The sequence below is a fragment of the Engystomops pustulosus genome, chromosome 1 (genome assembly GCF_040894005.1).
Source record: "Engystomops pustulosus chromosome 1, aEngPut4.maternal, whole genome shotgun sequence".
NCBI classification, from domain to species: domain Eukaryota; kingdom Metazoa; phylum Chordata; class Amphibia; order Anura; family Leptodactylidae; genus Engystomops; species Engystomops pustulosus.
In genome coordinates this window covers 94650849-94789952 of record NC_092411.1, presented here as the reverse complement: position 1 = coordinate 94789952, position 139104 = coordinate 94650849, and the positions used below count along the sequence as shown (strand labels likewise).

The 139104-nt window shown below is 41.3% G+C and overlaps 2 protein-coding genes across 2 annotated transcripts; one reads left to right on the top strand and one right to left on the bottom strand.

Moving 5' to 3' along the window:
* Nucleotides 1-37859: 37859 nt before the first annotated feature.
* On the top strand, nucleotides 37860-125318 carry MED13L (mediator complex subunit 13L). The gene is made up of 31 exons (XM_072148118.1): nucleotides 37860-38783; nucleotides 61070-61307; nucleotides 85418-85502; nucleotides 86816-86899; nucleotides 90332-90477; nucleotides 91581-91775; nucleotides 92104-92292; nucleotides 94692-94857; nucleotides 96104-96202; nucleotides 96644-97366; nucleotides 99448-99667; nucleotides 100032-100134; nucleotides 100265-100374; nucleotides 101192-101291; nucleotides 101883-102103; nucleotides 103278-103483; nucleotides 103582-104510; nucleotides 105265-105444; nucleotides 108084-108307; nucleotides 108692-108857; nucleotides 111944-112277; nucleotides 112825-113044; nucleotides 113409-113597; nucleotides 115612-115835; nucleotides 117149-117291; nucleotides 117378-117536; nucleotides 118859-119029; nucleotides 120090-120238; nucleotides 121809-121970; nucleotides 122735-122847; nucleotides 122958-125318. The coding sequence occupies exons 1-31, from the start codon at nucleotides 38712-38714 to the stop codon at nucleotides 123088-123090; spliced, it is 6453 nt and encodes a 2150-aa protein (XP_072004219.1). The 5' UTR covers nucleotides 37860-38711; the 3' UTR covers nucleotides 123091-125318.
* Nucleotides 66640-68102, bottom strand: LOC140127422 (actin, alpha cardiac muscle 1). Its single transcript, XM_072148104.1, has one exon. It carries the CDS (start codon nucleotides 68010-68012, stop codon nucleotides 66879-66881), a length of 1134 nt encoding a protein of 377 aa, XP_072004205.1. The 5' UTR covers nucleotides 68013-68102; the 3' UTR covers nucleotides 66640-66878.
* Nucleotides 125319-139104: the final 13786 nt, after the last annotated feature.

Genomic DNA, 139104 nt, shown 5'->3' with positions numbered 1-139104 from the left:
AACATGAGCTTCAAGCAAGAAATGCATGGAAAACTTTACAATCACACCATACTCTCAAAGGCTAAAAAAAAACTAAACATTAAAAATAGAAATCATTACCTTCCTTCAACTATTTTTTTCAGACATATTTTATTAGTTCAAAATCTTGAACAATACATACATAAATATCAACTGACCATATATTAAATTTTATTTTAAATAAAAAAAAATATTTGTCAACGCAAAAGCCACTGGTGGTCTCATCGAGTCCTATCCATGTGGCAGCACTAATTTTACTCCCACTCGTACCCACAAAAATAAAGAAACATTTCCTTGAAATATTACCCAGAAAAATAAAAGAAAACATTATTTGTATAAAAAATTGGAGTCCTGTAAATATCACAATGTGAAAGTTTTTATCCTGTTTAAGTAATGGGGAACTCATTGCTTTTTGGTCACCTTTACTCCCAAGATAAATGTTTCTAAATGTGTATTTACACCAAAATGATGCCAATAAAAACTACAGCTCTTCCAAAAATAACCCTCCACCCTGATGTGTTAATGGAAAAAAAAGTCAGTGTCCGAATGTAGTGATACTGTTTTTGAGTGTAATGCTAATAGAGTACATTTAAAAGGGTCTTCCAGCTACATAAAGTTTTCACCTTTCCATAGGATTTGGGATAACTGCTGATTTGTAGGAAGGGGTGTCCATTGAACCCCCAAATGAACAGCGCAGATGGTGGCACATGTGCATGCCATCTCTACATCACTGACGGAGATAGCCGAGTGCAGTACAGGCAGTCCCCGGGTTACATACAAGATAGGGTCTGTAGGTTTGTTCTTAAGTTGAGTTTGTATGTAAGTCAGAACTGTATACTTCATCATTGTAACCCCAGCCAGAACTTTTTTGGTCTCTGTGACAATTGGATTTTAAAAATGTTGGGTTGTCATAAGAATCAATATTAACACTAAAGCTTCATTACAGACACATGTGATAACTGTTACAGCTGTTTATTGTAGGCTAGGACTATAGTACAATAAATTACCAATATCCAGAGGTCCGTTTGTAACTATGGGTTGTATGTAAGTCGAGTGTTCTTAAGTAGGGGACCGCCTGTACTTGCATGCTCTGCATCCCGTTCTAATCTTTTGGGGTACAATGGACAACCGTTCCGGTGAACCATGAGGACCCACCACTCAAAGCGCCACCACTAACCTGTTTAAGTCATCCTTATCCACAGGATAAAGTGACTGGACAACCCCTACAACTTGCCATTTTTATGACCCATTGATTTAATTAAAATCAGAAAAGAAGTTTCAGAATTATGAATTTTTTTTTCAAATTATTTTTAAGTGTCTGAATTCAGAGCTGTGTGACATTTTTAGGATTCTATAATGTTTGCTCTTAGATCTACAGTAAAACATCTGTATAAAGTGGAGCTTTCAAATGCTACTTTGAATACGTTTGGCCTATATATACTTCTATTTTTTTACTACTTCTAGAGGAATCTTGTACAACATGGGTGTCAACACACAAGGCCTTGTGCTATCCACTGTATTGTGCTAGTCAGGAGAGCATTGTAGGACCTCTAGTACTCCAATACTCACCTTTCCCCACTCCCAGTAGTCTTCTGGTCTGTGCAGTGACGCAATGATGCTTTAGAGACGCATACAGCGTGATTCGCCCAAATGCTTCATTCAAATATGGCAACCAGATATCTGTTACAAAGTCATAATGGTATGGTGCAAATTGATTCTAGTCCCCATCCTGGTCTATGTTTTGCGACTTTTTCTTCAATTGCCGCATACAACCCCCAAGACACCGCCAGAAGATTTATCAAGGGTCAGAGCCACTTTAATAAATCTGACAGCAGCCGAACTCCGAATACAGACATAGAACTGTGGCCTAATGATAAATGACCCCCATTTTTGAGGGGAGTGGTGTGAATTCGGTAGTGTATTGAGAATGGTGTAGTTGCCTTACATATTGATTGACTGATATAAGCGCAATTACATTATTTACAAAGGTGTACAGGCGGTCCCCTACTTAAGAACACCTGACTTGCATACGACCCCTAGTTACAAACGGGCCACTGGATTTTGGTAATTTGCTGTACTTTAGTCCTAGGGTACAATAAACAGCTATTACAGTTATCACAGGTGTCTGTAATTAAGATTTATTGTTAATTCTGGTTCTTATGAAAACCCAACATTTTTAAAATCCAATTGTCACAGAGACCAAAATTTTTTTTACTGGGGTTACAGTAATAAAGTAAACAGTTCCGACTTACATACAAACTCAACTTAAGAACAATCCTACAGAATCTATCTTGTATGTAACCCGGGGACTGTCTTGTATTTTGGTAAAGTAGTAGATTTTTCCCTACTCTCTGCTTCTGTATATGATACTTTAGATATATATTGGTAACATCTGCCTGTGTATTCTTTAAAGTGCACCCATTGACATTTCTTTATTAAAGTGGTACAAATTGTAAACCACTATCACTTACATGACGGCCATAGCTGATGTAAGTGTTAATCTGTCATGGCTGGCATAACAACTAATGAGATTGAGTAGTGTGATACATTGTATGAAATGAAAGGTTCTATTGGGTTATACTATTATATATTAGATTGCCTGCTATAGCATCATAAACTGTTATACAGTATCAATGACATCACCCTTCTAGAAACACACTGGAACAATAATGGTTTGATATACACACCCCAGCCTTTTACACTGGTAATCCCACTCGTGAGCAGCAGGGGGCGCTGAGGACTTGTGCTTCTTTTAGGATGATCTAACTGCCTGAATGTGTGTAAGTCAGGGCTTTCTCTGTGCCTTGTCTGGAATATTCATGCATTTTGTAACATGGGCAGAAAGCCACAAAGTCTTGGAAACCGTCCTGGTAACCGCTAGTTTCTAAAAACTCCCATAACATGCAGTATGTTAATAGGGGAAAAAATGACAAGTCTTTTTACAAGCAAATCATTTTCTTATATTAAGGAAGAAATACACAGCTTAGTAAGAAAAAGGTAGTGGGCGGTGGCGGAGATCCGAAATATTGTTACTGACTGTGTCTTTTAACTTTGGCGATTGCATAAGAAAACATGTTCCTACTTGGCTCCTGCTACAATAATGGGAAGAGAACAAAAACAATATTGTATGTAGACAGTCGTGGAACATCTATTACTGGCGTCATATCTGAATACCTTTATTTGTATCCTAACATTAGCTTGTAAATAGTTTGGGCCTAGTTGTTGGGTTTACATGTCGTATTACACAAGTTAATTCTCTTAATCCCTTAAGGGTGCAGTCTTTTTTATTTCATTTTTTTGCTCCCCACTTTCAAAAAATCTTAACATTTTTCTATATACAGAACTTTGTGAGGTCTTATTTTCTTTGTATCAAATTGTCATTTTTAGTGACTATTTATTATTCCATGTCGTGTACTGCGAAGCTGGAAAAAAATTCCAAATGCGGTGAGATTGACGAGAAAACGCATTTGCGCCATCTTCTCTCGGGCTTTCAATGTGCGTTCCAAATTATACTTCTTCTTTATTCTTTGTCTCGGTACAGTCACGGGGATAGCAAATTTATAAAGGTTTTATTGTGTTTTAATACATTTTAGCATCTTCTGATGCTAATAACTTTTTCATTCTATGTATATAGAGCTTGGGGCTTTTTTGCGTCAAAAACAGATGTTTTCATTGCTACAATTTTGAGGATTGTACCACCTTTTGATCACTTTTTATAAAAAAAATTTTGTGAACGCAAAATGTGAAAAAGAGGCATTTAGGACATTTGGGCGCTATTTTACATTATGGTGTTCACCGCCAGGAATAACTGTATTTATATTTTGATAGATTGTGACCTTTGCGATGTGGTGCTACCTAACATGTTTATGTTTTTATTTGGTTATTGTTATATCAGTTCTAGGGAAAGGGGGGTGATTTAAACTTTTAGATTTTTGGAATTTTTTAACTTTACCTTTAGGGTACTCGAACCCTTGAGAGTCTGAGTGCACCTACCATACTACAGTATTGCAGTGTATGGAGAATTTGATTTAGAAGTGTTCCATTCTGTTACAGATCTTCAGAAATGATAGGCCCTGGAGTCTTATAAAGATTCCAGGCTGTCATGGCAATTGATCGTTGCTCCCCCATGTCTTATGGAGCAGTAGTCAAAACCAAGATGGTGGCACCCTCAGTATTTGACTGCCAGGTTTTGCCAGCAGCAATCAAAAGGTTAATCCCCATGATTAGTTCTTGAGGGTGTTAGCAGTGGGTGTTTGCTGTAATATGCAGCAAACATCATGTCTGTGTGAAGAGGGCTAAGCCGTGAGCCCTCTTCATACATCCTTCACAGTGTGACGTACAGGTACATCATGGTGCTTTTAGAGGTTAATTAAAGGAAATCTACCATCAAAACCAAGCATCATTAACCAAGGTCACTTTCTCATAGATCCAGGCACTGTGACTGTGGTAATCTTCTTATGTTTGTTATTCATGGCCTCCTTCCTTATAAAATCAACTTTTAAAATTAGGCTAATGAGCCAGAAGGGCTCTGGGCCTTACCAGAGTCCCTCCATACTCTAGTCCCTTCACAGGCTATTACAATGTGCATTTGGACTTACCCCTTCCCTCTGCCTACTGTAATCTCCCTGAGTGGGAAGTTCCCAGAGAGCAAGGGGGAGACAGTGTAACAGCCAGTTAAGCTTTGGTAATGTCTGCAAAAAGCCCCTCAGACTCATTAGCACAATTAAGAGTTGATTTTAGAAGGAAGGAGGCCATTGATAACAAATATATGAAGATTACCCTGGTATTGTGCTTGATTTTGATAGTAGGTTTTCTTTTAAAGGGAACCTGTCAGATGTAATTGATCTATTAACAATTAATCATGTTTCTTTCATGGCTCAGTGTTATGGCATAATTCAGAAAATCAATGTTGAAGTGTGAAATAAACTGGTTGTATAAAGTCAGGAAGGCTGGGAGTATAGCACTGATCAAGCGCTCCCCACCACAGAATGCCTCCAGTATGTTCAACATCATAAACATACTGTGGTAGAGCTGCTTACTGATGTTCATGAATGATGTGATATCAATTACAGCAAAGGGGCATTCTGAAGAAGGAGAGCTTGACTTCAGTGCTAAATTCTGCTTAATTGACTTCATACAACCAGTTTACATCTCACTTCAAAGTAAATTTTCTGGATGATGCCACAACACAGGTCCCTAAAAGGAACATCATCTGGATGTTCAAGGGAACCTGTCTGCTTAAATTGACCTAATAAACCATTACCAGTATGTTGCCAATCAGCTGATACACCTTTCAGATCATCCGATAAATCTACTTTGAAGTGAGATGTAAATTGGTTGTATAATGTCAAGGAGGCGGATATTTTAACACTGAAGTCAAGCTCTCTCTTCTTCAGAAAGCCCCCTTTACTGTAATTCATAGTCCTGCATCCTGATACATCACTAAGCAGATCTCTATGATTTCTATTGCAGAGAAGGAGTCGTACAAAGCTCCCCAAATTGACTTAAGTGTTGAACTCTCCTCCTCCTTGACTTTATACAACCAACTTACATCTCACTTCAGTGTTGACTTGAAAGTTGATTTTCTGGATGATGTTACCACATTGTATGATTCGTGTTGCGCTGCTTGACAATATTCTGGTTATGGTTTATTAGGCCAATTGCTGATGACATGTTTCCTTTAAACCACACTCAGTTTGTTGTGAAGCAGTTTATTAGGGCAGTTTCTGCTGACGGGTTCCCTTTAAATCTTTTATATTCACTGCATAATTCAGATTACTTGCCATCCTGCCACAATACACAGCACTTCTCTCGGCACATGCACAGTGCACAGCAGCCTGCATTCTGCAGGTGAGTCATAATAATTGTATTTCCAAGAACTGTCATGTTTTATCAGAACTTTCCTGATTTCAGAGGAAGCAATTCCAATAAATCTAGCGCTGTACAGTGATATATGACAGCTTTTAATGGCAGAAACACATTAACTTTAGAACACTGTGCAATATCATCTCTTACCTAAGTCTACTGGAGAACATGACATATTCTGCAATATGTCACCTTGAAAACCCTATTATATCAGTCTGGGATCACTAAATGTTTCTCACAATTGATTCAGATTTTTTTGTCTCTTTACTTTCATTAGATATATTTTGTTACTGACAAACTTAGGATCTGCTAGAACTGTGGTTTGCTTTGTACACATTTTATGTCTTCATTATGTAGTGACTATGTTTCCTACATTATCAACAATTTAAGTTTTATTTTTACAATGATAAGATATAGGTTTTAGAAGTAGTGGCCCTGGCGCTTAACCTATATTTGGACCCACAGTCAACCTTTGCCAGGTATTTAGGACCTTTATAGGTTAAACGAGATAACAATGTTTGCTGCCAGTTCTGCTGGTATCATGACATTGCTGTTACCCACTCACTGACTCTGCACCCCCTATAACTAACAGATTATAATTTACAGCAGTAATTGTTCTGACAATAATCTAAATGTAGACTTCTTAAAGTAGCAGTTTTGTGGACTGAAGCCGTATGTAATCTATCAATTTGTCAGGGGCCAGTGACTTTACTGATCCACTTGCTGATTAATATGCATGAGAACTGATGTAAATGAGCTATTCTTTACTTCTGAATTGCATTCTCATTAATATTACTGCAGGAAAATGGAAGTCGGCCAAGATTGACATTTATGCCCCCTAGGCCTGTTGTTATGTGAGGCCCCCTGCCTTATGCATATGTGCCATAGCTAATGCCAGCCCCCTATTTAAATAAAACAGTCCTTGTGGACTATGTGAAAAGCAGATCACGGTCCTAGCAGGATAAGTAGGAGCATAAAAAGAGGGTGTAGAAACCCCTGCCGTGAGCGTTTATTGGACTCCAAGTTTGTCTGCAGAAGAATTGATTTTAACTACGTGATAGCCAGACTTTTGTCTCCATCTTTCAGTGACAACACTACAGACAGCCATGTCACATGTGCTCAAAGGTGCGCAAAGCTTTTCTCTCTCAACCAAGTAAAAATTTATATCGGTTTTTAAGGGAATGTCACCTGGGCCACATATCATGTGAAAATACGGCCTTTTACGTTTCCTGCATTATAAGAAAACCATTGCCCTGACTGCAGAGAAATTAAAATTTTACGTAAATGTGCCTTTCGCCGCACTATGGGTGTTGCTGTAAGGGCTGGGACACCGTCTTTGTAGGCAGTTTTAGCACATTCCAATATGTCTTGATTGATAGTGTCCTATGCCTGTAAAACTGGGGCAGAGGGGTATGTGAAACCCCCCTGGTGTGTATTATAGTGTTTACATACCTATGTTATTTCTCTATTGCCCTATTGTGCACCTACTGACTCTTTTGGTTAGGAGGGCTGGGCATTAGGAGGGCTGGGCAATAAATGTATCATATGTTCCTTAGACTTGCAGGGGATGAGTGCATGTTTTTTTTTAATGTTCCCTGGTCTGTTTATCATGATTGTATTTTACAGTGTGAAAATATCATATTACCATTACTCTTTTTTTTACTTGCTTTATTATGCGCTTACTGGGTTTTTTTTCTCTACCAGCTTTTCATTAGGTGTTGTGTTAAAAAGCTACAAAGGTAATGTTCTCCGCATTATTGAATTAATGTCCACCATCTATTCACCAATGTTCGATTTAACCCCTTAATGCTAAAGCCACTTTTCGCCTTCTTGACACGGCCCATTTTTTTCAAATCTGCCCTGTGTCACTATAAATGGTTATAACTTCGTAACGCTTTAACATATCCAAGTGCTTTTGAAATTGTTTTCTCGTTACATTTTGTACTTAATGTTAGGATGTTTTGGTGGGATGTTTTGCATTTATTTATGAGAAAATCAGATATTTGGTGAAAATTTGAAAAATTCTCCATTTTCGAAATCCAAAATGATCTACTTTTTCCACACATAGTCATAACCGCAAAAAAACTTAATAACTAACATTCACCGAATGTCTACTTTATGTGGACATGGTTTTTTTATGCATACTCTTATATTTGTAGGATGTTATGGGGTTTTAAACGTTAGGTGCGATTTTATACCTTTTCATAAAAAACACAAAATCCTGCTATTGAGGGACCTGCTCAGGTTTGAAGTCACTTTGAGAGGCCTAAATAAAAGTAAAACCCCATAAATTACCCCATTATAGAAACTACAACCCTCAACATATGTAAAGCATCTTTTATGAGGTTTGTTAACCCTTTAATTGTTTTACAGGGGTTAAAACAAAATCGGATGCAATTTTGAAATTAACATTTTTTGGCTAAATTAATGTGTTTTTCATAAAATGTACAATTTTTTTTTATTTTGATAAAATAACAAAACGCTCCACAAAGTTTGATGGCCAATCTCTCCTGAGTGTAACAATACCCCATATGTGGTGGTAACCTGCTGTATGGGCACACGCCAGGGCATTGAAGGGAAACTGCGCCATTCAGAGCAGATTATTCATTGTCACTTTTTATTGGCTATACAATATTTATTTTTTTGACAATTTGGACGTATAAGGGCTTATTTTTTGCGACATGAAAAACACTTTCAGATACTTCATTTAAGTGGGTCATTAGCTTATTGATGAGATTTTATTAACTCTTGAATGTATGTAGGAAAATAAAATTGTCAACTTTGGTTTCCTTTCTTTTTGTATTTTTTTGGATGTCTTACACCGTATACTAAAATTACTACATTATCTTTATTCTATAGATCACTATGATTACCTCATTTATATAGTTAATATATTTTTACAATCTTACAGGAAACAAAACGAATATAAAGAAATTGCCATCTTTTCAGAGATATAACTTTAATATTTTTTGGTTGACAGTGCTAGTTTAGGGCTTATTTTTTTACGTGTTGAGTTGTCCTTTTCATTGGTACCATTTTGGCGCACATAACTTTTTTTGATCACTTTTTGGAACATTTTTGTAAAGGGATTTTACGAAACATTTATATTTTTGGCTAGTTTTTCGGGTTTTGTTTTTACAGCGTTCACCGAGTGCGTCCAATAATGTTTCTAAGTTATTGTACAGATTGTTATGGACGCAGCGATACAAAATATGTAGGGTTTTCTTGGCGATTTTGTGGATTTTTTTACTTTATTAGATGTGTATAGGGAATGTTTGTGTTTAGGGGACTTTAACCTTATTTAATTTTAATTAAAAGTGTTTTTATTATGTGTTTTTAACTTTTTTTCTTTACTTTTACAGGTTGGCATGAACAAGCTGTAACATCTGTTACAGAATACAAATGTATTACACTGTGTTCTGTAACGCGCTGAGCACTGCGCATGCTCTGGAAGAGGATCGCGCAGGATAGGGCCTAACTTCCTGATCAGTGGGGTCTCATGTACCCCTGTCGGACCCTTCGTCGCTCCGTCAGACTAATGGAGCATACGGCTGCACATAACCATTCTGCTCCATTAAAGATGACCTGTCACCCTCAAAAACGCCACTAAGAGCTGCTTACTAAAGTAAGCAGCTCCTAGTGCTAAAACGCAACAGTGTTACACTGCTAGCGTTATCGGAAACCTCTGATAAAACTAACAAACACTGCTGCCACTCTCAAAGTGGTCCGGCGTATTCACTGAGGGGGGGGGGGGGGAGATTAGGGGCGGTGACTGCTGGCCTATGAAGTGAGCTTTGAGAGTGGTCCGGAATTTCTAGTGTACAGTGCAGGGGTGTTTGTTATCGGAGGTTTCTGATAACGCTAGCAGTGTAGCACTGCTGCATTTGTTTTAGCACTAGTGCCGTTTTTAAGGGTGACAGGTCCTCTTTAATCTCTATGGAGCTGCAGAAATTGCCCGAGCGCCGCGCTCACCCATCTCTGTCAGCTCCATAGAGATTTATGGAGCAGAACGGTCATTTTCGGCCATCTGCTCCAAGAATCCGACGGGCCCCTCGTTTTCGTGATCTGTGGGGGTCTCACCACTGAGACCCCCACTGATCAGCAAGTTAGGCACTATCCCATGAATAAGGCCTAACTTTTCTTTGTGGGAAAACCCCTTTAAGTTAAAGCAGGCCTATTGTTTAAATGAAATATAGATAGTTTATAGTTGTGTATTACACGGCTTCTGTTATTTGAAGGACCTTTGCAACTTGTTTAACTCCTGGTGGACCGCCTGGACACCGCTGCAGTTTTTTTACTGCTCCCGCGCTAGCCGTGGGAGCTGGACTGGGTCAGAGACACCCAGAGACCCTAGGGTGCATAGAGGAGTAGAGCTGGCACGCCCACCGACTCTATAGGCTCGGCGGTCACGTGACTGCTTGGTCTAAAGGGGTTAATCAGAGCTGCTGGGTCTAATCAGACCCAGTACCGCTCTAATTAACAGCATCCTTCACAGGGGGTCGTTTCCCCTGTAACTGGGACTCTTATAGATGTTCTAGTTACAGGGGAAAACTTGTAAAAGGAAAAAAAAAGGGAAATAAAAAAACAAAACCGTGAAATAGTGAACAGGGGTCTTTTATGACCTGATGGGGAACATATCAAGTAAAAACACACACATACAAAATATGAATGAATACCCGCTACACTACAAAAAACACCCGTTTGCCCAAGACTATACATATTATATAGCAAAATGATCTGAACTAAATTGGGATTCATTAATAAAGTTTGTTTAGAGTTAATTTGAAAATTAAAAAAGTATTCTAAATTGCAAAATTTAACCCCAAATAAAACTAAAAATGAAAAAGAAAAATCTTTAAACTTTTATTATGTTTTAACTAGCTCTTTTTAAGGCAGCATGCAAAAAAAATTGTTAGGGCCCTTAAACCGCCGCGTAAGAAAATTCGCTAAAATGCCCCGGTTACTAGACCCTTTTCAGGCCACGTCACTAAGGCTGCGGTCACTCTGGTTTCTCTGGAAACGCATATGCGATCGGGCCGAGGCCCACCCCCTGTGAGCTAGTGCCGCGTTATGAATGCAACGCTAGCGAAACGTGTGATTAAGTCCTAAGGAGATAAATAAAGATCTTTATCAGCAAGTAAGGATGTCAACAAATGATATTTCTAATACTAGTAGCAGTTAGATAGAAAATAACACCTTCCCAGTATGAAGAACGCTTTTTTTAATTACGTCCTGACAGCCAGAATGTATTTTTTGTTATGACTGTACATATAACATATACTATATTACAAGTTGATAAATATACACAAACCAAATCACGAACACTGAAAATAATAATTGAATTTTGGTAACCAAAAATGTACGGTAAGTAGAATTTTTCTGCTGTTATATATTTCCAGCTACTGAAGACAACAGATTATGTCAGAGGCAGCTGGAAATAAGCTAAAAGCTGAAATGTCTTACTAGTTATTTCATTGCATCCCACTTTTAAACATGGAGATCTTCTTCAGCATTCCCACAGTATTGAAACTTTTCCACAATTGTTGAATAGCTTGGTCCAATATGGAATGCATCTGCAACAAACCCATAGAATGACATTCATCAATTTTGGAGCAGGGTCAGTGTTTTTTTTCCGCACAAATCGAGCCGAAAATGACCGAAAATGGTCTGAACTACACATTCATGAAGGTGAAATAGAACTTGGTAGACCAGCTTTTTGCAGCTCTAACAGTGCACCAAAAAAAATGTCTGGAAACTAGAAGCACAAGAAAAGTGCCAGGATTCCACTATTGCATTATTGTGACACCAACACCTAATAGATACGGCACACAAGATACAGCAAAAAAAAAAAAAAAAACTGGTGGAAAGTCCAATAATAAATGCCCCACATTAACTGTAAGCTCTTGCGTGCTGGGCCCTTATTCCTATTGTTTCATCTGACCATGTCATTTTTGTGTAATATCTTATTTTGTATATGTACCCCCTGATCTGTAAAGCACTACAGAATATGATGGCACTATATAAATGAAGATTTTTTATTATTATTTATTAACAAACTCGCTCATATCAACAACCTTCTGATCTATTGTAAACTTTCCTTTCTGGTTGCGAAGGCTTATGTTATCTGACATGATCTCCCCTGCTTTCATTACTACAATAAACATGTTGGAGAAGTTGCCATTCTCCTATCGGTTAACGGCTCCTTCAACCAAATTAAACCTTTTAACCTACCTCAGATTTATCAATGGTGATTTATCAGTCTACACAATTGGAGACTGTATGGGAGATGTACAGCCGCAAGCTTGCACTGTACATATGTCCCCCATATGTGCCCACTAGTGGCACCATACCACTCCGTACACATGCCCTAACTTTCCCTGTGTGTATGGCCTACGGCTACAGCTACGGCCCACTCGGCATACTTTTGTGTGAATCCAGACTAGGTTATCCAGTCCCTCTCCCACATAACCAATTTCTATAACCTTACTGATAACAAAAAGACTGATAACAAAAAAAACTTTCTTCCTTACCTTCGGGGGCCTTACTTTACCACTTCTGCACCGGACCCAATCTCCTCCTGCCTGATTCCCATCCTCAGCACTGTGCTTATCCCAGCACTAATCCACCTCTGTAATCTTTAGCTAGCCACTGACACTTCCCCATCCTAACTATCCCACCCAACCTAAATAAACCATCTCTAGACAGGTCTTATCTGTCAGACTATTGCCCTATCTCATTATTTCCATTTGCCTTTACAAATCCTTGAACAGCAAGTCCACCTGGAACTATCCTCCTACCTTTCGTTGGCAGTTAGTAGGTCATTAGAGACTTTGATCAGGGCAATCTCAGTACAGTGATGGATTAGGGAATTAGATTTTATCAAACACTTCTCTCCCCTCATCTTCCTTGATATGTCCCCTGTCTTTGACAATGTTTACCATTCTCTCCCTGCATTCCATTGGCATCAAATACCTGGTTCTTTACGATATCGGCTGAGTGAGTAGCACTTCTGCCTTGCAGCACTAGGGTCCTGGCTTCGAATCCCAACCAGGTCAACATCTGCAAAGATTTTGTATGTTCTCACTTATGTTTGCGTGGATTTCCTCCGGGTACTCCGGTTTCCTCCCACAATCCAAAACATACTGTTTGTTTAGATTGTGAGCCCCATGGGGACAGGGACCAATTTGGCAAACTCTGTGCAGCGCTGCATAATCTGTGTGTGCTATATAAATAAAGAATTATTATTATCTCCTCATACCTCTAGTACTAGGACCCCTACACTTCTATCTACACTGCTGTTTTCTTATCTGCTCTCCTTGCAACCATCTCCAAGATTTCTCCTGTGCATCCCCTATACTATGGAATTTGGTAAAAATTACAGAACTTCAAATGTAACCTGAAAACCCATTGGTTTACAAGGGCCTATAATAAATACCATACCTGATGGTTCTGCTCATATACAATGATCACAACTGTTACGTACAGTTTTTCCCCCACCCATGTAGATTGTAAGACTTCATGAGCAGGGTCCTCTGTCTGTTTATGCCCATTCAGTCTAGTTCAGTTCTATTCTGGTCTACTGTTCTTTTTAGGACTTGTTTTCTGCAATGTATTTGAACCCCCCTTTGAATATATGGCATACCATAGTCCTCTATAAATAAAAATAATTAATAGGTCCTTTACCCGGTGGTTACACACACAATCCAATTTCCTATCTCACATACGTAAGGAACATCATAGGAAGCAAATAGACCCAATTGTTTGTTTTTGGAATATGGAAGGAAAAGGAATCTAGAGGAAATACTACATAATACATCTGAAGAGAAAGACATTCTGAGCAGTGCATGGCCACATAACAGCGACCTTCATAGAAATATCATCCTTTTGCAGGTCTATGGACAGACATGTTCTCTGAGAGAACAGCTGAATTCCACAGAAAAGGAGACAAATGTGTAAGTGAGCAGCAGCAGCGTGAGGCGTGTTACTCCCGGGCAGCGCCACTAATGGAAGCTGAGAGGTGTCGGCATCGTGGGGCGGTACGTGGAAAGTAGGTCGGGGAGGGAGGGGGGATGACTCCTGCTGCTTTTCGTAATGAGAGTTGCAAAGGGGTCAGAAGTTCAGGAGCAGCTTGGGAACAGCAGGCAGCCATAGCGAGCAGAGCCAGGCTATGCCACAGTGATGGGGACAGAAAGCACTGTTACCTAGAATGTGGTGTGAATGCTGCCATACCTTCCTTTATTTCCTAAAACAGACTGGGCAATGCTGGATCAGCAGGAGCTTCCTAATATCCTGTTATCCTGCGGAAAAGTAGCGGGAATTAGAGGGAGTTTTATAATAAGTGATTATTGCATTATATTTTCTTCCAAATACCACAATCTTTACAGATTATACAGGCTGGGTTCACACCTTTTTTAATTCCTTTTATTTTAAAATATTTTTTTATCGATTTTTTACATTGGCATTGGTGCTCAGCTTCAGTTGCGCATCCGTTGCGTTTTGTGTCTCAGTTTTTCTTCTGTTTTGTCCCCGTGATACATCCATTTGTTCTTTGCGTCCGCAAAAATTCGCATCTGTGAAAAAAAAAGGATATTTCATCTTCTATTGCCTTCCATGATCGGCATCAGTGAAAAAAAAAACGGACAGGTTTCATAATTTTTTCAAGTTACAGTAAAGGAGGTGGCAGGATATTAGGTAACTTACCATTATACATCTATTAAAACTTATGTGCCGTTTTCTGGATATGTAAAGTAAAACCTCTTGTTCAGAAATGTCTTTTACCTCATCAGCCAGACATTCCTGCCCATCATTTGGCCGCATATGGAGAGTCATGTGATCTCGATCTGTCCATGACCAATCACTCTTCCAATCACTCTTCATCAAGGGCTGGGGTGCATAGACACTGCCATATTGGCACAGGTCACTGAAACATATTAATTACGGTATGCCTGCAATTGAAGAATGCTCAATCTATTAAATATCACGGAAATCGATGCACTGTCTGTCGTGTAATTGACCAATGCCTAAACTTTTTGTTGCCTTCGTCTTGTAAATGCTCCTGGCAGCCAGAGGCATTTAACGGGTTAATACCACAATTATGGGCCACAATATGAGGGAGGAGATTAGATAGGGCCAAAATATGAGGGGGAGATGAGAGGGAGTCGCAATATGAGGGGGAGATGAGAGGAAGCCACAATATGAGTAGATGGGTGAGCACAATATGAGGAGGAGATAAGATAGGGCAGTGATGGCGAACCTTTTGGAGACAGCGTGCCCAAGCTACAACCAAAACCCATTTGTGTGTCGCAAAGTGCCAACATGAAAATTTAAGCAGTAACTTATTGATCTTTGCTGTATCACAGGTTTTAATCGTATTGGTGTCCTGGGTTCACCAAAACAATAGAAATATGGAGAAATTTGGATTTTAGCTTCCCTCCAGGGTCCCCTGAAGAGGAAGAATCAGGAGCTCAAATGACAATCCATCTCTAGCCACACCTTCTTGCTCCTCCTGTAGTCTTGGCACCCAAAGATGTCACTTTAAAATAGCGCCGAGCATGGCGCATCCTGGGCTGTATTGGACCACAGGAGAAAGCCTTGAGTCTTATCTGGCTAACTCTGTGTTGGGGTGAAGGCCTGGGTGCCCACAGAAAGGGCTCTGAGTGCCACCTCTGGCACCTGTGCCATAGGTTCGCCACCACTGAGATAGGGCCACAATATGAGGGGGAGAAGAGAAGCCATTATATGAGGATAAGATGAGAGAGGCCACAATATGAAGGGGGAGTGAAAGACCATAATATAAGGGTAGATGAGGGGAGATAAAGGGGCCACCATATGAGGTGGAGCTGGTGGAAGCACAGATGAATTTTAATAAGAGGTCTAACTAAATGCTGGACCCCAAGTCCATGTGAGCACAACACACTTAAATTGTGTTTTAAAGCGCATCTGCTACTACCCGTAAGTGCATTTGTTTAGACCTAAATGCTTGCGTCGGGTAAGAAGTGTTTCTTTTAAACAGGACAAAACACTTGTTGCTACTTGTCACGAACCCCACTCACTGGAGTTCACACACGGGGTGTACCTACTCTATGGAGTCCCAGAATTTAGCCCTTAAGCTCCACCCACTTCCACAAAATGGTGTCCTAACGCTAAATTTACTCCATGCAATCTCGGCACCTAGTCAATCCACTGCCACCACCCACTAGTTACTAGTTACGCAAAGAAGGCTGTAGGAACCTCAACCACACAGACAATGCACCCTGATGATTTACACATAACATGCACTCACTACTTATACTATATTAAAATGATAAATTCACACAGCACATGCAATCGCTTACTACATGGACTATGCTAAAAATTACCACTGGTAACATAGTTCCCTTCGGAGACTCAGATTCTTTAACGCTACAAGCAGAGACTTTTTAAAGTTACACTTTAATATACATAAAAAATAGAGTACACTTAAAGAATAAAATTGACAGATAAAATGAAAAAGTTAAAAACAATACACATACGATACTTACAAACAGTTAGGGAAAACCGAAACAAAAACCATCTTGCTTTTGAAATAGATAGAAATTCTTTGGCCCGAGGACAGGGCATAGACAGCGGTCCAGTCTTCTAGTGTGATAGAATCCTCCACCCCTGGCCGTGATGTCACTGTGAGGGGGAATTTTTCTATCCCCTCCCATCAGTGAGGTACTTCCTGGGTCTGGGGCTTTATTAAAACCCCATAACTTTCGATTGGAAGATGGCACAATCGTGCTTTTGTTCCAATCAATCGGGTACCTTATTCCCATGAACCCCATACCAAAATCTGGGTGTCTTAGCCTAATATCAGGGGTGTTCTGCTATTGGATGACTTCCCCTTGCGTTAGGCTTCCGATTCTCGCTCTAGGAGCAGGCAGTCCCCGGGTTACATACAAGATAGGGTCTGTAGGTTTGTTCTTAAGTTGAATTTGTATGTAAGTCGGAACTGTATATTTTATCATTGTAATCCCAGCCAGAACTTTTTTGCGACAATTGGATTTTAAAAATGTTGGATTGTCATAAGGATTAACAATAAAGCTTCATTACAGAAACCTATGATAACTGTTATAGCTGTTTATTGTAACCTAGTACTAAAGCACAATAAATTACCAATATCCAGTGGTCCGTTTGTAACTAGGGGTCGTATGTAAGTCGGGTGTTCTTAAGTAGGGGACCGTCTGTATCTAGACCCCATAACTGTCTGTTTTCTATATGCATAAGGCTGCGGACCTTGATAAAAAGTGTGTGACTGTGACCAGTTTTGACCTGTAAGGTCTTTCTGTTCATTCATCCCAGTTCTGGGAACAAAGACTCATATAATTTGGAGATCACCTTACAGCTGAGGAAGGGTGGTTGGAACCCTGGGTAAAATCTCTAACAGTGATGTCACAAGCATGTGACTGATCACATTCTTCAGGTCCTCCAATTAGAAACATGCTGCAGTCTCTGCATGGCCTAATGCACATTGGTATGTAGCAAAACTGTTTGTTCTGGCTCCCTCTCAATTCTAATGAATGGCATATAGTGCAAACTCTTTGCATGGAAAAGGGGTGGTCTGCATTTGGAGAGAAAAAACCCTTGCTTTTGCATCACTATCTTCTAAGTGCTGTAAAATTTAGATTTTTTTTTTATAGAATGAGCTGTATTAGGGCTTACTTTTTGTTAGAATCGGATGTGCATTTTCGTCCATGGTCGGCAAGGGGTTAACTTTTATATTTTTTTATACGTCCTATAGCGTTATTTGTGTTCTATGTGTCAGTACAATTAGGCATATCCCATTAATATAGCTTTTTATGTTGAAAAATTAATAATTTTGCTGAATAAAAATGCATTTGGAGACGTAAGTGTCGGGCTTCTGGGGTAGTGAACCCCATAGACCATAGCAGATGATGACACATGCCAACACCTGGGACCGGAATCTAAGTGGCATGCGGTTTTCACCACAGCCTGCCGCAAAGTGGGTTGGACTTGCTGCGGTGTGGCACCACCAGGTCATTCCACAGGTGCGACTTTGTCTGCAGTGGCAGCCAAGGTGAGGTACAGAGTCAGAAGGCAAGTTCGTGGGCGGTAAGAGGCTGGAGGTCAAGACAGGCGGCAAAGGTTGAAGGTCAGAGACGGAGCAAGAGGTCAGGGCTGGCAGCAGAGGATTGCAAATGAGAACAGGTCCGGGGTCACAATGGGAGGTCAATACATGGGAATAAAGCGCCAATCATCGGTGGCCTGGCCCTAGGAGAGGGGGGCGCACACACTGGGAAGCCGGGACGGGAGCAGGAGCTGGGAGAGGTGAGTGAGGCTGGGAGGAGCGGCTGCCATGGAGAGGGAAACGGGTGTGCCTGCGACCCAAGATGTGGGTCACAGGAGCACCCGTGACAGTACCACCACTTCGACCTCTCCCTCATCTTGGTCTGGAGAAAGTCTGGAGGAGGCTACGGTCCAGCATGATATCTTCTGGCTCCCAAAATCTCATCTAAGGCCCGAACCCCTTCCAGTCAACAAGGAAGAACCACGGTTTCCATGTCCAAAACCTCATCAACCACGTAGACGTCAGTGGAGTCAGGCTCTGGAGCAAAAGGAGGAGGTTGCTGAGAGAATCGGTTCAAAATTAAAGGTTTCAGGAGGGAGACATGGAAGGAGTTTGGGATGCGCATAGTGGGAGGAAGACAGACTTTAAACCACCTCGAAAATGTGGGCCAAGCTTGTAGCTAGGGATTTTCAGCCGGATGTATTCGCATGATAGCCACACCTTGTCACCCAGAGAGAAGACTGGAGGAGACCTATGTTTTTTAACGGCCTGGCACTGGGTGCGGGCAGAGGCCCGAAGTAGAGACTGACAAGTCTGTTCCCAGATTGATTTAAAATCCTGCACCAACTCTTCTACCACAGGGACATCAGAGGGAACTGACAGAGGAAGAGGTGGGTGTGGATTTCGTCTGTAGACAACTAAGAAAGGAGCTGTCCCAGCAGAGTTATAGGAGAACTCCGCCAATGGCAACAGATTGGATCAGTCATCCAGCCCAAAGTTTGGTTCAGCCTTTCCACTAGACCAGTGATTTTCAACCTGTGTGCCGCGGCACACTAGTGTGCCGAGACACATGGTTGAGTGTGCCGCGGGGAAAGATCCCCAAACTATGGTGCCCCCAGGGCCGGCGCCAGCACCCGGCAAACCCGGGCAAATGCTGCTGGGAGGGCCCACTCATGGCCAGATTTCATTCCCCTGCAGCCGGCCCGTGCTGGGTGCTGGCACCGGAAATCGGCGCTCCGCTTGCCGAAAGACGCTGCGTGGTGTAACCCCCATCCCCAGCAGCCTGGCTGTGCCGGGTGCTAGCGCCGTAAAGTGGTGCGCAGTATTCTGCAGGATGCTGCATGTGAAGCGTTGTGCGTCTGCTGGCAGGAGGAGGAAGACGACGAATTGGAAGCTCCGGATCTGAGTAGAAGACTTAGGTGAGTACTATTCTTTTATTTTAAATGTCACATTTACTAGTCCATGGGGATGAGAAGGAGCTGTATATAATGAATGGGGGGGCGTGAAGAGGGGGCCACATATAATGAACAGGGGGAGGTGTTTGAGGAGGAGGCCACATATAATGAACGGGGGGGGCGTGAGGAGCGGGCCACATATAATGAATGGGGTTGGGGCTATGAGGAGGGGACTGTATATAATGAATAGGGGGCATGAGGAGGGGGCTGTATATAATGAATGGGGGATTAAGAGAGGACTGTATATAATGAATGGGGGGTGCATGCAGGGGGCTGCATTTAATGTTTGGGAGAAAAGGAGGGGGCTGCATATAATGGGCGATGATGGGGATGCATATAATCCATGTGGGGCTGCATATAATTAAACTATGGGTGGTGAGAGGGGCCTGGGCTGTATATAATTAATTCATGGGGAGGCTGCATATAATTAAACTATGGGTGGTGAGAGGGGCCTGGGCTGTATATAATTAATTCATGGGGGGCTGCATATAATTAAACTATGGGTGGTGAGAGGGGCCTGGGCTGTATATAATTAATTCATGGGGGGCTGCATATAATTAAGAAGAGGGTGAAGAGGCTTTATAAAATGAATCCATGCCGCTACGCCAGTTTACTGCAAAGGGGCCCACTGAGGCTTTGTCGCCCAAGGGCCCACTGAAACCTGGAGCCGGCCCTGGGTGCCCCTGTGTAGCAGTGCCTCCGCGCCCCCATGTTTCGGCCTGGGGCCTGTACAAGTCCCGCGTCGGCGATCCGCCCACCTTCTGTAGCTCCTGCATCGCGTGGCCCATGTCACGTGACTGACACGACCTGACGTCAGGTCGCGTAAGTCACGTGACCAGAGGCGCGTGGTCCAACCTGGAGGAGCCATTAGGAGTGAAGGTACGCGGAAGAAGACATCACCGGAGGGTAAGTATATAAGGTTATTATTTGTATAGGGAAGGCAGCTAGGGGCTTTTTATCAGGAAAGGTAGGCCCTAGGGGCTTTTTGTTAGTAAAGGTAGGCCCTGGGGGCTTTTTATTAGTAAAGGGAGGCCGCTAGGGGTGTTTTATCAGGAAAGAGAGGCCGCTAAGGGCTTTTTATTAGTAAAGGGAGGCCGCTAGGGGCTTTTTATTAGTAAAGGGAGGCAACTAGGGGCTTTTTATCAGGAAAGGGAGGCAGCTAGGAGCTTTTTATCAGGAAAGGGAGGCCGCTAGGGGCTTTTTATCAGGAAAGAGAGGATATCCCTTTTGTGTTCATCAAAACAGGCCCAGGTTTCACACTGAGTGAGTAAAATAAATTTAGAATCTATATTATTAACTATATGTATAATATGACTGTTTTAGTGTCATTTTGTGCTATTTTGGTTGGTGGTGTGCCCCAGGATTTTCTAAGTAGAAAAAGTGTGCCGCGGCTCAAAAAAGGTTGAAAATCACTGCACTAGACCATTCATGGGTGATAAGCACCCAGGATCACCAGAACTTAGACACAAACTGAGCCCTTTGATCAGAAATGATGTGTTGAGGAAGTCCATGAAGCTGGAAGATATGATGAAAACAAAATGGCAAGGCGAGGTGCAGATGGAAGACCTGGAAGAGGAACAAAATGGGACATCTTGATAAACTGGTCCGTCACCACCCAGATGATGGTATTGCCAGAAGAAGAAGGAAGATCCATGATGAAGTTCATTGCCATGTGCGACCACGGGCGACGGGGTATCGATAACGGCAGTAGCAGACTAGCTGGTTTCAGGCGAGATGACTTATTACTGACACAGAAAGTGCAGGAACCCACAAAATCCCGAACATCTTGAGCAGGTCAGGCCACCAGTAGAAACGGGAAATGAGGGCTACAGAGCGTTGCACCCCAGAGTGCCCAGCCACACGCGAACAATGTCCCCGAATCAATATCCTCTTTCTCAGTGCAGGTTGGACATACGTCTTGCAAGGGGGAAGCTGGCGAAGATCCACTGGAGCAGCAACAACCAGTTGTTCAGGAGAAATAATATACCAAGGGACTGGTTCCTCTCCAATGACATCCGAGGCACGGGAAAGAGCATCAGCCTTGATATTCTTCTCAGCAGGACGGAAGTGGATCAGGAGGTTGAAACATGAAAAAGTGACAGGCTTGCCTAGGGTTGAGACGTTGGGCTGTCTGGAGATACAGGAGATTCTTATGATCCATATATACGCAGACCAGATGGTGAGCTCCCTCCAGAAGATAACGCCACTCTTTCAGGGCAAGTTTGATGGCCAGAAGATCTCCTATGGAGTAATTCCTCTCTGCAGAGGAAAGAGTCTTAGAGAAAAAGCCACAAGTGAGAGTTCGGCCTTTAGGGCCTTTCTGGGTGAGCACCGCCCCTGCACCTACAGAGAATGCATCAACTTCCAGATGAAAGGGCTTCTCTGTATCAGGCCTAGTGAGAACTGGGGCTAAGGCAAAGTCAGATTTCAACATTGAGAAGGCTTCTTTGGCCGCCGAAGGTCACAGACGAGGATTGGCACCCTTCTTGGTGACCGCCACAATAGGAGATACAAAAGGGGAGAAGTCCGGGATAAACTGCCAGTAGTAGTTCGCAAAACCCAGGAATCTCTGAATTGCATGCAGACCTTCCGAACGCGGCCATTGACGAACCGCAGACAGCTTGGCAGGATCCATCGGGAGACCTCTGTCGAGGAAAGGGTGAAATTGCCATTTCTCTAGATTGCCGCAGAGGCGATTGGTCCTGAGGTGACTAAGAACTTGCCATACATGTAACTGATGGGACTTTAGATCTGGCGAGAACAACAGAATGTCGTCAAGATAGACCACAACACAGGTATATAGCAGATCCCTGAAGATGATCGTGTGACGAATTCTTGAAATACGGCTTGCACATTACACAGACCAAACGGCATTACCAAATACTTGAAATGTCCATCACTAGGATTAAAGGCAGTTTTCCACTCGTCACCCTTGCGAATCCGGATTAGGTTGTAAGCCCCACAAAGGTCCAGTTTGGAGAAAACCTTGGAGCCACGCAGCCGGTCAAAGAGCTCCATGATCAAAGGCAACGGATAGCGATTCCTAACCTCGACCTTATTAAGACCGCTATAATCAATGCATGGACGGAGTGACCCATCCTTCTTGGTCACGAAGAAGAAGCCTGCACCAGCCGGACAAGAGGACTCAAGTATATACCCTCTCTGCAGATTCTCTTGGATATATTCTGACATTGCTGCAGTTTCAGAGAGAGGATACACCTGACCCCGGGGAGGAGACGCCTCCGGCAGTAGATCTACAGGGCAGTCGTAGGGTCGGTGCGGAGGAAAAATTCTCTGCTTGTTTCTTGGTAACATGTTGGTAGGCCATCAGCAAAGTCCTGGTAACATGTTGGTAGGCTCCCCAGATACTTGGGCGCTAAGGAAGTGGCCAAGACAGGTACTGCCAGAGGCACCACCACCAAGCAAGGCAAATGTTGAACGCGGGCTTGCAGAGGCTCATGACGCAACTCCTTAGTGTGTTTCTTAAACCGAACATCAATCACGGCAGGTCGCGTGCAGACAATGCATCTTTGACTTGACACGAAAGTCCCTTTTAAAGGTTGCAGTCAGGGCAGCATCGTTCCAGGTGAGTTCAGAGGCCAGGGTACGGAACAAAATCGCATAATCACCTACGGACGAGTCCCCTTGACACAGGTTCAGCAGCGTGGTCTCCGCTGAAGACGCTCATGCAGGTTCCTCAAAAACGGCCCGGAATTCTGCCAGGAATGCTGTGATGGTAGCCGTGACCAGATCGTCTCTGTCGCAGAGAGGGGTAGCCCAGGCCATGGCCTTTCCAGAGAGGAGACTGATGAAGAATGCCACCTTGGACCGTTCATTGACAAATTGAGACGGCATAAGTTCAATGTGCAGGGAACACTGAGTTATAAAGCCCCTGCACAGCTTGTGGTCCCCATCATACTTAATAGGCATAGAGAGTCTCAGCCTAGGTTCAGCGGCAGACAGACAAACCAGGATAGCAGGAGAGATCGCAGGGATCTGACACTGTTGCTGAGTGGCAATCAACTGTTGCAGCATGGCGGTGACATGTCCAAGCTGTTCTCCTTGCGTAGCAATCTGCTGGGACTACTGGACCACAGCGGTGGTAAGATCAGCCAGTTTAGATAGCGGAACCTTGGAGGGGTCCATGGCTGGATCTTACTGTCGGGCTTCTGGGGTAGTAAACCCCCTGGTCCACCATGGATGATGACACAAGCTGACACCTGGGACCGGAATCCAAGTGGCACCCGATTTTCACCAGAGCCTGCCGCAAAGTGGGTTGGACTTGCTGCGGGGTGGTACTACCAGGTCGTTCCACAGGTGCGTCTTTATCCGCAGTGGCAGCCAAGGCGAGTTACAGAGTCAGAAGGCAAGTTTGTGGTTGGCAACAGGCTGGAGGTCAAGACAATCGGCAAAGGTTGAAGGTCAGAGACGGAGCAGGAGGCCAGGGCTGGCAGTAGAGGATCGTAAACGAGAACAGGTCCGGGGTTACAACGGGAGGTCAATATAAGGGAAAAGAGCAAAGGTACAAGCATTCTCTTAGGATTAAGCACGAAGATCCGTCGGGGAATGCTGGGAGAGGCTGGCTTTTAACAGAATCCAGGAAGTGACCAGCGCCAAACAGTGGTACGCTGGCCCTTCACATTTATGAGCGCCCGCGAGCGCCTTGGGGGGGGGGAGGGCGAGCTCGCTGGGTAGCCGAGACGGGAGCAGGAGCGTGGAGAGGTGAGTGAGGCTGGAAGGAGCGGCCGCCACGGAGTGGGGCACAGGTGCGGCTGCAACCCGACATGTGGGTCACAGGATCACCCGTGACAGTAACATTTAGTTTTTTTGTAAAATGAGCTGCATTACGGCTTATTTTTTCCGTGTTGAGTTGTACTTTTTATTGGAATCCTAATTTTTTTTGTATGTTTTTATTTTTTTTTTACAGTGTTCACTGTATGGGTTTAGAGATGATTCTTTAATTGTACAGGTTGTTACAGATGTGACGGTATGTTATATATGTGGTTTGTGGTGTGATTTTCACTTTTTTTATATGTAGGAGTTTGGTCATCTATGCACATGCATAGGCTGACACACCTCCTCTCTCCGACAGTATCTGTCATTGTGCTGCTGAAGGCAGCGCTAGGGTCCACTGGGATGCCATAGAGACAATCGGCAGCTCCCGAATTCGCCGGAGAAGGGGGGTATTGGGACGGGGGCACATATAGAAGCTCTATAGATGTCATGATCACAGCTGTAACCATGGGAACCCGACTGTTGTATACAGCAGGTGACAGCGGTGCAGGACAAAAATGTTCATCTAGGGAGGCAAAATAGCCGCACAAAAAAGTGGTATTGTTTCTGCTTCTTATCTCTTTGACAGCCATGGGTCTTCTTGGGAATTATGCAACAAGTTTTTTAGGCCTGGATTTGGGGATCTTCTACCATTCTTCCTTGCAGATCCTCTCCAGTTCCCTCAGGTTGGATGTAAAACCTTGGTGGAAGCCATTTTCAAGTTTCTCCAGAGATGCTCAGTTGGGTTTAGGTGAGGGTTCTGGTTGGGCCAGTGAAGAATGGTCACAAAGTTGTTCTGACGCCACTGCTTTGATATTTTAGCTGTGTGCTTAGGGTCATTGTCTTTGTAAAAGGTGAACCTTTAGCCCAGTCTGAAGTCCAGAGAACTCTGGAAGAGGATTTCATCCAGGATATCTTCGTACTTGGCCGTATTCATCTTTCCATCAATTGCTACCAGTCGTCCTGTCCCTGGGGCTGAAAACACCCCCATAGCATGATGCTGCCACCACCATCATGTGTCACTGTTGGGATTGTATTTGGCAGGTGATGAGCAGTGCCTGGTTTTCACCACACATACTGCTTAGATGAACAAAAAAAAGTTCAATCTTCATCTCATCAGACCAGAGAATCTTATTTCTCATAGTCTGGGAGTGTGTTTTTTTGCAAACTGTATGCATGTTTTCATATGTCTTACAATTTATCTGCCATAAAGCCCTGACTGGTGGCTGCTGCACTTATAGTTGACTTATTGGAACTTTCTCCCATCTCCCCACTGCATCGCTTTACCTCTCTAACTAAGGCTCTTCTCCCATGATTGTTTAGTTTGGCTGAATGGCGAGATCAAGGAAGAGTTCCAAACTTCTTCCTTTTAAAGATTATGGAGGCCACTGTGCTGCAGAAATTCTTTTGTAAACTTGGCCAGTTTTGTGCCTTGCCACAATTCTGTCTCTGAGCTCCTTGTGCAGTTGCTTTGACCTCCTGATTCTCATGTGCTCTGACATGCACTGTGAGATGTAAGGTCTTATATAAACAGGTGTGTGCCTTTCCTAATCAAGTCTAATTAGTTTATTTAAACACAGCTGGCCTCCAATGAAGGCATAGAATCATCTCAAGGAGGATCAGAAGGAAATGTACAGCATGTGAGTTAAATATAAGTGTCACAGCAAAGGGTTTGAATACTTATGATCATGTGATATTTCAGTTTTTCTTTAATAAATTAGCAAAAATATCTATGTTACTGAGAGGATGATGCTGCCTCATGTGACTTGGAGTGTGACTGTACTGGTTAATTTAGCCCACTCAAACTGGAGCTCACCTTTCACTCCAAGTATGAATATTTGCTGCCACCACTTATTGAATTTATACTAGGACCAATAAGTATCCCACTCTACATCCACTCTTGCTTCTCAAGGAAGTAACCATACTTTAAACGGCTATAAGTTCGCAGAGCATACAGGGACCAATATTAAAGTAAAAGCTTTAATTACAATAGGTGTTCAGTGGGTCCAAAAAAAATGTAATAATAAAAGAATTACAAAATAAAATGACACACAAGTCAAAACAGTTATAGTTCTGTGTGTGTGTGTGCTATATAAATAAAGGGATTATTATTATAAAATAAAATGGGAGAAAAATAACAGAAACTTACAAATTAAAGAAATTCCAGATTTCCTGGAGGTGGGAGAAATATGGGACACTCCAGCTTGTCCAGCAGCCTCCATAGAGTGAACCAAGTGTTAATGAGGGGGATAGTCCACAAATACTTGAACAGTTCCTTTGTTTCCCAATCCTGATGCTGGAGGGGGTGACCAAGTGTCTTTTGGGGTCTGCACAGACCAGTCTTCAGGTCAGAGTTTATCAGGCTGTAAAAACTCTAGGATGTCATAAAAAGCTGCCTGGACACTTCAAAAGATGCCAGTTGTCCTATATTTAAAAAATTCTCCACCCTTAATAAAAGTCCTTTTATGAAAATCTACATTTTTATTTGTGTCAAGATGGGCTGCAGAATGTGTATTAATGAGCAAAAAAATAACTTTTGGCAGCAATGAAACAAAGAGTGATACATTTAAAAAGGTTTGAATAATTTCTGTACCCGCTGTATACTGTAACCTCTCTATTAGATATACACTCACCGGCCACTTTATTAGGTACACCTGTCCAACTGCTTGTTAATTAACTTAATTTTTAATCAGCCAATCACATGGCGGCAACTCAGTGCATTTAGGCATGTAGACATGGTAAAGACAATCTCCTGCAGTTCAAACCGAGCATCAGTATGGGGAAGAAAGGTGATTTGAGTGCCTTTGAACGTGGCATGGTTGTTGGTGCCAGAAGGGCTGGTCTGAGTATTTCAGAAACTGCTGATCTACTGGGATTTTCACGCACAACCATCTCTAGGGTTTCCAGAGAATGGTCCGAAAAAGAAAAAACATCCAGTGAGCGGCAGTTCTGTGGGCGGAAATGCCTTGTTGATGCCAGAGGTCAGAGGAGAATGGGCAGACTGGTTTGAGCTGATAGAAAGGCAACAGTGACTCAAATCGCCACCCTTTACAACCAAGGTAGGCAGAAGAGCATCTCTGAACGCACAGTACGTCGAACTTTGAGGCAGATGGGCTACAGCAGCAGAAGACCACACCGGGTGCCACTCCTTTCAGCTAAGAACAGGAAACTGGGGCTACAATTTGCACAAGCTCATTTGGACAGTAGAAGATTGGGAAAACCTTGCCTGGTCTGATGAGTCTCGATTTCTGCTGCGACATTCGGATGGTGTCAACAACATGAAAGCATGGATCCATCCTGCCTTGTATCAACGGTTCAGGCTGCTGGTGGTGGTGTCATGGTGTGGGGACCCTTGGTACCCATTGAGCATCGTTGCAATGCCACAGCCTACCTGAGTATTGTTGCTCACCATGTCCATCCCTTTATGACCACAATGTACCCAACATCTGATGGCTACTTTCAGCAGGATAATGCGCCATGTCATAAAGCTGGAATCATCTCAGACTGGTTTCTTGAACATGACAATGAGTTCACTGTACTCAAATGGCCTCCACAGTCACCAGATCTCAATCCAATAGAGCATCTTTGGGATGTGGTGGAACGGGAGATTCGCATCATGGATGTGCAGCCGACAAATCTGCGGCAACTGTGTGATGCCATCATGTCAATATGGACCAAAATCTCTGAGGAATGCTTTCAGCACCTTGTTGAATCTATCCCACGAAGAATTGAGGCAGTTCTGAAGGCAAAAGGGGGTCCAACCCGTTACTAGCATGGTGTACCTAATAAAGTGGCCGGTGAGTGTATATATGTGATGATGCATCTCTATACACCCTGTATACCACTAATCTATCATCCCTGCAAAATGGGAGTGTTCTGCTGGTAAGCACAGGGAGAAAACTTGCTTCAAAAAATCTAAGTCACTGTTGTGTGTGAATACACACCAAACGAACCTGCTCAAAACTCCAGGTGCACGGTCCTCTGAGAGTACTTCTCTTCTCCCAGATTCCCGGTGAAACAAAAAGTGCCGACCTCATTTGTTCTGAAGTTCAAAAAATCTAAACAACGATCCAAACAGCAATAAAAATTCCCCCCAGCACACTGCACCCCAGTATATATGTATCCAGCACACCTCCCCCCAGTATCTAGTTATCCAGCACACTGCAGCTTCCCACTTTTTTGCAAAGAAGACACAAGGCTGATTTCTCTCAGAATAGTCCCTTTCTATATTACAGCTGGTATGGGCATATCAAAGAAAGCCAATGCCAGGTGCAGAATAGATAATGAAAGTCTGGGCGTAGGGATTGGGCAATGGTCAGGTAAAATCAAAGGTACTAGTCAGGGTAGGCAGCAGACAGAATACAAGGTACAGGCCGATGGTCAGGACAGGCAGATGTGGATCAGGGTCAAGTCAGAAATAGAATTCGGAATCACAGAGTAAAACTGAAATTGTACAATACAGTAGAGCCAGGGTCGGAAAAACAGAAATACTGATTATATCATACATTCACACCATTGAAGAAATCATAGGCTGGGAACCTTTAAGGGGTATTCCCACGAAGACAAGATTCTTAAATGTACTCAGAATAACAAAATAACATTTTCTCTAATTCACACGTATTAACTTCCAACCTGTCTCTATCAGTCCTGGTGTATACAATTTCGAACTTCGAAGGTCGCCCAGGGCAGATTCTTCTTATGAATAGCTTCTCCTATCTGCAGGATGCAGTGTGATCTCTGCCTGAGCTCACACACAGACACTTCCTGCCAGCAAGCTGCGTTTGCGGACTTACTTTATAAGCTAAAGATATAATAATATCATTATAGCAGGAGAAGGAGGCATGTACAAGAGCTGACTATGTGTGTTTTAGCTGAGTTACAGAGTGTCATTGTGTGTAATATGCATCTCATGGATCGCATCAGCTCTGATCTTCGTTTTTCTATGTGTCAGATATCAGTGAAATGTTCAGGAGCTAAATGAAAGTGCAGACAAACCTGTACTCTAATAATCTAAACATACTGTCAGCTCCAGGGATCATAATGTGCCTGCTTAGAGAGTACCCATCCACACTCTAAATAAAAAAATAATAAAATTGTAAAGTAAGGGGGTTAAAAATGATCTTTATTGTGTAAACATCACTAGGGGATTCAAATTTGATAACTTTCTTTCATGGGCAAATCGCTTTAACACTCAGCACCACCCATTGTGTCTTTATAACCAGGAGTGTGCAATGATTGGGGACTGAATGGGAATGGTAATGTTTTTATTATCTGATCTAAATTCTGCCAGAATACTGATAACTGTGGTCGCGGACCTGGCGCCGGCTTGAAGAATGACGATGGCGTTTCATGGAGATAGAAGAGGAGCTGCAGCAAACATGAAGGTAGAAGAGAAGCTGCCCGGGCCGTCGAAATGGTGAATACAGAGTTTTTTTTTTTTTTGGGCTGGTGACTTTATACTACAGGGGCTGGCAGGCTATACACTACAGGGGGCTGGCAGGCTATAGACTACAGGGGGCTGGCAGGCTATATACTACAGGGGGCTGTAGGAGCCAGGAGCATAAGATGCTGTGCGTGATGACGGCATCACGCAAATATGTACTATAGAGAGAGGCCTGTGTATACTGGGCAAAAGAGGAGCAGTGGGACAAGAAGAATTTATGAATTTTTTATGACATGGAGGAGGTTTTATGAATTTTATAGGATACGGGGGGCTGCTGTTATAAATTTTACATAACGAGTGGGGGGATTTTTTGAATCTTATATTACAGGGGGGCTGCTGTCATGTATTTTATATGCCTGGGGGGGGGGGGGGGGCGCTGTTAGTAATTTTATAGAACACTGGGGCTACTGTTATGAATTTTATATGACATGGATCCTTTTATTAATTTTATATATGATGGAGGTCTGCTGTTAATTTTTCATTATGTATAGGTGGCAGCGTGTTCAGTTGTATGGAGTGTTATTTAGCAGCATGGGACATAGTAGTTATCCAGGAGACACTGGGGCACATTTACTAAGGGCTTCATGCCAGTTTTCTGTTGAACTTTGCACTTTCTTTCTAGTGCAAACTGCTTGCACAGGTATTTAAGGAGTGTTGCACGTGACCCATTTGTGTCGTGGCTGCACAAGTCTTCATGCGCCACATATTTCTGCACTGATTGGGGCATTCCAGTGCTCAGTTGAACCGCACGCTGCTTGACAGAATTGTGTTGCATGCTTTATGTTACCAAAAAAAAAAAGTGGTTCTGTCAGAGAAGTGCAGAGGGCGCCATATTCATGAAGGACGGGCGCCACAAGTAATGAATCTAGCACCCCCTGCATGCACATAGTATACACTGCACTGTTCTCAGTAAATGTACCCCACTATACTCTATTAACTGTGATAAATTTTTAGTGGCACAGTGTGGCAAGTAGTTGACTGCCTGGCAAATTCTGCAGAGACGGCGGGAGAAGTCAATGGGAGGTTGTATAGCTGATGGAGAATTGTCACCTGTGAAGAGCCCCCAGGATACGGACAAGGGTGAACCATGCAAACACAGAGGGAGAAGGAAGCAACTGTGACTGATTTCATCCGTAAGTGATACCCATCTCTACCCATTAACAAAAATATTTTTTTTTTCTAAAATTACAACACTTTACCACTTTAATAATGATTTTAGGTCAACAGTAGAAACATGAAAGTGAGGGGAAAAAAAATCCCTGAACGACATACAAACTATGCAGCCCATTCAGTTACATGTGCTGAAGGATTTCCCAGAAACACGCATGTGAGTCCAAGAAGTTCCATCATGCATGATGCCCTGGATAAAGCAATGCCACTCCTTGAAGTACTATATGAGTTTGGTTTAACGCCTTTGTGCATCCTGGTGCTGCGGGGGTGTATGGAGAGAGCTCGTGAACTGAACATACACAGCGGATGTCAGCTGTTTAATACAGCATGTTAAGTGCCGTGGTCGAACCTGACTACGGCACCTAACATCACCAAACACCGTCATCTTGGATGAGCGATCAGCTCTGCCTGTGATGTCAATTGAAGGGTGGCGATCGGTTTTCAAGGCAGCCGATAGTCTCATAGAGACTTGTTAGATTGCCATGTATAATGATCTCCATTAGCGACCGAATGAGCTACCGTATATACTCGAGTATAAGCCAACCCGAGTATAAGCCGAAACTGCTAATTTTACCACCAAAAGCTGGTAAAACCTATTGATAAGCCGAGGGTGAGAAATGCATTGGTCACAGTCCCCCAGTAGTATACAGCCAGCCAGCCCCCTGTAGTATACAGCCAGCCAGCCCCCAGTAGTATACAGCAAGTCCCCTGTAGTATTCAGCCAGCCAGCCCCCTGCAGTATACAGTCAGCCATCCCCTGTAGTATACAGCCAGCCATCCCCCTGTAGTATACAGCCAGCCATCCCCCTGTAGTATACAGCCACCCAGCCCCCTGTAGTATACAGCCAGCCAGTCCCCTGTTGTATACACCCAGCCCCAAGCATACAGTCAGCCCTATATAGTATTCAGCCAGCCAGCCCCCAGTAGTATACAGCCAGCAAGCCCCAAGTAATTTACATCCACACAGCACCAAGTAATATACAGCCAGCCGGTCAAGCAAAATACAGCCAGCCAGCTAGCCCCAAGTAGTATACAGCCTTCTCCTCTTCTGTCTTCCTTCTGCTGTATTAGCCGCCAGAGTTGCGTCCATGTGATCGGCTAATCGCCGATCGCATGTAAGCGTCTCTGCCGGCTAATACAGCTAAAGGATGACAGAAGAGGAGCCTTGCCGAGCATCGTAGGGTAAGTATGTAAGTTTATTTTTTTTAATTGACTCGTGTATAAGCCAAGGTGAGATTTTTCAGCACATTTTTTGTGCTGAGAAACTTGGCTTATACACAAGTATATATGGTATATACAGAAATATAGTAGTATTGCACTATATAGCGTAAATGAAAATGAGTCCTGCAAGGGTTAATATATATCCATTATGTTGAAACAATATCACACTATTCTTGGTAGGAACCCTTTCAATACAGCAGCAAAATTGAGGTGGACAAGTAGATGAGAGAAGCCTCATAGAGTCAAAGGCGTGTTTTCAGGGAATTTTCCAAATGACACACACGGTTCATGTAATGAAACAGATGCACAATTTGAAAGTGGATCAGTGTTTTTTTCTCCTCCTGACTTAGAAGCATCAACATAGAGGTAAAGTATTTCCACCTCTTAAGTACCAATTTTCTAGAACAACATTTACAATAAATGTATAATGGACTGACTCAAGGGGCACTGCTGGAGTGTTATACAAACACTCCTGGCCCTGCTCTCAGTTTCCATTCTAAGGCTACATGCACACTGTCGCTGCCCGCCGTACCGTAGCACGGCTGGCACACAGCAGTGGCGGGGAAATGAGGAGGGGGAGAGCGCCGCTCACCCCCACCCCTCTCCTAGAATATATGGCGCCGTAATAGGAGATGTCCTATCTTTCTATGGGGTCAGAACGGTTTGTGCCGCACGCGTGCTGCACCGCACCTCTCCCTATGGGCGCTGTGCGCCCATTGCCGTCTATGGGGGACGTGTATCGGCCGTATATATGTCGGACATAAATACTGCCGTATTTCGGACATAAATACTGTATTCACACTGCCGTATGGGGGGGGGGGGGCGTATATAAGGCATATATATGTCCCCCATAAATGGCAATGGGCACACGGCGCCATACGGGAGCAGTACGGTACCGCACAAGTGCGGCACCGTAACGTTCCGTACCCCGTGAAAAGATAGGACATGCCCTATCTTTTTTCGGAATACAGCGCCGTGCCCCATGTTACTGTATAGAGAGGGGCACGGGTGAGCAGTCTCTCCTCCTCTCTCCCACACGCCACTGTGTGCCCGCCGTGCTATAAATAAAATTATTATTCCCCGTAATCTAATATACAAACCTGAGTGTGTGTGTGTGTGTGTGTATCTATGTCTGCTAAATTTTGCACAGTTGTTGCCTGCGACTCAGGGAACGTCTTAGACCAGGTTTTGAGCCGAAATTTTCACCCAGTGCTTTCCAAAATCCATTTATTACCCACCATATACAGGAGCCATTGTCTGCTGCTGCTTCTGTGGAAGTTCATAGCATCATAGTTCATACCGTTGAAAAAAGACACTTGACAGACAGTCCCTGGAATAAGAGTGTCAGAGACAGACAGTCGCTGGAATGAGAGTATCAGAGACCGACTGTGTCTGGAATGAGAGTGTCAGAGACAGACAGTTGCTGAAATGAGAGTATCATAGACAGACAGTCGCTGGAATAAGAGTGCCAGAGACATATAGTCCCTGGAATGAGACTTCCAGAGACAGGCAGTTGCTGGAAAAAGAGTGCCAGAGACAGACAGTAGCTGGAATGAGAAAGTCAGAGGCAAAAAAGTTTATTTAAAAGGACGGTCAGTTACAGTCTGACACATTATATAGATTCATATAAAATATATTTTTTTAACTGATTCTATATTTAGATTTACTATCCCGGGCAATGCCGGGAGGTACTGCTAGTCTAATTTATAAAGCTAAGCGTATGTATGTGTGTGTGTGTGTGTGTGTATGTATGTCCGCTAAAGCAATCTGTACCATAACGTTAACAGTCACCAAATTTTGCACAGCTGCTCTCTGTGACTCAGGGAACGTCATAGAATAGGTTTTGACCCAAAATTTTAACTAAAAATCCTAAATACACTTATCAACCACCATATACATAAGCCAGTGTCTGCTGTTGCTGCTGTGGCAGTTGGAAGCTGAGCCGTAATTGGTTGCTGCTCTGCCACAGGTCATTTAAATGAGCTCTAAACTGTGATTGGTTACTACAGGCAATGTGTAGAAGACAACTTATGTGTGAGGTAAGATGGACAGAGACACATAGGGGGATATTTCTTAGAAGTGTCTGTGGTAAAACTGTTTCAGTTGCCCATCAGAGATCAGCTGTAACTTTATAAACAGCTGTGCAAAAATCAATCAGAAAAATCATGGCCAACTAGAGCAGTTTTGCTCTCAGACACTTCTGATAAATCTCTCAATAGACAAAGTGACAGTCAGGGAATGAGATGCCCGATACAGACAGTCACCGGAATGAGAGTGCCCGAGACAGACAGTCACCGGAATTAGAGTGCCCGAGACAGATATTCACTGAAAGGAGACTGCGAGCGACAGTCACTGAAAGAGACTGCCAGAGACAGTTTCAGTGACAGGGACGGTCAGAGACAGAGACAATCAGAGACAGTATATAGATACATATAAAATATTTTTTGTTAACCCATTCTCTTTTCTTATAGCTAAGAACAGTTATTTACTATCCCGGGCAACGCCGGAAGCTACAGTCATGGCCAAAAGTTTTGAGAATGACACAAATATTATATTTTCTCATGATCTCTTGCCCTCTGGACGCCCAAATCGCCACCATTTCGTCATTTTGCAACATACAAAAAGGTGATCAAAAGGTTGTACAGTCCTCAAAATGGTTTCAATGAAAACATCAGCTTGTCCAGCAAAAATGACACTTTACATAGCTCTGTATGCCTTAGAATGAAAAAGTTATTGGTGTTAGAATATGGCTAAACTAAGAATTTCGTTGTACACAAGATTTACATTTTTTTAGTATCCAAACATAAAAGCGATATAAATTTGGTGTAACAATGTAAAAACAAAGCCCAAAGGAATATGAGGCAACTATGTTTTTTTTTGCCAGATAACAAGCGCAAATAAGTCTCTGTATTCGGCAAAATAAAACGGATAAAGTGTGTGGCAAGAGGGGAGTAAAAAACAGAACTAAACTAATGGATAATTGCCTGGTAAGGAAAGGGTGAAAGAGACTGGGTGTCATTTTATTACTTTATAAATGTATCTACTCAGCCGGTTTAAGGCTACATTCACACTGCCGTATAGGGGACGTAAATACGGCCGATATACGCCCCCCCATAGACGGCAATGGGCGCGCGGCGCCATATATTCCTTTGGAGAGGATCGGGGGTGAGTGGCACTCTCCCCGGCACTAACGTGTGCCTGCCGTGCTACGGTACGGCGGACAACAGCAGTGTGAATGTAGCCTAAGGCTACACACGATTTATGCCCACCATACCATAGTACGGCGGGCATACATGAGCACCGGGGAGAGGAGGAGGGGGAGAGATCTACTCACCCCCACCCCTCTCCATAGGAATACACAGGAAGGGAAACCAGAGGAGGTAAGAACTTGTTTATTTTTTATTTTTTTTACACCTACATCTTCAGCTCACCTATTTATATTTTTATTAAAGTCGGACAACCCTTTTAAAGATGCCGATGTAAATGACTGGCAAATAAGTCCGTACTACTGGCGATCTGCCACCCCTCTCAGAAGTCCGCAATTTTCTCCCTGATCCCGGGATTTTCCCACCTCATGGCAGATGTGGCCCTGACTATAAGCTACTAGGGAGTTACTGCTGCTATTGGCAACTGGGTGCCAAATGACTATTGTGTCTATTGGGGGCTCTATTACTATTAGATACAAAGGGTTAATAACTATTGGCTACAGAAGAGAACTGTGACTATGTTGGATACTGTGGGGCACTGTATATTAGCTACTGTGGCGGCAAAATAGTTATTTTAAGGTAAGCAAGAAAACAGTATTAAGTGTGTGATCAGAAGGTAGAGATGATGATGAAGAGACAGCACAGCCATGCAGAAAAGTAAGATGTCATTTGTCAGTTAGCAGTACTGTTACTACCCATGAGCTCACAATTCTGCAGCATCTCCTCTGTGCTGTGACTAAGCCGACTCTCTGTTACCTTCTCCTATGAAATGGAGATTCGTTGTGACGGCCTTATACCAAGTCACATTTATCATCCAGCACCAATGTAATAAATCTGGTGCAGTATAGGGTTCACTGTGTCCCTTTGCTTGGTTCTATTAATATATCTATGTAGTAAGCTTGGCTCTGGTCCTTATGGCCCTATATCTATGTAGTAAGCTTAGTTCTGGTTGTTATGGCCCTATATCTATGTAGTAAGCTTGGTTCTGGTGCTGCAGTATGCTCTGTTCTGTTAACATATCTAGGTAGTTATTTTGGTTCTGCTCATGTATATTTGTAGTAAGCTTTGGTGTGGCCCTGTAGCGATTACAGTCCAGTATCTATATAGTAAGCTTGGTCCTAGTAATGTATCTATGTAATACTCTTTGTTCTGATACTGTATCAAAACTTGGAACTGATGATGTTGTAATCTTGGTGCTGGTAATATATATATATATATATATATATATATGTTTTCTTAGTTTTGGTACAGTTTCATTGTAAAAGGTAAAGTTACAATTTATTTTTTATGTAAGAAGGTTTATTTTAATATTTCTATGCACTAAGCCTCAGATCATTTAAAAACTAATCACTGCAAGGGAGGGGGGGCACAAGATTTGCCCGTCAGAGGTCCTGAAATTCCTTGTGCCAGCCTGTGTGAGCTACATAAGTGGAGATATATTGGCGATAAAAGACATGGTTGGGAATTGGATCTTTGCAGCTGTCTGCATGTCTGCTTCTATAGCACAATAGAATCACAATGACAACAGAACCACAGTTTTAGCTGCTACAGAACCCGGAACTCATTTGCTTATGTCTTTGGAGGTGTTTTTTTTTAGTGGCCAAAAAAACAGTTGACCGAGTCCCTTAAAGTGGTTAAATGCCTTCCACTATTGTAAATCTATACAGGTTGGCCACTGCCAATTTCAAGGGAGATAGGATATGGCTATTCAGACTTATGTGGCCATAACCTATGAAACCTAGAACACAAACCTGCTTGGCTGAACCTTGACATTCAACCTGAAATAATGCAGGTGTAGTTACAGCCTAACATTTAAATGTGCTGGCAATGCTTGTGACATAGTTCCCACAAAGTGCTTTGTGGGCGGTCCCATTCCAGATAAGTGCTGATAGGCCCCGCCTATAACTATGTGCAATACAATACAACACAAGTTTTCAGTTTGGCAGGGATAGGTCAGGGCACATGCCATAAATGAGAGCGGGTTTTGTGGTCACTTACCACTAGGTTTACATAATAGATTCAGAAATGACTGGTCTGACATGCTACTAGTGCCCTGTCTAGTGTCAGATCATCAGCTCATTGCTGGAATCCTGGGAATCACCTGCCCTTGTTCTGTAATGTCATGTGGCTCTTCCCATTTTAATGGCTTGTGTGACCCAGCTTTCCTAGAAGTCCTAATGGTCTGTGATCAGCTAAGATTCCTTGAATCAGCTTGTGCTTTGTCCTCTCTGTCTCTGGGAAAGCTGGATGACAGATTCATGTACAATGAGTGGGGAGAAAGATGGAACTAAGAGGAGGACAACTCAAGGACTATTGACTACCCGCCCCAGCAGCAGTCCCATGTAAGGATTACATGTCGCACTGGTGGAAAGGCGCGCATTCTACTATTAGCTTCCATTGTGTGGGTCTGCTCGCCCGGAGAGCTATAGCCGATGCAGCACCTCCCAGGGCGGTGGTGCAGACGGCAGGGCAGGGGTCTCCTCCTGCTCCGGTATCGCTGGCTGTGATGAAACAATCGCTAACATCTCTGATGCGACAACAATAGCGGCGCTGACAATCAGATTATTAATAGCCTCCAATTGAGCGCTAAGGATTCCCATGCACACAGCGACCTCTGGCGGCGCCGCAAGAGAGACACAGGCGTGAGGCCTGAGAGAGACACAGCGGGAGCTCGGACCCCCCCCCTCCCCACTTCGCCGCCCCGTCACGTGAACGCTCTCGGCCAACCAGAGTCCGTGTTGTCGCGGCCGGACGCCATTGCTGCTGTCAGAGAGGCGAAGCTCTGGTCAGTGTGTGAGAGAGAGACGAGCGGCGGGAGAGTCCAGGAGCCGAGCTGCACAGCGAGCCCCCCGGGGAGGCGGGCCGAACACACGTCCCACGGCAAGGCCCGGGTCTGCTGGCACGGAGAGAGGACGCTGCTGGACTAGGCCCCTGAGGCCTCCTACTGTGACACGGGGCGGTCTCCCCCCTCAGCCCCGATTACTGTGTGTGTCTCCCGCCGCCTGCACTGGCACAGAGGAGGAGCGGAGCCGCTTGTGTGACTGGGCGGATGTGGCCGGCCCTGAGCGTGTAGCCGGTGGCTGCCCCGGGGCCCCTACTCTCCGGGAGCCGGGCACCGCGCAGCCGCCGCTCAGCCTCCCCATACTGGCTGTACATTCCCTGAGAACAGGGGGAGGCCGCTGCGCTTCCTTCCCCTCCTCTTCCTCTCGCATCCCTCGGCATCAGGCCGCCCCTCCCCCACACGGGTGACTCATTTCTCCGCGCCGGATTATCTGCCCCGTCTGGGGGTATCGGAGCTGCCCATCTCTGGACTGGGCCCAGGACATGTCGTGATCGGGCCGGCGGCTGTGATTCGTCATCCCCAGCGGCTCTGTTCTCTGTGTGTCCCCCCTCCCCCCGCCTTCAGGAAGGATCGGCCTGGGCCTGGTCTGCAGGCTGCCCCATTTCGGATCGGATCCAGTATTTCAGCTCTCAGACATGCCCAGCTCTGGTAGCCAGGCACCTGGAGGATCATGACTGCGGCGGCGAACTGGGCAGCCAACGGGGCGAGCCTGGAGGACTGTCACTCTAACCTCTTCTCACTGGTAATGTTATGTGTGTCATATGTGTCATCCACATTGTCCAGCACCGTGCACACTGGGGGGGTACCGGAGCGGCTTCTCATTGGCCATTGTCACATTGTCATGTGCACCTGGTGCAGTGTCACCTGCCTCCTCACTAGCTGCATCATCTTGCTGGAAATCTGTGGATGATCATCTGTCAGAGGTGGTCCATATGACCATCAGCAATATGATCCACAGCGCAGGTGACTGGACAGCAAGATGTGCAAGTTATATGGTGGCAGCCTAAACTTTATTAGGTTTAGTGACAATGGGTAGCGTGGCATGACCCCCCCCCCCAGAATGCAGTGGGATAGGATAAAAATCCCTATAATTTTGCATTTGATTTGTGCACTTGTAGTGAGATGTCCGAATTCTTCTTGGTCCTTTGATGTCAGACTTGGTTTGTCCATCTCCTACAATGGTTATTGCTACTGTTAATTTAGCCCTGTATGTTGCCACTTGTCATCTCTCTATGGCGGGGCCATTTGTGAGTAAATTTGCTGCAGGTATTCATTGGGGTTGGTGGTTGTAGGAGTCGTCTTTATCTGCTTAGGCTAGTGTAGTGTTACTCTAATGGGGAACATTCTATCTCATGCCCTCGTAGATGCCACTGACAATGTAAGGTCTATTACTGATAGTGGTAAGGAGGATGACAGCTGGCAATGTGGTTGTTATGCTAAATACTGTGGATACATTGAAGTTACTTTCACCCTCTAAATCTGATGACATAAATGTGCAATGCAAACACAGATGTGACAGTATTTAGACAATGGCTATGTGACATGGCAGCACACAACTTTCCTGAACTCCAGAATGGTCCCACCTGAGTGGATTCTCAGGAATATCTAGCAGGGTGCATGGTTCTGCACATACCCTGGTTGTATCTCTGCTTTCCTAGGTATGTGACCTGGGCATTTACTGTTTTTTTTCCCTCTAGTAGTTCTCCCTTTCTGAGAATATTCTCTATCAATTTCAGGTATTTATCTTGCTGTAATTTTGATTTGTGCTGGTTTTTGTAATTTTCTTTCCTGGGTGCTGAACATGGCTCTGTAAACCCCATTAGCCGGATACAAGCGTGCCTGCATAACGTGAATTTTCCGTGTGTGTCTGGCAGTTCTTCTTCTCCTACCTCCACTAAACGAATGAGAAATCAAAGTCTAAAGTCTAGTCCTCTTCCTGTATTGTATTCTAGTGCACAGTACTGTAATACACCTTGTAAATTATTATTATAGTCGTGGCCAGTTTCCGCCTACTGAGAGCTAGTAATATCCATTTCTTACTGACTGGAGTGAATTAGGTTCCTAACACCTGATGTTTTGGGTTATTTCCTATTGATGTTTATGAACATTATTATTGCTCGTCCATTAGAATGTCTAATAGCTTGTGGCTTTGTGTGGATGGCTCCTGGAGTCCACAAGTAAGCCTTGTGTGTTGGTGGTTGACTTGGGATAATGTTTAGCAGATTGTTCTTGGAGCAATGTCCAGTATGTAATCCTCATCCTCACATCTGACATCATCTCATTGCTGCATTGTTGTCACAGTGGTAGACGCTGGAGTTGTCACATCTTTCTCATTAGCAGCTCCTGTCTGTGTCGCCATGTGTCACCCGCTGCTGAACAGTTGTCTGTGTGACATGTTCTTGCTGCATTGCCTTTGTTTTGTGTTTACATCTCATTTCATCCGCTTCTCCGTACCCTGGATGCATGTGCCCGGCCTTGTCTCTACCTGAGGATCTTGTCGCCCTAGTGATATTAGGCTTCCTCTCCGTGCTGTTTAGGCTCCAGCACTAGGTTACACACTAATCTTCTTGTCTGGCTAGTACACTATGCAGTTATACTGTAATGTATATATGTTTGAATCTGGAGAATTAATAATTTTGTATTGTATTCTGTGACAAAAAAAAAAACTTTGCATCTGTTCTGGAGCATTGGCAGAGACTAGAGCTGGATGGCAACCTGGGATATGTTGTTGTTGCATAGCAACATCCGATCTCAGCCAAAGCATAGCTTCACATACTGTCTGCCGACAGGTGAAGTGCGATGTGCCTGCAGCTGAATGGGACACGGTAGTCTTCATGTTGTCTTACCAGCATGGATATAGACCTAGTCTTCATTTTACTGAGAGGGTTATATCAGGCTGGACTTGTCAACAAGATTGTTCTTCCATTCAGTGGCAGTATTTTCCTGTTTTTAATATTGAGTTCTTATACATGGAGTAGCCCATCACTTTGTAATAAAATTATATCTTTTGCAGTTTAAGGAAGTCTACCAGCTCCCATATTGTCTACAAGTAAAAGAATATACAAAAGCATTGTATTGGGCAGTGTATAAGCTTTCTAAATACAGGCAGTCCCTGACTTAAGGACACTTGATTTACAGACTCCTTCCAGTTATGGATGGACTTCTCTGCCCTCTGTGACCTCTGGTGAAGCTCTCTGGATGTTACTTTAGTCTCCGGCTGCAATGATAAGCTGTACGGTGTCTGTAATGAAGCTTTATCAATGAAACCTGTTCCCATGACAGTAAAATATTTAAAATCAAATTCACAGGGACAAAAAACATTTTTGTCTGGAGTTTAAATTATAAAATATGCCTGTTCCAACTGCATACTAATTCACCTTAAAGGACATCTACCACCAAGATGGAGTGTAAACCAAGCACACTGGCATACTGGTGTGTGCCTGGGCACTATAGGTGTTATTGGAGCCTGGAGTCCCTCGGGCTAATTTGCATAATTGGTAAAGCCTTATTTTCTTTAAAAACAAGGGCATAAGAAGCTGAAAGAAGAGCGGATCCTGTAAGAAGGGGCGCACATCAAAATGTCATTGTGCTTGGTTTACAATCCTTTATACTGAAGAACCCATCTTGTATCTAATTCGGGGACTGCCTGTATGCCTTTTCTGCTATACTGTGATTTTGAGATATCTCATGGATATCTTCATGACAGGTTTGTATGTGTAACTACCAAAAATATTTCTCCTTAATCACAGATCTGGAAAATGATGTTGGGAAAGCTTTGCAAATACTCTATACAATGCTGGTATTCATTTTTGGGTTATTTGTGAGTTCATTTGCTGCAATACATTATATTTTGTTTGTATTGCACGTTCTAAGAGCCATATCTTTTAACATGGTATTATATTTACTCAAGGACTTGACCATGCAGCTGCTTGAGCTCTTGCATAATACAGTGAATTATGTCTGAATTGTCGTGTATTATGTGTGTCAGTGCAAACCTTGCAAGCACCTAAGAGCCATTGGCACATGGTAATTGTAGCACTGGGCTCCAAAAGGGCGACTTACTCGTTTTTTTCCTTCTATAGATGTCAGGGTTAACTAGGACAACCGCATGTAAACTGTTAGATGTTTTGCTGCCTGGGATTCCAGATACATCTTTGAAGCTGGCTATTACAGAATAACATCAGCTGTAATATAAAGATTATGTGGACACATGGCTAATTCTAAGGATAGGCCATTGCTAAGGATAGACCTATTAAACTTGGGCACCTACCTAATGCTAAGTATAGGCTTGTACCAATATCAGTTTTTTGTGACATAGTTAAAAATAGCCTGTGCGGGAGGTTCATTTCCACTTTCTGTTATAGCAGGAAAAAACAAATGGGCTGCTGAACTATTTTTCTTCTATAAATAGCGGATGGGTAACGGAAGATAAACTGAAGTCAATGGGAAACGAAACGTGAATGAAAGACTTGCCTGTGGTGGTGTGGTTGTAATGAAAGCTGCTTGTGTTTGCATTGTTGGTTTTCACTGCTTGTTTTTGCATCTTATCAACATGCACTATAAGGTACATGTGTGAAAGCATTCTCTTGGTCGGTTTACTGCTATTACAAATATTTTCCTAAGGCTACATTCAGACGGCCGTTGCCCGCTGTACCGTAGCACGGCGGGCAATGGTGGGGAGAGGAGGAGGAGGTGAGCGCATGTTCCCCTCTCCATAGGAACATATGGCGCTTGACACCATACTACGGAGAAAGATCTTTCCATGTGTGCTGCACCATACCGCTCCCGTTGGGCGCCGTGTGCCCATTGCCGTCTATGGGGGATGTATATCGGCTGTATATACGTCCCCCATACGGCAGTGTGAACGCAGCCTTACTTTGTGAAACCTTTTTTTTTTTTTTTTTTAGAATCCAAACTGGCTGTATTAGGTCTAGTATTTTGCAGGATGAGTTGAAGTTTTCTTTTTTTTTTTTTTTTGTTACCATTTTAGGGACATACAACATTTTATCACTTTTTACTTTATTTTTTGGAGGTGAGGTATGAACTTTTGGTGCCAAATTATGTAATAGATATTTACCCTAGGATGTGAAAACATGTTGTTTTTCCTAATTTCTCAAAGATTAAGGGTGAAAAGTCTTTGTGTGTATATATAATAAAGTGGGTGACATAAATATTGAACACCCAATTTTCCTGGAAACTATACTTGTATAGGTGCTGTTAATGTGAAATTCTCATGAAATGTCCCTAAATGATGTCCCTAATGAAAAACATCACAGAAGTATTGAACACTTTAAGAAAGAGATGCAAAAAGCCAGAGAAAGTTATGACTCTAGCTGAAATACATCAGTAATTAGAAAGTTTTTTTGACACTTGGGTAACTTGCCCTGGAGTGAATGCAGTCAGAGAAAATCATTCTGTGCGCTGGAGGGATTTCCCAGACTGACCCTGGTATCACTAGACTGAACTCAACATCTGAGTTTACTCCAGGAAATTCCTCCACTGCATGGAGTGATTTTCTCTCATTGCACTTGTGGACAAGTGGCCCTAGGGCAGACTGACAGTGGAAGCGAAAACACATCTGTAAGTGTCCATAAACCAAAATGGCTTCAGTGAGAAATACACCAAAATGTCAATGTGAGAATGTAATATTTCCTTTTTCAACTGATGGCCTTTAAAAGGGTATCTCATTAACAAGGTACCAAGCAAGAAACCTCTCATGATGGGTAAAACCAGTGAGCTGTCTCAAACTTTCACATCCGTCTTATTCCAAAGCTTAGTCATGGAATTGCTCACTGAAGAATTACTTAGAATTGGAATTACTAATAAACTACTGAAGGACCCAGTGAACACTGTTTGGGCTATAGTACAGAAGTGAAAAGATCATCATTTCACCATATGATTTCAGTATTATTTGAAGATTTGCCCAAGAGCCAAGTATGTCTTGTGGAAAGCTACAGAAGAAGCTTGAATCAGTAGGTACAACTGATTCCACGAAACAATAGACTCAAACCCCCTGGCATGTATGCACGCTCACCATGCTAGACTCCATTGCTGAACACAAAGCATAAAAGGGGGCATTCAAAGACAGATCTGTGACTACTGGTAAAAAATGGTCTGGCCAGGTGTGACAAAAATCAAACTCTTTGGATGCCATAATGCACAACATGTATGCAGGCCAAAAGGCAATGCATATCACTCTGAAAACACCAGACCCTACAATATAGAGGTGGGAACATCATGATGTTTTAAGCAGACGGCTCCAAACTTCATGTAATACATGGAAGGATGAAGGGACAAATGCAATGAGACATTCTTGAAAAAAAATATGCAAACATCTACTGTGATGATGATAAAACAATGGTGGATATTTCAGCAAGATAATGGGGTAGATGGTTTAAAACAAAATACAATTGATACACTGGCGCAGCTGTAGTTTGATATGGTTTTGTAGTTGTCTTCGCAGGTACAGCTAGTGTGCCTCTCCACTACTAAAAAAGGGGAATACTAAAAAAGACTTAACTGTGTACTTGCGCTGACTAGTAGTATATATGCCAAGTAAACTTAGATGCAAAGAACTTAGTGAGTGGCGGGAGCGCACGCCTGCAGGGAAGGAGCGTGCGGCCTACACCTCGGGACCCGGAGCACAGACAGGAGAGAAAAAATAGATTTCACGCGGATACAGTCGATGGGACTGACTTCTACACATAGATTCGTGGTTAATGTTACAGATCATGCTTGACAAAGGTCGACTCAGACCGAAACGTCGCTGAAAGAATCATTTGGATCTGTTATTACTTTATATGATCTTCCTGTGATTTTTATGGTGGAGCTGTATACCATATAATATGATATGAATTAAAAGAAAAAGAAATCGTTAAACTCATAAAGGATGTGTGCTACGTGTTTTTCTACTGTATATTGGGGTTGAGTACCCGACGCAAGCACCATCCACTCTACATAGGAGTGCGGTACCCCTGTTTTTTCGGGCAAAGAACTTAGTGTGTCGTGGTTTAAATACTGATCCGAGAAGTGTACTAACCGATGTCCGGTAGCACCCTCTAATGATCCGGGGAATGTCCAAACTATACAGCTCCTGTTGCAGGTAAAAGTTCGCGCTGTTAAGCGCTCTTGCTCCTCGTTCCTTGTAAATCCACACGGTAACAAATCAGTTCCGAGAGCCCCGGCCGGCAGCTCTACTGAATCTGTTTGAACGGAGGTACGGGTGGCGTCACCTTCAGTACGGATAGTCAGAACCTGTATTAACCTTTCTATGCCAGAATTCTGGAGGAAAAAACTCTCTGAAATACTTTTTCACATTTATTAAGGGCTTTTTAACAATTTTTTTTTAGGAACTTTTCCACCTTGTACAGGAAAAGGGATGTAGTCTTGCGCTTAAAAATTTGTGCAGCAAAAAAATGTCTGTTACCAAAAATGTAATTGTGTTGACACTAGATCGAGTAATAGATGGTGAACAGTATGACTAGACAGTCCTAAAATACTACCAGCCGGTGATGAATCTGTTCACTCATCTAATGTCCACACACTGATAAATATCTCCCAATGATTCCAAACGCATCAGACACACAAAACCACAGAACCTTCAAATTTGAAGATCTTGGGGGAGATTTATCAGAAGTGTTTTGAGGTAAAACTGTTCTAGTTGCCCATGGAAACCAATGAGAGATCCCCTTAGATTTTAGGAACTGCTTCCGGAAAATTAAAGCTTAGATCTGATTGGTTGCCATGGGCAACTGGAACAGTTCTGCTCTGATACTTCTGATAAATCTCCCCTTTTGTGTGGAAGAGTGTGCCAAAATGACACCCGAGGAATGCATGTGCCTAGTATCTACATACAGGAGACTTCTGGAAGCTGTCATCCTCATAGTACAAACTATTAAATACGTTTTGGGGTGTTCTATATTTTTCCCTGTGCCATTTCTCATAATTACATATTAATTTATGGACATGTAAGTTTTTTATTTCTTTGCCAGTGTATGGGACGGTGATAATTTCTTGTCAATTATGCCGTGGGAGATAGACTTGCTTAGGAAATTGGGGAGGTGTTCATTACTTATTTTACCCTGTGTGTGTGTGTGTATAGTTCTGTACATGTTCAATTCTAAAACTTGAAGTGCTTTACAATATACTTTTATATTCTATTATTATACATTATTGGACATGACATCTACAGATTCCAGCCTAGTGGACCCATTGCTTGGCACCTGAAGATCATTGTTCTCCGACTAACATGGCAATCCTTCAGCAAGTTCCCCTTATAGATGCCGATCCTCTGTGATCTCTGCCATTTTCTTACTCTGTTTGTACAACAATGTTAGTGCTGTGCTTGATTGATAAGATTTGATACGTAGGGTGCAGGGATAGGTGTGCTGAAGGAGCAGGGGTATATAGGGGGAGACAGAGTAATAGCGTGTAATGCCAGATCACCTTGGGGGTTAAGTAGACACTGGGGTTCATAATTGAAGACATTCATTTTAGAAGGAAGGAGGCCACGGATAACAAATATAAGAAAATGACCCCAGTCACAGTGCCGAGATCTATAAGTAAAGTACCCCTCGTTTATCATGCTAAATGTTGATGAAAGATTTCCTTTAACCTGTGCGAAGAACTATGCCAATGCTCTAACAATTAGCTGCATTATTGGGGCGCAAACTTTTAGTCAACAAATAGGAGTCCAATGAGCCCTCCCATAATGGATGTAACATAACTGATGGCAGATTATTGGTGCAGGAGGCCATGTAGCGGTGAGTGCAGCTGAGAAGTCCTCACTGCTCCTGACACTGCTTGTATGTGTCTAGGTCAGGACCAAAGCAGAGCACCCACAAGTGAGGACCCAGGATTGGTAAGTACTTGTTAGCTTTACTGTACTGACCCCGGATCCTCTCCTTCTCCTGGTGCAGTTCCGCACTGGATCCTGATGCCAACACACACGCCCAGCACAGGACACAGAGCAGAGTGGCACATAGAGGACAGAAGAAGCTGTAGTCTGGTGCAGGGAGGAGGGTTGTAGGGATGGTAGTGTAGTGAAGGATGGAAGTTTGGCTTAACATCTCCACAGGCCTGCTTAACCTGGATACAGAGAAAAACACAAATCGTTTGCTCTGAACTAACCACCTCCTGAGTGTTGTTCAGACGTCAAATGCAGCTCTGTAAATTCAACCAGACTCATGTGCTAAATTCTCTTACCTAAGCCCCCCTAGCCTTGCATAGCCATGAATTACTATTACACGCAGTCTTCCGCTGTTCCGCTTGGATGGCAGATTGCCGCGCCCCTGACATCATCGGAGGGTGGCGATCAGTTGCAATGGCAGCCTACAGTTTGAGACTAGTTGGCTTGCCATGAACCGTGATCTGTCTTTCACAAGCTCAGAGATCTGTTGACATCTGTTAAAGACGTAAATGTATGTCAAGGAGCTGGAATTATCCGAGGACCTGGAAGTACATTTACATTCACAGTCCTTACGGGGTTAAAAGTATGAACCCCTTTAATATGACCGTCCCCTAGCAAGAAGGGGTTACTTTACTGTCAGACACAACTGGGGCATTCTCTTGTCCAAACATCCACATCTGGTTGCTTTGGGCAACTCCTTTGCTTTTAACACTCTTGTATTGTTTGTGTATCCACATCCTTGGAAAGACTTGGATAATGTAGCAGGGCTTCCTGCCAGCATCTTTTTGTGTGTTTATAGTATATATTATTTATCTTTTTCATAGATAATAGTGTCTTGTGAGTTCTAGGTGCTATCGTGTCTTCTGTTCTATGCTCATGTATCAGGCTTCTCGCTGGGTTTGAGTGAGTGCAGCCCACATGTCCACCAGAGCTGCTTGTTCAGGAAGCCTGTGATAAGATTGCTCCCCTGCGGCTTTTTGGCCTTTCCAGCTCCGATTTCTCTACTGTTCCTGACAATTTCAGTGCTTATAATAGAAAACGTGCAATTTACTTGTGAACTTCTAAAAGCCTTTTCTTTAGGTGCCTCGCCTTACCGCTAGCCCCGGCTGTATACGGCTTTCCCAGTTTGGCTGTATTCTTAACTTGAGTTGTAGTCACAAAAGCAAATGTCAGTATTTTGCATTAATAACAGTCATATGTCGCTTGAATACATTTATTATGAGCAACATAAAGCCTGTTCGGCCTGGGAATAAGTAACTTTCATAAGTTGGTTGGTGAATGGATCAGGGTGGCATTAAAAAAAAAAAAACACACACACAAAAAAAACAGTGATACTTTTTTTCAGACTGACTTTACTGGTTTTAAGGAAAGATTCTGGGTTAAACGCTAGACATGTTCATAGACTTATCAGCAGAGGATGACACAGCATAGTAGACTACGTTATTTCTTCCTGCTGGTTGCTGTAAGAAAATGGAGGACATAATAGTCTATGGGAGAGGACCGTCTCCGTTAATTGAGACCTTGGGTCTACCCGTGGTGTATAGCTACATGCAAGGACGAAAGGCGACCTCCTGAACATTATGAGCTCCACCTGCTGACAAGAAGTCAGATCCATTCTGTATGCATATACTGCAGGATACTTTACAGTCCTATGTCAGGAACTCCTCCAAGGTTAAAGCAATGCGTGAACCTAAATAACCACTTGTCACTCATGTTCTGACCTTCTCCTGGTCCCCACTGGTCTAGCTTATGTGCAGGTGTGTGGTACCCACGGCCTAGCACTCCCTGCCCACAGGCACACACCAGTATGTCAGTGTACAGTCCTTCATTCGTGTGCTAGATGTTCTTTTAATAATGCATAGCTGGGCAAATCCTAATCACCATGGTCCATCATATCTTCTGAAACTACTAATGGTGATATGTAAAGAAGTTTTACTCCTCTGAGAGCTCATTGACTCTGCAGCGTGCCCTGGAAATGCCACTTCTTTCCACTGCAGTGTCCACTACAGCTGTCCCTCAACATCAGAAGAGTGTTTGTACAGATATTGTAGGCCACTGTGTACAAATGTGAAAAAAGGAGAATCCAGGCATGTAGATGAAAAAGTGATTAAAACATACTTTATTACATAATTTAAAAAAAAGATGCTGGTGCCATAATAGGGTACTGATGCGTTTTGCTCTTAATTGTAGAATTATGATTACATGGAGGGAGAGCTGAGGCTTTTCTCTTGTTGTACAGTAACCTTCCACCCACAGCCCTTATGATCATACTGCTAAGAGGATTGAAATTTAGGTGTATCTGAAAATGGTACAGCCAGATTATGAATACTAATTTTCTTCATAGTTATTGATGTTTCTACTTTGTTGGCAAGTTCAAAGTGGAATCGGAAAGTGTAGCAACATTTGGGCTTTGGGATCTATACAAGCTGTACATATTCTTTCAATCATTGCTACAAATTAAGTACTCTTCTTACCTGCAAATAATCACTCCTAATTTGAGTAGTTCTTTTTTTTAGCCTCTTGGAAACTGTTTAGTCATAACCCTGCCTTTGTTAGAATCTGCTCGCTGGTGGAATTTTGGAATAATATCCATCCACTAACCTCTGCTCAGTCTGTAACCTGTTACCTGTGCTCTATTACAAATCCTTGCCCTAGTTATCTGAGATCAGAGCTGTGGTGTGAGGATGTTAGGCCAGGTTCACAAATACATACGGGACAACAAGCAGGTGACTTTCATGTGTGTGTTCAGTCCGTTTGGCAGGGAGGTTGTTGTAGGGCAGTGCTTCCATTTGTTTCAGGTCCTTGTCCTCCATAGCATGGTCAGCAGTATTGCTTGCAACTTTTCTTGTCTTCCATACCATTGCGCAAATTTTAGGGTGTACAACTATGGCCTAATGTACTGTATCTGTGTATGATGGCACATGCACCAGAAATAAATCTGGGCCACTTTAGCTCTCCAATTTGCCAGGGTAACTGGATAGCTCTCATTCAGTCTTGATGAATGTGCTCTTTATGTTCACATTCAGCAGGGGCTGTTACATACATTTTTATTTTTTTTGTGTGTGCTCCTTGCTGTGTTTACTTTTTATTTTCACTTCCCATATTACACCCTATTACCTTAAGCTCTCATAATATTTGCATCCCTTTGTGAAGGAGACTCGAAGATGACTGGAAAGTCCGCCTGCCAATAGACTTACATTCTATAATATCTGTCCTCAGCTTACCCATCCAGTTCTGTTAGCTGAATAATACATGTAGTTTCATACAAGTGTGCTGTGCCTTAGCTGTTGCTTGTAATGCTCCTGTACCTGTCTGCAATGCAGCTCCTTTTTACCGCCTAGGGCAAAAAACAGCTGTAAACGACTGGTTTTGGCTACAGATGGTCAGCACTTTCTTTGTGGCAAGTCCTTGCCGGAATCTGTAGAATGAGAATAATTCTGCAGATTGTGGCGCAATTTTCAATCTTTGGCAAACATTTTCCACATTAAGTAGATGGATTTTTTTTTTTTTTTTAGATCTGTGGGTACAGTTTAAAAAAAAAATCTATTTGTGTATTGAATGTGAACTATGTTTATATGCTGAAAGACTTGTGGGGGTTACATTGTTCATCTGTATTCTCTCGTGTACATGACATGTGAGTCTTACCCTATGCCACTGGATGGAGATGATGCTGTCCCCATGAGCACAGCAGCATTATACTTGGATAAGAGCTAGATAATGAGATCTCTTCTACACCTCTTCTAACTACTGTCATTATCGCCAATAAACAGACCATAGTCTCTGGCCATAGTCTCAGACCATAGCAGCTGCTGCCAAAACACAAGATTTGGACGGAGAATAGAACGCTCTGGCTGTAATTATTTCAGCGTAGAGATAATGTTCTGGCCGCACAAAATAATGCAGGTTTATTAATACCCAGTGTATAACGTGAGCTGTGTGTGCGACCCAGCCTTACCTGGTGGATGACAAGTATTTTATCTATTGTGTATTGCAAGCAGATTTTCTGTGTTGAAAATCAGCAGCGTAGTATCAGCGCAGTGATGGGATTTGTCTATCTCATACACAAAACGCAGAAAAAATTCTCCACCACTCGAACTTTGATTGTTTATTGTGACCGATAACTGAAATAATTGGTTCCCTGTTACTAAAAGCAGCCGTACGCTCAGATTGAATACAAAAACTCTGCTTTTATATTTCTATGAATGGCTGTGACTACTGCCTTCACAAAGAATTCCTGTGCTGACTGGACTGTTCTTGCAATGATCCAATGTTAAGGGAATACATGGATAAAGAGTTACTTGCTAAAGTTTATGCAGCATTGCAAGTACAGAATGTTTATTAAAAGGATGGTCTTTCCCCATCTAGACTTTGTTCACTTCAGGATGTCATTTACTGTAACTTTATAATTGCATGCGTTTGAAAACCAGGCATGTTGTACATTTGGTTTAGACTGGGAGGGAGATGGGATTTATTTGGGTTATCCAAAACCTCAGATGTATTCTGCAGTTTTGATCAGTGGTCGTCATTGCTATAGGTCAGTGATGGTGAACCTTTTAGAGACCGAGTGCCCAAGCTACAACCAAAATCCACTTATTTACATGGAAGTGCCAAAATGGCATTTTAAGCAGTATCTTATTGCTTCCTGTTCTTCCACATCTTTCCATCGTATCGGCCCCCTAAGGACACCAATACAGTTAAAAGAAAGAGTACAAATTCAGACTCTCATTGTAGCTTCTCACCAAGGTCTATCTGTAGAGAAAGAATGAAGGTTCCAGCAGGGGGACCTCAAAAAGATAATGCAGCCCTGTCCACACCTTCTCACTTTTCCCGCAGTTCCAAAAAGTCAATGAAATGTTGCTTAACAATAGCGCTGAGAGCAGCATCTCTAAAGTTGCCTGGGACTGCAGAAAGTCTGGTGAACTCTGTCCTGGGGTGATAACCTGAGTGCCCACAGAAATGGCTCTGCATGCCACCTCTGGCACCTGTGCCGTAGGATCGCCACCACTGTTATAGGTGTTGGGGAAAAAAACACACCCCCTGTGGTCTATACAGACACCCCCTTTGTGATCACAAGTAAACCACCGAGATGTAATGACATCTTTAATGTGTGAAATCTTCCAAATACCTTATCTTGGTTTCTAAGCCGATGGAATGAGGGATATGTCTTGAGAACCTGTTGTTGTGTTTTTTTTTTTTCTTTTCTTCCCTCATACACTCTCTTCTTACACTCACCGGCCACTTTATTAGGTACACCTGTCCAACTGCTCGTTAACACTTAATTTCTAATCAGCCAATCACATGGCGGCAACTCAGTGCATTTAGGCATGTAGAAATGGTCAAGACAATCTCCTGCAGTTCAAACCGAGCATCAGTATGGGGAAGAAAGGTGATTTGAGTGCCTTTGAACGTGGCATGGTTGTTGGTGCCAGAAGGGCTGGTCTGAGTATTTCACTGGGATTTTCAAGCACAACCATCTCTAGGGTTTACAGAGAATGGTCTGAAAAAGAAAAAACATTCAGTGAGCGGCAGTTCTGTGGGTGGAAATGCCTTGTTGATGCCAGAGGTCAGAGGAGAATGGGCAGACTGTTTCGAGCTGATAGAAAGGCAACAGTGACTCAAATCGCCACCCGTTACAACCAAGGTCGGCAGAAGAGCATCTCTGAATGCACAGTACGTCGAACTTTGAGGCAGATGGGCTACAGCAGCAGAAGACCACACCGGGTGCCACTCCTTTCAGCTAAGAACAGGAAACTGAGGTTACAATTTGCACAAGCTCATCGAAATTGGACAGTAGAAGATTGGAAAAACGTTGCCTGGTCTGATGAGTCTCGATTTCTGCTGAGACATTCGGATAGTAGGGTCAGAATTTGGCGTCAACAACATGAAAGCATGGATCCATCCTGCCTTGTATCAACGGTTCAGGCTGGTGGTGGTGTCATGGTGTGGGGAATATTTTCTTGGCACTCTTTGGGCCCCTTGGTACCAATTGAGCATCGTTGCAACGCCACAGCCTACCTGAGTATTGTTGCTGACCATGTCCATCTCTTTATGACCACAATGTACCCAACTTCTGATGGCTACTTTCAGCAGGATAATGCGCCATGTCATAAAGCTGGAATCATCTCAGACTGGTTTCTTGAACATGACAATGAGTTCACTGTACTCAAATGGCCTCCAGTCAACAGATCTTAATCCAATAGAGCATCTTTGGGATGTGGTGGAACGGGAGATTCGCATCATGGATGTGCAGCCGACAAATCTGCGGCAACTGTGTGATGCCATCATGTCAATATGGACCAAAATCTCTGAGGAATGCTTCCAGCACCTTGTTGAATCTATGCCACGAAGAATTGAGGCAGTTCTGAAGGAAAAAGGGGGTCCAACCCGTTACTAGCATGGTGTACCTAATAAAGTGGCCGGTGAGTGTATTTTACACAGTTACAAAGCTGTGTTCATGAGATCCCCCCTGTGTCTACAACTTGTGATGTCATGTATGCCTTCCTTCTGTTGTAACTCGTGGCCTGCTCATCAATGTCTCCTAATGTGGATTGGTTCCCCAGCGCTGCCTAGATGCATCAGGAAAGCAGTGTAGTATGGGCTGGTCTTCTCCTCTCCACACATCAAGGTCATGTCAGGGAAAGAAGACTGGCCTGGGGGTTACATGGTCCTATCACAGATCCATAGAACAGGATATTTCTGTGTAATATTGTACTTTTATTAAACTTGGCATGTATGTTTTCTTTTTTTTTTTTAAAAAGTACTCTAGCTGTCAGTCCAACAACCATCTTTATAAGCTTCTGTAAATTCCCTGTGTGTCTGCAGGCTGCGGTTCATGGTGACGCATAAGCTGAGTTTTTGTGTTTGATGGGCAATACACCTATGGATAGGAACCCCCACCAGTCATGTGGACACAGGGAAATAACTTGTTTTGAATGGACAAACCCTTCTTAGGTTTTTTTTTTAATTTGTTAGGATTTACCATAATATATTTAAGCTAACACCAGAGTACTGATGTGTAAACATTCACTTTTCATGCTGTCTGGTGTTAACATGCATAATAAATTGGCGCTGAGTATCTCTGCATTTCTATCTCGGACTGACTGCATGCCCTCCTTTCACTTCAGTGGGAAAATAGCTCAGCAACTTTCGGTATGAGACCCCACTCTAAGGTACTTGCGATGGGACAATCCCTTTATACAAGACAATACGCACCCAGAATTTATTCAACACATATAATGTTTGAAAATGTAGGTTTCTGTGCTATTATTTGTAAGAAAACAATAGTTTATATATATTCTTTATATCTTTAGCTGAAGTGTCATGTTTGTAAGGCTTGAAGAACCCAATTCACAAAGGCAACAGAGATCAAAACAAATCCTGACTCACACAGCTTGTGTGTGTGTGTGTGTGTTTTTTTTTTTTTTTTTTTTTAACCTTCTGTTCTTACAAAGCCTGTGTAGTAAAGTGCAGAATCAAAATGCCTCTCCAGGACTATCAGAAACCCATCAGATCCTGGAGAGCATGTGTAATCTTGTAAAAGTTCTCATGAGAGCTTTCTGCACATTAATCGTGTTACTGAAACACTTGTGTTGTGCCGAGCAGAAGAGGGTCAAGTCAAGTTTTTTTTCCCCTTACTGTGTGCTTCCACAGGAACTTGTACAGGATAGGTTCTGTAGGTTTGTTCTTAAGTTGAATTTGTATGCAAGTCGGAACTGTATATTTTATAATTGTAGCTCGAGACAAATTTTTTTTGGTCTCTGTGACAATTGTATTTTACAAATGTTGGATTGTCATAAGAACCAGGATTAACAATAAAGCTTCATTACAGACACCTTTAATAACTGTTATAACTGTTTATTGTAACCTAAGGCTAAAGTACAGCAAATTACCAACATCCAGAGGTCCGTTTGTTACTAGGGGTTGTATGTAAGTCGGGTGTTCTTAACTAGGGGACCGCCTGTATATGGTATCTAAAGGTGCTGCAAGAGAGCACTTGTACTAGAGGATCCCCCACTCTGTATGTTCGTCTCCTGTGCTCTTCTCAGTGGCCCTGGTGTTCGCATGAGAGAATGTTTTGTTTGTTTGTTTGTTTGTTTGTTTTCATTTGGTGGCTCAAACTCGTATATTATTTTTCCAAGATTTTAAGCCTTGTAGGGCAGAATTGAGACCATGCAGGTCTTAGTCTTGGCTCTATAATGTGTTATCTTATAGGCTGGAGCCACATGGATTTTTTCGGTTTGAAAATCTACAAGAACTCCATGTGTGCTGTAAAACCGCATGCACATTTTATTTATTTTTTGGTGCAAAGATGCAGATAAAAATCTTATACCCACCTCCTCCGGCGCTCCTCTTCACCTGTGGTACTGCCCGTCACTACCAGCCTATGCTTGGTGCTTCTGTCCTAAACCACTACGGCATACCCGCTATAGCATAAGTTGTGCAGCTGGTGCCAGGAAGTAGTCAGCAAGTTTTTGTTTTTCTTCTTATTTTTTTTAAGCCCAGATAATCTCCATAATGAACACTAGAACAGAGGTGCTACACTGTCTTTTGGCCACTTTAACACAGTGGGTGGGTGGGGGGGATTTTTTAATACACCAAATTCTGTTGTAATTTGCATTAAAAAAAAGCTGCAGCACATTGATAAAGGGTTTTAGTTCGTTGTCATGCAGTCCTATGACTGGATTGGCACAAGGGACGTGGCCATAAAATCAGTCTGCCAGAAATAGTGCTGTCCGGACGGAATTTTGTTCTATTTTTCTGGCATGAAATAAAAAAGGAGGTTCAAAGTACGACTAGACAGTTTTCTACTACGACAGATTTATCATCCAGTATCAGGTGCTTCTACTATGAATCTTGTGCAGCACAAGACTGTCTAGTCTAACTCTGCACTCTTACCTTACGACAGTTTTCATAACTCTGCCCCAAGGTGTTTTTCATGCGTTTTCTTTGTGTTTTCACTGCCATAAATTGGGCAAAATACATAGAAAATGAACACGTTTTGGTGAAAATTGTGTTACCAGGCATTATAATGAATTCACAATGTTTGTGTAGAGAGACAAATTATACTTTCGCCCCCTCTCCCATTTTGTGTTCTGAAACCCCCTCTGCTGTAGTGAGATTACATCATGCAGAGGAAGGGGGAAGTGCTGAGGGAGCAGGGGGGGTGTGTGTGAGACAGTATAACAGCCTGTGAAGCTGAAGCATGGACGGGTCCTTCAGGACAATTATAATTTAAAGTTGATTTTAGAAGGAGGCCATGAATAACAAATATAAGATTATTACAACACTCAGAGTGCCAGGATCAATGAGAAAGGTCCCCTGGTTTATTACGGTAGATTTCCTTTAATGAGAAGGTCTAGTTGTCCAGGTTTAGGAGTACTGTCTGTGGAGTGTCTGTGTGCTCTGTAGCTGTGTTAGTGCTGCTTGTGTCCTCGGTTAACTCCTGCCTTGTAGGTGGTGATAGCAGGCGCCCTCTAGGGCAAAGAGCTGAAATCTAAATCTACAGGGATGCAATGTGTACTTTTCAATTGTAGCTCCACAGTAAAATTTCCATGAGCATGCGCTGCCATGTGCATGAACCTAAGGTACTATATTCTAATGGTGTGGTCTGCTTATGTTCATACATTTTAATTATTTTTCCTTCTTGTATGAAGCATAAGTTATTGGGTCTCCGGGTCACACTGGATTTTAGAAATAATAAATGCCCAAATCTTTATTTTATTTTATTTTTTTTTTGTAACTTCAACTTGTTTTGATAATATGACATAACAGCTATGTTTTACCACCCCTCTCAACCCCCATCTTCAACAAGCATCTGTTTCAGATCTAGTGGCCCTTTAAGAAAGGCAGCTCATTTGCCTGGGGCAGGCTGAGGAGCAGCATTCTTGCAGACCTCCACTTTCCATTTACTTTCCTCCCCTGGGCTTTCTCAGCTTATGGCATCATTCTGTTCCATTTCACAATTTTGTGTTAACAAAAAGTTTTTACCAGCAAGAAGGCATCTTCATCTGAGAGGAGTCCACAACTAGACGAAATCCTGATCACATTGGCGAGTCCAGCCGTGCTGTGAACTGTAGGAGGCGTTACCAGAGTGCATCACGTCTCATGTATTAATAACCCAGCACAATTGTGTAATGGAAATAGAACGCTTGTAGTACAAGGTTTACACCAGGGAGGGACAAACAGTGATTTTTTTTTTTTTTTTTAATTGGAAAATCTTTTCCACATTTGAAGACTGTTGACACATTTCAGACCTCTGCAACGGAAACCAGTGGTTTTCTTTAAGAGATTTGTGCTGTAGATCATTCCATATGAAATGACTCTTATTTCCATGGTGCATTTTCTTCTTCCAGAATTTTTCTGATGTGTAGAGTCAGTTTGATTTAACATGGTTTTAGATGTGGAACGTGTGCTTAAATAGGTGTTAAAATCCTACTTGGCACCTGTCAGCTAACAAATTGAGCCGTGTTAAAGAGAAATCCCCTTTTAATTTCCACACAAGTAATAAACAGTCTGTGGGGGGAGACATTTCTGCAGCATCCACATTTTGGTGCAGGAATTATCCATGTGGCATCACCTTAAATGTGTGTTTTCTCCCCAGCAATGGTATAAAGACACAGCAGAATTAATTGCTACATGCTGAAATCCAGCAGATTTGGTAGGGAAATCAGAAATACATGTTAAATTTCTTGGAAAATGATGGAATATGCAGTTTTCAGTGCTGAAGATTGTTGTCAGCTTATGTTAGGCTACGTGCACACTGACGTATGCCCGCACGGCGTCGGTCAGGCAGGCATACGTCAGCTGTGATGGAGAGGAGTATGGGTGACCCCTCCCCTCTCCATAGTGATTCATTGTGCATGCCCCGTAACACTGGGAAAGGTAGGATATGTGTGCTCCACCATATCACTCTGTGCGGCCATTGCTTTTTATGGGGGGCGTATGCACACCCGCAAGCTTGTGGACGTACATATGTCCCCCATACTGTCGTGTGAATGTATCTTTACAGTGATCTTTTCCTGTAAAAGGTTTGCAAGCAAACGTCACCTTGCAAACAACTATCTTGTGTTACGATAAAGTCCCTCCCCAAAAAAGAGCTGCTTTTACAGCTTCTTCTGAATTGTGTGGTGCTACGTGGGATTGCAAGGGGAAATGCACGTGCAGAAAATCTTTGTAATCCAAAACCATTGAAGTCTAGAAGAGTTGGGAGATGCTATCTCACTTGCTGTAAATTGTGTTATGGGCAGTGCTGCACATCATGTCTATTTTCTTCTAAAGATCCAGATTTCCTTTATAGAGAATTTTACCCCCCAAACCAAACCTAAATAAGCCCCCCCCCCTCCCCCCTGTATTCTGATATTCAAGTTAGGGTGAAGACACATGGCGTTTTTAGGTCGTTTTCGCACACGTTTTTTACCAGTTTGAATTAAGATAATTGATCAAACCTGTCAAAAACGCATGTGTTTTTAACGATCTGAAAGCGCACTAACTTAAAACGGCCTAAAAACGCCACGTGTGTCTTCACCCTTAGGGTGCGGTCACACGTCGCGATTACCGCATGCGTTAAAAAACGCATTGGAATAGCTGGAGAGTGATTTGCCTAATTAAACACCTCTTAACACTTGTGTTTACAAAACGCATGCGTTAACCGCGATGTTAACGCATGCGTTAACAATGCGTCAACAACCGCATGCGTTAACCGCGATGTTAACGCATGCGTTAACAATGCGTTAACGGTTGCGTTTTGTAAACACAGGTGTTAGCAGCTGTTTAATTAGGCAAATCACTCTCCAGCTATTGCAATGCGTTTTTAAACGCATGCGGTAAACGCGACGTGTGACAGCACCCTTAGTCTTCTTGACTCTAATTGCTTAGGTTTGACTCCCCTCCTCACCTGGGCTTCCACTGAGCACCCTTCCCCCCCCCCAAAATCACTGCCAAATCAGTGTCTCTCCAAATCACTGCCCTGCTTCCTTGTACTTGGGGACTGTCAGCCGATATTCAACTACAGATATATAAAGCCAAAATTACATATCTATTTGCTTATATAAAATATTGTCAATTGCTTTATACAGTGTATTTTTGTTACACTTGTGTCATGTGACGAGAGTGACATCATGTAAGGTCCTATGCCCCATGTATGTATCTGAAGACATAAAATCACAGCAGCCCAGGAGGGGAGTAGAAGTCAATGGAGGCTGTTGTGATCAGTTACATACATGGGGTACATTTTGGAAATGTAGAGGGTATAGGACCTTAGTTGACATCGCCCTGGTCACATGACATGAAGTGCTGAATAGTAAGGAGGCATAAGACATGGGGGAGGGGTAGATTGGAAGGGCAGGCTGAGCAGGACACACCCCCTCTCATGCCATGGAACATAACCTAAAGTTGATTTGTGGGGATTTAACCCCTTCCCGATGCACGCCGTGTCCCGGTGCATGGAGAGGGCTCGTGGGCTGAGCCCTCTCCATAGCCGGTAAGTCTTTGCTGCATATTGCAGCAAAGGCTTACCGGTAACACCCATGCCATGACAGCTTCGGGTCTCACGAAGGCCCGAAGCTGTCTCGTTTTAACCCATTCATTACAATGTGCTATCAGCACATTGTAGTGAATGAGTGAAATCCCCATGTACTGCCATATTGTAGTATGGCAGTATATGGTAGGATCGATCGGACAACCTAGGGTTAAAGTACCCTAGGGAGTCTGAAAAATAGTAAAAGTAAAAAAAAGTTTAAAAAAAAAAATTATAATAAAAAAAACTAAAAATTCAAATCGCCCCCCTTTCCCTAGAACTGATATTAATAAACAGTAAAAATCATAAACGCATTAGCTATCGCCGCCTCCGAAAATGTCCGATCTATCAAAATATAATAACGATTTTTCACTGCGTTTAACCTCGTAACGGAAACTAGCGCCCAAAGTCAAAAATGAAATTTTGGAAAATATAAAAAAATTTATAAAAAGTGATCAAGAGGTCGCACAGTCCTAAAAATGATAGCAATGAAAACTCCATCAAAAGTCGGACAGCTCCGTACACCAAAGTATGAAAAAGTTATTGCCGCCAGAAGATGGCAAAATAAAAAAAAAAAATTTTGTACAGGAGGTTTTAATTTTTTGAAATGTATGAAAACATTATAAAACCTATACAAATTTGTTATCCACGTAATCGTAGCAACCCAAAGAATAAAGTAGACATGTCATTTGGGGCACACGCTGAAAGCTGTAAAATCCAAGCCCACAAGAAAACGTTGCAAATGTGGTTTTTCACCTTTTTCACTGGGAATTTTTTTCCCGCTTCCCAGTATACGGCATGGAATATTAAATACCATCACTATGAAGTGCAATTTGTTACGCAGAAAATAAGCCATAACAGAGCTCTTTATGTGGAAAAATAAATAAGTTAGAGATTTTTGAAGGTGGGGAGTGAAAAATGGAAGTGAAAAGACTAAAAAAGGCCAAGTCGTTAAGGGGTTAAAGGAACCAATTTTTAGCTAAATTAAGGGCATCAGTTATTAGGGGCTCTATAGGAACCTGTCACTGGCTGTATATGTGAAAATGTTGTTCAAGTAAACGTTCTGCTGATCTCTATATTTATCTGGTAACTATATATGATGATACATGCAGATTAGGTTGTGGGTTTTTGGACAATCCTGATGTTGTACTCTAGGATTCGACCAATTGTATTCGGTTCACTGTGAGGGATGCCCGGTCTATTTCCATAATGCACAAAGGTGTATTCTGATATTCGCACTTGTTGCTGTCACCAGGGACCTTCTCTTCACTAAAAACAGGATGCAGAAGCCCATGACCCCTGCAGTGCAAATCTGCCTCTGTCTTTTCTAAGCATTTGCATTACAATATAATTGTGTTATAACTTACCTTACCTTACAATCTGACAAAATCAGGAGTAAAAGGTGGGGGTCAGGAGCTGAACAGTCTTCAGCACAGACAAGTCACATGTTTTTAGAAATGCATCCAAACCAAAGAGACTTTTTAATGTGGTACGGGTACAGGTGCTATTCAGAGGACACCCTTTAATGTGTTTCTTTACCTCCCTCCATCCTTATCTCTCTAATTTCAAGCACTTTTTCCTAACCGTGTTCTCTCTCTCTCTTCAGGCTGAATTAACTGGCATCAAATGGCGTCGCTACAAGTTCCAAGGCCATGGCGACTGCAGTCCAATCATCTCTGCTCCGGCCCAAGACGACCCTATACTCTTGAGCTTCATCCGTTGCTTGCAGGCCAACCTGTTGTGTGTTTGGAGACGCGAGGTCATGCCTGACTGCAAAGAGCTCTGGGTTTTCTGGTGGGGAGATGAGCCTAATCTTGCTGATGTTATACACCATGAGCTCACCAGTGAGTAACGCATGCCTATATGTATTTTTTTCTTTTCATGTATATTGGTTTTAAATATATAATTTTTGCATGATATGAGAAAAATGTGTAGGCATAGAATATTTTAAAGTGCCACTGTAACAAATTATTGCTTTATTTTTTTCACAAATCAATAACTCTTGGGATTTAGGGCAACTTTGTCCATTATCTTTTTTACCTATATCCAGCAGTTTCTTTGCTATCCTCCTCAGTTTGCCCTGGCTCTATGCTGGCTGGTTACTCTTATGAACAACGTATTGTAAACAAGATGCATAGTAAAAGAGGAGAGGGGCTTCTGATCCCTGCTTATAAAGGAGGAAAGGGGAGAGGTCATGGAAAAGTGCTCTCCCTTTAGCAGAGTTAAATTTGTTCAGTGCTATGGATACAGTTGTCTTCTACACAGAATAGTGAGGTACATGATCTCCCCTGTTCCCTATCGGTCCCTTCATCCCAGTCTGATTTTATAGAACTTTCTATGTGTCTCTCTTCACTTCATGCTGCACCCCCTCCCCAAGCTTGTAGTGGCGGGGAAGCTATGAACTTTTAGTTTTTCAGCAAAACCACTCGGCTCAGGGATTAAACAAGATACGTTTCTACAGCATTCTCAAGGTGTTTTTGGTTCACAATGCATGAAAACAAATGGTAGATTTCCTTTAAATCAGGAATAGAACAGATATTTTTAGGACTTTTATGAATTTCTCCAAATTTTGATGAAAATAATTTTTTTGCCTGCTCAATGCACATGAGAGGAAGTTGGAGGATGGGGGTAGTGAGGGAGCTGTAGGAGTGTGGAGGAGAGGAGACTGGCACACATAGGCTGCAGCTGTCCCCTCCCCTTGGGCATCACATGCTGCTGTAAGGGGTGCCAGGTAATGTGTGAAAAACTATTAGAAACTACTGAAATTAATAAGGATGATGACAAACAATTTTAAAATCCGCATAACACAATCTATTGTAACCTATCTCCAGCTAAAAATTACATTCATGGTGACAGGTTCACTATAACTCATTCATATAGATGGCCTATAGCGCTAACTGGGGTCCTGGCTTCTGCATTCACTGCATATCGCTACGTTATAGCACTATGCGGTCAAGACAGGTGAATGCAGAAGAGGTAATAAACTGCTTCTACCTTTGCCCCAGGGTCTCTGGCGCTGACCCGCTTCCACAACCAGCATAGGAGAAGTACTCTGGATCTGCACCACCTGTTTTTAAAAAGACGCTGATTTCCTTTTTATCTTTTTTCACTTTATAAAAATCTGCTTTATACATGGAAATTGTATATGAAAATCTCACTTTACCACACTTTGTGGTCAGTTTTAAATGTAATTTTCTAGAAGACTTTTTTTTTTCCCCCCAACAAAAAACCCCACAGTTATTATTCAATGAAGTAAATCCATGGATGTTATCTACTTGTATCTGCCTGTTACTTCTGGTGTGGTCAGCCGCCCTCTCGCGTCGCTTGTATGTACAGACGGGTGTAGGGCTGCTAGTAAGTGGGTCTGCAGGAACATTATATATAATTGAAGTGTCGGCATCAAGCCTTTCCAGCAGTGTGAATCATTTATAAGGCACCTGTTCTTAGCACTGGTGCTCGTGACATTCCTGCTTCCACAATCTGCCTTTAATAATATATAGGCTCCCCCTTTCCCTGGCAGGAGTTATAAAATATTCACATTTGTGGTGTCTGTGTGGTGAATGCAGTTGTAGGACAGAGAGGCAAATGATTGGATTTGTGTGATTTCATGTCTTGTATGTGTGAAGCATTGGCATTTCACAGGGATGACTTCTGCCTGTTTCTGTGACACCCGGCATGACATGAGCTTACACCAGTCGTGAGATATTGTAAGGCTGAGTGCACATCTGCGCCAGAGCCCCTGTTATGAGCTGGCCACAGATGGCAGACAAGACAAAATAGTGCGACATGCCGCAGTGTGACTTGTCTGATGCAGTGATGGGCTCAATGACTGCCTTCATACCAGAAACAAATGTCGCAGATCAGAGTTACTAGGGTTTACTTCAGTAGAAGAGAACAGCACAATTCTTTTAAATTGGTTTGGATATTTAACCATCCCTTCAACATGACTGTAGATCTGTTCTTTGGCCTGACCTAATGTCTATATTTCACCTTACGAAACACATGGCCACCGTTATGCTATAGGGAACTTTAAATGATGTATACAGACAACCTGGAAAGATTTCTGGGGGTGGAGTCACACATGACCTCTGGGTCATCATAAGTAAACTTCTGTGTGAAAGCTGCTCTAGGTACAGTCATTCATGTATTTATGATGTATTTATCCTATGGGATTTTATTGAAATCGGGAGGGGATGTCCCAGCGTTACTCATTACTACCCCCGGCAGGTAATCTGTGTGTAATGTTCAAAGTTTTATGTAGAATGCATTTTATGTAGAATGCTAAAGCTCCCAGAACATAATTAATAAAATAATAATTGAATAATAATGCATGCATTAAATAAAGGGGCGCAGCCTCAGTCGAGACTAGGGCTGTGATACAGACATTATGGCGACCTCTAAGATGAATTGAAAGCAGCTAAGATTTAGTGTAACGTACTGCACCTAGATTACAATGGTTTGCTGACAGGTTCCCTTTAAATAAATCCGTTTATGCTTTAGCTTATTTTTAACAGGGGATACAAAGGATTTTTGTAGTTTTGGAATTGATCGAATTGACTATCGGCTTCTTAAAGTGGTTGTCTGCCTATACTTACCCGGTTTTCGCTAAGACCCTACTAGGGTCCCCCATATTATACTTGCCTTGTTCAAGCTTCCTTTTTACTGCAGTACCTGCAGGTCACGTGACTCCTTGGGACTTCCTCTGACATCCGGCAGATGTAGTTAGCTGTGTAGTTTTTATTTTCTGCACGACCCCTCTGTCATAACCACTTCTGTATAAGTGGATACAGGGGCATGAGGTTGTCTTGCTCCTGCAATCACTGCTATGGTAGTGGTTATGATAGAGAGGGGGTGAAGATGGTAATGACTGCATCCCTGGATGCCAGCAGGACAAAGAACATCACAAGAAGCCCGAGTCCTGCTGCCCAGGGATCACGTGACTTGCGGATCCCAGCGGGAAATCGAAAACTTTTATCAGGGTATTTATAATACGCATGACGCCATTCGTTTTCTATAGGTGGCCAAGCCCCTTTACGGTGGCTCCAGTGAGCTCCCCTTAATGGGACACTGACATCATGTCTGTCTGATATGGCCTTTTAGCAGTTCAGATCCATACAAGTCTCCCTTTACATGATTCTTTATATTATTCACACGACTGTATGGGGTGCCTCTGATCTGGCTGCAAAATTTACTGCCAGATCAAGGCCCCATAGAGAGATATAGCACCCGGTCACAGTGTCTCACCGCGCTGGCGGTCTGGGTAAGCTCATGGCCATGTGAATGTGGTGTGACATGTTTTATACTGAGTGAAAACAGATCCAATGCCTGCATTTGTCCTCTGTGTCCTGTTTTTGCTCCTGATTCTCCCTCCACATGGACACATAAGACGGTCCATGTGTCACCCACATGTCCAACCTATTTATGGTCCATAGAAAATACTGAAGACCGGTAAATGAAGTCATTGGCTTGTTCTAGTCACTTGATTTTGTGTTTAGCAAGCACGGATGGCATTCGGTTGACACCTGTATGGCATCAGTTTTTTTCACATCTACATAGACTTCTATGGGAAATTACAGGCCACATATATGAACAGGAATAGGACCTGCTTCTAAATAAGAAAAAATTACATATGTGACACAGATACATACCTGTGAAAAAAGGCAGCATGTTGAGTACACTGAATAACATTGAAACATGTGATTCCTATATAAAATATGGATGAGACATGTCCGTGAAGCAACATAGTGTGCATATAGCCCAATACCAAGCCTCCATAGCTTCAAACCTAAAACCCATCTCTTTAGGCAGGTCTATTACATTCCCGAACTGCATGAAACTTCAACTCTCTCCTTACTAATCCATCCTGTGTCCTCCTCCTGTCTGTTATCTGCCAAACAGCAGATATATACCAAGCTCCAGGCTTCTCTGCAGTCCCATTCACCTTGGACCTTGTATATAAGATGGCGGCTGATGGCTGGTTCATGCAGCAGTATTTTTATTAAATTATCTTATTCGGTTTCCTTATAAAGAATGGCTGGACTGTTATACAAGCTCTTATACCTTTTTTGTCACACACTCGCACTCCTAGACTGTAAGCTCTTGTGTCACCCCCTTCATCCTCTCTTGTAAACAGGGCCCTTGCTACTGACTGTCTCTTTTTTTTATATGCACCAATATTCCGCCCCCCATTATCTATAAAGCGCTGCATAATTTGATGGTGCTATATAAATATTGTTATTATTGTTGTTAATATTATTATTATTATTATCCATCACGTCACAATTCACAAGAGAACAATTTTCTAAGTAGAAGAGAATAATTTACATGAATACAACGACTAGAGTCAAAGGGCATAACATCAGCAGGCCTGGTTATGCTGGCTTAGTCATGTGTCAGTGAGCAAGTGTGTGCAGTTGTTACTTATCAGGTGAACTTATTCATGTAGGAAATCAGAGACTCAAATTACTTACATGATCTCTTTAGAGAGCAGAACACATAGCAGGGGATTCACACCGTTTATTGTGTATGTATTTGTGTCTCCTTTCCTTCCCTGTGGACTATGTTCTTGTAGCTACCACATATTCATAAAATTACTGCTGTACCAACTTGCTTGTCAGGTTGGTGGACGTGTTCAGCAATGGATTAAGCTACATTAAACCAATTGGTGACCTTCTTGTGATGGATATAGCTGATAGTTTCTGATAACTGCATCATGCATGTAAACCGTATATATTTTTGAAATTTATGTATCATTTTTTTTTTCCAGCCAATATATAGAGATTACCTCAAATATTACCTTTACAGTTCATAAAGTTGTTTGGAGACGAGCATGACCGTGCATTAGAGAGTCTAATGTTGTTTTACAATTTCAGGTTTTTTTTTTTTTTTTGAATGAATGCGTAGTATAAATTTGTTACCAACTTAACCCTCAAACTATACATTTTTTTTTTTTTTTAATGTTCTATTTATTTAGATCTCTACAGTGTTATTGTGGGTTATTTGACATATTAGGTTGACATCTATGAATGTAGGTTAAATATTAAAAGTTGTAACGTATTGGATATGGTGAGCACCTAGGATTAAATGAACTAGTTGGACATTTAATTTCTCCCTATTTGGGACCATTTGTATTTGTACAGATTTTTTTTAAACCCAAAAATATACCACAAGAAATAATCAATTCATGAAGTTTCTTTAATTTGATGTTATAGCAGCAGTTTGACATTCAGGTATTTTATGATTTTATAAGCTTTGGAATGAGTGTTGCCCCCAAATAAAAATGTATAAATATCACCTCCGTAGTATATACGGATTGTAGAGCTAAATTTTCTGAAGTCTCCAGTAAGAAGCAGTTCATCACATAATGTCTCTCGGGTTGATATATAACCATGTAGACAGAGCACAGAAGTGCATGTTTAGAAGCATTTGCGGTGAACAATAGATGGACCAGCTTCATCATATTCTTGCTTGCTGATCCACATCTGCTGGAAGGTGGACAGAGAGGCCAGGATGGAGCCTCCAATCCAGACAGAGTATTTGCGCTCAGGTGGGGCAATGATCTTGATCTTCATGGTGCTTGGAGCAAGAGCAGTGATTTCCTTTTGCATACGATCAGCAATACCTGGGTACATGGTGGTTCCACCGGAGAGGACGTTGTTGGCATACAGGTCTTTGCGGATATCAATGTCGCATTTCATGATGCTGTTGTAGGTGGTCTCATGAATTCCAGCAGATTCCATGCCGATGAAGGAAGGTTGGAAGAGGGTCTCTGGGCAACGGAAACGTTCATTGCCAATAGTAATGACTTGACCGTCAGGAAGCTCGTAGCTCTTTTCCAGGGAGGATGAAGATGCTGCAGTGGCCATTTCATTTTCAAAGTCCAGAGCAACGTAACACAACTTTTCCTTGATGTCACGGACAATCTCTCTTTCAGCTGTGGTTACAAAAGAATAACCACGCTCTGTAAGGATCTTCATAAGGTAGTCTGTAAGGTCGCGACCAGCCAGGTCGAGACGCTGAATGGCATGAGGCAAAGCATAACCTTCATAGATAGGGACATTGTGTGTGACACCATCTCCGGAATCCAGGACAATACCTGTAGTACGACCAGAGGCATAGAGGGACAGCACGGCCTGGATGGCGACGTACATGGCGGGAACGTTGAAGGTCTCAAACATGATTTGTGTCATCTTTTCCCTGTTTGCCTTTGGGTTGAGTGGAGCCTCTGTAAGCAGGGTGGGATGCTCTTCAGGGGCGACACGCAGCTCATTGTAGAAAGTATGATGCCAGATTTTCTCCATGTCATCCCAGTTAGTGATGATGCCATGTTCAATGGGGTATTTCAGAGTAAGGATACCTCTCTTGCTCTGTGCTTCATCACCTACGTAGGAGTCCTTCTGTCCCATGCCTACCATGACACCTTGGTGGCGTGGGCGGCCCACAATGGATGGGAATACAGCTCTTGGTGCATCATCTCCTGCAAATCCAGCCTTGACTAAGCCAGAGCCGTTGTCGCAGACCAAGGCAGTGGTCTCCTCGTCGTCACACATGGTTGCTTAGAGCAGGAAACTTTCTACTCGCTCTCAGAGATGCAAGACGCTGAATGTGGCAGCTGCGACTCTTGGCACTGGAAGCAATGGCTTTATATATTCTTTTCCGTCTCCTCTTTTTTTTTCCCTCTTTGTAGTTCTCTTCCCTAGTTAAGGAATGCTTTGGGAGTCCCCCATTTGCTTCCCATATTTGGTTCTCAAAGGGGACAGCCCATGTTACTCTAAGTTGCTTTGCATATGGGAGTGCCTTGTCACATTGCCCTATGTAGCCATAAATGGATACTTGTCAGCTGTAGTCCCTAGAAGCACACATGTCTCTGAGCCTAGAGTGACAGTGACATATTCCTGGAGGACAGCTGAAGAAGGATAATCTATAGAGCTATGTGAAACAAGTTACAGGCACACGTCTTACAATCAGTGCCAACATCCTTGCCCATTCATGGATATGTTTTTTTACACTCTGAGATAAGGAAAGAAACTTTCCTTATAAAAATAATGTTGAGAGTGATCAACAGACACACAGACTATTATAATATACAATGTATATACAATTAATCTTGTATATTGTATAGTGATTATTTGTTTTACTTTATTGGTGCCAATTCTAGATGCATATGTTGCTAGGAGGTCTGCAAGATTTACAGATTAAGCAACAAACTCTCACCCTCTTGCTACAGGAAAGATTGAGTTGTGGTAAAGATTGTGGAAAGATTGAATGAGTGAGTGGTGTAATATTGGATGCCTGTGAATTTTTGAATATGGGAAAAAAAGGGAAATCTTTTTGTGACTGATCCAAATATTACTTGTGTTAATGCTGCATGTGATGTGTTGTACATCCCATGCGAGTTTTACACTCAGAAGCGGCGTTCAGAGCAAGGCCGATACCTTATAAATATTTCATATACGCAGATAACTCATGAGTCTGTTACTTACCATACATAATGCCTACTCCTTGTGACATGCTCCTTTATGTCACACTCAACCTGCTGCATTTTTTTTCTAAATCTATCTATTCATTGTAGAAAAGCTACAGGGAACATGCGTTACCTTCAAATGGGTTTACTAACCTTATACACAGAATAGGGCATAACAATCTAACTAGTGATGGTGCATTACTAGAATGGTGGTCAATGGAATAAGGTTGAACATGTGTCCTACTCCTCTATTCACTATTACAATGGTGTCAGAATTGCACAACACAGGGCTTGGCTTTGTCTGGCAATTCCATAGTTGGTGAACTGGAGTATTGGCAATAGTTGGGCAATTGCTTGTAAACTGCAGGGGCCCATAACAGGAACCGATAATATTGTGATCCCTAGACACAGTTAATACAATCCATTTAAAGGGGCTGTTTAAAATAAAATCTCCTCATCAGTGTCTAGGGTTTAGAATTTTTAGTATTTATATAATAAAGTTTTGAATGTTTACCCCTAAGGACTGTCCCCCTATTTTATAGCGTTTGTCTTTAACCCCACATTTTTGGGATAAATTACATACATTATTTGTTTTGGTTCCATAGATTAAATTATTTTTATTTCTCTATATATTGCGTCCAAAAGTGTTTTGTCAAGAAAGTGATAAAGGTAGATCTGTGCCAATTTGGCATGAGCTGTACAGAAATCCTGACTTTTTTGTATACATTTGCACTTATTCTTGAAGGCCGCAAAGCAGCATTCCACCCTTTTTATGCAATTTCTGGTAGCACAGCAATGGGTACAGTCTGGGACCTTACTTTTCACTCTTAAAGCTCTTCTGACTCTGCACACTTTCAATTTTGTTTTTGATTTGTGCATAATAGAGGAGATTTATCAAAACTGTTCTAGTTGCCCATGGCAACCAATCAGAGTTCCACTTTCATTTTCCCACACCTGTTTTATAAAATTAAAGCAGTTTTGCTCTGACACTTCTGACGAATCTCCCAACTAATGTATCCTGCTCCATCTGAGATTCAAGAATCAGGTGTTAATGCAAACATACTTTTCCATTGACTTTTCATTAATACTTTCTCTTATAGAGTAGGACTATGAGTCTCAATGGCTACAGATTGGCTTATTCTGGTGGCATGTGTGAAGTGATTAGCAATGTCTTCATATCAGGGAAGTGACAGGAATAGGTTGGAATTTGTGAGGAGTGGGTGGGGAGACAGCTGAACAAGCCAAGGAAGAATTCCTAAATAAGACAATACATGTCGCTGCTGTCGGCCAGCTGTCCTGTCTTACACTGCACTCATGGGCAACAATACTCTTATTCTTACAAAACGTCATATACATGTTTCCCTTCTCTGGGGATATCCAGGAAGAAAGAGCAAGGCTCAAGAAGTGTGATTATCCAGTATATACCTGCACAGGGTCAAGCAGTTTTCCAAAATCTAGTAATGTTTCCCCATGTAACATTGTAAGAGTAACAACAAGTGATGTTCTTCTGTAGCAGGAATATTGGCTGTATTACGGTATGTTACAGAGAAGACTCTTATTACTTTAACCCCTTAAGGACACAGCTCATTTTCAACCTTTAGGACAAAGCCGATTTTTCAAATCTCCCTGTTACGATATGCAGTTTGTAATGCAACTTTGTAACGCTTTCTTACCAAGTTTATTTTCAAACTTTTTAGTTCATGTTGTACTTCACATTAAAGGGGTTGCAAACTATCCGCAAATAATTATGGTTTGTGTAAGGAAAAGTTATATAATTTTCCTATATAGTTTCTGTATAAAATCCTCACTTTTTTCAAGATCTCTGCTTGCTGTTTTTCTATAGGAAGCGTCTGTTTACTTCCACTTAAAAATGGAAAACTGGTAAAAATGTTGAGAAATTTGACATTTCTGATTTCTAAATGTTATGCTCATCATACAATTAGTCTAACTGCCCAAATTGGTTGTTACCTAACATTAACCAAGTGTCTACTTCATGCTGACATTTTTTATGTTATTCTATTAGGACGCTAGGAGGCTTACAGTTCGAACAGCAATTTTCCAAATTGTAGGCTACATTCACACAATTTATGCCCCCCATATCATAGTGCGGCAGGCATACATCGGCGCAGGGGATAAACGCTCCTCACTCCCGCCCCGCTCCATAGGAATATACAGTGCACGGCGCAGTATTCCGTAGAAAGATAGGACATGTACCGCTCCCGTACGGCGCCGTGAGGCCATAGAAGTGTATGGGGGACGTATATACACCGTCCGAATGGGTCAGAATGGTTATGGCGAATATAGAAATATATATATTATAATATATTATATTATATTATATTTTTGTCTGACTTGTTCTACAGAATAAAAACTAATTTGGTGAGAAATATCCCTTGATTTTGTATTGCTGTCTACTAGCTGGCGTAACAATTTTATCATTTTATTTATTACGCTGTTTTAGGACTTATTTTTTTGTGGGTTGAGTTGTACTTTTTATTGGTATCGTGCAGGGGTAAATGTGACTTTTTGATCACTTTTTATGGGTTTTTTTTCTTTGGCTAGGCAAAAATCCTAATGTGTGGTGTTGGTTCAGTACTGTTTATTTTTTTTATTTTTTGTTTTGTCCATGTCTTGGACTTGAACTAGTGATTTGATCGCTTATTCAAATTAGCACACTGCCATACTGATGTATGTCAGTGAATTATACCAGTCAAAATTCATAGACTGACATCTGCAATGCTGGGTTCGACAGGCAGTCATGTAAAGCACCCCTGGGGGCCTTTGTTGGAGATTATCGGCACCCCCATACTCGCGATCGGCAGGCGGAGTGCTGGGTGACACCTTTTTTTTGACAGCGCCAAAAGGATTATAGAGCCGGCCACCTGCTTGGATCGCACAGCCTCCGCTTCTGAGCTTGTGCAATCCCCCATATGACGTTGATGGCTTCAGATGGAATGAAAGACATTGTCCCAGCATCATTACGTTATCGAGCTTTAGAGCTTTGGGAAGACAGGGTATTGCAGTATTAGAGAGATACTTTTCTCTCCATTCGAAGTATATTTCTTGAAGATTCTACATCAATCCCTAGAACAGAAGGTGGATCCCTCTGTAAGGATGCTTTGTATTATGCAGAACACAGTGATTTTCTGCTTCATGTTTTCAGGGTTGTCTCCTGGCAATATCCATATATGCACAGTTACTTTAATGGAACTGAGAACACCCCAAGTTCTCTCTATAACCATATATCGGTGCTTTGGTCTCATGTAGGCTATTATGGCCTCTGTTAAATGAATGCCCTGATTTACAGTAACCAGCAGCATAAAATGTTGGATGCAACTACTTCTGCGTTTTCAGTAGGGTATTAACTGATGCAGAAAGGAGGGTATGTTGCTTTTCGTCTCTCAGTAAAATAATCTATGGAAAGGTTTAGTGTACTTGTTCATGGACCTTCTGACTTGTCACAATAAACCCCATGAGAAGGATCCATGTGGTTGAAACAAAAGTGAAGCAGGGAGGGGAGGCCAGAAACAATATGGTGCACGGCACCATATTATCCACTTTGTGGTTCCAGTAGGTGTAGTGTGATGGGAAGGTTTCTATCTCGCTGTATTCTTGTACCTGAGACAATATTGTGTATGAAGAAACGCGGTTTTATTTTTTCTTTGATTTATTAAACACTTAATTTTCTGCCACTATAGTAGTCAGCCCTATTTATATGTTTCCCTACCAAGTATGTATGGTTTCTCTGGATAATATTGGATTATTTCCTCTGTTATACTTCCATAGTTATCATACACCATTCCTTCAGGTGAAATCGTAGTAATTGATGCCATATAAAGAAGGGGGAGAATAGATCTTTATAATGTTCCATATCAGTGCTTTATACATGTAACTGCACACCTACCTGCCTCTTTCCTGCGACAGACCTGATCAGATTGTTACTGTCCTGTCTCCTTGCCAAATTTAGTAAAGCCCCAGTGAGCTATTTAGAGTGGCTGTATCTGACTGCTAGACAGGCTTCAGATTACCCTGAAAGTCCACAAGTGCCCAGCACAATATCCTTTCTGCAGTTCATCCAAATATGGCATTTCACCACTGTTGGTTATGGATCAGTGAGCCAATCTTCAGTAATTCATCATTAGTTCAAGTTAGTAACCATAAATGAAATCCATGTTAGGTCTATTATATGCCGGAATATCCGTCATACTAGATTACAGTGATAAAAGTGATAAAAGTTTTGGGTGTAAACTGCTTTGTTTCTGCTGGAAATCTGCACAAAGACGCCAATACTGAAAATCTTTTTACTTAGCATATGGGCTGTACATTTCCTGCTGACGTTATACTTTTATCGCCAAAGCAAATATGTGCAGCGTGGGACTGACCTACAGAGTATGGATGCAGGTTTTCTGTCATGTTTCCAAAAAGGACTGTGGAGACGGAGTCGGTACCATTTTGGTGGTTCTGAAGTTGGAGCTTTGGCTAACCGACTCCAAAGACCTGGAAAGTGGTATCCACTTGTATTTCATGCAAGCTGCATTAGGTTTTTCCGGTGAGTTAGGTGCGAGCACACTTGGTGCTTGCGTTGCGTTGTGTACACAAGCGCCTGGGGGCGGGGCTAGGCCAGATTTCCAATGAAACGCATGCAATCCGTAACCAGCAACACATGTGATTGGGCCGAGGCCCATCCCCCGACACTTGGGTTGTGCAACATAAGCGCCACATGTGACTGCACCCTGATTGTTGTCACGTGCACTTGGCTTTATGAAAAGTGATATATGCATATTGTGTTATGTTTTGTTACTGTAGTAATCTGCTAATTGCCATCCTTTTTCAGTCTTCTACTTTATATTACCTCATTTTGTCACAAAATAAATGAGAATAGACTGTGTGTATATTATTTTTTCGATCCCTGGGGAAAGCTATGGCAGTGGGCCTTTTTTTCACCTTTATTTTTATGAAAGTAGAATACCACTGACGCAAGGAGCCGGAAAAGTGGGTGTACCGTATATACTCGTGTATAAGCCGAGATTTTCAGCACAAAAAATGTGCTGAAAAACCTCGCCTCGGCTTATACACGAGTCAATGATAAAAATAAATACATTAATACTCACCCTCCGGTGTCCCCGATGTTCCTTGCGGCTCCCGATCCCTGTTGCGGCTCCCGGCGGTTTCAGTGGCCGGGAGATTGTGCTGGCCGTCGCATACTGTGATGCGACGCTGTCGCCGCGGATGACGTCATCAGCGGCGACAGCGCGGCATCACAGTGTGCGTCGGCCAGCGCGATCTCCCGGCCAGAGAAGAGTGAAGAAGCCTCCGGGAGCCGCGATGGGGATTGGAAGCCGCCGGGAGCCGCGACGAACATCGGGACAACGGAGGGCAGACTGTATACTGATGGGGGATGTGCTGTGTACTACTGGGGGATGTGCTGTGTACTACTGGGGGATGTGCTGTGTACTACTGGGGGATGTGCTGTGTACTACTGGGGGATGTGCTGTGTACTACTGGGGGATGTGCTGTGTACTACTGGGGGATGTGCTGTGTACTACTGGGGGCAGACTGTATACTGATGGGGGATGTGCTGTGTACTACTGGGGGATGTGCTGTGTACTACTGGGGGATGTGCTGTGTACTACTGGGGGATGTGCTGTGTACTACTGGGGGATGTGCTGTGTACTACTGGGGGATGTGCTGTGTACTACTGGGGGATGTGCTGTGTACTACTGGGGGATGTGCTGTGTACTACTGGGGGCAGACTGTATACTGATGGGGGATGTGCTGTGTACTACTGGGGGATGGCTGGCTGTATACTACACCCTCGGCTTATACTCGAGTCAATAGGTTTTCCCAGTTTTCGGTGGTAAAATTAGGGGTCTCGGCTTATACTCGGGTTGGCTTATACTCGAGTATATACGGTAATTGATTTTAGCAATGTAAATGTGTGTGTATTTGATGTAGAACAGTGTGTGGCTTGAGGGACTCCCAAGTTTAATGATTTTAATATACTTGGAAATGGGAAGGAAATTTCACATATATAGAAACATAAGAGATAAATAATGTCCCGAGTTCATGTAGTGAGTAGCCACTAGCTATGTAGTGTAATATGGCTACATGCAGGTGATGGAGCTTGATAGGTTCCCGTCATGGGGTCCAGTCAGGCCATAAGGGCAGTCCTAGGGTTAATGAGAAATCTTGGGGGGAGGGGGATTTTTATCATTGAGCCTGCTTCTTGCACCAGTTTTTTTAGATGATCTTAGACGCTTTTTGTCAGATTTTATCATGATCACTTTAATTGCTTGATTAAATGTGTTTTGCCCAAATTGGCTGTTGAGATAATTTTGAGACATTTTTACAAGTGAGCTTCTTTGAGCTTCCACTTGGCAGGGCTGGGGTTAAGCTCTCCTCTCTCTGCAGCGCAGAGGCTTCTATACCATATAACTCATGGGTTTTATTTCTGTTCTTTACACTCAGTGACATATGCACAGCAGGTGCTGGGACGGCCTACAGTTGCTGCGCTAGACACTTGTTCTACCTTTTTAGGTTTTCCATGTTTAACAAGCAGGTTTTTGGCTACCGTAAGGGTGCAGGACAGTTACATAGTGGTAGTGTGTTTGTGCCCCCTCCCATGTTATACAGAGACAGAACATGTTATTATTCAGCTTTTTTTTTTTTTGTTTATTTTGTTTACTAAACTAATAGACAGTGCAATAGTTTTCTTTTGGTAATCCAGTAATTATATTGATTTAACCTCTTAATGATAAGACAGTTTCATTGTAAATTTCATTTTCTTGCATTTTTGTAACCATGTTCTTTTACTATTTAAATGTAATTAATAAAAGCTCTACTGGTTAATATACCATCATCAGCAGCTCTTTGGGTGTAGGCCAACGGTTTCATGTTAGCCTATACCTGATTTTTTAAGGGACTATTCTGGAATTATACTCGAGAGCTGGATTTACAATTTGGCCATTTTGTGGATGCAGTAACAAAACGCAATTTCATGTAGCTAAAGCAGCGAGTGTCATAGTGTAATGCAAGGTTGTATCCAAATGTCATGTGAACATTGTATTTTCTATTCAGTCCTGCATTCTCCATTGCAAAAAGTATGATCCTTGCAAGTGACTGGAAAGCTCAGCTCTATTGTTGTATAGGGAATCCGCTATTTCATTGTTGCACTGCATAGTTAAAAGAAAACTCGCAGCATGAATTTAGATGCAGTTTTTGAGCTTATTGAGGAGATCTTGCTTAGTACTAGACATTGTAGTGGCTTTTGGTCACAAGCAAGTCACGGTGGATGAACCTGCGGCAGCTGTGCTTTTGTCATTAGGGTGTTCTGATGGTTATTTGTTTTTTTTTTTTTTGTTTTTTTTTTCTCTAATAAAGTTGTCTACTTTTGTATTTTTATTATTCCCTTCCCTATGTACATTCCCAGCCACAAGTAGTGCAAAAGTTTCAGCATGTCCAGTCTCTCATTACAAGGAATCATGGGTCAATATTAAGAGAGGGATATAGCAAGAACTCCCAGCATGCCCAGGTTATTTTTATAGGATATTGTAGTAGATTTCATTGAGTATGTACAAAAATAGATTATCAGGATATATATAGTGAATATTTCATGGAGAAATCTCAGCACTGTTTTTTTCTTTTTTTAAAGACCACATGGAATACACTATATCGTAAATATATACAGTCTCTTATTTCATTAGGCTTCTCTTTCCCTCTCCTTCCATGTGTTTGGCTAGGAAAAAAAATAAAATTCAGCCTTAAAATATTGAAAATTTTATATGAATTTATAGCTCTATATGATGAAATGAATGTTTTGTATTTGTTTTAGAGGGGTAGAACGTCCCCTGATAGCGATGGAGAAACTGTGTACATTCTGCAGTGTTAATCTGCGATTCACCACAAGACCAGCCATTAATACTTTGTGCTTTCTTCTGGAAAGTCTGCATATAAATTCCTGCAGACACCTGCCCTGGAAAGTGCACCTGTACCCCGATATATTCTGTTTTATGTGGTAGATGTACTATGTTGTGGGGGTAAACACAGACTTGCACCCAGGCGAGGATAAAAAGTGAGGGAATACTCAGGGCGAGCTTTTGTTCTTTTTTTATTCAAGGACAGAGAAAGATCAAAGGAATGAGAATGGAGAGGGGGAAGTGACAGAAAAATGCAGACATCCCAAGGGAGGGAAGGGCATAACAAAGTAATAAATTATATGCAGAGCTGGCTGAATTGGAAGCAGACCTGCTCAGATGCACAGGCAGCAGCACGTATAAGGATAGCCACCTTCCTGCACTGTATATCAGACAATATTCTAATACTAATAAAAGAATGACAAACATGGCACCCAAGAGGACATTTATCTTTTCTGTATCCTCCTGGCTAGAATGGCTGCACATTCCTTACATTTTGTGACCATTACCATACAATTTTCTATAGTGTGACTTTTGTATCCACCATATACAAACTTAGCTCTGTTTGGGGCTGCCTTGCTATGGATGTGGTCCTAATCTTGCCTCACTTCTCATTTGGCAGGAAAAAGGATTTTTAAAATATCCTTTACTGATAAAATGGAGGTCACACTGGTACAACATACTGATAACCTGACACTTGCTATTGTCCTTACTAATGGTTAGTGTTCTGATGGATAAGGTGTGCCCATAATAATACAGCAATAACCAAAGTGTTGCTGGCACCAGTGTTTATATAGAGCTAGTTCAGGACACGTTACAAGTGTTCATTGTGTTTTAGCAACTGCAATGTAACCTCAGCAAGTGATCAAAGCTGAGGCCTTTGCAATGTGTCAAAAACCCAACAAAAAAACCTGAACGCATCGTGTGAACGCAGCCTCACACTGCATGTTTGTAAAAGATTTCCCCGCAGTCATCTGATAATCTGCATCCCCCACCTCCAAAGTCTGATCCATTAAACCGCTGTTTACCTTAAGAATCGAAAACCCAACTGTTTAAAAAGCGTCTGTGAAAGAGGTGGGTCTGATAATACACATCTTTCCAGGAACACCTCACAGATAAATAACGTTTGGGTGGAATTTTAGCCAGTTTTTTTATGTCTAAACTTGGATACAGATTGCCATGGTTACTCAATATGTCTCAATAATTCCCACACACAGGAAACCACGGACACTTGAAAATAAACTATGCAACAAGTCCTGTCTGTGCCATTTCATTGTATTTGAGTATTTGAATGTCAGTAATATTACTGTTGGAGGCGCTCTAGTGCTGCCATCACCAGAGAAGAGCAGCATTACTCTGACCCATGATGTCGGGATGGATGCATCACTGCTTCTAGTTGACCCCCAGTAATATATGTGTGTGTGTAGCATATTTCCCTCCCTTGTACTGCCGGGGACTAATGATGGCTGCAAGTTTAGCATTTCTACACAGGATATGATGCATATGTAGGCATGTAAATGAGAATCTCATGTATGTAGTTCAGTGATTTTCTGCATAGGAAAGTCTACTCTTAAGCACCCAGCTTTCCCATTTTCTTTTTTCCTCTCGCTCTCTCTAAGAAACACAGATTTTTGGCATGTTCTACTATTGAAACTTTGTAGAAGTGCTATCTTTACAGATGTTCTTGAATGAAGAGGAGATGCCTGCTTGGGCTGTAGAGGAAATAGATGATGTAAAACCACCAGGTTTTGGTGCCTTAAATGGTCGTGGGATCTTGTTGCTTTTCATAGAACACTGTGCACACTGCACAAGGTATAGCGTTGAAAATCCGTTCTGTTCTGTCTTGTCTTAGAGCTGCTCCTGTGCACAGCACAGATCTGGATGTGGTGAGCGCATAGTGTGACACTAAATGAGCCTCCTGGAAGCTGCTGTAGTAAAGTCACCCATTAGTCACACCTTGACTGCCAGCTGCTGGCCAAATGGGATGGAGTAGAATGAGGAAGATTTTGTTGTGATCACTGACCTGAATTTAAAGGTCCCTCTCCCTTTGGGGTCCTCCATCACATCCAGTTTTGTCCTGTGGCCTGTGTGCATTTGGTTTCAAGAAGTTGTCAGTTTTTTTTCTCTCTTCAATTTTTATTGTGCAAAGTTTTTGGTGTGTAGTATGTATGTATTGCTCCATAGCATCTGCTTCATCTACAATGTTCTCTGCATCATTTGTCCTGACATTGTTTAGCTTGCACTTGTATAATTGGGATGTTGTTGGTAAAGCATATGAAATGAAAAATAATGCATAAGCACATCTAAATGTTGTATTTGATATTATTCCTCCATATATACAGATGCCACGAATATACAGATTATGACAGGGGCACCTAGCAACAGAATTTTGGTGTTATAGTAATATATACTTTCATATATCAGGATTGTGTTTCTAGGTGACATGGAACCAGGGATATCTTCTCTTGGGGTACATTCATACAACTGTATGCCCACCTGGCCTCAGCCGGGCAAGCATACAGCTGTGCGCTGGAAAGTAGGAGGAGATGACCCCCCCCCCCCCCATCCATAAAGAACGGCAACGCACACACTGGGAAAGATGGAGCATGCTCTATTTTTTCCCTGTGTACGACGCGGAAATTGCAGTCTATTGCAGGCCGCCATTGTAGTCTATGGGGACGTATATATGTGACTGCTTATACATCAAGCCCCCCACGACTGAATGCACCCTTAAAGTTGCTGATCTTAATTCCTGACTGAAACTTTAACAGGTGATAACTACAGTTCTGTTTCAGCTTTTATATATTTAATATAGTATATTGAAGGGGATATTCTTCTTTTTAAAAGGATACCAGAATTGTGTTTCTAGGTGCCACACTTGAGATCATTTTAGTTTTAGCAGGATGAAGTATTCCACATCATTACTCATCTTCATGTAAATCACTTCTTTTTATTATGATAAATAAAATTTACATCAACAACTTGTTAGGTTTTCCAAGTGCATTTCAAACACCACACTTGAGTCTTTGCACCCTGTGTCTCCTTTCTATCTTTGATTCAGCGAATCCATCCATACCAGATCTTCTACATTTCAGTTCATATCACTGTTTGAAGTGAGTCCATAAATCATACACATACAAAAGGACATGCACCCTCTGCTTCTGAACCTGGAAAATGGTGATGGATTAACACATATTTATAACATATTTTGGTAAATGTTTATAAAATTTTACTACTCATTAAAACCTTTTTTAATGGGGGAAAAGTTATTTGAACCCCTTCAACTCAAGGCCCTTTTTCAATTTAGTGCTTTCATTCTTCACTTCCTACATTCAAAAATCTATAACTTTTTTTTATTTTTCTATGTATAGAGCTGTATTAGTGCTTGTTTTCTGTGTAACAAGTTATACATCTTAGTGATGATATTTAATATTCCATAATGTTCACTGTGTGCCCCAAATGACATGTCGGGTCGGTAAGATCGCAGGGGTACTAAATTTATAAAGGTTTTATTGTGTTTTATTGCATTTAAAAAAAAAACAAAAACCCTCAAACCTGTACAAAGAAAAATCATTTCGCCTTCGTCTGACGCTAATAACTTTTTCATTCTTCATTGCACCAAGCTGTGTGAGATGAGATGACGTTTGATCGGATATTTTGGGACACAGCGATACCTCACATGTTTATGAATTGTTCAAAAAATACTGTTTATATTTATATCAATTCTTGATTCTTACTATTTTTCAGACCCTTTAGGGTACAGTAAAGCAGGATTGTTGAATCCTGAAAAGTAACTTTTAATATTTATAATATAAAATTATCATTTAAAGAATGAAAAAGCATCCAGCCGATTGATGCCACCCAGCAAACAATGGCTACACCAATATACTTGCAGCCATATAGTAACACGAATAGGCCCACAGGTATTCATAGAGTTCATGGCACTTTGGTCTGAAGCAATCAACATATATGTGTATTATCATCCATCTATTATGAACATGCAGAAACACACAATGTAGGTAGGTGTAATTACATGAAGTATAAATAGTTTGTAGACTGTATCATTTTTTACTATTTGATATGCTATTTCATCAATCTCACCAGATCCTGCAGTATGAATTGCCTCAGTCCAGGAAAGGGGAGTAAAACGGTGTGAGGTCCTGATGTGTAGATACCTACTGAGCACATGTTTATGCTGTACCTGGCCCCCAACAATTGCTCCTGCCCTTGCTTGGGCAGTCCCAGACTTATCCTCACGACTGCACTGTTCCTGAGTAACAGAGGGCATGGGTATGTTTCCTCCCTAATAGTGCCCTATCCCAACACATTGCCCCATCCCCCCTATTTGCGGGGTTCATCAGGGGATGTAACGATGGTTGCCAAAATCCAAGTGTTCCAATCTCTCAGCATTCTCAGGGAGGGGGCTATTATTTCAGACAGTGGCCTCTCCTCACTCCAACCTGGCCGTATCGGCATGCGGGTTCTATTGCTGAAGTGCGTCACCTTAGGGTACTTTAACACCAGGTTTCTGATTTATATACTGTAGTATGGCATTAAATAGGGAAGTTGCTGACCTTTCGGGTGTTTGCTGCACTATGCCGCAAACACCCGCCTTGTATGGAGAGGACTCAGCCTGTGGGCCCTCTATACACACCCACAGCTAATGTGTAATGTAAAATTGTCACACGTTGGTAAAGGAATTTATAGAAGTGTTTTTTTCAATGTAGTTTTTTTGTCTAATTCTATATAAAAGTGTTGTTAATAGAAGAGAATGACTAGAGTTTTGCATGAGATGAAAAAAAAAAGTTATGATATATGATGTGGTTCTCAAGATATTGTCATTTATAGAAGAACAGAACTGCAAACATTGGCCTGGACATTCAGGCACCAATGACCCTGGTTATGCACATGAAGGCCTTACGAAGATTAAAAGGTGGAGGTCCACAAAGTAATTACCGGTAGTATGTCAGGGCAAACAAAGCCCAACCTAGGAGATGGTTACTGTTGTGTCTCAACCTGCAGAAGAAAAGTAGCAGTCTTCAGTATGTGATTGGCTTCCACACCCGCTGTTACAGAAGCTCCAGATGCCTAAACAACCTAAACAGTGGACGATTTACTGTATAGCAGCTGAGCCTGGGGGTGCACATTGGGTCCCAAATGCTGCTGTTGCTGGGTCACATCCGTAACTAGAACAAGATCAGAATGTAGAACCTCTATTCATTTAAATACTCCCTAACGCTAACCACATTTTTAATAAGATTTTGTCCATTTTTAAGCTGCAGTACACAGGCTTGGGTGCCTGCACGCTGCCAAGATCTGTTTCTGATTTTGTGTGTGTGATCAAAAAACTAGTACTACTAATAAGAATTCTTTATTTATATAGCACATACAGATTATGCACCGATGCACAGAGCTTGCCAGATCAGTCAACTAAACGCACCTTGTCAAAATTGTGTGTTATTATAAAGTTACTCTCCACATTTGTTCACTTGCATCAGAGGATTTAATATACCAGGTGCCATCCTCTGTATTCCCACTACAGCAACAGCACTTGTTTTTACTGATGTCCATGTCAGCTTCTTGAGGTTATTCAGACTGGTCACATGTGCATGAATGTTGTTAGTGTGACATCCCTTTCTTTACAAGATATATCACCGACACATTCACTTCACTGGATCCATGTACATGATTATTTTCGCATCCGTGTGAAGGTTGTAGAAAACTCACTCAGCAGGTGTTATTCCTGCCCATGTTTGTGGCCATGTTTGTGAAAATATGGACTCCACACATTTATACATAATATGGGATCCTCAGAAGATGGGCGGTATTTGCAGACATGACTCTTCTGCATATTACATACTGATGACATATAGACCACAAAAATGGAGCACAGATTTGTTTGCAGTGGGAGAACCGCACATGTTGGTGTGCAGGTAGCCTGAGGGAATCACAATGTTTACTCCTATAGGTCTATGTACACATTGACAGTACAAAGACCAAAAATATTCCAGTCTGAATTCTGCCCATGATGATTGATTGGCAACGTGATATGGATTGGCTCTGTCTGTAGCATGTGATGTATATAATGGTGTTACTCTCATGACTGGCAAGGCTGCAGGTATTGGAGAAATGCGGCTGGACAGATGAATGGAATGAGGTTTTTCCATGGCTCGGGAGTTGGTTGTGCTGTCATTCGTCATATAAAGAGACAAGGGTAGAACCAGGCCGAGCTTAGATCCCCTCCCTCTTTCCCTCCTCCCTCCCTCTGTCTTTTATCCTGTACTTTCCTCTCTGCGTAGTCTCTGGCCCCGCACTTCCCTCCCCCTTGTGTCTGTGAGTGATGAGGCCAGGCACACATCCAAGTCCCCCATTAGCAGCTCCCTGCTCTGTTGTGGATGGAACATGTGCTGCAGCAGCTTCTCACCAATTGGTTACAGAGAGGCACATAAAACACAGCAGTGCTGAGCAGGGAGCATTACCTCCCCTGCTTAACCACTTCACTGCTGCTCCACAAGACATAATACCTTACCACATTATTTCTATAAAGTCATCCTGAGCAGTATCATTGTACTCTGGCTTATCCTAGCAGGTCTGCCTGGATAGGGTAGTTTGGCTGTAGTGCTTGTTGACGCGTAGCACCTAGAATGGGAAGATTTTGCACTGACTTTGCATTTTTATTGTCTCTGTGTCAATTTTTTCCACATCATCCAGCCATTTATATTTGGCCTGACATACACCTTGTAGCATCAGATTCTATACTGTGGAAGTGGGATATAGCAGCAGGAACCTATCATGTAGACTACTATACATATCTGACACGTTTTCATATGTTTGTTTATTTGGTGAACTATAATTCCATAAACGTCAACCTTCAGAATAATGTGAGTTTCTACTTATAATAAACGGAATATATTGAGCTCCGCTTTATGGCATCTCATTGGCATTTGGCAGTCTTTAAAGGGATTGTTAAGGATTCTCCAAAATACAGACTACTTTAATATCCCCATTGAGTGGCAGATGATTGATTGTTACTTTTTATCATAATGCCTAACCTCTGGTTTATGACATATTTTTTATCATATTGCCTAACCTGAGACCCTGGATTTGGCTTGTACTGTATCTGCAGCATTGTAATGATTTTATCTGGTCTGTTTTGAAAATGTCATTCTGGTCACTGCATTACATTACACATTTATTGACACTGATAAATCCACGACATACCTCTTAAAGCTAAAGTGGATGAACACTGTCCTTGAGAGTTTGATCTTTGGATAACCTATGTCATCTATTACGTTACGTGGGTGTTTGGAGAAGGTTCAGCTCCTGATCTCCACCAGCCATACAGGACAGGTGTCTTCTGTATTATACAGCAGACATCTGCCACCAAAACCATTGATTGGTGCTGGAAACGGCCCATAACCTGTTCACATGCTGGTGTCAATTTCCTGGGCTGATTTATCAAGTTCTATGGATAGTTTTCTAGACATGTGGTATACAGATAAAGTGTAGATAAGTTTTGACATTACTTATTGTCACTAGTGGAGGCTTTGATGAGGGTTTCAGTAAAAGAGTAATCGTCTTTTGTAATCTGGTCTGGTCCGTAATATATATGAGGTGACTGCTGTATAGAAAACTCCTATATAATTACCAACTGGCAGTCTATTATCAAGTGAGAATTTCAGGTTTGAGTACTTTTTTCTTAAATATAGTAAAAATTTCAAAAAATCTGAATTGCTGAAAAAAAATATATTTTTTTTTTCCCCCTTGCGTAAGACTTGATGGGGTATTCTCGTCTTCGCTTTCACATTTTAATTCAAATTGATTGCACAGAGAGACAAAGAGTTACTGCATGTCCCACAGCCATTCTAATGAATGCCGAATCCAGGTGATTGTGCAGGCTTCAATAGGACATGTCTGGCCACTGCGATGGAGGTGCAGGGGTGGTCGTATCCAAGGACAGCCATCTTGTTTTTAAGGGATAATAGGAGTACATTTATAGGAAACTATCTTCAGGCAGGTGCATTTTTTTTTTTTTTTATAAAATCCAGTTGAAAAAATGTTTGTATATGTGATTAAATGTGAATAATGAGTTGGAATAACCCATTAACTGTATACCAGTCCCAAATGATGGAAAGGAGTGATCGTGTGGCATAGTAAACCCTTTTTAAGAAAGCCAGTCCTTTTTTCACACTGGGTTTCCTGTGCCAGTTTTTATCATCTCCAGCCTTGTGACTCTAGATATTGATGATGCGGCAGTAAATCTTCTTCTCTGGTTTCTATGGAGTGTCAGCCTCTCCTCTTTCTGCGTGCAATGCCTCTGCTCAGGCTGCCCCAGCTGGAGCATTGTGAGAACTGCTTCCTGTTTTAGTTTTTTTTTTTTTAATTTTATGCGTGTGTACATAACACCTACCAATCGTATAGCTATGCTCAGTTTTTTATCTTGGAGATATATCCAATCTATATATATTTCTGCTATGTGATGCACACATGAAGTCCATACATGTTTTCTATACTGTGTTTCAACTTGTCCTGTTTTTATCCAACTAAATATATACTTCTGTCTTGTTTTTCTTTTTAGTGCAAGAGGAGGGCCTCTGGGACAATGGTCTTTCCTACGAGTGTCGGACGCTTCTTTTTAAGGCCATTCACAACCTGTTAGAAAGGTATGTGGTTTGTGGACTCTGTATAGGTTTGTAGAACCTAGCGTTAATACCATGGCTGCTGCTGGTGGAAACTTTTATTAAATTCTACTGCTGAGTGAAAGTGGAGTTCCCCTTTACTATTAACTGGTATAATAATACTCTGGTAATCTGTCACAATGTGTATTCTTGTTATAAAATATGCAGAAATTGCACAGGCTTTTTTTTTTTTTTTTTTGCTGTGAAAATGTTATAACCCCTTGTGCCACTTGTCGTGCATTAAACTGGAATATGTTCATGACAAATCTTTTCACGTCATATTCCGCATTGAAAGGTGGATCCAGGAGGTTGATACTGTTTACCACCCAGAAGCCCTGTCCTGTAGTGGTCTACAATTCTATTCTTTCTGACCTGAGAATTGGCAGGGCGTAGGCATTTTCCTCTCACCCAATCCACTTTCCAGGTCATTCCTCCATTACCTTTCCTTCTTTTTTGGTCCCCGCCCTCAGATTTTTTTTTTTGCCACTTCTCCCTTTGCGTGGCTGTAGTATACCGTCCTCCTTTCTTAACCTTTCAAGTTCCTGACCACTTTGCCTCTTGGCTTCCTTACTTTCTATACTGTGAGATTCCACCTCTTATCTTGGGCAACTTTAGCATCCTTATTAACACTCCCATCTCCCGCTTGCTTTCTCATCTTCTGTCAATAACTACCTCTCCATGATTACAAGTCTCTGCTTCTTCTACTCACAAGGAGTGAAATGTTTTTGGCTTGGCAGTATTTAATTTTACTAATTCTTTCACGCTCATTTAGCATACAGCAACACATACAGCAACCCATGGGTCAATGATACTCAGCATCTTGCAGAAACCTTGTTCTCATCACTGTCGCACATCTTCTCTTTCTCTTGTCCTAACATCGCTACTAACCATTATAATCATGTTTTCAAAAGTGTCCTGGATGAGGTAACACTCCCCTTCATCCAAACTTTTCTGTACAGAGGTAATCTTGGTACATACATCCAAACTAGTTTCCTTCGGCAGCGCTTTTGGTTCACAGAAAATCGTCCACATTAGCAGAAATGTGCCCTTCACCTCAACAAACGGGTCTATTTCATCAATCTTATCTCTTTTCTAACAATCCAAAATACTCTTCAATCCTTACAAATGCCCAAGGTACAGCCGCCTGGCACAGGCCATGGGAAGAGCTTTTTGTTACTGTATAGTTTCTTATTTTATGGGAATCCAATGGTGTGTAAAGTTTTGCAGAATATGATGGGTCTGTATAAATAAAGGCATATTATCAATATTAAAAATGAACGCATTTTTCTACCCCCTAGGTGTTTGCTTGATAAAAGTTTTGTGAGAATTGGAAAATGGTTTGTGAAGCCCAGTGAAAGAGAAGAAAAATCTGGCTCAAAGAGGTAACGCTTTTTATTACTTTTGGTGCTGGGTGTGATTTAATGGAAACGCATATGTGATCGGGCCGGGTGTTTCACATTGCGTTTGTGAACGCAATACAAATGCCACGTGTGAATGGGAAAAAAAAAAAAAAACAGCCAGCACACAGAAAAATTAGATGAAGTATACCAAACCACACGGACAAGCCGTAAAGCAGGCTAAGTGCACCAAACTACAGGTACACCTACAAACAGTTTTGAAAAAAAAAAAATATATATATATATTTATTTATATCAGGCGCAAAAAAACCCCTATGTGCACCGTGCAAAAAGACACCACAAACGCACCTAGCTTGCCTAGCACCCTAACTACCGCTAAAAATACTGTGCAGCGCTATTCACACGGCGCTCTGAAATGTGCATTTAGTGCAGAACACTGCTAACATGGTCACTGAAAAATGTGTTTGGATTCAGAGGGAGATAAGAAAAACGGAGGACAAGTGTGATCACGCAAGGTGATCACACAGGGGAATACGCAGGAGGCAACAGATGGGGTTCAGACGAAGTAATAGTGATTTTGGTGTAACAGTTACGCTCAGCTCCCCTCGCTAGCAAAACCAAATCAAAATGGTACTAAAACCATGTTTTTCAGTCCCAAAACGCTGCAATTGGGCTGTCAAACTTGACTGGTGAATTGCAAAGATCAGTGCGTGGGGCCGTTCCAATTGGCCGGTTGACATCAGTTGGAGGCTCTCCTGCCTCCGTCACCCGAGTTCCATCCCAATATCACAATGTCATGTGACACAGTGACACGCAATTCACCGGGTGCTCTGGTGCAAATTGCTGGAGCCATCAAATTGCAGAGCACCAAGGGGTTAAACTTCTGTAAACATTTGTGTTACAAAACTTAATGGGGGAGATGTATGAATTTGCGGGTTTTAGACCATTATTAAGCAATTTCTCAGTTTTTATAATATAATTCATTAATAAATTCAGAATTTTTATTTTTTCACAGACTAAGCAAACTACTCACATTTAATCTTCCTGTGTTAATCCCCCTGAGATGAAAAGATTAACCTCTTCACTTTCAGGTTGATCTTTGAAAATCCTAGCATACTACAGCCAGGGCAAGAGTAGATTTGCCATAGCAACATAGAAGTTTTTTTTTTTTAATCTGTCATGTATTGTATATTATTTTTTTCAGTTTTCAAATCAACTCAAAATGACCATTATAAATAAATTCCCTAGTGTTTGACGGTTGTTTTGATATATACAGGCGGTCCTCTACTTAAGGACACCCGACTTACAGACAACCCATAGTTACAGACGGACCCCTCTGCCCACTGTGACCTCTGGTGAAGCTCTCTGGATGCTTTAAAATAGTCCCAGATTGCAATAATCAGCTTAAAATTGTCTGCAATGAAGCTTTATTGATAATTCTTGGTCCTATTACAGCAAAAAAATTTGAAACTCCAATTGTCACTGGGGCAAAAAAATAAATTGTCGGGAACTACAATGATAAAATATACAGTTTCGACTTACATACAAATTCAACTTAAGAACAAACCTACAGTCCCTATCTTGTATGTAACCCGGGGACTGCCTGTAATATATATTCTCTGCCAAATCGGGCGACTATGGTGATGTTCTTTATAGTGTAAAGGGGGGTTATTTTATTGGGAAATGTTAATGTTTTAAAATATCTTTTACTATTTTGTGTTTATTTTTTAATTTCTGTGTCACCCATAAGGTCTTAAAAGTCCCTTGGGGACAATTATCACAGTTTTTTCCCCCTTCACCTGGGGTGTGGGAGCAGTAGCAGCTTGGTTCAAAGTGGTCGCTGCAGAAAGATGGAGGTGTCCAGAGGGTGGATGGGGGATGAGTTAAGACCACTTTTACATTTGTAAACAATGTTAATGGAATGTTACCACAATGTAAATGCATTGCATTAACATAAAATTTTGTAAATGTAAATACACCCAATGCAATAAGGCAAATCTCCCATCCCCATCTTGGTTATTGCACTTAAAAATGCAGTGTTAAAGCCATGTGTGAACAGCCTCAATCTGTCATCTGTTTTGTAAGAACTACAATTACGGCTGTGGTTATTGCATTTAGTGCAGTTGCAAATGTAAACCATGCAAAACATGTGCTGCTTGTTTCTGATCACAAATGTTTCAGGGGAAATGCATATGCAAACAGGCACCTCCCCATTGCGTTTCAAAACCCAACTCAAACGCCTTGTTCACACTTTGCACTTGGAAGCTGCATTAACACATTCTATTAGCATTGCATTTAGAAAAGTAATTGTTTGGATCGGCCCGGATTAATCCTTAGTCCAAAATTCATGTTACAGGACATGTTACCTACAAATAATAACTAGAGGGATGCAACCTGAGAAGTGATAGGAGAGATCCCACATATTACTACAACACAGGAGCAGAATGATAAGTTATTTCATGATGGCCGCTCCATGGGCGCGCTGCACCCAGATGTGCCTGTATACAAGGTGCTAGGAGCGTGCCGTGTATTGGTATGTCTAGAAATAGAAATCTCTCCTCATTCCATAGTCTGCTACTTTGTGTGTGTGTGTGTTTGGCGGAGCGCGTGTGTTTGCTTCCTCTGTTGTAATTATGCACCGGCTGACATGGAGACATTAGCTGTTGCTATGGCAACCTGGTTTAAGTCGACAAGTTCCTGGCATGATGTCATTAGGACAGCGTCCCCCTCCCATCCATCTCTCTGCATGTAGAGAGGGACTCTGATTATTCCAGAGGATGTCTTCTCACATGCCCTTGCTGGAATAGCACAATCCCCCAGGGGCTGGAACACACACCTTATCAGGACATGAAATCAGACATCAGGGGCTTTATTAATATCCCCCATCACTGCATAAAAATCCAGTGTTTCCAGTGCAAATTAATAAAGATCTATCTGTACTGTGATATGAAACCATAGCGTTACGTTACTGGAATACGTTGTCAAGGAGGATGAATATCTTCTCCTTTCTTATCTTACTGTGGTTCTCTATCACAATGTTTAACCCCTTCATCACCACTCATAGACTTCTTGATGAGGACCCTATCTCACGCTGGAGTGAGCGCTTTGCAGTTTAATTATTCTTGCACGGTGCCATAGCATAATCCCAGAGGACTTCCACATTTGATGAGGTCACAGTGTTTTTCAGGGATTGGAATGTGACTTTGGGTCCCCTCTATACAGCCCCCTGAAACTATGCAGGTTCTGGCAAGCCTTAATATCCCTACCAATCAGCAAAGCTCCTTGTGCTGAAATTAGAAGACAATTAAGATAAATCTGTAAATAGAAATTTTTAAAAAATGTATTTTAGTATGAAATGGATTGTAGTGCCCGGACTTGTGCCTCATGTGACGGAGAATCCAGTTTGTAATATACAATCCAGTTCCATAACATCAGGTTTTCTCCTTTCCCTTTTAGTGAGAACCTTTCCTGCTCCTTTACTTTTTTCCTCCATGGGGAAAGCAGTGTTTGCACAAGTGTAGAGATTGCTCAGCACCAGCCAGTGTATCTCATCAACCAGCACCATCTCCAGCTGGCGCAGACATCCCACACACCATGCCAAGGTAAGCGCCAGAACACGTACAGCACTCAATACTTTAAAAAAAAAAAGAAATGCTCAGTGTTTCTATAAATATATTTGTATATACATGTGTATAGTATTTCCTTGCCCTCACTAACCACCTTATCTCCAGTTGTGTCCAGTTTGCCTGGGTCTCTAACCCAAGTAACTCTTCCTTTTACTGCCAGCAAGCAGAGATCTTGCAATTTAAGACATAAGTGACAAAGTATGTTTGAGAATGGCGTAGTATTTTTATACAACCAGTAAAAGGATTGCGTCAACTTTTATTGTAAATCTGTTGCACAGAGTGTGATAATGGGACCCCCAATGTTCTCACTAATGAAACGTGACCGGTCTATAGCAGAAGTAGCCGTTCATAGTATTGAATGATCTGCTGCTTGATTAGTGAAAAAGTAGACACACAGGGGCACATTTACTAATAACAGGGCAGTTTGTACTATGTGTAGTTTGCCTGTGTACATTGCAGAGTGCTCCAGATTCAGGATTTCTGCCGCACGTTTTGCACATTTAACATATATATGATACGCAAAACTGTGGAATGCGACACAAATGTGGGGCAGACACTTCTTAAATTCCTGTGCAAGCAGATTGCAAAGTCAGAAAATAAATGTGCCCCACATCCTTATAATAGGTGGAGCTCCCAGCTATCAGACCTCCACTGATCAGGCGATCACCTATCCTGTGTGGAGGAAATAACCGTAAAAGTTGGTACAGCACCTTCAATTTATTGTAAAGGCTGCAAATATATTTTGTTAGGCTCAGTTAACACCTGTGTTCAACTGGTTCCATTCTCCCTTCTGTCTTGAAATATGGCAAAAAAAACCCCAGAATGTATTTTTTCAGCTATTATAATAGAATTGTAGTGGAAGGCTACCTTCATTACATGGAAGTAAATGTGAAACGGAAGGTGAACGTACACTTTGCGTTTACCTTCTGACCTTTGCTTATGTTACGTTCTTCTAAAATGGAAAGTGTAACCGCCAACGCAGGTGTGAACATTGCTGGGTTCCAATTATATTTTGTAATGATTGTCCTATGCAAGATGATTTTTACAAATATTTTATTATGTAATATTCTTTTTCTTAGTTATTCTGAGCCCTTATGGGTTAAGTGGAACCCTTACTGGACATACCTACAAAACATCAGATCCCACAACCCGCAGGCTGCTGGAGGAATGGCGTCCCTTCTACCCTACAGTGCTCTCTGCTAGGAAGGAACAACGGGAAGACCAGGAAATGCTTTATGATGATGACTTTCCGGCAGCAGTGGAAGTCATTGTGGGTAAGGAACTTTGGTTGAGGTCAGAAATGTATTGATGCTTAATAGAAGAGAGTTTTATAGAGAAGTTACTTAAGTGTAGCTGGCATCATTGCAGAAGTGCCAGTCTATGCCCTGATACGGTCTCTTCTAAATGGATAACTTCTCTACCCTATAATTACTTAAGTGTAAATATTTAGAATGTTATTTTTAATGAATGCAAACCACGAATATAAATCTTGATGATGTTATTAGTGGATGTAGATTTATCGCCCCCTCCACCTGAGACATTGCTTCTCACTGTCTAATGGCTAACCTTCACCCCAACATGTCTTTTGCTTCTCTTCTGTAGGTGGCGTTCGAATGGTTTATCCCTCGGCCTTTGTTCTTATAGCTCACAGTGACCTACCTGTTCCACCCAGCACTGTGAACACAGGGCATAGTGGCACAAGTACACAACAGAACACAGTTTTTACTAAAGATCCTAGTCCATGTAGGATGCCTTTAACACCACCTACATCACCTGATCAAGCCGTTCCTGGTAAGTGTGAACACTCGTATACTAATGTGGGTAGAGTTGTCTTAAAAGGGTTGTTTGGGATCAGAAGTTTTTTTTTTTTATTATTGGTACCAATCTGCAGAAAGTTATTAAATTCAAACAAAAATATGTAATTTTTTAAAGCGTCAATTAACTTTTACCTTAACAAGTCTAAAGCCCCATGGCAGTGATGGCTAACCTATGGCACTGGTGCCAGAGGTGGCACTGAGAGCCCTTTCTGTGGGCACCCAGGCCATAACCAGAGATGACTCTAGGTATCTTCCTGCAGTCCCAAACAGCCCAGGACTTGCTGTGCACAGAGCTATGTTAAAGTGACAGCTCTACCTGGGACTATTTTCTGCTTTATTGGTGTTCTCAGGTGCTGGTATCAAAGAAAACTGTGACAGAGAAGGGAGTATAAATCACAAATTACATTTCTGTGTTGGCACTTTGCGATAAGTAAGCGGGTCTTTGTTGTAGTTTGGGCACTCGGCCTCTAAAGAATTCTTGGGGGGCAAATTACCCCTTGATTCTTGCCTCTAAAACTATGCTTTAACAAGAAATGTGAGGGTTAATGCACATATTCATTTTCTATGAGAGATTACATTAGAATCTAGATGCACTTTCATGTTGATGTGTCTTACCTTTGAAACACAAGAAGATTAGGAGCAGAGGTTGTTGTAACATTTTTAAGTACAACTTGTTCTCATATGAGGAATTTAAGACAAACATTGCTTTACATAGTGTTGTGCTGCCTTCTAGTGGCCATTTCGAAGACCTTCAGATATGTCCTTCGTAACAGTTCGGCAACCTCATACTATTGTGCTGCTTCCATAATGGCCAAGATAAAGACACTTTTTATTTACATACAAAGAAAAATAGAATAGCAAATTACAAAAATCAATAAACATTACAAAACATCATGTATATAAAATTCCTTATCTAACAAAATCGTAACTAACGATTATTAATCCTATTACCTTTATTATTCATATGAATTTTTTAGATTTTTTCCTCTTATATTACCACCCTTATCCCACCCCCGGTGGTTGGCGATTGGCTATACTAATCGATCTATTACCAGTTAGTATATACCCATACAGTTTTTTCACCTCTCTATACCCCACTATCCGTTTGTTTTGTTATAACTCTTCTTCCACCTCTTGTAAATCTTCATCTAGGCTCGATCTTTCAAACCATACCTTCCTGTTCTTCTCTATTCCCGTACCTTTCCCTAACCCTTCCCGCTGCTCCGTGTAAAGTAAGAGATCCATCCTACTTTCCCACACATATATGTTTGGAGCCTTCTTATTTTTCCAATTATATAAAATTAGTTTTCTTCCCAAAAAAAGTATTTCATTACATAGAGCTCCCACCTCCCCTTTCCCCCGAAGAGCCTATCACTCCTATCTTAGAACCCAATATGCAGACTTTTTCACTTACTGGAATTTCAAAGTTCCAAATTGACATCAATCTACTTATAACCTGTGGGCTCTGTGAATACCTGAGAAATGGTATGCAACATTTTTAGAAATTCATCTGACCATCGCAAGTGAATCAATCCACTCCTCCATATTTCACACATGAAAGCTGTGATCCAACAAAAATCAAAAGCCTCACTGCAGAACGTGTCGGTGTTAAACCTATCAATTTACATTTTGAACTTGTGGCTTGGTGTCTCCAACACTGTTACTAGCAAGCTAGTAATTTTTTCTGCTGGAGATGAGACTGACGTGTCTCATCCTGGCACTTGCATAGTGCCTTATTAAAGCCTGGGAAATGTGCTTCAGCTTCACCGTCAATAGAGCCAAGGTCCAACGCATGGACAAGCTGGAAATATGTGGATAGGTACCAGGAGTGGCAGGAGCTGTATCAAGATCTGTTTGTTTTTTTTTTGTTTTTTTTTAATCGGATATTTTTAATTAATTTAATAAATTAATATTTCCATAACCCCCCCTCCCCATAAACCCAAAACATGAAAACAAACAAAGAAAATATCTGTATAAATAACTAGTATAATACCAAATTTGCACCAATCAGCATTGTTATCTGCAGTTTATTTTAATGCATTAAATAACTCTTTCAGGTTCTCCTTTATATAAAATAGTGTTAAAAGAAGTAAACCCGACCCCTCTGTTTCTGTACTTGCCTCCTAATTTCTGATGCTGCTCCTGTTATGTTATCCTGTGGCATGGTGTCCATGGTCATTCATCTACCCAATCCTATGTATACCTGGCAGGACCTTAACCACTTCTTATTTCAATTAAAATGGTGAACTCTCTTAAAATGCATTTATATGCCCTTATATGTGTGAGAATTTAATAGAATACAATATACGTTCAACTCATGTAGGGATTTGTAGGTGTTTTAAAAATATTTCACAGAATATTTCAAAATTACAGGAGATATTAGGTCTGTAACCACAAGTGGAAACAACCAGTCAACAGGAGACGGCATCAGCCATTCAAGGCACAGTCCCAAACGGGGTGGTAGAAGTTATCTGAAATTGCGGAGTCATATGGCACAGAGGGCCTGGAGGGAATGCATTCTGAACAGAAGTCCATCAAAGTAAGTCTCCTTTTATTTAGAGTTTAAGAGCAGTGACCTGGTGTCTCCTGACCATGTCTGTTTTTAGAGCATGCATATTCCCCATAAAGAAACCTTTCAGGAGTATCTTTTGTTATGCCATCAGGCTGAGGCCAGACAGCTTGTCCACAGATCCCATGATGCCTTGTGTTCTCTCTCAAAGTAATTTAGCATTAAATCCATTTAGTTTCCCACAAGTAAATCCACAGAATACTGCACAGTGTATATTAAGGATGCGTATGGTGACAGCCTGGCAGCTTCCATCACATGGAGGAGCAGGGAATATGTAATAATTGGGAGAAATCATTAGTACATGAAGTCTTTGCCTGTGCTGTGTGAGCTCTAAGGGTTAATACCTTATCTGGACAGAGCTGACACTGAGGATGACAAGGTGGGGGAAGGTAGCAGTGAGAAGAGCAGAGACAAAGAAATTTCTGTAGAATTACGGAATGGGATGGAGGGACTTATAGGGAACAGGGGAGATCTTGTGCCTCACTACTCTGTGCAGGAGACATCTGCATTCACTGTACTGTAGACTTCCAGCTCTGCTGGAAAAATAAAAACAGTTACTCTTTAACTTGATAGTTTTATTAATTGTATATTTTTTTTCTTTATAGAATTTACTAATAATTGACAACAAATGTGAAAAAATAAGCTTTTTTGTCATTTTTCCATTTAAAGCTTTTTAATATTCTGCTTTCAGCTGACAGGCTGTATGGGGCTTACTTCAAACACTGATATCTCCTAAACCCTTAAACATAGAAATGTCATATTAAACATGAGCGTCTCCTCTTTAATATGATATATGAATTGTATGGATGCTTAACAGAACCAGAGATATTCACTCTTAAAGTTGCAATCAGGAATAGAAAGCTGTACATGAAAATATATTTTTTTTAGTACAACTTTAAGGGTGAATATCTCTGGCTCTGTTCCGTCCATACACAATCCATACCTCGTATTAAAGAATAATTACAATTTTAAAAATGCCATAAAAATTGTGTTTCCATGTGCCGTATTCCATAAATATCCGTTTGGAGCTGGTTTCTGTCAAGACGTTTATAGATGTCCTTTCTGCATGGGGCATGTGCAAATAGGATGTATATAGCTGTATGGCAGTGAAAGTTAAACATACAACTATTTAAAACTGGTACAGCTTATAGGTCCCCTTTATTCTTACATCCTAAAAGTTCTCTTATTAATTCTATTGTTCTTGCTTCTCTTAAAGGACAAATGTCCCCAACCAGCAGGAAGAGGAGGTGATGGTTAACAGAACACCCTGGGACTTTGTGGATCCTGCCCAGAGGGTCAACTGTTCATGCTCCAGGTGAGCTCTATACCAGGACGTCTGATGTTACTGCAACAATACTTTGCAGCAGGAACATCTTTTAGAGGAAACTTTTTTACAAATATTAATCATTTTGCTCTGTGCCTGCTTTATGACTTTCATAAAATTCCTTGCAGCCTCAAAAGTTAGAAAAAAAAACTGTATAAAAAAAAATAAAACCTGTTCCAGGTTGCTGGCAAGAGACCTGTAGATATGTCTCTGCAGAATTTTTACATTGAATGTTTCCATCCTGTGTATTCTTTTTATTCCTCCTCAGTTCAAAGATTATTGCATGCAAAGTGAAAATATATGTATGTATGTATGTGTATACACTCACTTATATACATTCTGTATGCTAAATGCATCTAACTGTAGTAAATTTTCATCCTCTTGTGGTGATGTCTTACTTTTCATGTGTAATCATACTTTGTCTTTCTGCAGGCACAAGTTGTCTAAGCTGCGTGGTGCACAAAGTGCAACTCGTCCTCCTTCTGTTTCCCAGGCCAGTGTGGGTGGAAACCCCTCTTCCAGCAACTCTACCCTACAGCCTTCTGCATCTTCCAAGCACAAACCTAATGAACGCCAAGAAAAGGCAGATAAACTTCAGAAAAAGGCCACAACTCCATTCCATCACAGACCATCTCCAACCCAGAGTGAACAGTGTATGACGCAGGAGCAATCTGTGCAGCAACGCCAAGGAACAGAGCCGTCATCTGGATCTACCACCACCACTACGAACAGACAATTTTCTACCATGGCACCTGCAGGGGAACTAGATCAACTACTACCAGTACCTCCAGCAGACTCCCCACACTCTCCTGCCTCCCCAATGCCCCCTACTCTTAGTCCACAGCCTCCGCAACAAGAAGTGGATATTCCTGATCAAGAAGTGTCGGTCTCCAATCTTTATCCTAATGGTTTAGAAATGCAACCACTCGATGACAGGACGATAATGGCAGCTGGCCTGGGTCTTCCTTTGATGACAGAAATGAGTGAGACCAGTTTATATTGTGCTGGTCTTCCCCAAAATCAGGATGTAGAGGACAACTGGCTTGGTTATAAACTCCCTACGGTTGATAGCCAAGACTTTCGCCCACCAGAAATTCATGGAGAGTGGTACGAAGCCAAGCAGGAAACAGGATCTGAAAGCACTGCACTTAAAAGGTTAGGCATGTGTTACTTACCGCCTTTCACTTAAAGGGAACCTGTCACCACATTTGCACATATACAGCCAGTGACCGGTTCCTATAGAGCTCTATTCACTGACTGACCCCCTTCTTTTAACTAAAAATGATTTCGCTTACATCCACAGGAATCAAATTTTATCGTTTATTACCTGGCATCAGAGGGAGGCGTGTCCTTCTTGTCCGGCCCCTCCCATCTACTCCTCCCCGTGCCTTATGCTTCCTTACTGGTCACAGTTCATGTCATGTGACATTATCTCAGGTACTCCAGCCTCTTGAGAATAGCAAACTGTAACCCATGAAATCACAGCACCCTCCATGGACTTCTACTCCTGTCCATCCGCCATGGAGGCAGCTGTTATTTCATGTAATCACATACACAATGTACAGTTTGCTATTGTTAGAAAGCTGAGAGACCTGCGATGATGTCACTGGTCACATGTCATAAATGAAAGGCACCGTGTAAAAAAAAGAGGCAGAGCAGTGATTTGAAGAGACAGAGCTGTCAATCAGAATAATGGGGTGTGGCTCACTGCCAGCCTGAGAGAGAGAGGAGTCAGAGCCAGGAGACAAGAGTCAGAAATGCTTATTTGCATATCAGAAAAATGGCTGTAATTAAGGTACAGTGTCCCACTGGCAGCTAATTTTAGGTGATATGGGGAGGACCCTTTATCAGCAGGCATTGTTAGTTGAGTTGAAGGGGGGGGGGGGGGATTTGGTGACAGGTTATGCTTTAAAGGGAACCTGTCACCAGGAGACCCATTTTTAGCACTCCCCCAGTCCCCACAGAGCATAGTACATACTCTGCCAAAGTGTTTTTGTATAAAAAATAGGTTTTACAGAAAAAAAGATATGTTATATTGTACCTTTCATTAGCATCTGCTGTGTGACTAGGCAGTTGCCAATTAGGCGGGGCTGGAAAGGAGCAGTCTCCCCCCCCCACCCTTGGGAAACATGTGACCTTTTCAAATATATGAATAACTCCCCATACTTGGTATTGGCTGTAGAGGAGCAGGGGGCGTCGCTAAGCCCAGTGATGGGTGTTTTCATATATTTGAAAAGGTCACATGGAGAAGCTGTTCCCCAAGGGTGGGGGGGACTGCTCCTTTCCAGCCCCTCCAAAAAGGCAACTGCCTAGTCACACAGCAGATGCTAATGAAAGGTACAATATAACATATCTTTTTTTCTGTAAAACCAATTTTTAATACAAAAACACTTTGGCAGTGTATGTACTATGCTCTGTGGGGACTGGGGGAGTGCTAAAAAATGGGTCTCCTGGTGACAGGTTCCCTTTAAAGAAGACCTATCTACAAACTTTCTAGAAATCATTAGGCCATTGTATGTACATGAGGAATAACACAATTCTAGTCATTTTGTGACTTCTACAGCAGGTTTTTCTCTCTTGTAGCTTTCTTTCAGTTCTCTTTCAGTATTTGCCTCTGTCTCAGTGCTCTCCATGCCTCCTTCATTTAGCTAGGTAATCGGACACCTCATTAAGCTTCTGTCCTTTTTGCTGCAAGACAAAATTCACTGAAAAGCAAAAAGAGAAGGAAGCCCTTTTTACTATGATAAGGCATCAAAAGTCATGTATTGTTTTGTACTATTTATTTATGCAGAGTTTGTTAGTGAACTTTAATGGGGCAGTAAATCTGTTCCCCCAGACAACCCTGATACCGTGAATATATGTCTAATATGTCTATTAGTAGTGTTTCATGCAATAAACAGACACCTCAGACCCCTCCTCACTTCCAATTCTGGATGCACTTGTGCTTCATTTAAATAAATATGAAATAGTGCAACAAGCTACTAATAAACTGATATCTGTATTCACGATGCTGGCTGCGGGCAGCAGATTATCTCACACTGAACTAGGCATGTTGAATTCCAGCATAATGTTAAGGAAAGTTCTGACACACCATTATAAATGGGAGGTTATTACACTGTCAGATCAGTTGTTTAGTTTAAGGTTGTGAGATGTCTTTAAACCATTGTTATTCCTTGAGGCAACATAAATATTAATTAATGAATATTTTATTTTTTTCACGAATTTTGCCACTTTAGGCTTCTGGCTCAGCCCAACAAGCGCTTTAAAGTCTTGGATGAGAAGCGACAGGTTGGATCATACCTGAACTATGTGGACCAGCTTCCCATACTTCCATGTGAAGGCTTTGGGGACTCCACTGATCCTTACACCTTCGAGGATGGAGATATTAAGTACAGTTTTACCACCACAAGCAAGAAATGCAAGATAGCAGAACGGGACCTTTCTCGAAAGCAAAAGGTACTAATTGAAATAATTGTTGGATCAATGCATGGTACTATTTAAGAATGTGGATAAAAGACGTTGGCTCTATGTTGTAAAGGAAGTGGAATGTGGACCATAAAAATAAGACCTATGATCATCCATATGCTATGTTGTGGCGCAACACCAATGATGCTGAAGCCTCGAGGCTAGGGTCCTATGGGGGTGGACAGGCTGCTGAATTTCCAATTTTATGGGGGAATGTTTTCTTGAAAGCCAATGACTTACTAGCATCAAATTAACTTTTCTATACAGTGTTTGTAATCAAAATCTCTACTACCTGTCTTGCCCCTACTTTCCACAACGTGGAAACATGGTATTAATTTTTTATTTTTTTTTGCAGACTGAGGAGGGGTTTGAGAAAGATGCATCACCTACAGAACATACTGCACCAGTGCCTGATGGGAAAGATGCCATGTCCATTTTTAGCCCTATGTCAAAGTCAGGTAGATATTGTGTCTCTATATGACACACACAAATATTCTTTTCTGATTCTAATATTATTTTATTTGTTAGCCAACTGTTATCTCTGTTTTATGTATACATAAAATATTTTTGCTGACAATTTCCTTACAGACCCACGGCAGGACCGCGGGGTGGCAGCAAGTCTCACGCAGGTCACTGATCTGGCTCCTTCTCTTAATGATCTGGATAACATATTTGATAATTCTGAAGACGAGGACCTGGTAGGTTTTTAAGCTTTTAAAATAAAAACCAATCAACAATTAGTGCTTCAATTTTGTGTATATGTAAAGGGTGTGTTGCATTAAATGCAAGATGTCACTATTAGATAACCCTTATCTTGTACAGGTATACAATAATAACATTAGACTTGCACCTTAATTATACACGCGTCCCCTCCACCGATAATCTGGTGGAAGGTTTCCTTTAGAATTACACATCATTACACATCTAGGTAGTATAGAAATGAAGATTGACTTTCACCCTGCAGCCTCCAAACTTTACTCATCTCAGGCAACATATGATTATTCAGGTGTGTGTGTGTGTGTGTGTGTTTTTTTTTTTTTTTTCTGTTAAGCCAGTAAAAGGGTAAAATTTCTCATAAAAGGGAAAATTTTAGAAGGGAAATAACCGCGCTGTCAACCTTTAGGCCCCTTTTAAGCAAAAAGCCCAGGCAAGCACACAGACGCGTGCAGGAGAGTTGAGGATTGAAAGATGGGCATCAGGCGCTGTAATACGGATTACTAGGACAAGTCCTTTATTTTTTAGTGCCTGCTCACATGGTGTGCTCATCACACAGTGACTGGGTGCTATAGACGTCTATGGAGACAGAAATTGGTCCACCTCACGTTCGTATGTAAGGGGCCTTAGTGCAATGGATTATTCTCAGAGTACTAATTCTCTTCCTGTGACCTGTCATGTTTTATAATTTAATGCAGAACAGATATGTAAAAATAGGTAATTACTTCAGATTACAGCAGGTGAATGTTTTTTATTTTCTTTTAATAATTTTTTTTTCCTTTTACTAAACATTTTTTGAAGGCGGGTTCACCAGGATCTCGTGCAATGAAAGTTCCCATGGGCTCTTCAGAAGATCGAAATGTTGGCAAAGATGGAAGAGCAACCGTTGCATATGTACCAAGTAAGAAAGCAAAAAATTGTACAGCCAGCTCACTGTTCCAGATGATTATTGTATAAATATCTGGATCCTGGATGCATCCATCCAGCAAGAAAAAAGGTTATTCCTGCTCCGGGGTGAAACTAAAAAATCTTTTAATGTTAAATCTTGCGATAACAATAGGTTTTAATACCATATACAGTAATTCCTAACTGTGTGAGTGCATTCAACCCATTTCAAGCATAAACGCTTAAGTCATGAGTAATTGCGCTTACGCTTGAAACCTGAATATCTCAACACCCATCTATTCAGCCATTTGGGTAGCCACGTGGTATGTTATGTACTGTCTTTTAATACTGGACCTTGACCCACAAGCTTTGCCTTTTTAAGTTAGGACTTCAGTAAATGTGTCTTGCCACCCTACCGGCAACTACGCTGATATAGACACAGCATTCAATGTTTTGTATCATGTGACCTTTTCGTAGAGAGCTTGTTTGTTGCATTGTTATAGTGTTGCTCCATATTTAGATTAGTTAAATGCATACATATAAAGGAGCAACATTATCTTAGTTTTACTCCCTTCCCTTAAATGCATTTTTCTTTTATTTCCTTCAGCAACAGCTGATCTACAGATAATGTTTCCAACCCCACCTTCCCTCGAGCAACATCCTGCCTTCTCCCCAATAATGATGTATAAGGATACCATTGGCTCAGACACTGCAACAACTCTTGGCATGATGGAAAGTCCGATGGTCAATTTGGCCTCCATGCAACATGTAGAGTTCAAAATGGAAATTGAGGAAGGCTTATGCAGTCCCAAGCCTGAGGAAATAAAGGTATGCATGCATTACCTTTGATGTATTATAAAGATCTATACTTAAAAAAAAAAAAAGTTTGTCCATTTTATGTCCACATCTGTATGTGAATATGGGAATCATAATTCTTCATGACCTCTGACTTGTAGTTAAAGCGTAACTCCTAAGTTGCCTTGTAAAATCCTCTCCCGCTTCTGAAGTAGGTGGACACTACCTGGTTGTAACATGAGCCAAGGGCACTGAGACCAGAGTAACCCCCCTCACTTCCCATAATGTGGAGCCAATCAGGAAATAGGATCTCAGTCTGAAGCCTCTACTTGGCGTTACTGCTATATAGAGATCTTGCATAGAGATGAGGCACAGGGCTGACCGTACACATCACTGGATTCCTTCACTTTGTACTGAACATACAGTAGTTCACTGATGCAATCAGTTCAGCAGATGCTATCAGTCTGCCATCTACCCAAGATGGAGGATGGAGGAATCACAGCACGTAAGTTTCATCCTGGATATTGTACTGCTATGCTGAGCAGTGCAGTTTCAAGTGCTTAGGTGTTTGCTTCAGATGGAGAGAGCAATTGTGTGTTTAGCTGCAGGGTAAGGTGTTGTACTATGTGGGAACATTAGGGCAGACTGTAGACATGCACCTTGGCTCCAGCCTTCCTGGTATTACTGCACAGAGGCTTGGGAGTGAGCACAGTGCATTACCCACAGTGCATAGGGCTGAGACTGACAGTGCAGAGCATTAGAAGGCAAATGGCTTCAATAACATAAAGAATTCAAATGAGAAAAATGTTTCTTTTTTTGCTGTTGTACAAAAAAAATTATTAATAAACTTTACAGTTATTATTTAAGTTTCCAGATAACTAATAAGATAAATAATAGAGTATAGAACATATAACAGTCTGCCTATAGCACCATCACTATCAAAGCACTTTCATTTAATTCCAGTTTCCTAGGTTTGTGTCGTTGCCATTTTGATCATGTCCGGTTGTCCGCTGATAGACATTCCCATCTATTTTCTTCCCATGTCACAGTGTAACATCTGGATAGTATCAGAATGGCAAGGATTATTACGTACAAGAGAAATTTTAACCTGTAACAAAATATGTAGTCCTTGGCATAGAAGTTGAATATGTGTGTGTGCTTGGGGGCCTATCTATCTGCTAATGGAAAATTTTTTCCCCCAAAAAAGGATTTTTCCTATGTGTACAGAGTCCCATCCTATCAGCCCTTTCTGGGTACGTCAATGTTTGCACCTCTTAAATCATTGCCCAGCCAGTGCCTGCTGTCCTTGAAAATACCGGACGCCTGCATATATCGACCCTCCTGGGCTGCCCCTCCAAAAATTCAACACCTTCCTTTACCACCACCTGCTCCTTTTAACAGAGATGGATATATGTGAGTATATGTACAACAGAAGACCAATAACAAAAGCCTATTCCTGTAGATATTTTATACTTGGTTTTCTATTATTCATGTGCTTTTTCATCATATAGGAATGTGCCAAGTGAAGGAAGTTTGACCGACCAAGATTACCTGCAGCTAAACACTCCGCAAACCAACACCCCTCTTGCCCCTTGCAGCACAGCTCCACCCAGCAATGGGGGGACTGGAGGTGTGTTGCCTTCTCCAGCAACTCCCAGGTTTTCAGTTCCCACTCCCCGTACACCAAGAACTCCTAGAACTCCTAAAGGTGCTGGAGGAGCCAGTGGCCAAGGTTCTGTGAAGTACGATGGCACAGACCTTTGTTCTCCAGCTTCTACACCCTCTACAACAAGGCCATTGAGTTCTGTTGAGCCAGCCAGCAGTCACCCGGCTCCTGAGGCCCACAGCCTTTATGTTACTTTACTTCTCTCTGACTCCGTACTAAATATTTTCAAGGACAGGAACTTTGATAGCTGTTGCATATGTGCCTGCAATCTGAACATCAAAGGATCTGATGTAGGCCTTTACATCCCAGACTCTTCCAATGAAGACCAGTATCGTTGCACCTGTGGCTTTAGTGCCATTGTTAATCGCAGACTTGGTTACCACTCTGGCCTATTTATAGAAGATGAGATGGACATATTTGGCAGATCCTCTTACATAGGTCAGGCTGTGGAGAGAAGACTGAACATAAGGGAGGCAGCAAGGAGAAGTGAGGATCCTCCTCCACCTGCCCTCCTTTTGCTCCTGCAAAGTCAGTGCACTAGGCCTTTCACTATTTCCAGAGGAAACTGGGACCTTTCCTGTAACAAATCGGAGTATTATTTGGAAGGCCCCAATACTGGCCTGGATAGAGTGAGGGTAGAGAGCTCAGATGCTTGGCCCGAATGCTTAAATGCCCTGGAACAGGGAAGGCAGTATGTGGATAATCCAACCGGGGGAAGAGTCGATGAAACTTTGGTCAGAAGTGCTACATTCCACCTTTGGCCACACAGCAATGGTGAGCAATTTTCTTTTTTTCTTTTTTTACTCTGTGCCAAGACCGCTCTAAGATCCCTGTATATAATAGAGGAGAGACTAACTCATTTCACACATTTTAGGATTCCTCTTTGTTGATCCCTGACTTTTGTACCAGTGATATAGATTTACGGGATTGAAGGCGGTTTTAATGTTATCTTCTCCTCTATACCCGGTGACTAGAAATGTTCATACCTTCTTTGTTGCAAAGACTTGCAAGGATAACCTATCCATAGAATAGGGAGTTGGACACCCAACACCACCACAGATCAGTGTTCTCAGAAGCTCACACACAAATAGAATATGCAGACGGCTCTGGTCACTGGGTAGTGGCTGAACAGTCTTACTGCAGTTCAGCTTCCATTCATTTGTATAGGAGCTATATATTGCGGTGACTCTGGTTAGGGTTACTATACAAAGAATTTAGCTGTATGCTTCCTATTTCATTACTGTGTATTTATTGTTGAGATCCACTAATCTGACAGGTTTACTTATATATGGTATCCTGCAGTGAGTAGTGTAAAAAACACAAGTGGATTTTTTAGGAAAATCTATCACATTAGTCTATAGTCTTAAACAGTGTCAAAAATGTTGCATAGTTTCCATAGGCTCGTGTTTATTTTAAGCACTTTTCTGAACATTTTTAGCCTATTGTAAAAGTAAAGGCTATTGTCAAAGATAAAAGGCCATTGCATTTACTTTAACGCTTTTTTTTTGTTTGTTTTTTTTTTTTTTAGTGCTTGATGTGAGCATGCTTCCCTCTCAGGATGTGGTGCGCATGCTACTATCCCTACAGCCATTTTTGCAGGACGCCATTCAAAAGAAAAGAACAGGACGAACCTGGGAAAATATACAGCATGTACAGGGTCCCCTTACCTGGCAACAATTTCACAAGATGGCTGGACGTGGATCCTATGGTATTATGAAGATTATGATTCATACATATTTATATTGGAAAAAATTCTGCCTGTATATGCTATAATATACAGAGATACCTATTTGAGCAGAATGCCCAATTTACAGAGAAAATTGTTCTTTTAAAAGGGTGGTCTACTCATAGGGAGGCAGTGCCATAGAGTATAATGTGAGTGGGTATTCTCATAGGGGTGGTCTCTTGGTGAGGTTTCACTATATAAATCTTAGCTTGTTGCTTTAATCATTGAAGGTTCCCGTAACCATGAGACCTAAAAAGGAATCGGTAAAAAAAAAAATCTTGAAACTTCAACTGACCCATTTCTCTTGAACAGAAATAAAAATAATTATGTCACGTCACAAAATTCCCAATCTGTCAATATAGAAAAATTATTAATCCCTGTGTTAAAGCACTTATCAGAAAAGGTTTCCGAATCGTCAGTTTTTGTGCTATTTTGACAAACTTACAACTTTAAATAAAGTATGTAAAAAAAGGTTTTATTTTTAAAAGATTTTTTTATGTAAACTTAACAAAACTTCTATAAACTTGGAATCTCTAATAATACTGATCCAAAGAATAAAAGTGATGTGTCATTGGGTGGCACAGTGAAAACTGTACATACGAAGTCCGTTAGAAAATGGTCCGATTGTCTTAGTTTTATTTTTAGTCTGTTTCACTGCATTTGGAATTTTTTTCCTATTTTTAAATATGTATTGCAGATCAGAAAAGTTATGGCTTTTGGAAAGTGGGGAGTGAAAAATATAAACACAAAAATGAAATGGGGGTTGGTCGTAAAAAAGAGTTAATGTAAAAATATATCTCGGCACTTTCCTCACCCAGGTGGCTATAAGTAACAATAGAATAGTGGAGACGCTAATGGTAGTGTACAGGGATCTCTCCTGTACTAAACAACAAAAGGAGATATATTGGATACAAATAGTGAGCACTAACTCGCATTATACAAAAGAGTTATTTATTATACCTAAAAAATATTGATAAAATATATTACAATAATCAAATGTGCATCAGTAGCCACCACGATTGGACAATATCTTTATTATATATGGTGATAACTACAATATCAAACATGAGGTATAAACTGTAAATATATACATATTGTAACGGAGTTGCACAAGTGCCTTCTCTTCCCAAAATTGTTGAAAATAATAGTTAAAATATAAAAATATAACATCGAATGCTGGAGAACGAAAGGAATTTTATTCTTTGTATACAATGTCTTGAAAACCATTGCTAGAAAAGATACAATGTTGCACATAGTCCAAATGTTCCTATACCGATGTACGACTAGTTCATTGTGAAGTATAGTTGGTTGTTGTGAAGTATAGATGTTTAATCCCAGTTACGTCAATGCCTGTAAGTACTAAAACAACTATTGGAGACATGGATGTAGTGTTTTGTCGTCCATATAGTCCAATAGAGCCTGTACACATAGATGGTTAATTGCTGTAGACAATAAATAATTGGCTGCAGCGAGTATATATTGTATATGTGACTATAGACGTAAGACACTAATTTGTTTCCTAATATTAGTGTACATAGAGACTCATGGTTGTCAGCAATATTCAAGCAGACTTTACCTGTGGTGATATGGGTTGTGTGTTGCATCTTGATCATGGAGCATAGGGCCGAGAGCTCTCACTTTGGTACTCCATCTCATTTGTTCCACTGGTACTTTAGTAACTCATATAGTGGCTCTATTTGACAGTTAACGTCACTGTCAACGAGCCCAGCCCACATACGTGGCGTCCTCAGGGGTGACGGGGCTAGAGTGACTCTAGCCCCGTCACCCCTGAGGACGCCACGTATGTGGCGAAACATGTCGGGGGGGGGGGGGGGGGGGTGTTGGTGTGGAACAAGTTTTTAGTTAGCAGGCAAAGTGGTGTGTGGAATCAATTATGAGTGTGTGTTGGCAAGCAGTACAAGATTGACACCTGCTGCTGGAAGTCAGAATTTTGATACTAACTGTTTACAAAACATGTACTATTGTTACAATCTCATAGCGCTGGAAACCGCAATAAAAGATTGCCATCCACTGTTAGGGGACATTATCTGGGTACTAATACTCAGGACACTGCTGCCCAATTGCCGAGTGAGCACTCTGAACCACACAAAGAAGTCTTCACAACGGCCTGCATAATTTTAACCTAACATAGAAATGGTCCATACCAAAAAACCTTTCTTTTGGAAAGTACGTATTGCTCTTAAAAGTGTTTAATAAAAGTGAAGTTTTAATTGACAAATGAGTTTCAGTGAGGCTTATATGCCTTTTTTGTAAATAGACTTGATATATGGACTCGGTCAAAAAACGTCCACGTCCCTTGGTTCAGGTTCATATATAAGGCGCACCTTTGATTTCTGAGAAAATCTAAGGATTTTTTGTGCACCTTATTGTCCGAAAAATACGGTAATACAGATATTGTCCAATTGTGGTGACTACTGATGCGCATTTGATTATTGTAAAATATATTTTATGAATATTTTTTAGGTATAATAAACTTTTTTTGTATAGTGCGAGTTGCTGCTCGGTATTTGTATCCGTTAAGGTATTAAAGCGGTTTTTACGTTGGGTCATGACATGCACTTTTTTGTTTGCTGATTTGGTGCTTTTTGTGCTATAAATAGGATCTGAAGAATCTCCAGAACCACTGCCCATCCCTAACCTCCTAGTTGGTTATGACAAAGACTTCCTTACCATCGCTCCTTTCGCTCTCCCTTTCTGGGAGCGTCTGCTCCTCGAGCCGTATGGTGGACAGCGCGATGTAGGATATTTGGTTTTGTGTCCAGAAAACCCAGCCTTACTAGATGGAGCAAAAGCCTTCTTCAGTGACCTGAGTGCAGTATATGAGGTAAGCATTCACACTATTGCTTAAGATAAGGTGCCAGTACCAGATGTTGAAAAACATTGGTGCAGACGCCTTCTTCCATTTTGCACAAGTGGTCTGGATGCTGTGTATGGACCAGGACATTTTCATATATTATAATATTGGTGCATTTTTCTTGACCTATTCAGTACTGCAAATCCAGTGAAGGTTTCTTATTGCATCCAGTCTTATTGCGCCCCCTTATACAAAGCATCTTGTGTATACATTTGCATGATTTTAAAGGCACTGTTGAATAATCAATCTCTATACTTGCAAACCTGCCGCTTTCTGTAATAAAACAAGTGGTTATAATCAGCTTGATAGTTCTCTATTTATGTATGTGTGAACATTTCTCTCCTGATATTACAGATGTGCCGCCTTGGTCAGCACAGACCAATCTGTAAAGTTCTGTGTGATGGGATCATGAAGGTTGGTTGCTCTACAAGTGAAGCATCAAGTGATGATTCAGCTAGAGAGGACATTGACAACCGCGCTAGGCTTCAGATGTATGCTCAAACCTGTCGGCAACACCTAGGTTTGTCAAGTTTTTTATAATCTTTTCATTGCTCCTATGCTTGAGGCATATGTTTTAATAGTGGTTCTCCCAGATACAGTTCTTTGATCTCCTGTTTATGTGTTAAGGATGTATGTGCAGAATGCCAGCTGTTTTGATTGCTGCATCTAGGGGATAAGTAGCTGATCGAGGAGGGTCTAACAACTAGGGCCCCCCGCGATCACGAGAAACGAATCCTGTTGTCACTTATGGATGGTAAGGACGAGTGCCAGAATGAGCATGCTCCATGACACTCTATTCACCGTCTACAGGAGTGATGGAAGATTGCAGAGTGCTTGTCTTTCTTAGTTGTTCCCATACAATTTGAAAGGAAAGAGAGGGTCCTGCCACTTCGCCCATTAGTGAGATTCCAGTTCACCGGATTGTCAGTGGTACTTTTGCTGTGATTGATATGGGTCACTTAACTTAACCCCTAGGCGCACCACGACGTTATACTACGTCCCCGGGGCTAGATGCTTAGCGCATCGGGACGTAGTATACCGTCCAGCTTCTGGGACCGGCTCATGAATGGAGTCGGTACCAGAAGCAATGGCTGTCGGCTGTCTAGTACAGCTGACACTGCGCTCTAACACCCGCAATCGGAGCCGACTACGATCGCGGGTGCTAACCCCTTACACGCCGTGGTCAAGCATGACCGCGGCGTGTAAGGGTGTTCCTGCTGTGGATCAGATCCCCCGTGCCGCTTACCGGGGGATCCGATCCTCTTCTGGGCAGCCCCGAAGTCTGCCTAATGCTCCGGGGCTGCCTGATGTCCCTGCCAGTCAGATCCCTTCCGGGTCTGACTGTAAACTGTCTGAGCATGCGCCTGCAGGCTCAGACAGTTTACACTGCTCCACAATGAAATAGTATTGTAGAGCAGTGTATTGAACTTGAATCAGCAATCAGAACATTGCTGGTTAAAGTAAGTAGAAGTAAAAACATGTAAAAACACTAAAGTTAACACATTAGAATAAATAAATTTATACATAAAAATATAAGCCCCTAAAATGACATTTTCCCATAAAAACACTTAGTAAACTATTAAAAACACAAAATCACACACAAAAAATGCCACATATTTGGTATTGCCGCGTCCGTAACAATCTGTATAATAAAACAGAATCGTTACTGGACCTGCACGGTAAACACGGGGGGAAAACGCAAAAAAACGTTCCGAAAAAAGGTAATTTTTAATTAATACCTTTAAAAAAATTATCTAAAAGTGATTTAAAAAATGTTACGCACTCTAAAATAAGACCACTAATAAGAACAACTCTTCTCGCAAAAAATAAGCCCCTAACCAGATTTGTCAGCCGAAAAATAAAAAAGTTATGCATATGAAAAGATGGTGATGCTAAACAAAATTTTCTCCAAATTAGTTTTTATACAGTAAAATTTAATAAAATACACAAAACCCCCACATATTTGGTATCGCTACGTCCGTGACAATCTGCATAATAAAACAGAATCATTATTGGACCCGCAAAGTGAGCCCCGTAAAACCCTCAAAAACGCTGCGAAAAAAAGATAATTCTTAATTAATACCCTTTAAAAAATGCTCTAAAAAGTGATTTAAAAAAGTTACGCACTCTAAAATAAGACCACTAAAAAGAACAAATATTCTCGCAAAAAAAAAAACCCTAACCAGATTTGTAAGCTGAAAAATAAAAAAAGTTATGCATATGAAAGTCAGTGATGCTAAAATGTTACTTCTTATTCAGTAAAATGGGAAATGTTTTTTTAAAAAACCTATATAAATAAGGTCTTTTCGTAATTGTGGAGACCCATAGAATAAAAATAATATACTATTTTTACGGTACGGTAAAAAAAAAAATACAAAAAAAGTTCCTAAAAATTGATGATTTCCATTTCCTCCACCAACAAAGAGTTAATAAAATCTCACCAATTAGCTATAGATGCCCCAAAATTATGTACCAGAAAAGTGCATCTCATGTGGCAAAAAAATAAGCCCCTATAGGTCCACAATAAAAAAACCAAAAAAAATTATAGCCTGTACAATGTGACATAGCAAATCTGATCTGGATGGCGCCTCCTTCCCTTCTATGCCCGGCCGTGCGCCCATACAGCAGGATACCACCACATATAGGGTATCGGTGTACTCCGGTGTACAATTTGTAGACCACACCTCCATTTTGTTTTAACCCCTATGAAACACCTAAAGGGTTAACAAACTTCTCAAAAATGGTTTTTCATACGTTGAGTTGTGTAGTTTCCATAATGCGGTGATTTATGAGTCTAACTATTATTTAGGCCTCTCAGTGTCAATTAGAAGTTGAGCAGGTCCATCTAAATATTAGTTTTGGTGATTTTCCCAAAAATTTTAAAAATGGCACCCAAATTCTGAGCCTCATAACATTCTAGTAAAATATGCGGAATCTTAATAAACCATTCCAACATAAAGCAGACATTTGGGAAATGTAAGTTATGAATTTATTTGGGTGCTATGACTATCTGCATCAAAAGTAGGGAATTTAGAACTTTGAAAATAAAGTTTTTTTTTCAAAATTTTTGCCAAATTTAGTTTTTTTTCATAACTAAACACAAAAGATTTCATCCAAATTAATTTGAAGTACAATCTCAAAATCCCCTGGATATCTCGTAGCGTTCCAAAGCTATAACCACTTATAGTGACACAGGGCAGATTTGAAAAAATAGGGCCGCATCCTAAAGGCCTAAAGAGGCAGAGTCCCTTAGGGGTTAAATACTTTGGACAACTACCTCAGTGGCTACCAGCTGATTTCAGTCCATTGTTTGGCCACCACTCTCCCTTCTTACTAATCGTTGACAGCTCTATTACTGTGTATAGCGTGGACAGATCTCCATTTAATTATGAATCCTAGGGCTCTTTCTTTTTCTGGTGGAACACTACAAGATCTGCGTATATTTCAATGCGTTATGCCTATGATTATACTGTATGTACTTCTCACCCTTTAAAAGATATTCATAATTTTCCCTACTTAATGGTTCATCTGAAAATGGATACTGAACTTGTAGGGTATTTTTCCCCTCCCTGTTATTAAATCTTTCCATCTTTGTTTCCATTTTAGCCCCCTATCTATCCTCTCTGCAACTGGACAACAGCCTATTATTGCCTCCTAAAAGCCAACTCAATTCCACTACACAGAACACACAGAGCCCTGCTGCACCATCTGGGCCACCCAACCCTTCATATAATTCCACTCCTAATGGCACGGGCACAGCCCCAGCCCCACAGCCGGCTTCATCAGCTTCTGCGCCCTCTGGGAATAGCTCTACTCCTGCACCATTCAACACCTGCACGGCGCAGAATTCTTCCAGCTCTGCTGATCGATCTGGACCAAACCAACCAACTGCGGAGGTGGAATCAAATGCAGCTTCTTCACAGCTGGAAACACCTGAAAGGTATGTAGATAACACTGTTAGATCACACTGTCAAACACCTAGTGCTATAGCACCTAGTGCTAGTCTAGTGCTATAATATTGACAATTCCTATTCCTTTATTTTTTTTATACTTTTATAGTTTCTTTGCTTGGGGTAACCAAACACATCCCTCTTTAATTATGCAGTCTGTGAAAAGGGAGGGTAGACATAAATAAAGGGGGGGGGGGGGCGGAAAACATCACACCGGATGATCAGGACCTGTGAAACATCCAAGAAAGATTTTTCTGAGCTATACAAAGGGAGTCATAAAAGTCTGAGCATTAGTTGCACAACTCTAGTTCCACACCTTTTAACATCACGATACAAATAGAGATTACGCTTACAGTATGCACTAGTTCTGTCCTAGCTATGAACGAGGTCTCCTCTTTCCTCCCTAGATCAGTGGATCTTGTCATAAGGCTTTGATCATAAGTGAATGTTTTTGAATTGACTATAGTGAGTTCCTAATAACCTGTTTTTTTTGCTTTCCACCTGTACTATAAATTATATTGTTTTATGCTTTCTCAGTACAACAGAGAGAGAGAAAATTGGAATTCCAACCGTGGCTGAACCAGCTGCAAGTGTCACTTTATCCCCAACTGTGGTTATATACATGGTGGATCCTTTTACCTATACATCAGATGATGATTCTCACACAGGAAACTTTTGGCTGCTGGGCTTGATACGCTGTTTTACTGACATGCTGGAAATTTTACCAGAGCCCCTTCGGGCTGCCTGTATTCTGCAGGTAGGTTATATCTTGCATGCACAGGCATTGTTCTCACCTTGTAATGTGAGTATTTTATCCGATCCTGCTTCCGAAAATGTCTAAGTACTTTTACAGCTACAGACTGCTTTTCCGGATTCCTGATGTGGGTGGATAGAATATATAATTAATGATATATTTTAATGATGCTAGTGTGTAAACTCCTCTACAAACCTTATGTTGGGGAATGTCTTAAAAGGTTCCTTTTTTCCTTTTTTTTTTCTTTCTACTATGAACAATCTGTTAGATCCCTGGTTACTTTCCTTTATTCTGCCAGAATGGGGTTGTTCTTTGTTTTGTTAGTGATTTTCTTTTTCTGTGCTAAAATGTCTTTCTCTCCTCAAAGGTCGTGCCATGTCGGTATCTACTACAGACAGTTAATGATGAGACGGTCTCCTACATCCAGCACTTGAAGTCTTTAGCCTTTTCTGTATATTGCCAGTGTCGAAGACCAGTTGCCTCACAGATTCCTATTAAGCCACTTACTGGTTTTGGTCCAGCAGCTGCTCTCAATACAGTATTGAAGACTTCAGAGGTAACTTGAAAATGTTGGAACAAATATTGTAAGAAGTAATTACTAGGTTTGAGAAAAAAATAAAGATTTCAGGCCCCCAATACACATTAAATAGAATATTTTCAAATCTACATCTACAGAGTACAAAAATGGAAGGATGTTTGACCTTGACATCTACAACAATAGACGTGTAAACATTAAGGGTAAAACGCTTTCCAGTAGCATCACCCTACTTGAAAGTGTTTTTAAAAAGGGAGTATTGAGTATAATATATGGTTAAAAAAATCAACCTTTATTCAATATACCTTTAAAATGAATTTAAAAAATTTATGATTTTCAGGTGTCAACCCTACACCAAAATTGTGTATAGAAAATGTCCAACCCCAAACTTGGCACAATGTTAGCTGATATAAACTGAGATCAAGGAAAAAGATGCTGGGGCTTAAAGGCTGGTATATTGTAGGTAGAGCCCGCTGTCTGACCAATGGGGATACACAAGGTGCACACGTATACTTACATCCTGCAACTGTCTGATATACTCTTACTCCAGCAAGCCCTCCTCAAAATAGTAGACATAATAAATGTCATGTCTAACCCCAGACATAACTCGTTTTTTTTTTTTTTTTTTAAACCTAAATCAAAGATGGTGAGATCTGATTCATTTCCTGAAAATATTCATCAGAGATCTGATATTTTTGTCTCATAAGCTGTCAACACATATTGATAATATCACACAGACAGCGTGTCCCGCATTGATGTCAGTAGCATCGCCTGCGGGGGGACGCTGGGTATTTAACTCTACAGCCCCACACAATGGACACAACCCATTGCGTTATACATGTTACAGCCAATAGCCAGACCGGGGGAGGGAACCCACCTCCGGTCATGTGATCGCGAGTCATGGGCGCACCACAGAAGACTCTGCGTGGGCCATGGCAATTGGACAGCTCCGGGGTGAGAGAAATAAACAGCGACGATGGGCCACTCCCGCCTAGAAAACGGACGAAGAGGAAAGGGGTGCCAATTGATAATGAAACGGGGGAGGAATTCAGATGCTCGTCACATAGCATCATTGGCCACATCTCATACGGTTCGATAAAATCGCCGATAAAATCAATTAACGAAATACATACAGGATAGCCTTCAAGATACTGAGAATTATAGAAAGCCGTTCCAGAGGTGTGTATATATAAATATACTCGGGCGAGATTACACACAACGTCTTGTGTATCAATATTATCACGTGAAAGGAGGCAGAAGGACTCGTTAGACTGTCACATGGAGGCAATAGAGGAGTCTCCCAGAAATGTCAGGGCAACACCTCTGACAATCTAAATTTACCATTGAGGTTTACTCAAAGTTCCAGGTATATCTAGCTTCATATGAGACCATCATAAGAAACTAGCAAAAGACAGGTTTTCATCAAGACCTTTTGCTTCCAACTTGTTAAGGGTATAGATCCATCTGGTCTCTTTTTGTTGAATTAGCCTGTCCCAGTTGCCGCCTCGCTTCAGGGGTCTCACCTTTTCTATGACCGTAGTAGTTTAGGAATACTGTTGTGCTGTTCTAAAGGATGATACTGTATCTTAATCAAAATACACACACAAAATACACTCACCGGCCACTTTATTAGGTACACCATGCTAGTAACGGGTTGGACCCCCTTTTGCTTTCAGAACTGCCTCAATTCTTCGTGGCATAGATTCAACAAGGTGCTGGAAGCATTCCTCAGAGATTTTGGTCCATATTGACATGATGGCATCACACAGTTGCCGCAGATTTGTCGGCTGCACATCCATGATGCAAATCTCCCGTTCCACCACATCCCAAAGATGCTCTATTGGATTGAGATCTGGAGCTATACATTTTGGGGGACCAGAAATATCTGCCATTACTTACTCTTTTAGATGAGATATTCCTTATAGATTGTGTAGTTTGTATTACCGTTTGAATTGGGTCGTGTACATCACCATAGAGGCTCGATATTAATAATTACCTTAAATGTTTCTCATCTTTAACCTTTATCCCTCTGCAGCATCCAATCCCAGGGCAATTGTATTCACCGCCCTTTTTGCTTGCCCCTACAAAAGACAAGCAGTCAGAACCAGGGGAAAGTTTTGGTGAGGCTGGACAGAAGTACAACGTATTATTTGTAGGATACTGCCTGTCACATGATCAGCGCTGGCTCTTGGCGTCTTGCACAGATTTACAAGGGGAGCTACTGGAGACTTGTGTAGTGAATATTCATGTGCCCAATAGGTAAGAGATGTTTACCTGACCGTTCTAAAGGATGATACTGTATTTTAAATGCAAAGGATAATTGAAACCAGCTTTCTCCATGTAAAACTGTCTTTTCAGTATTACTAATCAATCTTTACTCATTTGCAACTCTTTGAAGGGTTTAAGTTTGCTTGATACCTGAAATTAAAAGAATGTTGCATAAGTAACTGATGAAGCAAGGTGTCCCAATATTTAATATTGGGCTGCACATTTATATGGATTGTCCCTACTGCACTAATAAATCTGATAGGGCTTATTATGTAGTATGTAGCACCTGTTGTAATGAATGGAGATGCTCTTGCCGAAGGGTGATACACGGGTTGTCGAGAGGATGAAGGGGCATACAGACAGATTATGTCCATGCAGACATTTCTTTTATAACCAGATCATTCTTATACCTGCTATACCCAGCAAACAACAGGTCACAAGTTCATGTAATGGGGGGCCAGGAAGTTAGATACCTGCAAGGGACTCGAAAATTTCTGGAAATGGTGAGGTGTTATCTTATTACACCACTTTGTTTTCTTCAATATAAATACTCCTTTAAGTGGAATTATAATACTCTTTGCATATATTAACTTGATATGTAAGGAATATTCCCACCTCAGCAGTCTATGCCGGAGATGGGAATGGTCCCGAGGTGATCGGAATTACATGAAACAGCTGAACGCTGCTGTTCTACACTGTCAGAGTTACTGAAACAAAGTTTAAAAAATAAGTTTATCAGACACTGTGAAATGATTGGAGAATATATTTTGGCAACTGAAAAGAAATTCACAAAATATGGTTATGTTATGGAAAATGCAGTCATCAATACTAAACAGACAGGGGCAGTGAGGTGTCCTCTTTTGTAATACATTTTGTTAACAATTAGACTGGGGTCACATGGTCAAAAATAGAAACGGCTAAGCTACTCTGATTTACGGTAGTAACGTGTCTTACGCCTTCAGCATGCCACTTATTGCTGAGGAAAGATTTAAAGGCTAAAAGCAGCAGCATAAACCTCCCGATTGCTTGTGGTTTTTGCTGTGTTGATTTGCAGGGGAACAAGCTGCAGAATGTTCTGTGGGATCTTCTGCATCATCTTTTGCAGTGGTCCAGTCCCGTGTGGGTCACTTGGAGTACTGAAGTCCAAATTGTTTTTGTTGAATCAGGTAAACATGAATTTGGTCCGCAGTGCAGTACTGGAGTTACTAGCACATCAGACTTCCTTTGTTAAAAGAATGCAAAATATAGAATGGTAATAGAACGGTTTATGATGACAGTAATTTATTTATCTTTTAATCTGTCAGGTTCAGAAGAAGCAAAGTTTCAGCACGGAAAATTGGATTACAAAAATTGTGGGAGTGGTGTGTGGGACTTGTGCAGATGACCTCTTTACCCTGGAGAGTTGTCATAGGGCGCCTGGGAAGACTAGGCCATGGCGAGTTGAAAGGTACATAGTTAAATGATGGTGTTTATACACATTTTTTTTCTTTTTCTTTTTTTTTAAGTCTTTAATCATCTTATTATTTGTTACAGACTGGAGTATTTTGTTGGGGGAGTGCTCACTACAGAACATAAGCCGCCAGCTAAAAGAAGCCTGCAGAATGTGTGGCATTTCTGCTGCAGACTCGCCATCTATTCTTAGTGCCTGCCTTGTAGCAATGGAGCCACAGGGGTCATTCAATGTGATGCCAGGTAAACAAGAAGTTTTTTATTTTCACCATAGCTCTTTACTATTTATTTTACAAAGAAAAACAAATTATTGTAGTGCAGTTTTTACATAAAAATTGATAGAAATAGAAAAAATGAATTTATGCACGGTCACTAAACTAAAAATGAATATTCAATGTTGTTGTACAAAAACACACTCTAAAGAAAATGTATGATATGAACCTATAACCTTAAAAGGATACACTTGCTATACCATTTAAATAAAAATGCATTCCATGTGGTATGCCCGATATGTCACCTAAACCATTATATTCCATGTAGAATTGTTACATAAAACTAACCAACAAATATGAAATCAACCAAGGAAATGAATATATAATGTGAATAGTAGTTTGTGTAAGAAAAATTGCTAGCTATGTCTGAACATTCAATCCACATTTACTTTGACAGGGAGATCAGTGTGCTTGTTTGGGTTAGCAGACTTAAAGGACATCTACCATCAGATTTACTGATGTTTAGATGTCCCAAACTTTCTCGCTTGTCCCGTCTGTCAGAGGATGATCTTGCTTTTATGAAGTCCTTGGACATTTGCATTATTCTAAAAAAAGGCATTTTAAAGATATTCAAATGAATTGGAGGCTCTCAGGGCTACGTTGCTCAAGCAACTCTTCCTCCTGCTAACATACGTACACCCCGCCCTCTCCGATAGGTGGGCGGGGTCAGAGGGGACCTGCATATATTAGCAGGAGGTGGAGAAAAGAGGCCCTCGGGTGATGTAGCCCCAGGCGCCTCTGGCTCATATCAATATCTTTATAAAGTCTTTTTTTTAGAACAATGCCGATTTCCCCGGACTTCATAAAGGCGAGATCATTCCCTGAAAGATGGGACGAGCATTTGTTTGGGAAATCTACCAACATTTAAGCATCCAGTGGCTGCATTTCCCAGACCAAATCATGTATCCCTGAACTGAACGCAGCATGCCTGCTCAGTCCAGTGTTTGAGGTCCTGTCAGAGCTTGGTTCTGCACAGAGCATGTTTCTCAGACAGAACTCCTGTGGGAAAACTAGTTATTGTACACATGCAGCCATATTACACACGTGTTGAGCCTTAGTCTGAACAACATTGTGCCTTCTCCAGGGTTAAAGCTTGCAAGGATTAGATTATTTTACCTTTACCTTTATCTTACATTACAACTTCGTGGTTGTTTTCTACTATTTTTTTAAGTTACTTTGGCTTTTTAAACACCTTTGCCGTAGCTAAATATTTGATTCACATTGATCTCCTGTATTCACAATTCTGCGAAATGGTCTTCATCCTGGCTATAATGTTTACTTTTCCCTCCACAGATGCAGTTACCATGGGATCTGTCTTTGGTCGCAGCACAGCCTTGAATCTGCAGACCTCTCAGCTCAGCACCCCACAAGATGCATCATGCACGCACATCTTGGTATTTCCTACTTCAGCTACAACCCAGGTTGCGCCTAGTCACTATCCACATGAAGATGGCTTTAGTAATGGTGAGTAGCTGTTTGACATCTTGTGTATTAAGTAGCCATACACAAATTGTATGCACTTGAATTGGGGTCCCAAAGACAGTGCCCCTTGTGGGTCTGTAGACCAGATTGTAGCGCCCAAACGGAGGTTGCTCTATGAGCCAGAAAAGGCACATGTTTCACCTGCCAAGTTTCGCTCCTGCTGTTGAGAAGCGCGAGCGATCTGTATTGGAAAAGAAAATTATTTCATGGATGGGGGCTCCCCACAATGGCACAGCTTCTTTGATCTTAGCAGACTTAGAACAGCTTTTCACTGACCATTGCCAATATAGGGAACTGTGTTCACCTTTATTTTGGGCTCCAATGGATATCATAAATTACTTTAGAAAAAATATAATAATTAAGTAAATGCCCATAGATGTCTTTTCTGACCTTTTTAAAGAGGTGAAATTTGCAAATAAACTCCAGGCAAAGAATGGCCATGCTTCAAATTCTGGAGCCTGCATTTTATGTTTTCAGCACTATGTATAACTGACCTGTGTGTACTGAAGTATTAAAAACTGAGTTTGGCCCCTGCGTTCCCATTTCTACAACAAGTGAGTGAAAAGACTAGTGGGGGCTTTTTTATACATATTACAGGTTGCAAAGGACCCACTGCCACCTTCCTTAATCATTGGCAGTGGGAAAGAAGAAAGTGACTGATGTTATTGAAATAGACTGCTAGTGTTTTTCATTTGCCCTTCAAAGCAATTTGCTAAATCATCCATTAAAGATTTGTGAAGACTTCATTACCGGTTGTACCAGTGTTGTACATGACTGTTAATGGTTCTTTCTCTCTGACATTCCTGCTATTAATTGTTCCCATCAAGGAGGTGACCATTAACCTGTAGTTGCCATTAATTTGTCGTGTACATTATTCTTATTAGTTAGGGTGTATTGCTTGTTGTGGAATTTTATTTTGATACCAAGCGTTTTATATACACTGTTTTGTCATACATTTTATATTGGTGGTGTGTAAAAATAACAGCAACATCCATCTCCTGAAATATCTGGTTGTAACTAATGGTGAACTATGTTGTTTCAGATGATATGTTTGATCTGCCATTCCCGGACATGCCTGACATGGAAAATGACCTAGGAATTTTGATTCAGGGGAATCTGCATTCTCCTCCCAACTCCTCTCCTGGATCTCCAACAGGCATTGGAGGTGGATCACACTTTCAGCATAGTCGGGTATGTTGAGAAAATCTATAGATGTATATTTCAAGCGTTTATAAGTACTACCCAGAAATCTACGTTTTCAGAAAACCTGACATCGGGTTTGGAAACCTGACATTAATTTTTACTCTCCAGTGATCCAGCCATGTTGTTGGTTATGTAAAGACAATTTTGAATGTACAGGCAGTCCCCTACTTAAGAACACTTGACTTACATACGACCCCTAGTTATAAACGGACCTCTGGATATTGGTAATTTATTGTACTTTAGTCCTAGGCTACAATAATCATCTATAACAGTTATCACTGGTGTCTGTAATGAAGCTTTATTGTTAATCCCGATTCTTATGACAACCCAACATTTTTAAAATCAGACCAAAAAAAGTTCTGGCTGCCATTACAATGACAAAATATACAGTTCCGACTTGCATACAAATTCAACTTAAGAACAAACCTACAGACCCTATCTTGTATGTAACCTGGGGACTCCCTGTATATGTCTACATTAGTGTGGCATAACTTTATCATAACTGTTCTGTATTGTATTCTAGTACATTGTCACTTGCAACCTATCTTATGTTTCCTTGATGACCTGGATGGAATTCCTGGCTTCAGTGTATTTGTTCCAGATCAGTGTCATCCATGTTACTCAAGATAAGGATAGGGACAGGCTACTCTTGAAAACATTCCTGGCAAAAAAAACCTCTGCTTAGAGGTGCTAGACACTTCAGCAAGGGACACGTGCAGCTTCAAACAAAGGCTCACTTCTCCAGGCTCCCCTTCTCCTTACTGCTGCACTGCTCAAGATCCAGACACTGGTTCTATGTGCTTGAGACAGGACCCTGGGCAAGTTCAGTGCCTAGAGCAGGAGAGGAGACGAGCAGGGAGTACAGAACAGCTGACATGTCCTAACATTATCTAAGAGTATGCTATACTATGGGTCCTGACGCCAGCACATACAGCCAGTGTTAGACGGTGAGGACATATCACATGTACTCACTTCTACCGGGTCTCCTGCACCAATGACCACTGCTATCATGGATGGTTCATTGGTCTCTGCAGGAAGCAGCATGTGGGCCACGAGTTGTGCAACCCTGGTTTAAGGAATCTTTCTGTTAACTTTTAAGAGAGTAAAATATCAATGAATACAGAGCAGTAATGTGCTTTTCCCCCTGCACTGTGTATAGTAGGTTTACCTCAGGTCACTCCGCAATGGCTTCTGTATTGTGGTTTTCGCAAGTCTACCTTTTCACCCATAGGAAGGTAACTTGTGTTTTTTTATGCTGTTGCCAAGGTTTTTATTTTCTTGACTTGACATCCACTAGACTATAAAATGAAAGTGCTTTCAAATGTCATATATGTTCTCTATTCTGAAGGATGCAAATCCATTTTGACATATGTGTCTGCATATTGATTCCTACACCTAAACCAATGTAGGATATGTAGGGAACACAAAAAAAAGCAGATTAATACTGAATGAAGTTTTTTGCTAGTGTAATAGGAGATGTGTAGAAGTTCACATGCTACTGCTGTGCTATGATTTTGTTGTCCAGTGTTTGATCCTCTTTGCTCATATTTCATTACAGAGTCAAGGAGAGAGGCTTCTTTCCAGAGAAACGCCAGAAGAACTGAAGCAGCAGCCTTTGGCTCTTGGTTACTATGTCTCCACAGCAAAAGCTGAAAACCTGCCTGAATGGTTTTGGTCATCCTGCCCACAAGCGCAAAACCAGTGTCCCTTATTTTTAAAGGTAAAAACTCCACCTTTGTTTTCAATGAAAGGGTTAATACAAAACTATTGCTGTTCTGAATATACAAGCCATACTTTCCAAGTTAACTTGAAGTATGAATGATATCCGGGCTAAAAGCAGACCTGACACACAAATCATACCAGGCCACGTACAAAATAATCCACAACAAATTACAGAAAAAACGCAGTTTGCAATGCGTTCTGTAGTGAATTTTGTTGTGGTCACAACACTCAAGAGAAAAATATTCCTATAATGTGAAATCACTATATCTATTGCCCCCGTGCCGTCGCTGCGGTAAAAGACACTGAAATGTACTAACACTGCTGCATAGCCAGTCCCCTACCTCCTTCCGCCTAAAAGTGGGTTGATCACCTACTAGTAGTGTGCTGGTTTGCAGGTTGGGGAGAGGAACAAGTGCTACAGTCTCATCTCAGAAGGTGAAATCTTGAAAGGGCATGAGCTCAGTGCAGTGCATTCCGTCAAGCCCATGGTCACTGTGTAGTGAATACTCACTCCTTCCATGTCTAGCTCCATTTCCTTTTATTTCTACTTGTCACAACCCAGATCACTTGGAAAGAGTGTTGTAGTATGGCAAGTAAATCCTTTCCAGATTAGATGGGTCTGCAGCTGGGCCAGTATTTACAGTCATTGTGGCCCGCTAGGAATTTATCCGCTAGGTCTCGGTTTTGACTATAATTTAAGTTGTGTGTATATGTTAAGTGTCACAGGTCAGTATAACAGGTTTTCTTTTGTATCATTTGCAGGCTTCACTTCATCATCATATTTCTATATCTCAAAATGATGACCTCATACCTGCGCGCACTTCACAACGTGTTCCTCATCCTTTGGATTCCAAAACCACATCAGATGTACTAAGGTAACATTTTACAGTCAATTACAGGGGGGAGGGGGGTGGATATAATTGTACATGTAATAGTTGTAGTATTGTTAAGAGAACTTTTACTTATTATCTTTTATTTGGTCTAGGTTTGTGCTTGAGCAGTACAACGCCCTCTCGTGGTTGACGTGTAACCCAGCTACTCAGGACCGAACGTCATGCCTACCTGTACACTTCACGGTGCTCACACAAATGTATAACATGGTCATGGACATTCTCTGAATACATTTGTCATGCCTTGACCAACGTTCAGAGTGCTCTGTTGTTGCTGTGTATTAAGTCTCCTATTGGACCTGTTGCATGGAGGAAATGCACTTCATCCGGAACACTTGTTTCTGTGCAACACAAAACATACACTAAGAAGTACCAGTACAAGCAAATACATGGATGTAAGTAAGTCAGGGCTGTGTATACCTGGGAGGAGCCTGGCAATCCAGCAATAGATCAACGCAGCCGCAGAGACCTAATAAAGCAGACATGAGCGAAACTCCCAGTACTGTGCCAGGGAAAAGCCTGGCTAGTATCTATAGTAATGGTGCGGAAGTCTTTATAGCCCAATGTTCAACTCAGTTATTGTATCAGCTTCTCAGAGCACTTCAACCTGCCCAGACCAGGCCATCAGTATTAGCATTTCATATGTATCATATTGGCCTTATCATCATCCAAGCCCATCATGCTCAATTTATTCTGATCCAGGTTTGTTTTCGTGCCAAAACTGTCAGTATTCTTTATCCAGTATATGACCCATCTGTGTATGCGGCAGCTAAAGCCGGGGACACCTCTTCAGTGTTGATGCTGTGTCAGAAGCCGACTTTTCTCTGTTCTCCTAGAAAGTGACAATCAGGTAGCGGTGTTTCCCCAATGGAAATTACAATTACATTCCATGCTTCTAGTATTGGAAGCTAATTTAACAACTAAATTGTGTAGCAAAACTAAATTCCCTCATACGTAGTCACCAGACATCCATTTCTGCCATCAAAGGTGTTTTTGTTGGTGTTTAGTTGCTTGACTAGGATTGGGAGGAATGAATTTGACCTTATTCCATTACATATCACATATATAGCAGTGCCTCTCCATCCATGTGCAGGGCAGATTACCCGGCTGGTTGTTGGATTCACATGAATGTCATTTCCAATGTTGTGCGCTGCACTGGAGATTGCTGCAATGTGTAATCAGACACCAGTAACTATTGACTATAATGCATTGCATGGTCCAGTGAAAACAACCAATTGCCAGCAGTAGCTGCATACATTGCCATCTATAATGATATGGTTTGCAAACTCTGCTGGTTGTATACAAGATTATAAATGAAGAAGATGGATGTCACCTAAAATAAGGCAGTATTTTAACCTGCTGATCCATGTTATTCCCTGCACACAATGGGAGTTGAGTTATATCTGAGCTTCCTGATCACAGTAGTGTCTTCTGATGATAATAAGTCGCCATTGCTGCAAGGCTATAAAGTCACAGGTCCTTATCTTGACCATAGTGAAGCTATATCTTTGTGTGTCCCGTCCAATTGGTCGTATTTGGTGAACTTGCCAAAACTGAAAAGTGGTTAACTTACGGGAGAAGCTGACACAATACACTGAGGGTTTCCTATACTGTGCATATGAAAGCAATCCACACATCTCCTCCTTTCTACAGAAGACTGAGCTCAGTGGCAATCCAATACAAAGCATGGAACATACAGGCAGCTCTTTTCTCAAGTCCATATATCCTTTCTAGATATTTATGTGTTATTCTTTTTCATCATTTACTATTTAAGGACGTATTTGGTTGTAGCATGGAGAAAAGCGAGTAAAATAGCTGTTGTATTGAAACTGCAACACAGAACAAGTTAAGGGATGCCATTTGCACATCACCCGACATCCATTCTGCTTTTCATTGGAAATGTTACTCTAAATTTCTGACAAATTCAGACATGTAAAGTTTTTGCCAGTTCTGGAAGAAAAAAAAATTCTGATCTGTGACAAAGATTAAAAAAATAATGTATTTGTATATAGAAATATATATCACTTTTTTAAAAAAAATTGTAAAAGTTGTACATTTCTCAATGAACTAATTTTTAAAGCATTTACTGGCTGTGTTTTTCCATTTTATATATAAAATATATAAATATATATAAATATAAATATTATATATACACACATTTACAAATATCTATAAATAGCCGTAAACAAAAAAACTGAATATGGGAAATGAAGCCCTGCCAGAAACGAGTGAAAGGAGGCAAACTTTTCTGGAGAGCCAAAAGAAATTTTAATCTGTCCTCTGGTACCTCACATTCAGAAAGACTTTGATAAAAAAAAAAAAAAAAAAACAATGGGGAAAAAAAAACCTAAGTTAAAGGTTCTTCAATATAAATGTGCTTCATATATACCTTGTGAACAAAAGGTCTATACTTTTACACACTTTTTTTAGATGAATAAATTATTGATTTATTGATATCAGACTGTAGACTTGTTTTATTGCAGAGGATTATAATTACACCTAATGAGGATGGGTCTCTCTGTGTAAAAGTGGACAACCTTTTATAACCAAAAGTTTTGGAGCAATTGCCCAATAACAAAAGCCATGGAGTCTGACCCCAACTTTATATGCTGTAATCCACTCCTCTAGGATGGGGACCCGCACCGTATTGGAATGTGCCTTTAGGGTTAGTGGACACACGTCCCAAAGTCAGACACTAACGTTGAACAAAAGGCTTACAATCGTAAATATCCAAAATTTGTCTAATGCAGTTGAGGCTCTGTGCAGGCCAACCAGGTTTATATGAATCTTGTCTTCTGCAGAAAGGGATGTATCCAATGTATTCTAAAATGTCTTTTGCATTCTGCCATATTATACTTTTCCTTCGATTAGTGTCCAACCAGACAATGCAGCAGCTGTATGTGGCCCACACTCTACATTTCCAGTCACTATGTGACACAAGGGTACATTCCAAAATGCTCAATAATTATATTGGTGGGTAGGGATTTCTATTACGTTCTATTGCCCCGCTGTCCAACCAAAGTTTAACCCCTTCCCACCATAATAATAATAGTACTGCATGGCGGGAGTATTATTATGTCATGCTACTGGCATCGGCTCCTGAACTGAGCCGGTACCAGAAGTATTGGGTGCGCGCTGTATGTTATAGCTAGCACCCGCGATCGGAGTTTCCCCTGAGCGCAGCCATTAACCCCTTATGCGCCAGGGTCTCGCACACTAAATCGGACCGCCCCTCCGATCTCCGAAAAGATGGCGATATGAAAATAAATTAGATTTTCTCTGTATTAGTTTTTCTTCAGTAAAATTGTAAAGAAATATTTTTTTTTTTTTAACTATATAAATGAGCTATCACCATAATCGTAGTGACCTATAGAACAAAGAAAATATGCTATTTTTATGGTACGGTGTATGTACCCAAAATTTAGCCATTCAAGAGTTAATAAAATCACATCAATGAGCTAATGACCCACTAAAATGAAGTATTCGTAAAGTGCATCTCATGTTGCAAATTTCCAAAAAAATAAAGATTGTATAGCCAATAACTAGTGAAAATGCATAAGCTGCAGTGAATGGCCAAACCTCCCTTTGATGCCCTGGCGTGTGCCCATACAGCAGGTTACCACCCCATATGGGGTATTGCTACACTCGGTGGATAAAATACCAAAATGCTCCACAAAGTTTGGTACCCAATTTCTCCTAAGAATTTGTACATTTTTTGAAAAACACATTCATTTAGCCAAAAAAATATGTAAATTTCAAAATTGTATCCGATTTTTTTTTATTATTTTTTTTTTATCCCCTGTAAAACATTTATAGGGTTAACAAACTTCATGAAAGTTGTTTTACATACATTAAGGGTGTAGTTTCTATAATGGGGTAATTTATGGGGTTTTACTTTTATTTAGGTCTCTAAGTGACTTGGAAACCATAGTAGGATCAGCAAAAGCGTGATTTTGTGTTTTTTTTTAATGAAAATTTGAGAAATTGCACCTAAAGTTCAAAGCCCCATAACATCTTACAAAAATGAGAGAATGCATAAAAAACCATGGGGACCTAAAGTAGACTTTTGGTTAATGTTAGTTATCAAGGTTTTTTGCTGTTATGACTACGTATGGAAGAAGTAGAACATTTTCAACAACACATAGTACTTCATTTTAGTTGAAAAATGTTGTTGCTAAGTGTCATGAGAAAACAATTTCCAAATCACTTGGATATGTTAGTGTTCCAAAGTTATAACCACTTAGAGTGACATGTCAGATTTAAAAAAAATGGCCCTGTCAGGAAGGTGAAAAGTGGCTTTGGCGGTAAGGGGTTAATAACAGCACTACCATTATCATTGTTCTAGATGTTATGCACTTGTTAGCATTAGAGGCAGTGGCAGAACCTCTGACTACTTGTCCCTTCACTTCAAAAAGCCACAAAATAAGGTTTTTGAGGTTTTGGGCTTTTTGCAACATTGTTACCATTTACTGCTTCGGATGGTGAAGGATGTGGAGTATCCCATTGAGGCGTAAATGGGCTTTGACGCATCAAACATTTGGGGAAATTTACCTTTTGACTTGGAGATATGTGCCTGTCTTCTGGGGAGGCTTTTTTAATGTTTTTTTTTTTTTTTTTACGGCACACAATAGTCCTAAATATTTGAGTAAAGGATTCTAATCTAAAGAGTAGAGTTGTTTTTTTTTTTTTTTTTAACATCAACATTTGGGTTCCAAAATTAATCCGCCACAATCCAAGAAACCTCAATACTTGCTGGGAGGATGAAGAAGTCGCAAAAAAATGGATCCACTGATGCACCCAAAAATGTAGCAAAAAAGAGAAAAGAATGTGATTGAATATTCAATCTTCAACATTTCACTCTGTGATGAAACTTTTTGGTCATATAATGGCAAATCTGTTCCCAGCTGAGTACAGGCGGTCCCCTACTTAAGGACACCTGACTTACAGACAACCCATAGTTACAGACAGACCCCTCTGACCTCTGGTGAAGCTTTCTGAATGCTTTACTAAAGTCCCTGATTGCAATAATCAGCTGTAAGGTGTCTGTAATGAAGATTTATTGATAATTCTTGGTCCCATTACAGAAAAAAATGTTTTAACTCCAATTGTCACTGGGGCCAAATTTTTTTTTGTCTGGATCTACAATTATAAAATATACAGTTTCGACTTGCATACAAATTCAACTTAAGAACAAACCTCCAAACCCTATCTTGTACGTAACCCGGGGACTGCCTGTACGCTAGTATGAAAATACCTGAACGATAGTGAATTTGAAAATGAGTGAATTTCTTGAAAGGGGTTTATGTACAAATATAATGCATCCCTTAAGAATACATACACACAACCAGAATTTTGGCCGTGTCTGAGCCGACTGCTTGAGCCACAAGACTCGGAGCAGGTCCTAATCCTTTCCAACTTTGCTGCTCGGGTAATCTACAACAGACCATTTACAGCCTGGGAAAGGTTTGTGTGCGGGCAGCCTAAAGGACAGGTGTCTAATGACTGAGGGTACTAGGACCCCCCATAATGAGAGAAAGTAGGTTCACTGTGCAAGAGTAATTGTGACTACCTATTTGTTCACAACTATACAACTGAGCTGCAATACCAACCCAAAAGGAGGTCAGGTGTTTATGGTAGAAAAAAAAAAAAAAAGCCATGTTTTCCTCCCTCCGGACAAGGATATCATTCATTTGACTTTTTTTCAGGCAGAGTATGAGGAATATATATATATATATGAACCGCATATCAACAAATGGGAAATCGTATAATTTTTCCTAATATACAGTACATGAGTTTAATATTCTGCAGGTTATTTTTATATCTTACTGCACAATACAGTAATATAGCTGGGCAATTAGCCCTGTTATGAGACACTGCATCATCTAACCAATACAAGATCCATGGGATAACCAACTAGGAATCATGGTGAACACAAGGTGGTCAGTCTCCAGGTGAAATCATGTTATTGATTGTTCTTTTTCACAATTATTCACAATGTAAGAGCTGCTTACACCTAGATGAAGGTATTGGTAAGTAGTTTTAATAGGTGTTCTTTGGGGGTCAGTCATGTGACATGGTAAATTTTCTCTGGATACATAATGAGCTGAACAAATTTTTTTTTTTTTTACTATTGAATTTGACATTCATTTAATTTGTGTATGATTTCAGATTCTATAAAAATAAGTCCACCATTCATACATATACAGAACTTTAATGAATTATACATTCAGCAATGGTTTTCCAGTGCTCAGTACCTTGTATAAAATATCTATACTCCTCTGTGGGATCCTTCTTATTCAGTGCCTAGTTTTCCACATGGGTGATTGCTGTTCCTGTAGCCAGTGTAGGAGGACAAGATGACCCCCATGCATTGTGGGGCCTGGCAAACTTTGTATAACCTACGGTATTACCCAAATATACCCCAGCTCACAGCTGTGCTGTCTCATGGACTACCAGACAATGCATCAAATTTGCTAAAGGACTTAAGCAATATGCAAAAACCTCAAGAAAAAGTGATGTGTGTCCAGTAGGCTAAGAAAATGAATATCTTTATTTCATCACAAATACCGTATATACTCGTGTATAAGCCGAGTTTTTCAGCACAAAAAATGTGCTGAAAAACGGCCCCTCGGCTTATACACGAGTCATACAGTCAACACGAGTCATAAAAAATTATTTAAAAAATAATAAACTTATATACTCACCCTCCGGTGGCCCCGACGTGCAGCGCTGCTCCCCCTATGTCTGCGAGGGTCCTCTTCTGGCTCCCGCGGCCGTCTTCTGTCTTCTCTAATCTTCGTGCTGGGCGCCGCCATGTTTCTTTCCCAGGCGGCGCCTAGTATGACGTCAGCAGCGGCGCGTCATACTAGAGTCAATAGGTTTTCCCAGTTTTTGATGGTAAAATTAGTGGTCTCGGCTTATACTCGGGTCGGCTTATACTCGAGTATATACTGTATATGAATTCACGAGAAACGGGCTTAAAATCATTTACAAAACATGCAAAAGGCAAAGTCATGAAACCGTGGTATGGTCACTGAACTACACACCTCCAAAATGTCAGGTGAAAAGCCACACGTGGAGCTACTATGTGGTGGCCTCTAACCCCTGAGGAAGAGACGATATACGTGTGTGCCCTCCAACTCCTGGCGGAGGGCAGATTATTACGGCCTTTTATTGTCTTGCATAATATAGACCTTTCATGCATAGATGCCTGATATTTACATAATAAAATTTGTTGCAATGAAATACAAATATTCATTTTCTTAGCCTACTTGATACACATGACTTTTTCTTGAGGTTTTTGCATTTATGTTTTCTGTGTGTAGGCTGTAGCACTTCGATGCCATTGGTTGTGCATGCCACTACTCTCAAATCTCAGTCCATCACTTCTGTCTAGATCACCCCCTAATAAGACAATTGAAAAATGTTACTGCTGGCATCTAGTTATGAAGGTTTGGTTCTATTGTGAAACTAATTTTGGAGCCTGGAGACTTTTCTGGAATTGTCATTTCAAATCTACAGTATGTGCCATGAAAACCTAGTATTAGGCCATTGAAGGGTTAATCTTATAGTATAATTGGAATGAGAAGAAAAAAATGTTTCCTATATTTCAAGTGGAACACTAGTATTAGGATAGCTACATAATTTTAAGGTTTGCCAATAGAGGGCATCGTCCTACAACATAAATGTACATTGTGCTTTAGAGGACATTGTTTAGAAGAAATGTATTGGGATATTAGGTGTAATATATTACAGTCACCAGATCCTCATGTAGTTCACTTGTCATATCCTTTAGCCTCGGTTATAAAGTATCGTACAAAAGATGTGTCCAAGCAGATTCTAAATTCACATTTGGCTCACAAGCTCCACCAAAAATCTAATGAAAGAAACTGGTTTGGACTTCCAAATAGAGGAACAGAATCCACAGCACAGATCCATGGGAAGAATAAACCTCCTGTTTCCCCTGTACATACGGTATACTATATACGGTATACTATTTTGTCCTTTCTTAAAACTTAACAGTTCTATTTTGGCCAGGGAAATGAAAACACTGTGCACTGTCTGCTGCCTCCAATATGTCAGACTAAGTACTTGCATTAAGAGAAGATGGAGCTGAAAGCGCTCCATTGAGTGAATGACTTTCACTGCAGATTGAAAATATTATACAATGGCTTAGACGTTGTACCTAATAATAAGGTACCGAAAAACATATGCATCTGCCTAAAGAACCAGCAGGTTCATATTGACACCGCAGCAAATTTTTGTATCAACCGCTTCCCACAATGGCGAAACTTACAATTTTCATTTTCATTCCCACCTCCTAAGGGCCAGAGCTTTTATATTTTTCTGGTAATTTAGCAATATAAGTGGGGCATATGATCACAGCAATTCCGTTAATGTCATTTATCGTCTTTATACCAGAAAACAGACAACTGTCTAGGGTCTTACCCCAAATGAACGTGAGAACAGAGGCTCCAAGTTCCCCCATACAAATGAAACTGCTGGTCCATTTACTTCTAAAGGCAGCCCCATTGAAAAGGCATGGACTGTACAGGCGGTCCCCTACTTAAGAACACCCGACTTATAGACGGCCCCTAGTTACAAACGGACCTCTGGATTTTGGTAATTCCCTGTACCTGAGCCTTTGGCTACAATAAACAGCTGTAACAGTTATGAAAGGTGTCTGTTATTGTTAATCCTGGTTCTTATGACAACCCAACATTTTTAAAACCCAATAGTCATAGAGACCAAAAAAATGTTGACTGAGGTTAAAATTATAAAGTATACGGTTCTGACTTACATACAAATTCAACTTAAGAACAAACCTACAGAACCTATCTTGTACATAACCCGAGGACTGTCTGTAGTATTGACCACCTAAAATGATTGGAGTGTCCCCTTCAAATTACATATAATATCTGTGTCTGACTTTTGACTAATAACATTTCTCTTTTTATTTGATGGAATTGTTCTGGTGGGAGCTGTAGTTTTTATTATTTAGAGGTACACTGAACCTATTGATCATGTTTAATAAATATACTGAGAAACCATTATTAGTCATTGTGAATATTATTTCACACTGTGCCGTATAACTAATGTCAGTGAGACCCACCCAGCATGACTTGTATCTCCAGTCACGTCTAGAAGGTCTCATCACCTATCCACAGGATAAATGTCAAATTGTTGGGCGCCAAACTTCTGGGACCCCCCATGGATCACAGTAATGTTTCAAAAAAGTTTTAGCACCTAATTGGTTAAAACTGAGATGTAAGCAGGTGCACTTTAATACCATCCCGAGTCCCCCACACACCACCCATCTACAAAGTGTTCGCCCTTTGTGTAATGAAATGTGTTATTGGCTGATGCTTCAGGCTACTTAAAAGGACTCGGACTAAAGGAACGTGTTTGGAAAAGTTGTTAGCAATGAAACGGGCCATTAACCCTCTCGCCTTGTTAACAAGAGCAGTGACTGCTTATTGCCCTAGTTTGTAATAGACCTGAAATGACTTTCATGTAAACAAGTGTGCTCCATCATCCCCCGGGCGAAAGGGTGCTAAAATAAGTGGCAGCGGGCACCATTAACTCTTACTGCCAATATCACCTCCTCTAGCTCCACACAGTAAAATACTTTTCAGATGACTTCTCCGATCTGGTTTTATAATTAAACCGTAGTGAAACTCATGAGTGCACAGGACCCCTCTCCCCGTAATATACACATAGCAAAGTTGGACTGATAATAAAATCTATCCTGTGAAGCTCTGGATGGATAGACTGTAGCGCTGCTCCATTCTTCTACACTGCGCAACATGCAAATAAAGCTCTCCAGGATATAACACTTGTATTTGCATATAGAAGCAGACTAAAGAGCTTTACAAATGATGCAAACAAATGAGTTGCATCTATATTCTATGCATTGTACACACAAGGCATCACTTCATCTGTGAAGTGAAACATGAAGCCTTGTGGCAGTTGACTTGTTCAAATCTGGATGGAAGTGGCTTTTCACAGCGGACCACCATGGAGAGTCAACCCTAAACCTAAATGGTTTCCACAATTTTCTATAGCTGCAGAGTTTTGGTTAGATGAACACTTCACTTTGGTAATGGCTTTTATGCCACCTCTTATAGATTCATAAAGCTGTGTCCTTGTAAGTAAGCTAAATGTGCCATAAGTGCCCCAAAAGCACCATCTGTGCAGCTAGGTCCTGGCTTTTAGGACGCAAAGTCTAGGATGACTCAGGTGGCTAAATACACAAGTACAATCTATAAACATGCAAATCTGTCTTCAGAGAAACAACAAGCCTTCAATATAATTAAGTCTAATTAATAGCAATACATCATCAAAATCTATTTAAAAAGCCATTTACTTAAGAATGACATTATTTAGAAGGAGGATCAGATGGACACCTGGTGGAGGCTGCTGTCGGCAGTCCTCTTATGTCCAACACACAGGAGAGGCTTAGATATTGGGTGCTGTTAGCGCTGCTTGGAGCAGCATTAAGCGTGAGGGAACCATGATGAAGAACTGCACAATCAGACACTCAATAACATTTTTTTCTACATTTTTAGATCTCATGAGGGTATAACCTAAATCTTCTGGGCCTCAATTCTCAATTTTAAAGCAGGAACAACATGAGGCATTTATGATGAGCGTCAACAAAGATTATTTCAACCAAATCAATCGATTGTTGGGTAGAAAGGTAACAATAAAATACAGTACATTTTGGTAAAATTAGTAGCAGGGTTATAACCCAGGCATAATTGGTGGTCCTTCACTCCAAGCTGACCCTCAATAGTGTAATGACATGTGAATGAATGAAATATTCTCATTGAATACTTTGTTCTGTATAAAGTTGAATGTGCTGACAACAAAATCACAAAAAACATCAATGGAAATCAAATTTATTGACTAATGAAGGCCTGATTTTTCATATATAAACTTTATGTGTAAAAGCACCCTTATATTATGAGGGATACAAGTATACAACGGACTTGGCGGGAGTGGTGATGCTCTCCTTTTAGTTCTGTACTAATCTCACCCAGACCACCAGGTCTCATAGATATAGCAGCACAATATTATCTTCTTAATGAAAGTTTGTGGAGCAATATTTAGGTAGATTCTGAAATAACTGGCTATAAGTAAATGAAAAACACAATGAGGCAGTGCTAGAAGAGGACCTGTCACCCATATAAAAGGCACTAGGAGCCGCTTACTAAAGTGAGCGGAAATCTCTGATAATGCTAGCAGACACTGCCGCGTTGTACAATAGAAACGCCGGACCGCGCTGTAAGCGTTATCGGAAACCTCTGATAATGCTAGCAGACACTGCCGCGTTGTACAATAGAAACGCCGGACCGTGCTGTAAGCGTTATCGGAAACCTCTGATAATGCTAGCAGACACTGCCGCGTTGTACAATAGAAACGCCAGACCGTGTTGTAAGCGTTATTGGAAACCTCTGATAATGCTAGCAGACAATTGTATAATAGAAACGCCAGACGGTGCTGTAAGTTGTCGGGCGTATCCATGAGGGGGCGGTCCCCTCCTCCAACTCCATAGGCCGGCGGTTACTGCCGAGCTTCATTCGCAGTCATCGCCCCTAATCCTGCCCCTCATGAAAATGCAGGACCGTTTACAGCGCGGTCCTGCGTTTCTAGTGTACAGCATGGCAGTGTCTGCTAGCGTTATCGGGGGTGTAACACTGCTACATCTGTTGTAGCACTAGCTCCTAATGCCTTTGATATGGGTGACAGGTCCTCTTTAAAAGCAGTTCTTGTACATGTTTTATTTCTGAAGGGAGTGATATACGTACATTTACATCACCAGAAGAGATGAGCAAATCAATTCCTTGATCTGAAGATTTGATACAAATCAGAATTGAATCAGAATATTTATGGATTTGGAATGGATAATGGAATGGTCTAACGGATCCATTAAAATGTCTATTGTCTGCAAACAACTTTTTATGATTTCTGTTCAATGCACATTTGCTCCACTTCCCAAAGTATGACTTATTAGTAGAAAACAAACAAATGTGTTGCAGACAACTAGAGGAGGGTTTGGCTCGGACTAAATAGATTTGGACTTGAATGTCTAATTAAAAGTTACATGAAGATTTTTGGATCCTATATTATTTGCGTGCCCGCTTTTTATTATTAAATTATAGCATTATTATACTCTACTATTATTTTTCTATTTGTTTAAGTTTGTATCTAGACTGACAAAAGAATACAAAGGGGTCTGTAAGATGAAGTAGTATATCAGATGGAGATACACAGAAGATCTGATTGTCGCCCAAACACTGGGGATTCCCAGCTCATAAAACAAGATGAATGTCAGCCCAAAAGCAAATAGCCAGAAGTGCAAGAACGCGCCTTATGTCACCGAAGAAACGCCTTCTCCTATCACATTTCTCTCTGAAACTCCAGAGGCATGAATTGACATGCCCCCTTATCCCACCTCAATATTCTTCCATGGGAAAGGTGTCTTAACCCATTCATGGGAAAAGGGATAAGACGCCAGGAAAATGAAATACTCTTAAAAGAAAACATCTGACATCTCATAATTTTAAGTCTTTAGGTTTAATGTAATGGTGCATATGACATTCAGAATGTATGTACTACAGGAATAAATAGGTACCAAGAACACGGACCCCTCAGAGCTTGTGCAAACTGTCCCCAGTGTTCAAGCATTGCAAACACAAAGACACAGGTTAATGTGGACATAGGCTTTATTTGGCAATATGTGAAGCCTTTGAAGATCTATTAAATCAATAGTATGTCTTGCATTATTTCCAAGCTGCCAAAATGCTAACATGTCCAACATGAACCCTTTATTTCTCTGTGATGCCAGCTTACAGCATGGGCGAGTCTTGTGTGCCATGTCGGAATTCCCATAGAAGTAAATGGAGTACAGACTTTTTAATGGGCGTGTAGATAGAGTAGTGTAATCACTCTTTTGAAGACCTTGGTCTAGTTATGATGCATGTGGGCAGCACGGTGGCTTAGTGGTTAGCATTACAGCCTTGCAGCGCTGGGGACCTGGGTTCAAGTCCCTGGGTCAACATCTGCAAAAAGTTTCTATGTTCTCTCCGTGTTTGCATGGGTTTCCTCCAGGTTCCTCCCACACTCCAAAAACATACTGGTAGGTTGATTAGATTGTGAGCCCCCTTGGGGAGAGGGAGTAATTTGGTAGGCTCTGTGTGTGCTATATAAATAAAGGAATTATTATTATCATGTAAGATTAAATGTACTATGACATCACTTCCTATTATCCATGTACTGTTTTAATTATCCCTATACAGCACAGTAAGTTAACAATATCCAGAGGTCCGTTTGTAACTAGGGGTCATCTGTAAGTCGGGTGTTCTTAAGTAGGGGACCGCCTGTATTGTAAAATCACTCTGTACATTATTCTTCTACTATGACATCATTCGTACTGTGACATCACTGTATTTATAATACACTGTGTGTATTACCTCTGTACAGTAACAATCAGTCTGTTCTTACCCTGCTACTGTGACATCACCACAATATCTAAGGCTTTTGGCTAAGTCACTAGGATTTTAGTGACCATCAGAGTCTTGTACAAAAAAAGGAAGCTGCATTGTGTGCTCAGAATGCTGCTGGTCAGACCGCTGAAGCAGTACTCATATTCCATAGAAGAAACTTGGCAGGGGTGAGGTGTGGATTTGGGATCCTCATCTGAGTCAAAGAGGGTCCCTCAGTCACCAATTATCTCCTGCCCAGTTAATAAGGCACAATTATTCCACCTGAGTGACTACAATTCCCTGGTTTTGTGACAGATAGACATCCTCCCTATTTGGGATCTTTGCCCTGTGTGGGGAGTAGAAAGTTCTCATGAGGCTGCTATGCTTTTTCCGATGGTGTTGTAAGACCCTTCAATCCTGGTCAGTTAAAGGGAACTTGTCCATGTTAAAGATATTTGATGATGTGATACTTTAATAGCAGATTGGTGATTCCAGAGGCGGATTAAGACTGCCATGGGCCCTGGGATGCATAAATATTATCGCCCCTACAAGTCTGGAATTTACTTCCTACATATGGTACTAGAATCAAGCTTCTTGGGGAATTGAGGATGTGTCCCTTCTGTCTGCGTTTAGGTCCTGAAATTGTTCTTTTGTACATGCGTATTGATGGCAGGAACAAATGTACAAGGATTTCATGGGTGAAGACCCTTCTCAGTCTAAAATTTGGTGGGTAATTTAGGGGGCTACTGCCCAAACTGCCTCTATTATAATCCACTATTTGTGGGGCTATAAAAGTTGATCTGTGAATGGAGTTGTCTCTTTCCTATTCCATTCTCTCTTGATTAGCTGTAGAGAACAGCTAATATGAATATGAACATGAATATTTACACTTTCATCAAATAATTGATATTGTTTGTGCAATGAAAATTATACAATTTTCATGGTTTTCTAGATCTCTGCTTGCTGTCCTTCAACAGGAAGCTTAATTTTTTTTTTTACTTCCTATGGCTACAAATTGGTCCATGTGATGCCACACAGGTGCATGGTTCATTATAACACACAACTCTCACATTGCACCTGTGTAACATGACATGACCATGGACTATTTTATAGCCACTGGAAGTAAACAATTACGTTTTTTGTTGAATGACAACAAGCAGAGATATATAACGCAATGAGGAATTGATACAGAAAGTATATTGGAAAAACTTTTCATTACACATATAATATCAGTTATTTGCTGAAAGTGGACAACCCCTTTAAGGTTTTTTCATGCACAATTTTAAAGGGGTTCTCCAAGATTAATGATACAATTTTCCAATATTCTTCATGTATCCAATTCCTTAAGGTTTTCTAGATCTTTGCTTACTGTCATTATATAGACTTCATTGTGTAATCCCAGTGGATAAAAAACAGTTCCTGGTAATGTGACATCACATGTTGTTATCTGATTTTTTTATCCAGTCGAAGCAAACATTGAAGCTTCCTAAATTATTGATACAGAAAATATATTGGAAAGTTGTATAATTTTTCAATTTTCAAACATTTTATTTTTAACTAAGACCAAAAGTTGATTTAAAGGAATGTGAAATATAAATGAAGGAGATGTAAAACAGCATGTCAATTATTGCATTGCATTTCGTACATGGCTTTGAATCATTGCAAGTCTAGTTGTGGATCTTTAGTGAAATATGTAATTTTTGCTGCTAACTGTTGTGGAAGGAGTGAAAAATAGCTTAAGTTACGTGAGATTCAGTAGCATGTCGACAGACTAAGGCACCCTGCACAAAAACGTAATGTTTGTCTGAATTGGCTAATTCAATGGCTGACATTGGGACAAATGTATTTCTAGGGGCCGACTGCCCAAGTACAAAGCTCATAGCAGTTCCTATTTCTGGCTTTCTTTTCTGTAAAACAATTCACTGTTATACAACAAATTGAGTTTGAACTACTAACTATGACCTACAATACAACATACAACAAGCATTACCCTCCATACCTCTCTGACCCACTGGACAAGTTCAGTCTAGTTTTTGTGTCTATTTGTGCTTGTTTTATGCTAAGTATACGCACCCCTTACATAATGTATAGATTTCTATAGCCCTCTATAGGAAAAGTCCTTACTCTCTGCTTTACTGTAATTTCTAGCATGTCTTTGCACAATATCACATGGAGACCTACCATCTCTACCAACAGAAATGACAATGTAATTATCTTTCTCCTAAACCTAAAAGACCACAAGTGTACAATTATTGTGGCTGAACTTCTTCATTATAACTATGTGAGTGGAGCCTGTGTTATCATCAGCAGTAGCTGTGATAGGGTTGAAAGTTAGGTAAGTCTGTGCGGTTTCGTCATACTTGGAGTTCCGGTGCCTGAAATGGATTCATATATAGCAGCCTGTGTCATAGAGAGATCATAGCCATAGCTGTCTCTACTGCGCTGGTCATAGAATCAATAGCATCTGTGTTTTATAGATGCAGATGTGATTGTCTTATTAGTTGTACAGTCTGAAGCTCTCTGCAGGTCCGTACATCTGGTGGATCATTCTGGGCCCCCATGACTCTCCGGCCCAGGGTGACCACCAGTCTGACACATACTCTATATATGTGTGCCAGCAGATTACCAGCCTTTTAAGACATTACAGTTGTACACTACCCAAATATATTTGCCTATGTGTTCATCACATTTTTTGGCACATTCTGTTAAAGATTTTGTTTAGCATATATTGCAAAAGCTATATATTATTATAGCA

Excerpts from the sequence above, each read along its gene's own strand:
- MED13L (XM_072148118.1), top strand. The coding sequence starts at position 38,712 with ATGACTGCGGCGGCGAACTGGGCAGCCAACGGGGCGAGCCTGGAGGAC. Across the intron at positions 92,293-94,691 it reads ACCTGATCAAGCCGTTCCTG|GAGATATTAGGTCTGTAACC; the intron begins GTAAGTGTGAAC and ends TCAAAATTACAG. Across the intron at positions 104,511-105,264 it reads CCTTTGGCCACACAGCAATG|TGCTTGATGTGAGCATGCTT; the intron begins GTGAGCAATTTT and ends TTTTTTTTTTAG.
- LOC140127422 (XM_072148104.1), bottom strand. The coding sequence starts at position 68,012 with ATGTGTGACGACGAGGAGACCACTGCCTTGGTCTGCGACAACGGCTCT.